General features: G+C 40.0%; 2 protein-coding genes across 4 annotated transcripts; one reads left to right on the top strand and one right to left on the bottom strand.

Annotated features, from left to right (window-relative positions):
- Window positions 1–1,742: 1,742 nt before the first annotated feature.
- Window positions 1,743–52,903, bottom strand: LOC144595524 (receptor-type tyrosine-protein kinase FLT3-like). Its single transcript, XM_078403045.1, has 25 exons — window positions 52,054–52,903; window positions 42,929–43,041; window positions 40,323–40,413; window positions 40,027–40,177; window positions 38,304–38,419; window positions 35,741–35,843; window positions 34,707–34,867; window positions 29,681–29,832; window positions 29,445–29,592; window positions 21,649–21,814; window positions 20,831–20,937; window positions 18,986–19,088; window positions 17,884–18,068; window positions 17,401–17,498; window positions 16,550–16,682; window positions 16,176–16,280; window positions 15,063–15,173; window positions 14,825–14,978; window positions 12,052–12,188; window positions 9,795–9,913; window positions 9,591–9,713; window positions 7,182–7,293; window positions 6,995–7,094; window positions 5,491–5,596; window positions 1,743–4,266 (listed from the first exon to the last, which is right to left on the bottom strand). The coding sequence occupies exons 1-25, from the start codon at window positions 52,103–52,105 to the stop codon at window positions 4,210–4,212; spliced, it is 3,003 nt and encodes a 1,000-aa protein (XP_078259171.1). The 5' UTR covers window positions 52,106–52,903; the 3' UTR covers window positions 1,743–4,209.
- Window positions 52,904–67,495: 14,592 nt separating this feature from the next.
- pan3 (poly(A) specific ribonuclease subunit PAN3) lies at window positions 67,496–141,507 on the top strand. Of its 3 annotated transcripts, none has more exons than XM_078402392.1 (18): window positions 67,496–68,331; window positions 78,801–78,919; window positions 86,876–86,948; window positions 92,257–92,324; window positions 95,359–95,509; window positions 112,702–112,811; window positions 113,234–113,335; window positions 117,865–117,922; window positions 120,103–120,261; window positions 120,962–121,078; window positions 122,915–123,016; window positions 125,947–126,112; window positions 127,247–127,334; window positions 129,721–129,860; window positions 131,049–131,178; window positions 135,596–135,660; window positions 138,121–138,259; window positions 138,497–141,507. In XM_078402392.1, exons 1-18 carry the CDS (start codon window positions 67,923–67,925, stop codon window positions 138,635–138,637), a joined length of 2,337 nt encoding a protein of 778 aa, XP_078258518.1. In that variant the 5' UTR covers window positions 67,496–67,922; the 3' UTR covers window positions 138,638–141,507. The 3 variants fall into 3 exon arrangements, with proteins under 3 accessions (XP_078258518.1, XP_078258517.1, XP_078258516.1); XM_078402391.1 differs by having other exon boundaries at window positions 112,702–112,874; XM_078402390.1 differs by having other exon boundaries at window positions 112,702–112,949.
- Window positions 141,508–144,179: the final 2,672 nt, after the last annotated feature.

The raw sequence follows: 144,179 nt of genomic DNA, 5'->3' as shown, positions 1-144,179 counted from the left end.
CTTCCCATTCCCATACTGACCTTTCTGTCCTGGGCCTCCTCCATTGTCAGAGTGAGGCCAAATGTAAACTGGAGGAACAGCATCTCATATTTTGCTTGGGCAGCTTACAACTCAGCAGTATGAATATTGATTTCTCTAACTTCAAATAACCCTTGCACCCCCTCTCTCTCTGTCCTCCCCCACCCTAGTCATCGTACTAGTTTTACTGTCGTCCTGTTGAGATCCTCTGTTTGTATACTCATTGTCACCTATTCCACAACCAAAAATGGCCTATTGTATGCCCCACATTTCCTTGATTATCATTGCTTTTTGTATATCTTTCAATCATTTCTCCTAAGTACCATCTATATCACTCGTTCCTCTTTCCCATGACTCTCAGTCTCGACCCGAAATGTCACCTATTCTTTTTCTCCAGAGATGCTGCCTGACCCACTGAGTTACTCCAGCCTTTTGTGTTTGTCCCTGTGTGCTAGGTTTATCTCCACCCATTGAAGTGTTTTCCCCTTCATGCTTTGGTCCATGTTGACAATCTAAGTTCACTAATTTCTAACAATCCTCAGCAGTGCTTTGCTCTGAGGCACTCAAATATCAAATCATGCACAGACAGTAGGTAAGCTATTTGTATAAATGACAAACAAGGAACTGCTAATGCAAGTTTAGAAGAGAAGACACAAAGTGCTGGAGTAACTCAACAAGTCAGGCAGCATCCCTGGAGGACATGGTTAGGTGATGTTTCGGGTTGGGATCCTTCTTCCGACGGATTGTGGTGGGGTGGGGGGAGAAGGCTGGAAAGAGGAGGGGCAGGACAAAGCATGGCAGGAAATAGGTTGATACAGGCAAGGAGGGTTTTTTGATGGGCTGATGGTAGGACAAAGGCCTGAGGTGAAAGGAAAGGAAATGTGAGTAAAGGATTGAAGAGCTGTGAATTATGAAGCTAGAGGAAGGAATGTAGGTGGAGGGGGAGGAGAGAAATAGGTGTGGGCACAGGGAAGGTTGAGTGGGGGAGGGTGGACTTATGTTGTTACCTGACACTGGAGAATTCGACACTCATACCATTGGGTTGCTAGCTACCCAAGTGGAATATGAGGTGTTGTTTCTCCAGTTTGTGTGTGGCCTCACTCTGTCCATGGAGGAGGCCCAGGGCAGAAAAGTCAGTATTGGAATGGGACAAGGAGTTAAAATGGTTACCAACCATACAATTTTTAAAATTGCTGCCAAAACTGTGCTGATGGAAATAACAGTGTAAAAGAAAGGTGTATTTAAAGATTTAAAAAAATCATTAAAGGAGTCATTTGTTTGGAGACTGCAAAAAAAAACCATATGCATTAACATGGCATATTAAATTCAACATCAGATTTTATTCAAATATAATATGAGAAGTGGTCTAATAAAAATACAGCTTCTGGTAGTCATTAGTATAAATATAACAATGAACAGGAAGATGGAAATGAAGTCATGAAAAACTATTCTCAAGATATAACAGCAGTACATCACGTTATAGCTTCTAGTTATCCTTGCAGTAATGATAAGTAAGTATGCTTTTTACATGTTCAAGTGCAGAGCAAGCTGAATAATACTGGTTTGAATAATTATTTCAAATTACACAAATAGCAATTACAGCAAAATGCATTATATTAGTATGGCATACTTCAGCTGTGATGCAAATCAGCGTTATCCCAATATCTTTCCTTTAATGCCCATGCAGTACCCACCACCCTTCCCCCTCCCCCCTCCCATCACCTGTTTCCTTCCTCTTTCTGCATAAGATAATCTGGCTCACACACTGAACTCTAGCTCAGAATACCACAGAACATGCCATGTACCAAATATAATGGTGCATTAACTCAAAATGAGGAAGTTAGTAGTAAGGTAAACTAGCAGCAATTTTTAAATACAAATGACACTGAAGCTAAAGTGCTAGTGGAGAGATATTGTAAACAACTATACAAATGCCAAGGCATAATTATGGGAAAGGAAAAAATAAATTAAAGTAAAATAGCAAGCAGGTAGGATTCATATCTATCAAAATGAATGATCATTTCCAACTGAGTCGTTTTTGAGTTTTATTAATGTTAGCAGACCAAACGCAAGTCAGTTATCACCCATGCAAAATTATCATGTTCCTCATTTATGGATTCTGATGCCAAATACAAATCTGGGATCAAAATCATGTAGTCTTTTCGCTGACTGGTTAGCACACAACAAAAGCTTTTCACTGTACCTCGGTACACATGACAATAAACTAAACGAATTTTTTTTTGTTCCTTTCAAAATCACAGTAATGTTTCAAGAGAGAGTTAGATTTAACTCTTAGGGCTAAAGAAATCAAGGGATATGGGGAAAAAGCCGGAACGGGGTACTGATTTTAGATGATCAGCCATGATCATATTGAATGGCGGTGCTGGCTCAAAGGGCCGAATGGCCTACTCCTGCACCTATTTTCCTATGTTTCTAAATCAGTGAATCGCTAAAGATAAGCTCCACTAGTGATTCAAATGATCCAAAGTTGTTTTTCTTTAGATCGACATCATGTTCATCACATGAATGGTGTCATTGTGTTAGCCGATCGGTACATCGGACACCGAGGAACCGATGTCCTCGGCTCAAACATCTCCAGCCTTGGCTACAGCTGTTTTGTGTTATTGTCTAAAATCTATAATGAAGCCGGCCTAGCGACTGCTGCTGATGCACACTACAGACATCCTCAAACGCTCAAGTGCTTCCAGAAAACATAGCTGTCATCGTTAGCAGAGCAATATAAATACAATTTTAACCTATTCTAACATACCAAAGCTGAAGTTAAAAAAAAGAATGTTAATCTTGATCCAGGATATCCTCCTGGAGTATTGCTGCAATGCTCTCTCTGGTCAACAGTATAACCTGATTGGACATGCTTTATTTTGTTCAGTTATAAAAAAGTTTAGGGGCACCATGTTCAGTCACCACGAACAATGCAAAAACTTGGAGACATAATTTGAAAGCAATCAATAAAATTCCACCAGGTATTTAAATTTAGTTACTGAAATAAATCTGGAATAAAGACTTGTTATGGTGATCAAGAAACCATAGGATTGTCATAAATGTTTCAATCAACTAAAACACCAAAGAATGTAAATCTACTATTGCTTGCTGTGCTGGCCTAGATGTTACTTTAGATTTACATCAATTTGTATGGCTTTCAACTTATCTCTGCATTAGTCTGTCATACCCCACTCTTGTAAGGCCTTTAACGATAGGAACTGGATGATAGCCTTTCTCAACAAAACCATTGTTGTAAATCATAGAGTAAAGAATACCCTATATAATAGAGCAAAGTTGTCATCAGCCTGGCGATAACATATGGACACAAGATTTGTTTACCTACATCTATCCAACAGAACATGCAGATTATTTTTTAACATGCATTTTATTCAATTCATTTAACATCTGGGGAAAGGAAACAAAAAGTCATTCTCTGTGCCCTGCTAGAGCTCCTATTTTTACAAATCCTTCATAACTTTGACTCTTGCTATTTCCGTAACTTCCTCTAGCCTAGTAATATTTCAGGAACTCTGCATTCCTATGGTGTGTCCTCTTCTACACAGCCCATTCCACTCAGCCCTTCAATGATACTAGGACTTCAGTCATCGGCATTCCCAGAGACTTACCAATTTTTGGACCTGAAATGTTAACACTGTCTCTTTTCCCGCAGATTAAGTCTGACCTCCATTCTGTTTTTATATCCACACTATAAACCCTGAATTCCCTTATTCATTCTCTCTGCCTTTTCACTCTTAGCTTATGTTGTCTCTTTCCTGCCTAGAAAGATGCTCTTCAAAACCTCTTCACCTCAGCATTTCAAGAGACTATCTCCCAGTTTTTCATTATAAATTCTGTGAATCTTCATCATTTAATTTCAACAGTTATTAAATCTGCCGGTTTGTAATACAAAAGAGAAACATATAAATTTGTGACAGCTCAAAATTCCAGAACAATTTAACGACAACACAGGAAAACCCAAATAGCTGGAAGCATTATAGCGTTCTATATGTTAGCAGCTTTGAAATTGATTGATTAGTTTAAAGTAAAACTAACATGTTCGGAGTACTGTAAAGCTACACGTGTCATTTTGGTCAGATACAACTGTGAAATTACATTTTGATTTCTTCATCCATTGGATCATTTTCATTCAGTGATGTTGCAGACTGGATCGAGACTCTCCTCCTAGAATTAATGACTGTTTTTATAGTCTAGATTGCATTTGGACTCCACATTGTTGTGGTAAACCTGAACATAAATAAACCAAAACAATAAGTTAGCATAAAATTATAGTCAATGGAATCTATTATGTATTATAGTTGATAATAAGTGTGTGAGATGATAATATTTCCACAATGTGGCTAAAAAAATGGCTTGTAAGAAAACTATTAAAGGTAGAATAGATAATACTAAGATGAACAGAATAACTTAGCTAATAACTCACTAACCAAATGCATAATATAATAATAAGATGCAAAGTGCTGGAGTAACTCAGCGGTTTAGGGAGCAAAACTGTAGGACATGAATAGGTGAGGTTTTGGGTCAGGACTTATTAGTCTGAAGAAGGGTCACAACTGGAAATGTTGCCTATCTATGTCTTCCAGAGATGCTGCCTAACCTGTTAAAACAGGACTTAGTTTAGCTTTGTTTAGTTTAGAGATACAGCGTGGAAACAGGCCCACCGAGTCCACGCTGACCAGTGATCACCCATACACTGGTTCTATCCGACACACTAGGGATAATTTACAGAAGCCAAATAACCTACAAATGTGGACGCCTTTGGAATGTGGGAGGAAACCAAAGCACCCGGAGAAAACCCACATGGTCACAGGGAGAACGTACAAACTACATACAGATAACACACATAGTTAGGATTGAACCCAGGTCTCTGGCGCTGAGAGGGAGCAACTACCACTATACCACTGTGCCACCCTGTCCTTGCTGTCCAATCTGGAAGAGCAGGCACATTGCACTAGGGTCCTGGGCAAATTTATTTCTCAGCCATCATTATCAACCTTAAATCAACAGGCCACTTATCACTTACCTGTGCACAAGACCTTACCATGGACAAACAGGTTACATGTTTGCCTGGACAACAGCAATGACTAATTAACTTATTTGTTACTAACTAGTAAAATAGCCAGTGATGTTCAGGTGCCAAACAGATAGATTATTTTGCATGAATACAAACCTCTTCTTATCAAGTCCAATAAATATGGTAAGGGCTGCCCCAATTAGAGAGTGGTCCTTAACTATCATCTAGCTCATTGGAGCCCCTCGGACTACCTTTGATTGGACGTCACTGGACTTATCTTGCACTAAATATTATTTCCTTTATCCTGTATCTGTGCGCTGTGGACAGCTTGAATGAAATTGTGTATAGTCTTTCCACTGACTGGATAGCATGCAACAAAAGTTATTCCTAGATACACGTGACAATAAACTAAACTAAATCATTTCATGTTCACTTACAGCCACTTCGGCATCTGCAAGCTGCTTTTCAAAAATACAAACTAAGTCTGAAAATGCGAGTCTTTTTCCTGGATCAAGAGCCCAGCAGTTTAGTATCACATTGTAGCTGTGGAAACATGGAAAAGTAAGTTAGGAAATGGGGAACAAAGAAATACATTGGATCAAAATAAATGAACTGCTTCAATCCCATAATGTTTGCTTAAAATTAATGTGCTTGCTGCTTTGCCCCTTATGAGTGGCTAAGAATGACTGAAATGATGGTCTAGGTAGGATCCAAAGTGCCATTGCTGTACACTGATGAGCCAAAACATTATGACCACCTGCATAATAAGCAGTTAGTCTTCCGTGTGCCGCCAAAACAGCACCGACCCACCGAGGCATGGACTCTACAAGACCCCTGAAGGTGTCCTGTGGTATCTGGCACCAAAACATTAGCAGCAGATCCTTCAAGTCCTGTAAATTGCGAGGTGCAGCCGGCCTGGGTCTGACTTGTCGATCCAACACATCCCACAGATGCTCAATCGGATTGAGATCTGGAGAATTTGGAGGCCAGGGCAACACCGTGTACACTTCATCATGTTCCTCAAACCATTCCCGAACAATGTGTGCAGTGTGGCAGGGTGCATTATCCTGCTGAAAGAGGCCACTGCCATCAGGGAATACCATTGCCATGAAGGGGTGTACCTGGTCTGCAACGATGTTTATGTAGGTGACACGTGTCAAATTGACGTCCACATGAATGGCCAGACCTAGGGTTTCCCAGCAGAACATTGTCCAGAGCATCACACTCCCTCCACCGGCTTTTCGGCTTCCCACAGTGCATACTGGTGCCATCACTTCCCCAGGTAAACGGCGCACACGTACACGGCCATCCACGCGATCTAAACGAAAACGGGTCTCATCGGACCAGGCGACCTTCTTCCACTGATCCAAGGTCCAGTTCCAATGCACCCGTGCCCAATGTAGGCGTTTTTGACGGTGGACAGTGGTTATCATGGGCACTCTGAAGGTCTCGACCCGCAACGTCACCCATTCTTTCTCTCCCGAGATGCTGCCTGACCCGCTGAGTTACTCCAGCATTTTGTGTCTACCTTCGATTTAAAACAGCATCTGCAGTTTTTTTCCTACAGATAATCAATGTTATTCACTTCAACTGTCAGTGGTCATAATGTTTTGGCTCATTGGTGTATATTGCAATACAGTAGTTATTTACTGGTTTCTTTCATCCAAAAGGCATTTCACATTCTTCAAGGATGGTTTCACATTAGAACTTCACTGTCAATTTTACCTGTGGACTCTTGCACCCAAAGGAGAAAGTGAATTTAATCAACTGGTGAGAGGTAAAGGATTTAATAGAAACCCTCCAGATTCGCCCGCCCCCCTTCTATCTTTCAATCTGAAGAAGGATTCCGACCCAAAACATCGCCTATTCCTTTTCTCGAGAGATGCTGCCTGACCCGCTGAGTTACTCCAGCATTTTGTGCTAATCTTGAGAAAAACTTACATTGCTTCTGTTGCGTAAAATGGTTGATCCATCTTAAATCCACTCTTAATTAACTTGTAAAAGTTTGTATCTACTTGGATTCCAGGATATGGATTGACACCTGAAGGCAGTCAAGATGTGATATTAAGCAATACAACTAAACAGAAATCATGGGATAACATTTGGACAAAAAAGAATCCATCATTACCAAGTGAGAATATTTCCCATAATAAGATTCCGTATGACCAGACATCACTATAAATTGTGTAACTGCCTTCAAACAAGCTTTCAGGAGCCATCCACTTGACAGGTAATCGTGCCTACATTTAATAGGGAAACAAAATAGAATAATTAAAGATCTAAAGATTAAAGATTTAAAGTGAGAGAGGAAAGATTTAATAGAAGCCTGAGGGACAACTTTCTCACTCAGAGGGTGTTGGGAATATCGAATGAGCTGCCAGAGGAGGTAGTTGAGGCAGGTACAATAACAACATTTAAAAGACATTTGGGTAGATACATGGGTAGGAAAGGTTTAGAGGGATCCGAGCCAAATGCAGGCAAATGGGACAGGCAAAGATGGGGCATCTTGGTTGGCATGGATGAGGTGGGTGAAAGGCCTGTTTCTGTGCTGTGACTATGTGAGATGCGGCAACAAACCACCTTAATAACTCTTTCTCAGTATAATGAGAGGCTCAATAATGAGATTCTTCTGCAGAGCACTTAAATGATTTCTTAACTAAAAGTATAAAATACTGCAGTGATTCAGTAGGTCAGACAGCCTCTGTGGAGAAAGGAACACAAATGAATGTTCCAGTTTGAAGACTGGCATAGTGAGAAAATAAACATATTTTCAATTGGAGTATCAATGGTAGAATGCATACCAAGGGTGTCCAGGTGGCATAATTGCTTTTGGTGCTAAATAGAAGACATTTAATGTTTTTAAATTATAGCTCATCTTTGTGGAGGAAAGAAAGTAGAGGGAGATGAATGATGGTAGAAACACGGGGGAGAGAATAAACCTGTAGGAACTAAGGTGCAGAACATGGCATTAAAAGAGAACATTGGAATTATTCAAGAGATCAGGTGACATCTTTGGAATGAGGAAAACAAAATGAAGGTGCGTGATTTTACATCAGAACTGGCCAATCATACAGAATCCTAAGTGAACTCACCCGTGGAATAGGTGTCTAGTCTCCTTACCAAATGTACTTTAGTTTAATTTGGTTTAGGGATACAGCGCGGCAACAGGCCCTTTGGCCCACCGAGTCCACGCTGACCAGCACACTAACACTACCCGACACACTAGGGACAATTTACAATTTTACCAAGTAAATTAATGTCTTTGGAGTGTGGGAGGAAACCGGAGCACCTGGAGAAAATCCATGCAGGTCACGGGGAGAACGTACAAACTCCATACAGACGGCACCCATAGTCAGGATTGAACCCAATTCTCTGGCACTGTAAGGCAGCAACTCTACCGCTGCACCACCGTGCCACCCCAATTTGGTACTTTCCTTGGAGGGAGGGCAATGAAGGATCACTAGGCTGATTCTTGAGATGAGGGGTTTGCTCTATGATGAAAAAATGGCAGCAGATTGCGCCTAGAATTGTGGAAAATGTGGAAAGAAGTGATGCTTGAGATAGAGACACAAGGAACTGCAGATGTTGAAATCTTGTGAAGAGCAGAAAGTGTTGGAGTAACTCAACGGGTCGGACCGCACCTCTGGAGAACATGGATAGGTGACATTTTGGATCCGGACCCCTTCTTCAGACTTGAGATGATGCTTTGATATAGTTTAGCAAATGACAAACAATTAATTTAATTCTTTGAAACTTACCAGAATTAATAATCACATCAGCACCATTAATTGCTGAGGTCTTTCACTGAAATTGATGGATAGCGTATGAATTTCGAGAATTTTCTGTACTTACCAGATATCCAAAATTTGCTTGACTTCTTTAAAATTATGACCAAATAAATATTTCCCCAGAAGTATTCATTAATTTTGTCTGAGAAAAGCTAAGCAAGGCAAAAAAGCTTAGCTTATGCCAGGTTCACTGCCACAGAAGGTAGTGGAGGCCAATTCACTGGATGTTTTCAAGAGAGAGTTAGATATAGCTCTTAAGGCTAATGGAATCAAGGGATATGGGGAAAAAGCAGGAATGAGGTACTGATTTTGGATGATCAGCCATGATCATATTGAATGGCGGTGCTGCCTCGAAGGACCGAATGGTCTACTCCTGCACCTATTTTCTGTGTCTATCTTTCTATGAGTTCGTTAATCTTATCAACAGCAGGCAGCAGCAATGATTGGCATTTAATGTTGGTTACAGGACGTTTCCTCCTGATTGTTACCTAGCAAATGCCGCCAGAAGAATTCTTTGTGAGAATATTTCTAAATTTTTCCACTTGTTCAAAAAAGCCCTGCAGATTAGAACTCCATTTAACCATTCCTGGTCTTCTTTTGGGTGAAGGCGAAAAAATAGAATGAATTACAAGGTATGTACAACAGGTAGATGACTCTTGTCTGATGTACACTGGTGTCAAATACTGAAATTAATTCCAAAGTGCAGATATCAGATTGGACAAGGGAACAAAAAAAGAACATAGACTTACATTGCCTCTCATGACGTAGTTGGAATCTTGCATGATGTCCCTTGCTAATCCAAAGTCGCATATCTTTGCAACTTTCCCATGTGTCACTAACACATTCCTGGCTGCCAGGTCCCTGTGAATGCACTAACATAGAGCCAGTGATTAACTTACTGTGGCAATACAGACTTTAAATACGTGACACAAAGATTGCTTAAGTAAGCTTACACTTCTTGATGTGAGGAAATCCATTCCTTTGGCAACTTGGTATGAAAAGCTGAGAAGATCTTCAAATGTAACAACGTGTAGATCATCTTCTTCATATTTACTGGCATTCTGATAGTCAGCTAATAAATTAAAAGTCCCAAAAATGTATTTAAGGTTTAGTCGTGAGTAACTGCGATATTTATACAAAATACTGGAGTATTTACACAAAACTGCATTTGCTCTTTGTTGGAAAACTCATATCAAGTTTGTTGTTTGCTATAGACATGTGCATTAACCATTTGTCTTGTAGAAATCAAAATTATAGCATAAGGTAACTTGAGATAACAGACTTTTTCTCTTTTATTTGGACTCGGTTTGGTTGAGTACAATTGCTTTTATATTCTCTGAGGAATATGGGCCAAATACAGGCAGGTGGGACTAGTGTAGATGGGGCATGTTAGTCAGCGTGGGCAAGTTGGGCCGAAGGGACTGTTCCCGCATTGTGTGATTCGATGACTCTATATTTGCACAATTAATATAAATTAATTCCACAAAAGGACTTGGGATTTCCGGTCAAGATTTTGTTTCACATTGAAATTTATTATCATGTAAGAATAAAGTCACAAGAGCCACAACATATGATTCTAATAACTTTAAGGCTGTAACAATGATCAATGGAAAATTGCTTACCAATAGCAACTTCTTCATTATTTACTAGCTTTATTAATATTTCAAACGATTAAAAGTAAATCTTAAAGCATTAAAAAAGTGAATGGAAGTTATTTCTGAGTGTTAAAAAAAATTTCAATTTTCAATTAGAACACAGAACAGTAGACAATAGACAATACACGCAGGAGTAGGCCATTTGGCCCTTCGAGCCAGCATCACCATTCAATGTGATCATGGCTGATCATTCTTAATCAGTACCCCGTTCCTGCCTTCTCCCCATACCCCCTGACTCCGCTATCCTTAAGAGCTCTATCTAGCTCTCTCTTGAATGCATTCAGAGAATTGGCCTCCACTGCCTTCTGAGGCAGAGAATTCCACAGATTTACAACTCTCTGACTGAAAATATTTTTCCTCATCTCCGTTCTAAATGGCCTACCCCTTATTCTTAAACTGTGGCCCCTGGTTCTGGACTCCCCCAACATTGGGAACATGTTTCCTGCCGCTAACGTGTCCAACCCCTTAATAATCTTATATGTTTCAATAAGATCCTCTCTCATCCTTCTAAATTCCAGTATATACAAGCCTAGTCGCTCCAGTCTTTCAACATATGACAGTCCCGCCATTCCGGGAATTAACCTAGAAAACCTACGCTGCACGCCCTCAATAGCAAGAATATCCTTCCTCAAATTTGGAGACCAAAACTGCACACAGTACTCCAGGTGCGGTCTCACTAGGGCCCTGTACAACTGCAGAAGGAATGGGGCCCTTTAGCCCATGTTGTGCCGAACTTGATACCGTTAAACTGATCTCATCTGCCTGCACACGATCCATATCCCTCCATTCCCTGTCCTTCTATGTGCCTATCTAAAAGTCTCTTAAACGTGACTATTATATCTGCCCCCACCACCTCAGATGGCAGGGTGTTCCAGGCCCCCACCACTCTCTGTGTGAAAGGAAACTTGCCCCACACCTTAATTCTATGACAAGGTTTTCCATACTCATGAAACATGATGCATGTGTTATTGCTTTGCATTAGATATCCTGAGTATCATTCACCACACTTCTATAGTGCTTGCTTTAGGTGTTACTACATTCTTCAATGGATCATCTGTGGAAAATACCTGTCAGAATGTGATTTATTCCTTGGTTGAATATCTTTACTGAACTGCAGTGTAACATGTTGTTTATGTTCACACAGAGGGTGGTGGGTATATGGAACGAGCTGCCATAGGAGGTAGTCGAGATGGTATTATAACAACAGTAAAAGTCATTTGGACAGATGGATAGGAAAAGTTTAGAGGGATATGGGCCAAAGGCGGGCAGGTGAGACTAGTGTAGATAGGGCATCTTGGTTGGTATGGACAAGTTGGGCTGAAGGGCCTGTTTCTGTGCTTATATGACTCTATGTTATGGATTTCAAGCAATTGAGAACTTATGCCTTTTATAAGATAAAGAGAACTGATTGTAACAATGTTCTTATTCTATCTGCTCAAAATATAAAAAATTGATACACATCTGCTAATCACACATTTTAGTTCTCTATATTTTACACACAGTACCAAAGAATCGGCTGTTCACAAATTGTGCTTGTTTATAGGAAACTGCTTACCCATATTGATTGGGCTCGTTAGGTTATTCTCGCTGAACAATAAATCACAGTCGCTGGTATGTGACAATGTATCTGTACCAATCTTTCTGTTCATTGGTATATACGATTCATTTTGCAGTAAATTTCTACCATTGTATCTAATCAAAATATGAAATAAAGATATTACGGTAACACATACAATTCCCAGTTTAAAGCATTTTCTTGGAAAACAAATATCGATAAGTAAAGTAAAACACTCATTACTTCTAGTGGTTGATTTATAAGTAAACAGCAAATCTGAAAATATGAATGATCTTGAACAAGTTTCCACTCTTATTGATTAGCTAAAGCAAGAACAAGATACAAAGAACTGCAGGTGCTATTTTACAAAAAAAGACACAAACTGTTGCAGTAACTCAGCGGATAAGGCAGCATCTCTAGAGTACATGAATAGGTGGCATTTGAGGTCGGAAATTTTCTTCTGAATAAGGGTCCTGACCTGAAACGTCGCCAATCCATGTTCTCTGGTAATTCTGCCTGACCCGCTATGTTACTTCAGCACCTTGTGTCTTTTATTTAAGCAAGAAAACTTCCTTTATCATGTACCTGTACACTGTGGATGGCTTGATTGTAATCATATATTGTCATTCTGCTGACTGGTTGGCACGCAACAAAAGCTTTTCACTATACCTCGGTCACCCAACAAGAAACTAAACTCAAACTCAAAGTTGGGTTATCGAGATAAGGAAGTTACTAAATGTTAATCCTGAAATGTGCCGTGTTTGCTGGTCTCCAGCAACTGTAACACCATACTTGGCCGCTGTGGCCCATGACAGAAAGGAGAAAACACTCATGCTTTTTAGATCTATTCATGAAGTATTGCTAGGGTGCATGAGGGGAAACACCCATAAAGAAGTGATCTTTGGTGATTACTTATAATGCGAGTGTTGAATATTCTGTTAACATTGATCAAGGTGCAACAGGATTAGAGGGGGAAAAGAAAAAATGTGTGTTCCTGTAATGCTGCTTTATAATACGCATCATGCTGCTTAACAGCACCTTGTCTCTCTTGTGTAACCACATGGTCTTTCAGAAACACCAGCCATTAGTGAGAAGTTGCAGTCAATTTCTCACAGCTGCTAGCATTTAGCCATGTAATTGTGACCTCAACAGGCAATGTAGTTCAGAGATACAGCATGGAAACATGCCCTTCGGCCCACCGAGTCTGGGCCAACCAGCGATCCCCGCACATTAACACTATCCTACACACACCAGGGACAATTTACACATGCACCAAGCCAATTAACCTACATACCGGTACGCCTTTGGAGTGTGGGAGGAAACTGAAGATCTTGGAGAAAAACGACGTGGTCACAAGGACTTGCATGTCTTTGGCAAGTAGAAAGAAATGGGACTGTACTGCTGCATTGCAGCCAAATGCCTATTTGCACACAGTATATCTGCACAAATAAGGATGTCAAGTCAAGTCAAGTTTATTTGTCACATACATATACAAGATGTGCAGTGAAATGAAAGTGTTAGCGGACTGTGCTAAACTACAAAACAGAATAGAAAAAAAAAATTCTGGTGTGTTAGTACTTAAAATAAATTAAAAAAGAATATACAAGTTAAAAAAACGCATAATCTCCGTGGACTGGACTCGGTCGGCCGCTAGTTCATTTCTCTTAGAGTATTTGTTGAAGGATAATTATAGGCACTATCCACTACCACAATAAAAAAAAGGGTCATTTGCACATGAACCAGCAGACTGGGTCATGATCTATCTCAAACACACATCACCTCTGACATTCACCATTCTCCATGCCTCAAATATTATGGATATTTTGAAGTATAAATTGATCCTATAATTAACCGCAGGAAACACATTTTTGTGAACTACGGTAATACTTAAAGCCAACAGAACAGACCAGATTTGAAAAAAAATATTCATCAGTTTTAAATGTTACGAGTCCGGTTGCATTTCAAGTCATGTTGTGTTTATAGTCAAATGCACAAATATTGTGAGGTACAGGTATAATGAAAATCACCAGCACATAGACACAGACAGCACACATTTTAAAAAAATTATATATTGAACTAAACCAGAAATATTTTTAAAATATGCAATGATATTGCCATTAATTTTGCCATTCAGGGCAATTTAACAGATTGCAGTAAAGGGCCTGTCCCACTTAGGCGATTTTAAGGCGACTGCCGGCGACTAGGCTGTTGCCGAACCCTTGCCGGGGTGTTGCGGGCATGATCGTGAGGAGTCTTCAATGAATCGTAGCGGATCTCGGCGCATCAAGGAAAAATTTTCCAGATATAAATTTCTCGGCGACAGCTGGCTTGTCACCTGGTATCGTAGCTTATTGCGGGCGCTGTCGCAAGCTGTCCCCAGGTTTGCTAGGTTGTCGCAGATGCATTTAGAAGCACGTAATATTAAATTAAGAAAAGGCATTTGAAGATACCCGAAGATAGTTTTGTTTAACCAATTTATTTACCATCAGGACATTTGACAGGTAGATTGGAGGCGACAGTTTGACGGTCAGGTAAGCGTGGGAATTTCGTGATGTTTCCGAAGACGGTGTAATCTCTTAGCCAGGTGCTAGTTTCACAAAAAAAGTAACTTGTATAGACCTGACTCGGCATTTTCGTGGTCATTGTCGTAGGGTAAAAGAAAATTTTGGCGATCTGCTATGACTTTGACAGTCGCCTTAAAAATCGTATAACTGGGACAGGCCCTTAAGTAACAATTTTGACCAGATAATTCCAGTAGAAAAATCCATGTTACCGTAATTGTGGGTCATTGTGAAGGTTGTGATAGAAGCTGAAGTTGTTGTGTGCAAAGACATCTGTTAATGTCCTATGGAACTTCTCCCGGTTATTTTTTAAGTAATTAAGAAGGTCTCCATAGCAACAGTATTCAAAGATTAAATAAACTGGACCTAAAACAGCACAAATTAAAGCATTCATAAATAGCATGATTTGAATATAAAGAAGGCATAAATACTTTGAGTGCAGTTACTTACCCAAGTTTGTGCAAGCTCCTAAAAGATTCACAACATTTTCATGGCTCCCCATGTGAATCATCATTTTCAATTCAGACATCAAGGCATCTTTTTCAGGGCGTTCATATTTTTCTTTTAAGTGGAGAATGAAAATATATTATTTTAATTTTCTTATTTTAATTTAAATCATAGTGTGCATGTGTTCTAAGCCATTATTTTACATGCTTCAATGATATTCATGGACCTTCCTTGAAAAATTGGTACATTTTCATAAAGTTCATGGCAATCCCTGATGTTTGATTGTTGAAAATAGGGAGAGAGAACATTGGGAAAGGCAGAGAACCTCAAGCAAACCTTAAAATCATGAAAGGAATAGTTTGGGTAGACTGAGTCTCTTGCCCAGAGCAGAGGAATTGAAAACCAGAGGATATAGGTTTAAGGTGAGGGGGGGGAAGATTCAATAGGAATCTGAGGGGTAAATTTTCACAAAAAGGGTGGTGGGTGTATGGAACGAACTGCCAGAGTAGGTAGATGAGCTAGGGACTATTGCAACGTTTAAGAATCAATTAGACAGGTATATGGATGGGACAGGTACAGAGGGATATGGGTCAAACACAGGCAGGTGGGACTATGAATAAAATAAATAGTATTCCAAATACAAGATAATAAAACAACAGAAACTTTAAAGGAACACAGTCAGTCTGGAGAAGGGTCTCGACCCGCAATGTCACCTATTCCTTTTCTCCAGAGATGCTGTCTGCCCTGCTTACTCCAGCTTTTTGTGTCTGTTGCAGTCAGCAAATTGCTTTTAGCTATAGTTAAGTGTTGTAGCTTTTATTTTTATTTAATAATCCAAAATAACTTTTAATAAATAAATTAATTCATGTGAATAGAAAATTCCCCCAAAAATCTGAAAACTGATATCATGCTTATTTGTGTAGGAAGGAACTGCAGATGCTGGTCTATCCCTCTTCTGGAGAAGGGCCTCAAGCCAAAACATCGCTTATTCTTTGTCTCTAGAGATGCTGCCTGACCCACTGAGTTGCTCCATCTTTTTGTGTCTTCCATTTTTATTTGAATGGTTTCTTGAGCATAAGTATCTTACAAAGAAAGTGTGCCATAAATTGAACAGACCCTTTAACATCTTCACAGCTACTTTGACAGGAATATCGACTTTACTAATTCCGTATGCTGTGGCTTCAACGACTTTTCCAAATGCTCCAGAGCCAAGTACACTCCCTGCGGGATAAAAAAAATTAGCAAAGAACTGGACCAAATCTTATTTACAGTTCATACTGGACAATGATAACAAATAAGGAATAATTATTATGGATATAAAATAGAAATTGAATTTGTAGTTTTGAATGGCAGTTAAGTAAACACAAAAAAAAAACATTTAAAAAAAAATTGCCCTGAAGCTGGGCAGCCAATTTTATTAGTCACTATGCCATCCTTGCCCTTCTCGTGGAAGTATATATTTTGTGGTACATTTTGGAACGGATACTTACCCAGTTCTAGATTTTCTCGAGGAAATTCCCATTTTATATCATAAGCAATTTGACTAAAATCAACATAATGGTATTCATTCTCAGAAGATCCAACCATCTGTATCATTTGGAGTTGACTTTCATAGCCAGGTTGCTTAAATGAAGATAAGGATACCCATTATTCAACGACAAATTTACGTTGGATCATCAGTTATTACTGAAGCAGCTATTCTTACTAAGAAGATGATGATTATAGAACTATAGAAATCTGAACACTGTATTCTAATAGATACAATATTTCTGTTCTAACTCAATTTCCAATTTAGTGAAAGCATATCCCAAAAATAATATTAATCTGTTTTAGTTAGGATAAGAATGGCCTTCAGTTTCTTCTTTTATTGTTCTTATAACAGTATCTAAGGAATTGAACAAGTGAACTCTCACCTAGAATACACTCGTCTCTTGTGTTGTGTCAAGCTCAATCCAGTCAAGTTGACTTTATTGTCATATGCACAAGTACAGTGAGGTACAGGTACAATGAAAAGTTTGTTCACACCAGCATTATAGGGATGTAGACTCAGACAATAAATATAACATAATTTGCACAGTGAAAAGAAAAGCAAGATTTTGGTGCAGCAACACAATTAGAAACAACTCCATGGAAGTTTAAGAGGTGAGAACATACATTTGAGACAAATCTCTCACAACTCTAATTCAACCTGCCAACTGGATATAAACTCTGATCTGAGCAGCCTTTTCAGAATGCATGTGGAACAACTGTAACTTTTTCATTGAACATAATTTTTAAGTTGATCATATTACATACATAAAATATTTAATACATATCCATTATTAATACTATGACCATTTACCTTCTTGTATCTGTAGAATATGAAAGCCATTAAAGCAATTATAACAAGAATAAATATTCCAGCTGTGATGTAGAAGAGAGACTGCAAAAATTTCACATCTGTAAAAAAAAGAGGGGTATTAATTTTATTTTGAATAAATAAATTACAGCTCGATGGGCTGCATAACCTACTTCTTAGCCATACAATTTCAATGATCCCATAAGAACAACAATATGGTGTAGCACCAACATTATTATTCCTTGTACATATTCTTCCATATTCTTTTAGATAGGCACAAGGGAATGCAGGGATGTGGATCGCGTGCACGCACAGGAGGTCTGTTTAACTTGGCATCATGTTTGGACGTTGTGATCTAAAGGGTCTGTACCTGTGAGGTACTGTTCTATGTACATTCTACCAGACTTCTGCATCATAATTAGTTCAAAATGTTGGTACTAACTTTGCTTAAGGAATGATAAAACTTGAATGAATGAAGCCAATTACCTTGCTTTGGAAGAAATCTTTTCTTGCAGATTGATCCTACGATATTCTCTGCACAGCACTTCATTAAAAACCCTCCCACCATGTTCCTAGATTCCAGTACACTCGTTGTAATTTTGGAGCCAAATTCTTTTCCTTCTGACAGCTCAATCCGAATACCTTCAGTAATGGACTCTCCTTCAGTACAACTTAAATATGACAATAAATAGGCCAGGTTAGAAAACCACATCACAGAATACATATGCTCTTAATAGTTTTAATTACACTGACATCAGCTTTACACATCATCCAAGTGCGTTGGACAGAAAGCACTTAATTATTTGATTACTCTTTAAACATTTTTATTTTGTTTACTTCAGTATTGTGTCAAGAATATGAATTTAAATAAATTAACCAAAAATAGAAGAATCATGTTGCATAGGTATCCTTGAGATATATTTACAATATCGCTCTTCTCATTGACTAATATTTTCAAGATATATTTATGATTGCAAAAAAATCAGAACAACTAGATCAAGTTTTTCAGCAGCTTTTTATCATGCACAGGAGTACCAGTATATTTGGTTGAATCCTTCTGGACTTTGGGAAGAACATGGGAATAGAATGTCTCTTTTGCACAAATTCAACTTTCTGTGCAGAAATCTTATTCATGACCACAGTTGTAAAATTTTCAATTGGACTTTACGGGACTTTATCTTGCACAAAATGTTATTCACTTTATCATGTATCTGTCGATTGTAATCATGTCTAGTCTTTCCACTAACTTCCACACACAACAAAAAGCTTTTCACTGTACCTCGGTACACGTGACAATAAACGAAACTAAATAAAAGTCTTTATTTTATTTAAATAATGTTTTTTCATGTCTGTAAGATCAGCACGCAGATAGTTTTACACAGCTGGAAATCGGCTTATTGTAAAAACTGGCAACACAGTGGTGCTGAAAACTGCTGAAATGTGCACATTGGAAAGGAAGGCAAATAAAAAATATTTGTTTACTGTGGGAAGTAAATAGTAAGTTTAAAACACCTTCAGTCAATTGAATAATTTTCATGTTGTTATTTTAATGGTAACATCAAGTGGTCATTACATTTTTTGTACTTACAGCTCTCCATTGCATTTCGTCCAGTTTATTCTGACTGGAGGATAACTTGCAGACGTGCACGAAAGATGACTTTTTGTAATTAAAAGCTCCAGAGATGGTTTTGCTGTCAAACGTGCAGTTTATAAATTTAGTGGTTGGTCATATTTATGAACATGTTATCAAGTGTTATGAACATAAGTTTATGAATATGTTATCAAGTTCATCTGAACTACGAACAGTAATAAAAAAATCTATCTTACAGATATAATTACTGTTCTACACATTTCTACTGTTCCAAGACAAGTGGACTGCTTTGTCTTGGATCACATCAAAAATGTTGTTGGAACTATGCTCATCCAAAGAGGTGGTGAATATTCCATCATCATCCTGACATGCCTTGTGGATAGTGGAAAGTATTTGCGATGTCAGGTGGTGAATCACTAATTTAAGGATAACTAGCCTAGGACGTTTTCTGGTAGTCACAGTATTAATGTGGCAGGTCCACACTTCAGTTTCTGCCCAATGGAAAGGCAGCTCACCTCTGGAATATTTTTTGCAGGTGCCTTGATGATAATAATAGTAATGAATGTCAAGGGTAGGTGTTCCATTTTCTCTTGTTAGAAATGGTTATTGCCTGACCTGTTACCTGCCACTTAACAGCATGTGCCTGAATGTTTGCAAGGTCTTTGTGGTTACAGGCATGATCTGCTTAATTTGCTCAGCAGCTGCAAGTGGAATTGAACATTGTGCAGACCTCAGCAAACACGCCAACATCTGATCTTAGGATGAAAGTAAGGTAATTGATGAAGCAGCTGTGGATGGTTAGACATGAAAACACAGCTCTACGCTCTCAGTGATATCCCAGGTCTGGTACAGCAGTATGTTCACCTCCAATAATAACAATTGATCTCCTTTGTGATCTACTGACTTGTCTCAGAGTTTATTTACCCAGTCCACCTGCGACAACTCCACCTTCATACCATTGTAATTGCCTGACCTTAAGTTGAAGACTTACATAGGCTCTTTGGTCCATCAAGTCCACGCCATCCATTCTCTTCAACTCTCCCCAGATTTTACCAATCGCTTACATACTAGGGACAAATTATAGTGGCAAATTAACCTCCCTATCCACATGCCTTTGGGATGTTAGAGGAAGCCTGCTGGAAACCATGTGATCACAACGTGGAAATTCCACAGAAACTTCAACATATATCAGGCTTGAACCAATGTCTGGTGCTATCAGGCAGTAACTTTACTAGCAATGCCACTGTGGGGTAGCTTAGCCAATCTCATCTCTTCTCATAAGACACTAATTGAAAGAAGAAATAAGACACTTTTCAAGGGGCTGCATGGTGGCACAGCCTTACAGTGCCAGAGACCCGGGTTCAATCTGTCTACAATTGCTGTCTATAGGGAGCTTGTATGTTCTCCCTGTGACCGTGTGGGTTTTCTCCAGGTGCTCTGGTTTCTTCCCACACTCCAAAGACATTCAGGTTTCTAGGTTAATTGGCTTTGGTAAAAAATTATAAATTGTCTCGTGTTCAGGATAGTGCTGGTGTACGGGGTGATCGCTGGTCAATACGGACTCGGTGGGCTAAAGGGCTTGTTTCCGTGCTATATTTCTAAAGTATAAATCAAAACTCTACAAAGTATGCCCAATATGGTCTCACCTATGTGATTGAAATAAAACATGCTTACTTTTGTACTCATTTTTCCTCACAATAAACAACACCATTCTGTTTACAAAAAAAATAGTATTTGATGATACATTTCATCCTTTGGATGCTCACAAATCTTGTCTATATCAGATTATTGGATCATTTTATCAGCTTACTAGTAAAATTGATGCACTTAACCTTTACTTACTTTTTACATACAAACTAAAAGATGTCTGAAATTCTGTCTCCTCATTTTCTGCAAATAATTCGTAGATTCCAGGTTTATGTCCATGATCACAAAATGATGCAGAAAAACTAGGAAACAGTGAAAAGAATTAAGAGTTTAGTTTAGCTTAGAGATACTGTGTGGAAACAGGCCCTTCAGCTTACTGAGTGCAGGCCGACCAACAATCATCCATACACTAGTTCTACTAATTTACAGAGGCCAATTAACCTACAAACCGATTAACCAAAGTCTTTGGAATGTGGGAGGAAACCAGAGGACCCTGAGCAAACCCATGTGGTCACAAAGAGTACGTGCAAACTCCGTACAGATAACACCCGTAGTCAGGATTGAACCTGGGCCTCGGCCGCTGTAACACTGCACCACTGTGCTGCACCAATGTGCCGTCCTTTTTAAAAAATGTTTTATAAAATTTATATTTAGAGATGAGCTTAGTCGATGTGATGGTGTTGAAGGCTGAGCTATAATCAATGAATAGCAACCTGGCATAGGTGTTCTTGCAGTCAAGATGATCCAGAGCTGAATGTGGCACCAGGGGATTAAACTTGGTTCAATGAGAAATTAAGATAGTAACATACCAGGCATACCTGGCAACTCTGGACTATGTGTGCGCTAAACAGAAAAAAGTTCAAATTTCAAATGCCAAATGAATGGAATTCACAAAACTTGAGTTAGGACCTGCTTTAACACATACTGCTATAAAATACTCTATATATAGTAATAAACTGTTTCTGAAAACATTTGTTTTTTGTAAATCTTCCAACAAATTCAAAAACCTGTACCTGTTTCCAAATAAATTCGAAGGTTCACAAGGGAAGATTGTTTCTGAAAAATACCACTGGCATCTTATAAGTGGATATGCATTAAGTATAGCTTCAAAGCAAAAGTTTTCATCTTTTCCAACGTCATAGACTTTGTTTAAAGTTGATGAATTTATAAATCCTTTCTCTGTACAAAGAAAAGAATCAGAGGACAAACTCACTGCTTTATCACAGATTATTTTATGAAGCCTTTACATTTATTAACAAAGAAAATGGAAATACAATGTATTCACTCACTGTTAATATCAGTAACAGAAACAATTAAAATATAAATATTTACAGCACAATTTAGAGGAAAATGCATTGTCTGATGGGAGTATTAAATTCCCATTTCTGATCAATATTCAGTGACCACTGCTGAGTTTCTGCTGAGCAAGTGCTCTAATTTGATTAGACCACAAAACACAAAACAAGGAAAAGCCTCTTGACATCTCTCTTGCTTGAATTACTATTATTTTGACTCAATGATAGCACTTGCAACTCCACAGAGATTACTCTTAATTCCTGCAAGTGACATACAAGTAGCTCTGTTATAATGTGGTATCCCTAAGAAACCTCCCATTACAGAAAATTATGCTATAAAATATGTTACGGTGGCTAGATAGTTTCAGACCCGTGATAACAATATTTATTCCTTAATTTTCAAAAATACTTTTTAGTAGCTATAAGTTTATTTTTGTTATTGTTAATGGAAGCAATTACTTGCAACGTTCAATGACCACCTGCATTGAAACTAACATATTGTGTTCTTAAGAGATAATAGTATCTGATTACTGTGGTGGAGGTTACATGGATTTTTTTTTCATAGACTGTTTTTTTCCAAGACTGCTTTTTTCCCTGCTGAGACAAAAAAAAAGCTGGAGTAACTCAGTGGGTCAGGCAGCATCTCTAGAGAGAAGGAATGGGTGACATTTCGGGTGAAGAACCTTCTTAAGACTGGTTAAGGATAAGGGAAACGAGAGATATAGACGATGAGGTAGAGAGATAAAGAATAACAGATATGCAAAAAAGTAACGATGATAAAGGAAACAGGCCACTGTTAGCTGTTAGTAGGGTGAAAATGAGAAGCTAGTGCGACTTGGGTGGGGGAGGAATAGAGAGAGAGGGGATGCCGGGGCTACATGAAGTGAGAGAAATCAATATTCATATCATTGGGCTGTAAGCTGCCCAAACGAAATATGAGATGCTTCTCCTCCAATTTGCGTTTAGCCTCACTCAGACAATGGAGGAGACCTAGGACAGAAAGGTCTGTGTGGGAATGGGAAGGAAAGTTAAAGTGTTTAACAACTGGGAGATCAGGTAAGTTCAGGCGCGCCCAGTCTACATTTGGTCTTGCCGATGTATAAGAGTCCACATCTTGAATAATGGATACAGTAGATGAGGTTGGAGGAGGTGCAAGTGAACCTCTGCCTGACCTGAAAGGACTGTTGCGGTCCCTGGACAGATTTGAGGGAGAAGGTATAGGGACAGATGTTGCGTCTTCTACGGTTGCAGGGGAAGGTACCTGGGGAGGTGGTGGTTTGGGTGAGAAGGAATGAGTTAACCAGGGAGTTGCAGAGGGAACGGTCTCTGCGGAAGGCGGAAAAGGGTGATGAGAAAATGTGGCTTGTGGTGGGATCCCTTTGGAGGTGGTGAAGATTTGAGGATTGTGTGTTGTATGCGACGGCTGATGGGGTGGAAGGTAAGGGCTAGGGGGACTCGGTCTCTGTTGTCACTAGGGGGAGGGGGTCCAAGGGCAGAGCTGCGGAATATCGAGGAGACCCTAGTGAGAGCCTCCTAAAATGGAAGAGGGGAACCCTGGTTTCCTAAAGAATGAGGACATCTCTGATGACCTGGTATGGAAAACCTCATCCTGGGCGCAGATGCGGCGTAGACAGAGGAATTGGAAGTAGAGGAAAGAGTAAAGCAGGGTGGGAAGAAGTGTAGTCTAGATAGCTATGGGAGTCAATGGGTTTGTAATAGATGTCGGTCAATAGTCTGTTTCCTGTGATGGAGACAATGAGCTCTAGAAATGGTAGGGAGGTGTCAGAGATGGTCCAAGTGAATTTGATTGCAAGATGGAACTTAATCGTGAAGTTGATGAAGTCCATGAGTTCTGCATGGGTGCAGGAGGTAGCACCGATGCAGTCATCAATGTATCAGAGATAGAGTTTGGGAAATGGGGCCAGTGTACGCCTGGAACAGGGATTGTTCAATGTACCCTACAAAGAGGCTGGCATAGTTGGGGCCCATGCGGGTGCTGATAGCTAAGCCTTAGACTTGGAGGATGTGGGAGGAGTCAAAGGAGAAGTTGTTAAGTGTAAGGACTAGCTCCGCTAAGTGGAGTAGAGCGTTAGCAGAGGTAAATTGGATGGTTCTGCGGGCGAAGAAGAAATGGAGGACTTTAAGGCCTTCCTTGCTGGGGATGGAGGTGTAGAGTAATTGAACATCCATATTAAAGATGAGTGAGTGGGGGCTCAGAAAGCAGAAGTCATTAAAGAGACAAAAGGCATGTGAGGTATCTTGGACATAGGTCGGGAGAGATTGGATCAGGGGGGATAGGATGGAGTTAAGGTACGTGGAAATCATTTCCGGTGGACAGGAGCTGGCAGAAACAATGGATCTGCCAGGGCAGTTGTGTTTATGGATTTTGGGGAGAAGGTAAAACCGGGCTGTGCCGGGCTGGGAAGCGATAAGGTTGGAGGCTGTGGAAGGCAGACAGCCAGAAGTGATGAAATCAGAAATGGTGTGTGAGATTAAGGCCTGGTACTGGTCTTGCCAATTTGCAAAGTAACTTTTAAAAGATTCTCTAGTTACCGAGCAAAATTGCATTATAACCAATTTGGTCCATCATATGAGGGTTAGTCCAATTATTGAAAGAAGGGCAGGGCCATGTTGTGAGAAGTCAAATGGTGGTTTGTGAGGTGGTTGAAGCATGCTGACTGGATCTTACAATGGATGGTAGGATTTCATTGATTGTGGAGACTGATTGTGATTATCTGCAGGTCGGCAATGAGCAGGGAAACACATTGACAAATTTGTGCAAAGAGATTGCCTTAGGTCAGGGTAGCTAATTGTCTAATAGGCCAATAGTAAGTATTCTCGCTCTTCATTCCCAACAAAGGAAGTGACTAATATTCTTACTGCATAGACTTAGCCTTTCTTACCTCCCTTCAGCTTTCTGTTATTAAAAATAGAACAATACAGTCAGTGCCATAATAACATTTTAACTACTTCCTACAAATTATCTGGCCGCTTGCCCTTCATTCCGCCTACATTAAAACCAGATGTGGGCAGTCTTGAGGCAGGTTTAGTTCCTGTTCCAGATTTAATTTGTATTGTAACTTCTCTTATGACTTCAATCAATCTTTTTTTTATCAGGTACAACTTCTCAAAGCACAGAGGATAGAATCATAGAGTTATACACCATGGAAACAAACCCTTTGGCCCAACTTCTCTATGCTGACCAAGTTGCCTATCTCAGGTCATTCTATGTACTAGTGGACAGAGGTCCGAGGATAACGGAGGAACTGAAGGAAATTCACATTAAGCAGGAAATTGTGTTGGGTAGAGTGATGGGACTGAAGGCTGATAAATCCCCAGGACCTGATGGTCTGCATCCCAGAGTACTTAAGGAAGTGGCTGTAGAAATCATGGATGCATTGGTGATCATTTTCCAATGTTCTATAGATTCAGGATCAGTTCCTGTTGGTTGGAGGGTAGCTAATGTTATCCCACTTTTTAAGAAAGGAGGGAGAGAGAAAACAGGAAATTATAGACCAGTTAGCCTGACATCAGTAGTGGGGAAGATGCTGGAGTCAATTATAAAAGAAAAAATTGCGGAACATTTGGATAGCAGTAACAGGATCGTTCCAAGTCAGCATGGATTTACGAAAGGGAAATCATGCTTGACTAAACCTCTGGAATTTTTTGAGGATGTAACTAGGAAAATGGACAAGGGAGAGCCAGTGGATGTAGTGTACTGGATTTTCAGAAAGCCTTTGATAAGGTCCCACATAGATTAGTGGGGAAAATTAGAGCACATGGTATTGGTGGTAGGGTACTGACATGGATAGAAAATTGGTTGGCAGACAGGAAACAAAGAGTAGGGATTAAGGGGTCCCTTTCAGAATGGAAGACAATGACTAGTGGGGTACCGCAAGGCTCGGTGCTGGGATGGCAGCTATTTACAATATACATTAATGACTTAGATGAAGGGATTAAAAGTAACATTAGCAAATTTGCAGATGAACACAAAGCTGGGTGGCAGTGTGAACTGTGAGGAGGATGCTATGAGGATGCAGGGTGACTTGGACAGGTTGTGTGAGTGGGCAGGTGCATGGCAGATGCATTTTCATGTGGATAAATGTGAGGTTATCCACTTTGGTGGTAAGAACAGGAAGGCAGATTATTATCTGAATGGTGTCAAGTTGGGAAATGGGGAAGTACAAAGTGATCTGGGTGTCCAAGTTCATCAGTCAGTTAAAGTTAGCATGCAAGTACAGCAGGCAGTGAAGAAAGCTAATGGCAATTTGGCCTTTATGACAAGAGGAGTTGAGTATAGGTGCAAAGAGGTCTTTCTGTAGCTGTACAGGGCCCTAGTGAGACCGCACTTGGAGTACTGTGTGCAGTTTTGGTCTCTAAATTTGAGGAAGGACATTCTTGTTATTGAGGGAGTGCAGCGTAGGTTCACTAGGTTAATTCCCGGAATGGCGGAACTGTCGTATTTTGAAAGACTAGAGCGACTAGGCTTGAATTCACTGGAATTTAGAAGGATGAGAGGGGATCTTATTGAAACATATGATTATTAAGGGATTGGACACGCTAGAGGCAGGAAACATGTTCCCAATGTTGGGGGAGTCCTGAACCAGGGGCCACAGTTTAAGAATAAGGGGTAGGCCATTTAGAACGGAGACGAGGAAAAACTTTTTCACTCAGACCCTGGGGAGTAGGAGACTGTGGGATGATTTTATAGAGGTATCTGTGGAATTGGATTTTATAGAGGTATCTGTGGAATTCTCTGCCTCAGAAGGCAGTGGAGGCCAATGCTCTGGATGCTTTCAAGAGAGAGCTAGATAGAGCTCAGAGTCAGGGGGTATGGGGAGAAGCCAGGAACGGGGTACTGATTGTGAATGATCACCCATGATCACATTGGAGGGCCGAATGGCCTACTCCTGCACCTATTGTCTATTTGCTTCCATTTGGCCCTTTAAACCTCCAGTTTTAATCTACCTTACCCTGGAAAAAGAGTGTGACCATTTACCTTATTTATGCCCCTCACAATTTCATATACCTCTATAAAATCATCCCACAGTCTCCTACTCCCCAGGGTCAAAAGTCCCAGTCTCCTTAAGCCATCGAGTATCAGTAAGAATCTTATGAACCTTTTCTGCACCTAAATCAGTGTCTAGCTAGGTGACTAAAATTGTATGCGATACTCCAAGTAAAGACTCCCCAACGTCCCTGGTTCAACTTAGCAAAATATAACACTATCTCAGTTGATCTGGATCCTCAAAATCTCACTTAACCGTTTTACTGTGCATTAAGCCATCAATTTTAGTGTCATCCACAAACTTATCATGCCAACTACATTTCCTTCCAAATTGTTAATATAGATGAAGAAAAACAGTGGGTCGTGCACCGATCCCTGTGACACATCAATAGTCTCAGGCCTCCAATCGTAAAAAACCCACCCTTCACTGTTACACTCTGGCTCTTAGCACCAAGCCAATTTGTTATCCAATTGGTCAGCTTATACTGGATCCCATGTGTTCTCACCTGCAGGATGATTCAACTTCAAGTGTTTTGGTTGAAAATTGGTTTAACCACCAATTGCAAGACACAATTAGGTTCTTAGTTGTGTCCGCCTAGTTAAAACTGATCATTATTCAATTATTGTCTCAAAATCTAAAGTTAATTTCAAACGTCTATTCGGCAGCACAAATTGTCTTTTTAAACACCAATTTAATTTTCTCCATCTTTACAAGTAACAAGCATGTAGAACTCAAACCTTTTTTGTCACAACGATCAAGTCAATCCATTCTGCTACACAGTTGCTTGCATCCTTTCCTTTGACCCTCTTCTGATCTAAAATTACATCTTTCTCTTGATTCCACCCCATTTGCCTTCTCTCTCCAGGCACAAGCTATCCACGAGACCCACCTCCTGTTCATTTGATCCTCTAGTGATCAAACTATTGACTGCTAATAAAAAGGCGGAGTATTTTATTATATGTCAGAGGTTTAAAGATGTTGGTATTGAGAGCAAGTTAGGTATCCTTTTACATGAATTGCTAGAGATAAACATTCAGATTCAGCAAGCAAACAGGGAGCCCAATGTTTTGTTCGTCTCAAGCATTAACTCTATTTCGGCTTCCACATATGCTGCCTAACTTACTGAGAATTTCCAACATTTTCTGTTTCATATATCCAGCATCTGTAGCCTTTTTCATCTTCATAGTGTGACTAAACCTGAGGTGGAGGAAGGAACTACACGCTGGCTTTTTCCAAAGATAGGCACAAACTCAGCGGGTCAGGCAGCATCTCTGGAGAAAAGGATTAGATGATGTTTCAAGTCAGAACCTTTCTTCAACATCACCTATTTATTTTCTCCAGAGATGCTGCCTGACCTGCTGAGTTACTCCAGCATTTTGTGTCTATCTTTGGTGTAAATCAGCAACTGCAGTTCCTTCCTACACATTTTGTCTGCAGTTGTTAGTTTCTATGAAGAATGTTTCTCCTGGCTGAGAAATCTAAAACAAGGGTCACAATCTCAGAACAAGGGGCATGCTAGTTAGGACGGAGATTAGGAACAGTTTCTTCCTTCAGAAAGTGGTGAATCTTTGGGAATTCGCTCCCCAGAGTGTTGTATGCGTTCAGTCATTGCGTTAATTCAAAACAAAGATTGATAGACTTCAGGATATTAAGGAAATCGTGTTACATGGGGATAGTCCAGTAAAACAAATGTGAGGTAGAACATTAAGCACGAGTTTAATAAATGACAGAGAAGGCTTTAAGGGCCAAAGGGCTAGCTTTGTATATTCAAGGCAGGGGATGGTGCGATTAGCAGAACTGCTGCCTTATAACTCCAGCGACCCGGGTTCCTCACCTTCAGTACTATTAGTGTGGGGTTCAACTATGTGGGCTTTCACTGCATGGAGTTTTCCTTTGGTTCTCTGCTTCTTCCCACATCCCAATAACATGCAGATTGGTAGGTTAATTGTTCACGGTGGGTGTCTGTGGTTTAGGTAGGTGATAAAATCAGTGAGAAGTTGATGGGAAGGGGGAAAGCATAAAATGAGATTAGTGAAGTATTTTTGCAAATGGGTACTTGACAGTCAGTGTGGACTTGGTGGACGAAGGTACTTTTCCCATGCAGTATAACTTTATGTCTCTGTCACAGATATGTAGATCTTTGGACATGAACAGCAGGGTAGACAAGAAGGGTAGAATGGACCACACTTGCTTCTATCACTTATTTTCTTACATCCAATGATCTCTTAGCTCATCTGTTGCTGACATCCTAATCTACACCTTTATCTGTGAACCCCCCTCTCATCCGACGTCCCTAAAATCCCACCTCTTTGAATTAGCCTTTGGATATCTATCCTGATAGTTCTTTTTGTCACTCCGTAACATATTTTATCAGTTTGGTTTGATAGCTCTTCTGTTAAGTATCTTGGGATATCTCTGTTCTTGCTTTTGATGTTAACATTTAGCTCATTGTAGCACATTTCAACTCTAATTATTCAAATGCAAAATTATGAAACATTAACTTACCAAATACTGTTAACTTGATTGTCTTGTTTGAATGTTGTGTAGAGATACATGTATATGATCCACTGTCTTTTAAACTTACTGAATTAATAAACTGATACTTATATTTTATACGTACAACTGTTTGACGTGAGCCTACAGCGTGCAGGACCTGCATTATTGAAAAAATAATAATAATTCATTGAAGTTTATGAAGTAAAACTTAATACACACTAAAACAATTAAAGTGAGTGTCATACCTCTGTTGTATTTCCTGCCTTTGTGTCATTAGTCCAGGCTATTTTGAATTTTACATCTTTGTGTGAAGCAATACACCTTATCAGAAATTGTTCACCAACTTTGCGGTAAACATGTAGGACTGAACTTTTTTTGTCTGATTTGATATTAAGATCTACAATTCAATGGCAAAAAACATTTAAAATTTACTAAAGGCCTTGCAACACTAAACATTTAATTGACACAAATGAATTAAAAAGCTTTACTTATAGCTAGGAAAGTATGTTTCAGTGACTAATTTTCAGACAGAAACGAACCCAATTTCCCTTTTCTCTCCTTCTCATCTCTACCCTTTGTCCACCCATCTGCCAATCAAAATCTCCCCTCACCTGAAGCCACCCATTACTTGCCAAGCTTTGTCCTGTCCTGCCCCCCCCCCCCCCCCCCCAACTTCACTTTCATGTTTCTCCCCCTTTGTACAATCAGTCTAAAAAGGGTCCCAATCTATGTTCTCATCTATGTTCTTTAGAGATACTGCCTGGCCTGCTGAGTTACTCCAGCGCTTTGTGTTCTATGCAAGTTTGTAGTTCCTTGTGTCTTAATTATTCACCTACTTCCTTATATGGTGGAAAGAGAATAAGTTGGGCATTCAGTCTGTGCTGGCTCATGGAGAAATCACATTCCCTCTATTCCCCTGTGATCTATTCTCTCCGTTTTCCTATCAACTCCCTTCAAATTTGACCATTTTACCATAAACACTCTTCAGACTTTTCATGCACACTTTATGCACAGGGGGCAATTTACCACAGCCAATTAACCTGCCAATCTGGAGCAAGAAACAAATTGCTGCAAGAGCTCAACAGGTCAGGCATCATCTATGGAGGCAAAGGGATAGTTGGTGTTTAGACTGACACCTTCCACCATTCCCGAAAAGAAATGAGGGTCATCCAGGAGAATCCTGCAAGGTCACAAGGACAAACTCCATACAGGCAAAACTGGAGGTTAGGATTTAATCAAGAGTCAAGAGTGTTTAGTTGTCAACGGAACAAAGAAATTCTTATTCGCAACAGCTTGTAAACACAATACACGTAAATAACGTTGAACCAAGATTGCTGGAATTGTGAGGCAGCAGCTCTACCAGCTGCATCATTGTGCTGCCCCTTACCGAGTACCATTTGTGCTGGATATGTGGATCAGTATTTTGACGGGTTGATTGCTTTGTTACTAGTATGAATGTGTTTGAGCAGGTGCTATGACTGTGATGCGAACAGGTGTTAAACAAGGGAGGAAAATGCTTGTCATCTCACAGAACAGAAGGAGGGGGACCTAGAGAAGGGAAGCAGTATTGTTCCCAGAGACAGAAGTGGGGGCAATCTCAGAAAAGAGAAGTGGAGGCAGAAAGGGAAGTGATTGTGATTTTAGAAAGGGAAGTGGTTGGAAAGTAGTAGATGGTGCAAGGAAAAGATAAAATGACCAAGGTTCTAATTCCAAGCACTTGGAAATATCAATTAAAAATATCTTTACAAAATTCTAAGAAGATTATAGGTGTACACATCATGTTATATTATGCTTAAAATATAGTAATCAACTTTGATGACTAAAAGAAAATATTATGATTTCCTTGGAGCACAGGAGGCTGAGGGGTGAACTTATAGAGGTGTATGTGAGGGAAATAGGTAGGATGAAAGCACAGAGTATTTTACTCAGGGTAGGGGAATCAAAAACCAAGGGACATTGGTTTACGGGAAGAGGGGGGAAATTTAATAGGTCCCTGAGGGGTAACATTTTCACTCAGAGGATGGTGGGTATATGGAATGAGCTGTCAGAGGAGGTAGTTCAGGCAGGTACTATAACAACATTCAAAAGATAAAAGGACACAAAATGCTGAGTATAACTCAGCAGGTCAGGCAGCATCTCTGGAGAACATGGATAGGTTATGTTTCGGGTCGAGACCCTTCATCAGACTGATTGGGGGGGGGGAAGAAAGTTGGAAAAGGGGGAACGCAGGACAAAGTGTGGCAGGTAATAGGTAGGCACAGGCAACGGGGTTTTTTGACAGGCAGATGGTTGGAATAAAAAACAAGTGATAAGGAGTGATAAGGAGTTAAAATGGTTTTCAACCGGGAGATCCAGTAGGTGCAGGGGGACCAAGCGAACATGTTCAGTGAAACGGTCACCAAGTCTACGTTTGTGTTGCCGACGTACAGTAGGCTACATTGGGAACACTGGATGCAGTAGAAGAGCTTAGAGAAGGTGCACATGAACTTCTGTCTCACCTGGAAGGACTACTGGGATCCCTGGATGGAGGCGAAGCAGGAAGTATATGGACGTGTTACATCTCCTGCGTTTGCAAGGGAAAGTACCTGGGGAGAGGATGGTTTGGGTGGGAAGGAATGAGTTGCAGTTGGAGCATTCTCTGCGGCATGCAAAAAGGGGTGGAGATGGAAAGATGTGACTAGTATGTGACTAGGTATCACATTAGAGGTGCCGGAAATATCAGAGTATGATGTATTGGATGCGGCAGCTGGTGGGGTGAAAGATGAGGACCCTGGGAACTCTTTCCTTGTTCTGTCTGGGAGGAGGGGGAGCAAGAGCAGAACTATGGGACACAGAAAAGGCTTGGGTTAGAGATCCATCTATGAAAGAAGGGGGGAAATCACGTCCGCATTGCCTGAAGGCTGTGGAGGCCAAATAAATGGATATTTTTAAGGTGGAGATTGCTAGATTCTCGATTAGTATGGGTGTTGAGGGTTATGCGGAGCAGGCAGGAATATGGGGTTGAGAGGGAAAGATAAATCAACCAGGAGTGACTCCATTCCCAAAGTATTGTACTTTAATGTCAATGAAGCTGAATTTTGGAAATAGAATACAATGTGCAGACATCACTTTTGTCCACGTTTAACAGAAGCAGCCATGGTTGAATTTCTAGCAGTTTTAACTGTGACAGGTATAAAAATGACAATATTCCCAAAGCTGCAATGTATTGTAATTCAATAACGATTTAGTTTATTTTAAAAATATTTTAGTTGCACTAATAATGTGGTTATTGATTTATTGAATTTCTATTTATTATATGTATAGAATTAAAATAAATGACAAAAGTTTAATGGAGTATCCATAAAATGTGATTTCCCCTACTTTATGGCTGACAATTTCTAGTTTTGCAGAGTAATTGGCAATATTTCAGGGCAATAGCCCAAGCAACCAGAGCCGATTTTGCAGGTTGTGATAATGTCAGGTATATCCCCAAAAGATTCTTACTTCTTAATAACCTATTATTTATTGTATATCCTCGTGTTTTGTTTGTCCTTTCCAAATGCATTACCTTACATTTCTTTGATTGGATTATGGTAATAGGAAACGTTCGGATATACTTAAATACAATGATGAGAACTTTACATTTCAGGCAATGAGAAACCAGTTCACAAGAATTAAATTTCAGATCAATTAAATTAAATTTCTGATTTCAGGTAATCTGCATTCCCTCTGTCCCTTTCTCTCTTCTCCGATCTACCCTGGTCCTCTCGTGCACATCCTTCTTCCCACATCACCCTCATCCACTAATCACTGGGTTTCTTCTCCCTCCCCCCTCATCCCACCCGCTCCGCCTGTCCCTTACCCACAAATTCCTCCCTCTGGAATCCTCCTTCTCCCCTCTACTGCTCACCCCTTCACTACCTCTATTGGTTCCTATCTGCCACCACCCCTTCTTATTCAGTTCCACTTCTCATCTTCCGTCCCTGTCAGATTCCATCATCTACATACTTTTGTTCTTCACATGTCATGTCCTAGCTATCTACAATCTTTCCACCTCACTTGACTGTTATCTGCTGATCAACCCCTCCTCACCTGTATACACCTATCGCTTACTAGCTCTTGCCCCATACCTCTTTATACTAGCTACTTCTCCTCCACTAAAACATTGACTATCAATTTCCCTCCACTTTTTTTTGCTGCACATTCCAGCATCTGCGGTTTCTTGTGCGTCCTTAATATTTGAACATATTTTACACATTGTTCTTTTTTTTGTGATAATACCGCTCTAAAAAGTTAAATGTCTATGATAAATTACTGTGATAAGATGGCACCCAAGTCAGGTAACTCTCTGCGTGCTGGTCCCAGAAGTGGATCTGCAATCACTCATTACAATCGCTCCACTCTTTTAAGCCTCTACTCCACAGCAGCATTTCTTTCTTTATAACAGGTATAACAGGTATAACAGAGCTTTATTTGTCGTTCGGCACCGAAGTACCGAACGAAACTACATAGCAGTCATAGAAAAAAAAAACACAAGACACATAACCCCAACACAAACGTCCATCACAGTGACTCCAAACACCCCCTCACTGTGATGGAGGCAACAAAACTTCCACTCTCTTCCCCACGCCCACGGACATGGTTGATGGCTCGATTGCAATCATGTGTCGTCTTTTCACTGACTGGAGAGCACGCAATAAAAAGCATTTCACAGTACCTCAGTACACACGACAATAAACTAAATTAATTTAAAAAAATGTTCTTATTTTATTTTCCGGCCACGTGACACTGGTTTATTATTCATATGTATTGGCACCTATTTGTACCGAAAAAGTTCTGGTCAAACATGTGCATAAATGCAAGCATCCTTGATGATTTAGGTTAGCATCTCAGTCCCTGGTAAATTCCAACAGGTAAGTCCATGCTGATCTTGTCGTAGCAGGGTGGGAAGAAGTTCTACAAAAAAGATCATTCCTGATCCCATACTCAGGCACCAGAGATTAAAGTAGTCCAATACATGGAAAGGGGTTTCAAGTAAGTGAGTTCAATCCTAAATTCCAAATTCACTCTTGTTAGCAATCAGGTTATTATACATTTACAGCCCCAAAACCTTTAGGCACAGCCTACAGAATGCTTAATATTAAATCAAACACCAAGAGGAAAGAGATAGTTATTTTCATTGCAAGTTCCTTAAAATATCATGGCATTATTGGAACAATTCTTAGAATTATCAAACAAAATTTACTCTGCAACGTTTGATACTTTTATGGGCCACTAATGATATATAATTACCTAGTGTGTAAAGACTTGAACACTCTGATCCCAGGATATTGCTGGAACAACAACATTCATTACCAAGAGTTAAGAATTTAATTAGAACTTCTTTTTTAATTCTTGTCATGCCAAACGATACAGTGGATTCAACACGTTCATCAGCGACCAAATTTGAAGAACTGCAATTTCAAAATATGTTGTTAATGCAGCGAACTAACAAATTCTTCCAAAGTTTATGAGAGCATTGTGTAAAAACAAATTGGCTTAGAATGGAATTTGTTGCTACATTTTATCATGTTAAATTTTCTTCATAACTGAAGTTTATTAAACGTCTTGAATTCCTTTGCCATCCACCCATTGAAGTAGGTTTTATATATTTTAAATCATTTTGTAAAGATCTTTCTGCCTGACTCTGACAGCCAACATGGCAGGTGTTTTGTAGGGATCAATCTACCTATCTATTCTTTGACAATTTCTGAAGGAGTTCTCTTTATTGTCACTTATAATGTAAGCAGAAGGGATGTTGAAATCCCAGACAAAGCAGCAACTGTAATGTCATTGCAGGTATGTGGGAAAACCAAATTGAACTTTACCTTCCTAATATTTGGCTAAACTAAACTGAAAAGCTATATCAACATATTGTGGTATATATGAGTAGTAACTATTCCCTTTGTGCAGCCTGACCTGTTACTTGGCATATTTAAATGATTATTACAATACAAGTTTCATAAACTATCAAAGAATAAAAAATATCAAAATAATCCTACTAAGTTCCACCAAGTTGAACCACAAAATGGGAAAGTGTGTGTTTGCACCATAACTTTGTCACGTAACAACTTCCTCGTCCTGAGTTACTTATTTGGAAATGTTACATGGTGAACTGCACTTCTTATCCCAACTCAATCTCTAATATCTCCCATTCTTTTTTTGAAACATAAGTAAATCGCGGCCTGGCACTTTGTAACAGTTCCCACTTTTATGTTGAGAAATAGTGTATGTAACAAAGAAATTAATTGGAGATGGTCGCAGCTAAGCATGAAAGTGAAGCTTACCTTGTACAGTTACTTCTCCAATTGAGCCTTGCATCAAGGTAATTTTCTGCTGTGCAATCCAATGCGTTGTTTTTCATAGCCAACTTTGGCTTCCTGGGTTTTGCTGTGAAATTAAATTACTTGCCTTCAGAAACATATAAAACTTTACTTACAAACTAATGTAGAACATTTCTCCAGTTACCTATAGTTTGCAAGAAGACTAACTTTACTCAAATTATGGAATTCTTAGTTCCCTACTATAAGATTGTGAAAGAGATTTAGGTTTGTCAAAAACTTCAATGTATTTATCAAAATTCGATGAATGTACAATAAAAGTAATTGATAAATATTAATACATTTGTAGAATAATGAAGAACAATAACTATAACTTTCATTTATGTGGCATTTTTTAAATGCGCAAATTGCTGCAAAGATCTACACTGAGAACTGTACTTAATAGCACTATTGGTGCCTTCACATAGGAAAAAAAGAAAACACAAAAAATAATTTAGCTCCTTGAGCCTGCTCCACCATCCGATGAGCTCTCAGGCCATCTGTGATCTCCTCTCACACACAAGCTTTTCTCCACATCCATCATTTCCATATTTAAAATAAACACATGACCTGGGTTATTTGTCATATGTGGTCAATAACTACACTTCCATCATGCATCAAATAAAAGTAATTTTACTGCTGACGGGCTGATTAAAATTATTGGACAATGTTCCAAGTCAAACATTCTCAAGTCTGTGTATTGATGCGTAGTTGATAATTGGCATGAGTATGATACTTCTGTGCTGTATGATTCCATGACTCTCTCACACTCACAAAAATACCTTTTTTCCATCTTTCCTACCAGTTTCCCATAATATCTTGCAAATTTCAACCTTTAACCTCCAAGCTCCAGGGAAAACCCCTTATGTGTGTAAATGTAAGCATGGGAGTAAAAGCATCCAGGTCACTGATTTAGCATGTTAACAATTGTGGGAAAAATGGTTCTAAATTTCTATCACCTTCCGTAACTAGGAGTAACTTCATTTCCAAGAGAAACATTTGAGTTCTGCTATCACACTGATAAATCCACGCAGCTCTCCTTCCAATAGGCTCTCGTACTCAGAACTGCTTACAGTACTCCTGCTGTTGTCTATCAACAGCTTTGTGAAACTACAGCTTATTTACTATCCTCTTGTATTTTTGTTCTCTAAATATAATTGATGCATGTGAACCCACATTGATATCTTCCTTTTCACATTTCAAAAGCACTATACTTTTTAGGTTCGGAGTAGATTGTTTCATTTAGCAACATACCTTTGTCCATTTTTTAAAAATCCTTTAGGGTCATAGAGCCATACAGCATGGGAACAGGTCCTTTGGGTCAACTTGCCCACATCGACCAACATGTCCTATCTGCACTCAGTCCCACCTGCCTGTGTTTGCCCCACACCCCTCTAAACCTGTCCTATCCATGTACATGTCTAAATGTTTCTTAAGTGTTGTGATAGTACCTGCCTCAACTACCTTTCCCGGCAGCTCGTTCCATACACCCATTTTACACCCACCACCCTTTATGTGAAAAAGTTAACCCTCAAGTTCCTGTTAAATCATTCCTCCCTCACCTTTAAGTCCTCTGGCTCCCAATTCCTCTCCTCTGGGCAAGAGACTCTGTGTGTCTACCCAATCTATTTCTCTCATGATTTTGTACACTTTGTTGGTAAATTGGGAATTATAGTTAATTCAGAGGCAACAACAAAATTCAGGAAATATTAATAAACTTGCAAAATGGACATTGGAAAATTAGTATGCAGAAGTACATTTTGCTGGGAAGAATAAAGAGGTTCAACACTTCAGAAAGTAAGTTTCTGCCTTGGGTAGAGGAATCAATGGATCTGCCAGTATCTATATAACTAACAATGCAGTGCCTCTCATTTCCATACTTCTTGGACAAAGCAGGGAAATAATTTCAATACTACTTTAAGTAATACACCAAGGAAGATTGGACAGGCAACATCTCTGTTCTCTAGAAAAGAGAATGCTGAATGATTACCCAATTGAAAGTCTTTAAGATTATGAAAGTACACATTCAGAAGGCAACAGATAATCATGAAAGCTCTGCAGGATTTGGTGCAACAATATGTTGAAGAATCTCATATTCATGGTTAAGATGAGTGAAAACATCTTCCTGCCAAACATGCAATTGTCCTAAATTCACATGCTTCACATCACAATCACTAACTTAATACTCAAAGCAAATCCTTCCACATGCACACACTTCTACAGTATCTGTTTAACCTTTACTGCCACATCACGCAAATTGTACAACGTTCGCTGGCATACTTCTGTCTCTTTTGTAAGACAAACTATTGAAGAACTGAATTCATCACCAAAAAAAACAAACAGAAAAGGGAGAAGGATGTACACATGCCCACTGGAGAAGACTACACTGACCAGAACTGGGAAGTCCGTTACCATGACCACTGTTAGCCTGAACACATTAATGATGATGGGATCACCTATTCTTGATGCTCTTACTCACATCCCACTTTTCCATCAACCCCAAATTATATTTAATTATTTCATTACTCACCTTTAACAAGAACTAGAAAGCTGACTGTACAATTTGAGTTTCCGTTTTCAAATGTGAGAGTATATATCCCTGCATGCCTTTCCCGGACTCGGGAAATTGTGAAATTTGTAACTTGTCTATAAAGAAAAGCAAAGATTAGATCAAGTTATTAACAGTTAATTAATCGCATTACCTATTGGCAATGTAATCATTGGAACTGTTCTTTGTTGCTGCATTAGTATTTTTGGATTTACTTCCCTCCTCTCTTTGGACAGAAGGTGAAATCAGAAAATTAGTGAGATCTCGTTGAAAAGCAATGAATGTAATATCTGTCCCTAGGATAGTGTTAATAATAGTGTTAATATGTGGGGATAGCTGGTCGGCGCGGACTCAGTGGGCCGAAGGGCCTGTTTCCACGCTGTATCTCTAAACCAAACTAAACTAAAAGAGAGGGAAAAAAAACTGCAGATGCTGGTTTAAATTGAAGGTAGACACAAAATGCTGGAGTAACTCAGCAGGTCAGGCATCATCTCAGGAGAAAAGGAATGGTGACGTTTCGGGTCGAGATCCTTCTTCAGACTGTCAGAAGAAGGGTCTCAACCTGAAACGTCACCCATTCCTTCTCTCTCTCTCGAGATGCTGCCTGACCCGCTGAGTTACTCCAGCATTTTGTGTCTGCCCTAAACTAAAGAAGAACTAGAACATGTAGGTTGGAATATCCAACAAATTATTGTTCTGCCAACAACACAAAATCACACAAATTAAGTGCCTTGATTTCAGAGATTTTTTATGTGCTATTGCATTTTCTCATCAAATTCTATTTCATTTTGATCATAACATTTACTTAGAGTTCCTATCAAGCATTTGACATGTTTCAATAAATAAATGCAGCAAAAATTTAAATCAAATTAACAATAAAGAACCCTGTCCTCTGCAGTTTTCTGGGATCACTGAGAGTATACCCAATAGATATGACTGTGGCTCCGTAGCATGCAAGTCTGCTGATCCCTCGCAGGAATATTATTTATCTTGCTGCACCACACTGCCAACATGTCACCTTTTGAATGTTCCCCAGTTAACCCCAACTCTTGTCCTATGGTTAGATGGACCAGCCAACATTGAGGGTTTCTAAGTACAATTCTGATGGTCAAGATTATGTAATTTGACCCTTTTCCAATAACCATTCTGGAATTTGGATGGAGGGAAAATCAGGTGTGGGAGCAGTGGGATCTGTGCGTCAGGGCTGGCAACAAAAAAAAATTGGTATACTGTGAGGGCTATGAGGATTGGGAAGAGTTATTAAGATGTCTTCCCGACATTAGTGCGGCCCTTAACTTACACTCACGTAGCCCTCCATCACATCAAATGCATGGAGACCTCCAAATCAATTTTCCATTGTGTACCAGGCGTAGGTGAGAAATGCCCGTTGCATTTAAAATCAATTGTAAAACAGATAAATATGCACTCGGATAGTTAGATTTTTATTAGCAAATGACCTTAAAGACAATGGAACCAAGACAGCTTTGTGGAGTCAGGCCATAGATCAACCACAATCTCTTTAAATGGGAAGAACAGACTCCAAGGAGTAAATGACTTATTCCTATTATTATGAATCATGTTAGTTGTAGAACCAAAATTTTGGCTTCTAACATTTGCTCAGTTCAAATTTTCAAATGAAGAATACCACATAACAACATTTACTGAATGAGCAAATCTATTAAAGCTAATTAATTAAAGAAAATACCTGTGCAACGTGCAACTGCTCGCATTACATTGAATTCTGTTGCTCTTAAAACTCCAATGACAAGATATATTCCCAGAAATATTCATGATTACGTTCAGAGTTATAGTGTCCAAAACATTAACTTTCACTTTGAAGATATTAACCTGAAATTCTAAATCATATTGCATGTTAAGGTGATTTGTCAAAAGCAAATGTTATAAGACATAATTTAGTTAAAATCTGATACAAGAAATGTCTTGGCAATATACCATAAATATTACTAGTTTTAAAAAAATCACAAATATCTGAACCCATACCACTGGCATTATATATATCAAAAATTCTTCTTGTTGAATTGTTGCCATCCAAACAGAGTTGACTTTGGGTTTGTTTTTCATCAACAAATATCTGCAAAAAATTAAGTTGAATGCTTCATATATACTTTTCATTCACATTATCATTTCCTAGTGTTACTTGACTGAATATGAAACGCTAAAGACAGCTGAAAATATGCTCAGTAATACTTAATCTTCAACACATAGAATGGGCTTACAAGTAGGCAATGCAAAACAAAAACTGAATAAGGATTTAGTTTCAAAATAGCAGGGATTTTTAAACTTATGCGGTGTTATATTTTCTTCTGGAAAAAATAACGAGCACAGGTGGTTGGCTGCTGCCTCAGCACCAGAGACCTGGGTTCAATCCTGACTTTGGTTGCTGCCGTGTGGCGTTTGCACATTCTTCCTGTAACCGCGTGGGTTTCCTCGGGGTGCTCTGGTTTCCTTCCACATGCCAAAGATGTGGAGGTTTGTAGAATAATTGGCTTCTGTAAATTAACCGCTGGTGTGTATGGAATATTTGCAAAAGCGGGATAACATAGAACTAGTGTGAATGGGTGATCGATAGTCAGTATATATTTGGTGGGCTGAAGAGCCAGTTTCCTACTGTATCTTTCAATCAATTCAATCATTCAATAGGCTGAATTGTCCTCTTCCCCCATAAAATCTCATGATTTAGACTACATGACTTCCATTTAATGGAACATAACCATTTAATTAAATTCCTAACATAAGGATTATTAATATTCTTCATGCAATCAAAAGGACACATGAAAACATTGAGTTGGAAACAACCATTTAGTCTTTTAAAATTTCCCATAGTCAAGGTGTCTGGAGCATCACAAGAAAACATAGTCCCTTCCCCCTGCAGCCGTAATCTGGAAGAGCCAAAAATAATCCCCAAAAGAAAACAGGAATGGGAGCACAGTGGCGCAGCTGGTAGAGCTGCTTCCTCACAATGCCAGAACAATGTCCGAGACCCAGGTTCGATCATGACTTAGGGTGTAGTCTGAGTGGAGTTTGCACATTCTTTTTAGTTTTAGTTTAGTTTAGATACATCACAGAAACAGCCCCTTTAGCCCACCGAGTCCGCGCCGACCAGCGATCCCCACACATTAACACTATCCTACACATACACCAAGCCAATTAACCTACATACGTGTACGCCTTTGGAGTGTGGGAGGAAACTGATGTCAGAGAAAACTCACGTGGTCATGGGGAGACCGTACACACTCCGTGCAGACAGCACCCTTAGTCGAGATCGAACCCAGGTCTCCGACTTGTAAGCGCTGTAAGGCAGCAACTGCTGCGCCACCATGCCGCCCTCAATGTGACCACGTGGGTTTCCTCCGGGTATTCTAGTTTCCTTCCACATGCCAAAGACGTGTGAGTTTGTAGATTAATTGGCCTCTGAAAATTACTCCTAATGTGCAACGAGTGAATGAGAAAGTGGGATAACATAGAACTTGTGTTAACGGGTGATCGATGATTGGTGTGGACCCGGTGGGCTGGCCAGATTCCATGCTGTATCTCTAAACTAATCAAAACAACCATATGCCTCCAACCACTAACCAGACTGATCCATAACTGTTAATTGAATCTTTCTCTTCCACAATGGACCCATTCATGTTCCAGGATTTTATCGGATAGTTTCAATTGCCACCTGATGATTGATGGTATTGTTGTGGTTGTTTCTGCCATTATCATACTAACTTAATCAGCTGTGGAAGGGTTGGGAGCCTTGAGATATAGTCAGAGTCATACAGCACGATACAGGCCCTTTGGCCCAACTTGACCTTGCCAACTAACGTGCTCCCTTTACACCAGTCATATCTGCCCGTGTTTGGCCCTTTTCCCTCTACACCTTTACAACGCATCAAAGTGAAATTCAAGATCAAGATCAAAGAATGGCTCCTTTTGAACTTACGATTACGGAAATTCTCTCAGCTTCTTTAAATAGGGTGTTCCATTGAAAAGTAAATATAAAAATATGTTATTTTTTGCAGGGAGTGTCCTATATATAATCTCGGCAAGGAAAAGATGCCCTCTCTCCCCAATCCAACCCCCCCCCCCCTTTTGCTCATAGCATCCTTTCAAAATATCAATAGTCAGCTGCATCTTTTTTCAAGTAACTTGATAGCTTACTTTGTAAATGAATCTGCAATGTAGGACACCAATCTGAGTGGTGCTTGGTTTTATCACTAGATGGAGGAAACTGTTAGCATTGGCCTGAGCGGTAATGAAGATGTTACTTTTGGCCTCAAAAGGCCTGGGTTTATAGAATCAAACCATCAATATTTTTATCCTGAATGATGGCCACTGATTACTATTATAAATTACTTGCAATGAATATTAGTTGATATATGGTTTGAAATTAACTGTATCATTCTATGACTATGATGCTCCAATAAGTGACTTGCATTTGAATGCAGGCTTACTTTAGAATTATGGCTATTTTCAAGAAGCTAAACAAGGCCTTCGTTATCTAGGGAACGATTCACTTCAGAAATTAGACAAAAACTGTATTAAAAGTAGAAGAAAAAAATTGAATTGCAACAAAAACAATAATATAAATTGTTTAATACCAGAGATGATTCTCGAGGATCCATTTTGGGAAGATAGATCAACATGTATTCAGTTTGAGATCTTTTTTCCTTCACCGTTTGTTCAGAAACCACAGGGAGGGCAGCATCAATGACTGTGGAATGTAAAATTGTTCTTAAGTACTTTCCCCAAATATATATCCAGTGAAAATTTCCCATGATCTCTTCAATATGAAAATTCCAACTATTAATTTAAGTGGAATTTTAGAATTTTATTCTCCATTAGTCATCCAAGCCCCATGTTGGTGGTGATCATAACCTCTACTGGTTTAAAAATTCCAAACTATAAAAAGTGAATCATAGGGGAAATATTCCTTCCATCAACACCTACTAGAATTCTCCTCATTACCACCTTCTCTGAACCTGGAAGACTTAAAGGGCCTGTCCCACTTAGGCGATTTTTTTGGCGATTGCCGGCGACTGTCAAAGTCGTAGCAGATCGTCGAACTTTTCTTTTACCCGACGACAATGACCACGACAAGCTGAGTCAGGTCGAGATTACAATGTCTTCTGAAACATCGCAAAAATTCCCACGCTGTCAATGCTTCTCTGGTGTCCTGGTTTTTGCTGAAATCACTGACAAGTCGGTAAGTACTTGAGAGTTTTGAACTATAACACCTTGTATGGGTTACTTAAAAACCAAGCTTCACTGTAACAAGGAATAAAGTGGATTTACTTCCAGCTTACTAATAGCTGTATTAAAAAAAATAAAAAAATTAAGTGGTTAAGTGGATTTTTGTGAAAAGTGTGTGGGCATTCTTTGAAAATGTAAGGGAGATGCATATCTGGTTTCTGGGTTGAATATCTGGGTTTGGAGCCCACTTTAAATGTAATGGCTTAGGTCAAAAACATCACAAAAATTCCCACGCTTACCTGACCGTCAAACTGTCGCCTCCAATTTACCTGTCAAATGTCCTGACGGTAAATAAATTTGTTAAACACAAGCATTTTATGGTATTTTGAAATGGCTTTACTTATTTTAATATTATGTGCTTCTAAATGCATCTTAAGAGAACCTATCAAACCTGGGGACAGCATGCGACAGTGACCGCAATAAGCTACGATACCTGGCGACAAACCAGCTGTCGCCGAGAAATTTCAAACCGTTTGATTTCTCAGCGACGCGCCGAGATCCACTACGATCTTTGGAAGACTCCTGACTATCATGCCCGCGACACCCCGGCGAACTGTCGGCGACAGCCTGGTCACCGGCAGTCGCCTTAAAATCGCCTAAGTGGGACAGGCCCTTAAGTATGCACAAACTAAGTGAGTTACGGTCGATTTGATGCTGGAAGTTGTAACTGTTATACGTCTAGAAATTTTCAGCTGAGTAAATTGGGTGAGCAAAGCCGGTGAATCCTTTCATTACATAAATTACCTTGTATTCGCAACAGCAAGTATGAAGAAGAGTTGTGTGTTGATTGGCAATTAAAAGTAATTAGTTCATTCATGGACAATATATGCAATAACAATAAAGGATTAGGATCCCATATTATTTGTTTGATTTGTGTCTCTGGTACTGGTTGATCCAGAGATACTAACTAGCATAAGTAGCAAATTGGCACTCGAGATCTTGGTGTAAATAGGTTTCCACACCGAGAAATCCAATATGATGCTGACATTAGTAATTACCCAGTCCCCAAATGTTAGATAATTTTGTGTGCGTTTGGAAGATTTACTATCGGATGGCAAGCACCGCTGAAAGCAATTACAAAATTTGATTTGGGTCAACATCAAGTAGGTTTGATACTAGGTTAGAATTTCAGTGGTCCTGACATCAGAGATTCTGATCTGAAAAGCAATTTATGACAGAAACTGTCCATGTACTTGTGACTTATACCAGACCTGCAGGAGGGATTTAGTTAGTTCTACCACACAATTTCAACCTTGGTAAATAATAGGAGATATACTCAATATTTTTTTGAGAGCTTGCAGGATGTTGAGATTTGGCACTTGATATCAACCACCACAATGAAATAAGAAGGATAATTTATGAAAGTGTCACCAAGAAGGGATCAAAAGACATTGCAGCAATCCCACAGTAATTATCCTCAGGTTAAACATACATGCCAAAGCACAGGAAGAGACATGTGAATCAAAGTGTCATTGTGTTTCTGGCAGCAATGATCTCCAAGAAAGTAACAGTGTGAGGCTTTCTGAAAAGAAAAGGATAATGTCTTCATGCACAAAGGTAGAACTGGTTGTTTGTAGCATAATGAAATTAATGACTAACAGCATCACTAACAGATCCACAGTATAACCCAAAGGGAGCTGCTCCACATATTTCTCTTGGTTGTCCTTCACCTAACACTATACAACAATAATATATCTATTTAGGTTAAGATATGTAACATGCACAACTGCAGTGAGGTACAGGTAAAATAAAAAACTTGCTTGTAGCAGCATCAGACACGTAGTCAGACGAAAGAAATTGTACATAAATTACATATATTTTTTTCAAGACAGTGGAAAGATAAAGAATGTGCAAAAAAAAAAGTCAAGATATTAGTGTAAAAATACACAATTGGAAAACATGTTCAAGATAATGCAAAAATTTCAAGGTTGTTCGCTTGCCGAGTTTATATTAGGGTCCTCGATTCAGGAACTTGATAGTTGGAGGAAAATAGCTGTTCCTGAACCTGGTGGGGAGGGACTTCAGGCTCCTGTGCTTCCTGCCCAAATGTAGCAGTGAGAAGAGGGCATGGTGGGATGTTTGATGATAAGATGCTACCTTCTTGAGGCATGCCTCATGTTGATGTGTTTGATGGTGGGTAAGGTTGTGCCCATGATGGTCCTAAAATCTTTTTTGTGCAGTGGTGTCAAATTTATTTGATAGTGTTAACCGGGCTATGTCAAAATTAAAGTTGACTCATGCGTTGATTGAAGGTGGTCAGTTCTCAATGAACGAAGGAGAAGAAACATCTGGAGCTTCTGGTATGCAGCTAAGTTAAGATATTTTGAGATATTTTACTACATTAAAGGTTTTAAATTATAACAAGTCGGGGTTATTAGTTTATAATATCATTACACCACTACTCTATTACACATCCTCACAATGAGTAAGAACGTAGATCATTGGACCAAAATAAGGAATTAGACTTACAGGAAGACAAAATGCATACCAAAAACGAAATGCAGAAAAATGGCTGTTTGATCTCTTGAGCATGATCTGCATTATAACAGCAGTTACAAATTGATGATTTTATACATCAAGAGTGTATGCTGACAGTGAAAGATAGGAAGTTGCTACCTACGTTGCTACATAAAAGTTTCCAATCCAACATTTACTTTTATGCTTAAATAGCTCCTGCACCTTCTGGAGCTTTCCGGAAAAGAGGCAAAAACCTGTTTACGGGAAGGGTCTGCAGATTTTGACGGAATCTCTGTTTATTCTTTCATTTTCAATTTCTGGTTCAAACCACATTCAGTTTTAGAGCCAAACAGCATGGAAACAGGCCTGTTGGCCAAACTCATCCATGCAGACCAAGATGCACTATACAAGCAGTCTCATTTGCACTTACCTGCCTTAAAAATAGCTGTAGGGAAGGTTTTTCATCTGTGCAGACATGTTAGGAAGGAGAAAATTATACTGGACTTTTGATTTTGATTAACTTCCAATCACTGATACTGGGTACACACTTGTTCAGGTAATGACAAAAAGAAATGACAAAAAGAAATAGAAAAAGCTGGAAATACTCAGCAGATCAGCAGCATCCACAAAACAGATGAACAGTTATTGTTTCAGGTTGTTGAGCTTTCATCAGAAATGGGAATAATTAAAGCAAATTTTAACATGCAAGGAAAGTGAGAGAAGAAAAGAGAAAAGGGGAAGTCTGTGACAGGGTGAAAGGCTATGGTCTTAGCAAACAAAAGGTGCTCTGGAAAAAGGGAAAAGTTTGAACATGTCTACGTTTTTCTCCAATCATAACATTTTAATAACACTTAAATGTTTATTTTCAGCCATCAACTTCCATTTACACTGTAATTACTATCCTTACTTTATTAACGATAGTATTGATTCTAGCCAGTGAGTGCTCTTTTGATACAACCTGGCTGAAAATCCAATTCTTATCCCAAGAGGTGAATTATTTAAATACACAGCCACATGAACGGAATGTTATCAAGCATTTATATTTACAGAAAGAGATTAAATTATTTAACTACTATATTACTATAATAACGCTATAATTACTTTAATAACTAAGTAGTTTTGACAAATAGTTAAGGGGCATTAAAGGGTGCACTGATCATCCTGTAAATTATTACTGAAGATGTACTCAATTTCTAACTTAAAGACCATCAAATGTGGAGGTCTACAATGTCTGCTTCGGGAGACATTTCATACCCTAGCTCCAGATAAACTATGTCTGCATAATAATCCCACTTTGCAGTCATCGTACTGTTTTGACTTCAGTTTATTTAACACTATTAAAGACTAAAGTCTGAAGAAGGGGACTCACCCAAAACATCACCCATCCATGTCTTCCAGAGATGCTGCCTGACCCATTGACTTACTGCAGCACTTTCTTTTATTTTTGTAAACCAACATCTGCCGTTCCTGTGTCCCTAAATTTCACCTTCATATATCATTTACTTCTTTGGGTAACATTGTTGGAGATTTTTGGTGTCAAAGTCAAACTAGCATGATGCGTGTGTAGCAAATAGTTAACTAAGCAATTTCACATGCACATACTGTGAAATGGTATGTAGGGCATGACCAGGTTTGATTTTGATCATAGAAAGTTCAGTTGGTAATTTCTATGCTGATATTAAAACATTGTAAATTGATTCAAGAAAGGACTATCCTCGGCCTTGACCAATCTCTGCCATTAAACATATTAGCTAATCTCCATTATCCTGGTTTCCAAAAATCTATCCATCTCAACCTTGAGCACACTCAGTGAGTGAGCTTCTGTAGCTATCTAAGATCAATAATTCCCAAGATTTGCAACTGTCATTTTGGAGAAATTTCTCTTGACCTCAGTTCTAGTTATCTGTTTCCATACCATAAGAACATGCACTCCGGTTCTACATACTCCAGCCTCTCGCAGTATAAATCCTTCAGTCTTTCAATGGGATCATCTGTCCTTCTATTAATGAATGTAAACCTGTTACACCTAAGCTTCTCAGAGACAATCTTCTGCTGCCAAGAATAAATCTAGTAAATTTATGTTGCACTTTGTCCAATGCATGTATATTCTTACAGAGATAAGGAGACCAAAATTGCTGGTAACATTCATTTCAGATTCCCAGTATCTGCAGGTTTTTGTTTTCCCATTGGCTGTATCAGACCAACTTTCTGTGAATCAGGTCCAAGGACATCCAAGTATCTCTGAAACCAACTGCAAAGTAGTCATGGTTCATTTAAAATATTTTGTTTTAACCAAAAGTTTTACCCAAGTAAATAATCTCAAATGTCTACATGTTATTCTTTCTCCATGAACACTCACATAGCATCCTTATATCACTTTACAATCTGTCCTTCCCGAATGCCTTTTGAACACAATAAGATTTAAATATTCTACACACTCCAGTTTCCCTTTATCTACCTCAATGCAATCAAAAAGCACTGATATATTTGTGAAGCAGTTTTCCTTTCATAAAACCACACCAATTTTTGACTAATTATGTTGTTTTGACACCCAGTTGGCAATTCCTTAATATAATTGACCAACATTTTTTTCCTACTGATATCAAGCGAAGAGGCCTTACTTCCCCCCCCCCTCCTTTCTTGAAAACAATCTTTACCAATCTGATGGGATGGTAACAGAATTTAGGGGATTTTCAGAAATTACAATCAACATCCACTATCATTTCCATATCTCTTTCAAAATCCTTCAATAATAGGCATCTGCACCAATCTTTATCTAACCTCTGATACATTCCTTTGAAGCCAAGTAGAATTTAATATATAGACACAAAAAGCTTGAGGCAACATCTTTGGAGAGAAGGAATGGGTGACGTTTCGGGACGCTTTAGACGGGTCTGAAGAAGGGTCTCGACCCGAAACATCATCCATTCCTTCTCTCCAGTGATGCTGCCTGTCCCGCTGAGTTACTCCAGCATTTTGTGTCTATCTTCGGTTTAAACCAGCATCTGCAGTTCCTTCCTACACATACAATTTAAAATATGCTGATTTACATGATAAAGAATTCTATTGAAAATCGCCTAAGATATTTACATATGTCATATTTGGAGTTTGGTTTAAAGGTCTATAATTTCCCCAAAAGGACACAAAGTACTGGAGTAACTCAGTAGGTCAGACAGTATCTCTGGAGAACATAGAAAGGCGACGTTTCGGGTCCAGACTCTTCTTCAGACTTTTTTTGGACGAGGGTGCAATGTGCTGGTGCAACACAATGGAATATTTAAAAAAAAATCCATAATCTCCTTCAATATTCTGGAATGCACATATCTCTTAAACGAATAATCCGCTTGCCATCAGCGACTCTCCGATATTATCTATCTATACACACACATATATATATTAAGGTGAATTTGGGGATATGGGCCTATGTAGGAAGTAGTACTGAAGTAAGGAATCAGCAATTAAATGATCCAATGGTGGAGCAGGAATGAGAAATGGGTTTCAGACAGATATAATCCCGGCAGCAGCTCAGGTTGATTCAAGAAAGCGTGCGATCAGAAGTGAGAAGAAAGCAATCGGGAATAAGAAGAGTAAATGGTAGGCGCAGAGGGGAAAACGTAACGCACCAATCTTCAGCCCAATCATTAATCTAATTGAAACATATAGAAAATAGGTGCAGGAGGAGGCCATTTGGCCCTTCTAGCCAGCACTCCAGATTCTTGGCAGACTCCGGAGGTCGCTTTAACCAGCTTGGGGTTGGACCACCGACGGCGATATTCCACAACACCTCGATTTTGCAAAATATGCGTAAGGTTTCTTATTTTACATTTGTCAAAGATCCCGGACTCCTGTGCTGTGAATTTATCAGAGCTGGGTACGTGCATGCCCGCTTGGATGTTATACTTCCAATGTTCGTAGTATAAAACGCGCACACAGGAACAAAGATTTCCAGCCACACGTGGGAAATATTATTCGACTCATTTTAACATTTAAATTATTATTCTGGAGCTCTTTAAAAAAAACTTTTAAGTACGAAGTTAATTTATTTTCTAACATACTCCACTTTTGTCTGCAGAATTTGCATCAAAATATTTTTATCTTTAAACAGTTTGCTTTTCATTGATCCTATTGATAATTGATTTACAGTAACTTGTTCAAGATTAGCTCTTTGAAGTTTTGCTGTTTGACAGTTCACTCGCTGTGAAGTTATGATTCATTGCTGCTCTATAACTATGAAACATAGAATTAAACCATATTACTTCAAAAATAACAGGTATCCTACGTAAATGGTGTTCAGACAAGGTCGGGTTCCCATGGATCTGATATTCCCGGGTTCCAGTATCGGTAACTCAGGACACGGTGGATAGATCACGCATAAAAATGTAAGATGATTGCTTTTAGTACTATCTCGTCATCATACATTTTTAATTTTCCTGTCAAATGACGAGACTTCGCACTAAAGGGATGTTTAGGGACAATTGTTTTTATTGTCAGCAGAATGCAAGATTAACCATATAATGATCAAATTCGTTATTTGAATTGTGGCTTCCCTTCCGTTACAGATGTTTGCTTCAAACTATAGTAGCGAAAATGCATCGACTATTTCTCTAGAGGGCAAGTACTGCGTTTGGTCTTCAAAAGCAAAAGGTGGGGTTGCGTATTTTTGTTTTACTGTTTTTGTTGCTTTCCGGATCACTACACAGACGGGGGACAGTTTAAGGACCGGGAGGGGTTGGTGAAATATCACTTGTACTTTCGGGTGTATTTATGTCTTCTTTCCGTTTCTCTCCAACGTGTCCGATGCAAGCAAAACACCTACGCAGTATAGCGCTCAGTCTCCGTGTCTGCGCGCTATTCGGCGCAGGAGAGATGCAACTTTACAACTGTCGAGCAGAATTTACACCTTCACTGTCTCTGTGCTGTTTGCTTTGATCTTCTTACCTGCCTGATCGAAGCTACAACTCGGGAATCAATTCTGGAGTGTTGGATATTACTGAGTAACTTCGATATACGTATAAACTTCAGTTTACAAACCAACAAAAGATTGCACGGTTAATTTGTTCCGGAAATATTTTCCTAATACTAAATATAGATAACATTTAGACAGACGTTTAAATACCAAACTAAACGTAACATAACTGATGTGTTCGGACTAAATCAATTCCGCGTAAATCATATTATGTCGCCCGAGCAAGATTGGCTACTTGGCGCCCGTAAAGCTATCTCCAAAGTCTGCAGGCATGGAAGTAAAATGCTCATTCAAATGAAAATGCCATGCTACAATATAGCAAGATAGAAATCTCGACTAGTCCTACTTTCGGTCGCACAATTTCCACATTAACTATTTTTTTTAGAAAATAATAAAACAACGGGTACAAGTAGAACACATTAAATGATGTACAGCGTTGAACTTGACTGGTCAATACGTCTCCGACATGTGCGTCCTCGCCAGATGCTTTGATCTTTTTTAATGGTTTTATTTTCTTAACTACTGATATGACAACGAGTTAATAAAGAGACCAACCATTACAGACAATTTCGCTGGGACTATTACATAATTTCCCAACTCAAGTCTGCGGCCCCCCGGTTGACTTCTTCGCAGTGTAACCAATATTATCGTATGCTTCAGCAAACTGTGAATCAACTTTAAATCAACCAGGCGAAACTGGTTCGAACAAAAACGATACCACCTAATTGTAGCACATCTGTATGTTGTGGCTTAACTGTAGTGATAACGTCAGTTACAACTTCGATGCCAATTAAGTTATTCTCATATTAGAGCCCTCTCTACACGCACGTGGCTGAGTGTCTTATTTAGATAAATCAGCGCCACACAAATTCAATCAAAACCAAACGTTCGTGATCATTTAACACTAACGATACCTCTTTCAATTTGCATTTAAATATCAATCTCGTTAATAGCACAAACTGAAGAACAATTGCTAACCAATTTTAAAATATGCAAATTAAATATATTCGCGACCCTTAAAAGTGATCAAATACAGGTAGGTATACGTACTCAGAATAAGAACACACAGCTTGATCGGCCTCTCAGATTTTAATCCCAACATTGTGTTCCTAGCACTTCATAAAAATCATCAAAACGAATATGAAAAGCTGACTACTGTGTTCCACATTCTCCACGGTTGCAAGTGAACTGAGCAAGAAATAATATTGTCGTTGCTGAAGCCCGTGATACGTCACGAAACAGGAACTAGCAGCAATACCACATTATGAGACTTATTACTTAGCAATCATGACTGTGTCGTCATCAGTCTCACGGTGCAAATCCATCCTCAAGTTCGCTGTTGGGAAATTACAGATCGTGATGAATTACAGTATCAATCGACTGACCAAATGGGTCAATCACCCAAATGGGTGAGATCAATCGACTGACCAGATGGTGCCAGCACAACAAGCTGCCGTTCAATGTAAGACCAAGGAACTGATTGTGGACTTTGGAAGAGGAAGGATGAGGACCCATAAACCTGTCTATATCGATGGGAAGATGGTGGAGAATCAAAACCATCAAATTTCTGGGCATGCATATTTCTGAAGATCTTTCCTGGACCTAGCACACCGATGCAATTATAAAGAAAGCACATCAACGCCTCTACTTGCTGAGATTATGGAGATTTGGTATGTCAGAGAGGATTCTCTAGAACTTCTACAGGCATACAGTAGAGAGCATATTGACTGGTTGCATCTCAGCCTAGTTCAACAACTTGAATGCCCAGGAACAAAGACTGCAAAAAGTTGTGAACATTGCCCAGTCTATCGCGGGTTCTGACCCCACCATCGAAGGGATTTACCGGAGTCACTATCTCAAAAAGGCAGCCAGCATCATCAGAGACCCACACCACCCTGGCCACATACTCATTTCACCCCTGCCATTGGGAAGGTGGTACTTGAACCTGAAAAATGTAATCTTCAGGTTCAGCTTCTTCCCCACAGCCATTAGGCTATTAAACACTACAACCTCAAATCTCTGATCTACATAGATTATTATTGTTATTATCGCACTATTATTGTTTGTTTGTTTATGTGTACGTATGTGTGTGTATATACTTTGTGTAAACTTTTTTTTCTCATTCATTATATTGTTTACAGTGCACCATGTTTACATATTCTGTTGTGCTGCTGTAAGAACTTAATTGTTCTATCTGCGACAATGATTATAAAACACTCTTGACTCTGGACTTTAATTTTGCACCTGGCGATAAATCTAACCAGAGTGCAATACAATCAACATGCGTATTTAATGCTAGATGTGTTTTTCATTGAAATGAATTTCACGTTTAAATGTGAATCTATTGAAGAGATTTTGTTCATAATTCTATTAGAAAGGAAAGATCTTTTTTACAATTCAATCATTTGCAGCCTGTATCAGTTGCAATAGGAGCAGCAATCTCCTAATATTGGTGACGATGCAGTCGAATACCTTGATGAACCAGACGACTGTTAAGTCTTCACATGGAAATTGTGAAAAATAGAGCACAAACCAAAGCAGGTAATGATGTCACGTTGCCTTCCCTAAAGGGCGTTTGATGTATTAATTAGTTTATAAAAAAAAGAATAAAACGTGCAAAGTTGAACCTCAAAATACAATAGTGATTGTAGATCAAGTTTTCCAGAGGATAGACACAAAAAGCTGAAGTAACTCAGAGTCAGACAGCATATCTGGAGAAAAAGAATAGGTGATGTTTCGGGTCGAGACCCTTCTTCAGTCCATGTCCAAGGTTTCCTGAGGTACCAAGCCAGTAACAAAACAATTAAGCAAACAGATGCAAGATGCAGATAAATACTTGAAAATATTACAAAATGTGAGATGATTTCCATCAGTGAAGGTGGTTTCAGTGTTAAACAAATCCAAACTGTGCAGTATCAAATGCAGAGTTGAAGGTCAAATGGTTTTCAGGTCAGCACTTGGAATCTAATAAAATAATCACATACTGCTTTAACTGCAGCATAATAGAACAGGACTTAAAAAAACCGGACTTGGTTTCAAATATATTTGATGGGTGCATGTTCTAATACAACCTTTTATACTTCAAATTTCAATCTTTTAACGTTAGGAAACTGAAAACTGGCTCCTCACATAGGAGTATTGCCGATGTTAAGTTTGAATAAGCAATTAATTGCTGAGAAACATATCTTCACATCGCTCAAAAAGAAGAAAAAAAACAATGGAAATTACAGTATTAGCCAGTTCCGTCACGTTATTAATCCTCCAAACAGATACTGGGATTGAAATGGCATTAATAAGTTCAATGTTTATAGTAGTTTTCATGAGGGTCTCTGATGATGCTGGCTGCCTTTTTGAGACAGTGACTCCGGTAAATCCCTTCGATGGTGGAGTCAGCAGCACAACAGAATATGTAAACATGGTGCACTGTAAACAATATAATGAATGAGAAAAAAAAGTTTACACAAAGTATATACACACACATACGTACACATAAACAAACAATAATAGTGCGATAATAACAATAATAATCTATGTAGATCAGAGCTTATTTGAGGTTGTAGTGTTTAATAGCCTAATGGCTGTGGGAAACCCATTTCATATAATGTTATCAATGAAAGAAATTAGATGAAACTAATTTATACAGACTTATAAAGGTGAGCTTTAATAACATACAGGGGCAGATGTTTATCAAAAGCATGTAATTTTACTTCAATTCCTTTAAAATCATTTGAATGAATAGAAAGCCAGATTGGCGATTTGAATAAATATAACTTCTGTAGGATATCAGAAAGATGCCTTAACCCACCAATTTGACCCTGTTTGGTCCAAATATTTGGATATATTTCCTTACATTTCAGTTTGAATCCAAAATTGAAGATACTAAAGTGCCTATTTTTACTTTCAATGGCACAGTGAATTGGGAGAAACAAAATTATCATATTTAAAGTACACATTTATTGTTGATGTCTAATGTGATCTTTTGCTTCTGGATTGCAGGTTCAAGTCGTCTTATGACATAGGAGGCAGCGATTGGCCCATTGAGTCTGTGCCATTCTCCAAGTACTGTCATGAAATATATTATCTCTCACATGCCCATCCACTCTACCCTGATTCTCCCGAACCCAATGAAGAGGTACTTTACAGTAGCCAATTAGCCTGCCAATCAGGGATGTGGGAGAAAACTATGACACGTGGGGTAAATCCACGTGATCACTGGGGGGTATTTGCAAACTGTGAGAATTGAAGCCAGATCCCCAGAGTTTGGAGGTAGCAGTACTCTTTGCTGCACTATTTTGCCACCATTGTGGACTCTAGTACACACCGAGGGTATTTTGTACTGTTGGAGGCAACTTATTTCAGATATGACTTTGGGCGACAGTGTGCTGATGACTAATGGGCTGATTAACCATTAGTCAATGAATGGTCAATGAATTCTTGCCTTTCACATCTGTGTACTGCCGTGTAGAGAGAAGCAGCATACTGGGGTCAGATGCACTAAATATCATGGTCTCCTCTGCCAACAATGGATTCCAAAGAGATGGGGTGGTGTTCCATTGAACTGAATTGAGACAACTCAATACATGTCAGCTTAGTGCAAGCCCATCCATTTAAGTGGATCTCTGAATTTGGATGGAAAATACAGTTGTTTGTGTTTATATTTTAATTCATTTCCATAAAATACATGTATTACTTATTTTCACTATTTAAAAAAATATTGATATATTTAAATTGTTTATCATAAAAGACATTTACAAACAATTGAAAGGTAATTTGACTGCAAATTGTCAAAATTACCACAAGGTAGTCTGGGTGCAATGTCTTCAGTTCTGCCACAGTAGAGCTAATCGCTGCTCATGAACTCCTCCGTTTATTTTGCACAGCTGTGGCATTAGGCCTCGAGTTCCTTTCCACCCGTATGGTTCAAAAGGTTAGTGCAGCTGTGGGAATATTGCAGGAGATGAACTTGGTGTGGGCAGTTTAAGCATAATCTAGGTCTTTATGCCGAGGCCTTATCTGCCACCTCATTGTAGATGAAAAAGATCACGTAGCATTCTTTCATTCAAGTGGGTGAGATTTTCTCAATTTCATGGCCAGGATTTACTCTTTAATTCACAGATTGCTTGGTCTTTGTTGCATGACCTTGCTCAGCTTAAATTGGTTGCAATGCTTTCTACCATACAACAAATATTCTTTATCATTACTTTATTGCCCATGTATGACTTTGTTGGAACGTTAATCGGTCATATAATAATTGTTCTTCCTCAATTATCAGCGTCCTTTAAGACACTCTTCTCACACTGCACCTTGTATGTTGTATCCAATTGTAATAATTGATTGTTCTAGGGGGAAAAAGTATTTGGGAAGAAAAGAACTGATCCTTATCGAATAGATTTTCTAAGAGGATCCACAAGATATCCTTGGATAGATCTGCAAAAAGAATAATTAAAAAGTTAATGGTCCACTTAGAGAAAGAGAAGGAAAAAAACATTGGAATAATCTTATAGCTTAAATCTGTAACAGAAAAACTTTAATGTTATCCAGATGGTTGAACTGTGATCAGTTTAATGGCCTAACTGGATGTATTTGAATGTCCAGTTGGCTGATGCAGATTGAGAAACTAGATTAAAAGACATTGGAGACATGAGGAACTGCAGATACTGGTTTAGCAAAAAAGACAAAGTGCTGGATTAACTCAGCGGGTTAGACAGCATTGCTGGAGACATGGAAAGGTGATGTTTTGGGTCAGGACCCTTCTTCAAACTGAAGAAGACAGAGTCTGAAGAATAGTCCTGACCCAAAGCATCACCTGTACATCTTCTCTAGTGATGCTGCCTGACCCGCTGAGTTACACCAGCACTTTGATTCTTTAAAAGACAAATTGGTGGATAATCAAATTGGTAAATATCTGAAGATCTGACATAGGAATTTCTTAAAGGTTGACCATGAAATAGATAGGAAAAAAATGGCATTAAACCAACACAAAATGAATTGTAAACGAGTAAAAAAAAGAAATTAACAAAAGTAAATTGTGCCCTTTACATGCAGGGATAAGAAAAATAAATCAGCGAAAAAGAAATCTTTCACCAATTTATTATCTCTCACATTTAATAATTTGTTTGGATCTGTCCCCAGGGTGAAAATTGGAAAACAAAAGCCCATAGCTAATGGGAAACCAAACGAGATCAAGGAACATAACAAAATGTGCACTCCTTCAGACTGGTCAGGGGAAAGGGAAACGAGAGATATAGACAATGATATAGAGATAAAGAACAATGAATGAAAGATATGCAAAAAAGTAACGATGATAAAGGAAACAGGTCAGTTAGTTGTCAGTTGACCAGTCTGAAGAAGGGTCTCGACCTGATATGTCACCCATTCCTTTTCTCCAGAGATTCTGCCTGTCCCACTGAGTTACTCCAGCTTTTTGTGTCAATCTTCAGTTTAAACCAGCATCTGCAGTTCTTTCATATACATTGTTAGTTGTTTGTTGAGTGAAAAAGAGAAGCTTGTGCGACTTGGGTGGGGGAGGGATGGAGAGAGAGGGAATGCCGGGGTTACTTGAAGTTAGAGAAATCAATATTCATACCACTGGGCTGTAAGCTGCCCAAGCGAAATATGAGATGCCGCTCCTCCAATTTGTGTTTAGCCTCACTCTGACAATGGAGAAGACCAAGGACAGAAAGGTCAGTGTGGGAATAGGAAGGAGAATTACAGCATTTAGCAACCGGGAGATCAGGTGGGTCCTGGAGATCTGGACCTCCCTGATCTCCCAGTTGCTAGTCCGATTGGACCGACCTGATCTCCCGGTTGCTAAACACTTTATTGCGCATGATGGTTCTGCCGCAGTCGCCTGGCATCCTCTTGATTAAATTGAGCCAATTCAAGGCCACGCGAATAGACCTGTCCACCCAGGGTTTTTGGTTAGGAACGATACCGACCCTAACCGTGGGGATGATGGTATCGGCTATTATCATATATCATATATATACAGCCGGAAACAGGCCTTTTCGGCCCTCCAAGTCCGTGCCGCCCAGTGATCCCCGTACATTAACACTATCCTACACCCACTAGGGACAATTTTTACATTTACCCAGCCAATTAACCTACATACCTGTACGTCTTTGGAGTGTGGGAGGAAACCGAAGATCTCGGAGAAAACCCACGCAGGTCACGGGGAGAACGTACAAACTCTTTACAGTGCAGCACCCGTAGTCAGGATCGAACCTGAGTCTCCGGCGCTGCATTCGCTGTAAAGCAGCAACTCTACCGCTGCGCTACCGTGCCGTGGCAATGAAGTCCGTAACTGCTTCCGCAAACTCATTGATGTCTCTGGAACTTGCTTGGAACATATTCCAGTCGACATCGCTCAGTGCATCTTGCAGAATGGCATCTGAATGGTCAGCCCACCGCTTTACGTCTCTCGTCACTTCCCGTACTATCCGTTGTTTATACTCCGGCAGCAGGAAAATGGCAGCATGGTCAGATTTTCCAAAAGGAGGGAGAGAAACGGCCTTGTAGCCTTTCCTGAACGGCGTGTAGCAGTGGTCCAAAGTTCTTTCCCCCCTGGTGACACACGTGATGTGTTGGTAGAAGTTGGGCATAACCTTTTTGAGATTTCCCCTATTGAAATCTCCAGCCACCAGCACAGCCGCATCAGGGTTCTTGTTTTGGTGTCGACACAACACATCGTGTAGGGTCGACAGTGCCACGTCGGTGTCCGCATGCTGTGGAATACAGACGGCTGTGATGATCACCGAGCTGAACTCCCGGGGAAGGTAGAATGGTCTGCATGAGATAGTTAGATGTTCCAGGTCCGGCGAGCAGGAACGAGAAAGCGTCTTAATATTTCCAGGATTGCACCAGTTATTGTTGGTCAAGAAGCAGACTCCTCCGCCCTTGGATTTCCCAGATTCTTCCGTTCTGTCCGCCCGGAAAACAGTGAAGGACTCAGTTGGGCAGATCACCTGGTCCGGCACCAGCAGGATCAGCCATGTCTCAGTCAGACAAAGGATGTTGCAGTTCCTTATGTCCCTCTGGAATCTGATCCTTGCCCTGAGATCATCCAACTTGTTCTCCAGGGACTGGACGTTGGCCTGAAGTATGCTGGGCAGAGGTGGACGCAAGGCTTGGGCTCTCAACCTGTTCCGAATCCCCCCTCGCTTCCCTCGATGTTTTTTCCGACTTTCCCATGGAGCCGCACTCCCACTGCTGCTGCCGCGGTGCGCTCCTTTGATGATCTCTATCGGCCATGTTGAATCGGTGAGTATACTGTTTAATAGTCCTCCGGTTGAGCTCGAGTTTAATTTTACGAGCGTTACCCGGTCGTACATTGTTTAATGCTAGTGCTAGCGTGTTAGCACTTAGAGATAGTTTTAAAATAATCATACCAGTTTAAAAAAACGCAGAGTTCCCGCAGAGCTACCACGACGGCGACTGGACTGGACCGCGCCACCTTCCCGACTCAAAACTAAGGAGCTGATTGTGGACTTTAGCACTGCCGCACTGGTGGGTAAGGCAAAGCAGCGCCTTTACCACCTTAGATAGCTGAGGAAATTCAGAGTATCTCTGAGGATCCTTCATTGCTTCTACTCTGGGGCTGTAGAGAGCATCCTGTCCGGCAACATTACAGTCTGGTTTGGGACCAGCTCTGCCCAGGACAGGATGGCCCTGCAGAAGGTAGTGCGTTCAGCAGAACGCACCTTGGGAACTACACTCGTCCCCCTGCAGGACCTATACATAAGGAGGTGCAGATCCAGAGCAAGTAAGATTATGAGGGACCCCTGTCACCCCAGTAACGGACTGTTCCAGATGCTACGGTCAGGCAAACGCCTCCGCTGTCACGCTGTGAAAACAGAGAGGATGAGACGGAGTTTCTTACCACAGGCCATCAAGACTGTCAACTTTTATAACTCCAGAGACTAAATTTTGTCTACACTATAGTAACTTTATTTATATGCTGTAACTGTAATTCTTTTTTGTGCACAATCCGCAGGAATTGCCACTTTCATTTCACTGCACATCGTGTATGTGTATGTGACAAATAAACTTGACTTGACTAGCCTCTAGCTTGTTCTTTGCTCTTGGCATCCCTGATAGCCTTGCAGTTTTTTTTTCTTGGACTACGGGTCAGGTGACGGAGGTATGTGTTGAGGAGCACTTTGGGTCTAGTGATCACAATGCCATTAGTTTCAATATCATTATGGAGAAGGTCAAATCTGGACCAAGGGTTGAGATTTTGGATTGGAGAAAGGCTAATTTTGAGGAGATGAGAAAGGATTTAAAAGGAGTGAAATGGAACTTTTTGTTTTATGAAAAGGATATAATAGAGAAATGGAGGATATTTAAAGGTGAAATTTTGAGAGTACAGAGTCTTTATGTCCCTGTTCGGTGGAAAGGAAAGAATAATAATTTGAAAGAGCCGTGGTTTTCCAGGGAAATTGGACACGGTTCGGAAAAAGAGGGAGATATACAATAAATATAAGCGGCAGGGAGTAAATGAGGTTCTTGAGGAATATAAAGAATGTAAAAGGAATCTTAAGAAGGAAATTAGAAAAGCGAAAAAAAGATATGAGGCTGCTTTGGCAAGTAATGTAAAAGTAAACCCCAAGGGGTTCTACAGATATGTCAATAGCAAAAGGATAGTGAGGGATAAAATTGGTCCATTAGAGAGTCAGAGTGGACAGCTATGTGCTGAGCCGGAAGAAATGGGGGAGATATTAAACAATTTCTTTTCTTCGGTATTCAACGAGGAGAAGGATATTGAATTATGTGAGGTAAGCGAAACAAGTAGAGTAGTGATGGAAATTATGAGGATTAAAGAAGAAGAGGTACGGACACTTTTGAAAAATATAAAAGTGGATAAGTCTCCAGGTCCTGATAGGATATTCCCTAGGACATTGAGGGAAGTTAGGTCAGAAATAGCAGGGGCTATGACGGAAATATTTCAAACGTCATTAGAAACGTGGATGGTGCCGGAAGATTGGCGCATTGCGCATGTTGTGCCTTTGTTTAAAAAAGGTTCTAAAAGTAAACCTAGCAATTATAGACCTGTTAGTTTGACGTCTGTGGTGGGAAAATTAATGGAAAAGATACTTAGGGACAATATATATAATTATTTGGATAAACAAGGCCTGATTAGAAACAGTCAACATGGATTTGTGCCTGGAAGGTCATGTTTGACTAATCTTCTTGAATTTTTTGAAGAGGTTACCAGGGAAATTGATAAGGGCAAGGCTGTGGATGTTGTCTATATGGACTTCAGTAAGGCATTTGACAAGGTTCCACATGGAAGGTTGATTAAGATGGTTAAATCGTTGGGTATTAATAGTGAGGTTGCAAGATGGATTCAACAATGGCTGAATGGGAGATACCAGAGGGTAATGGTTGACAATTGTATGTCAGGTTGGAGGCCAGTGTCTAGTGGAGTACCCCAAGGATCTGTGTTGGGTCCACTGTTGTTTGTCATTTACATTAATGATCGGGATGATGGTGTGGCAAATTGGATTAGTAAATATGCAGATGATACTAAGATAGGTGGTGTAGTTAATAATGAAGTAGAGTTTCAAAGTCTACAGAGAGACTTGGGCCTTTTGGAAGGGTGGGCTGAAAGATGGCAGATGGAGTTTAATGCTGATAAGTGTGAGGTGCTGCATTTTGGTAGGACAAATCAAAATAGGACGTACAGGGTAAATGGTAGGGAATTGAGGAATGCAGTGGAACAGAGGGATCTGGGAATAACTGTGCATTGTTCCCTGAAGGTGGAATCTCATGTGGATAGGGTGGTGAAGAAGGCGTTTGGTATGCTTGCCTTTATAAATCAGAGCATCGAGTATAGAAGTTGGGATGTAATGTTAAAATTGTACAGGGCATTGGTGAGGCCGAATCTGGAGTATGGTGTGCAGTTCTGGTCGCCAAATTATAGGAAGGATGTCGACAAAATGGAGAGGGTACAGAGGAGATTTACTAGAATGTTGCCTGGGTTTCAGCACTTAGGCTACAGAGAGAGGTTGAACAGGTTGGGTCTTTATTCTTTGGAGCGTAGAAGGTTGAGGGGGGACTTGATAGAGGTTTTTTAAATTTTGAGAGGGACGGACAGTTGACGTGGGTAGGCTTTTCCCTTTGAGAGTGGGGAAGATTCCAACAAGGGGACATAGCTTCAGAATTGAGGGACAAAAGTTTAGGGGTAACATGAGGGGTAACTTCTTTACTCAGAGGGTGGTGGCTGTATGGAATGGGCTTCCGGTGGAAGTGGTGGAGGCTGGCTCGATTTTATTATTTAAGAGTAAATTGGATAGGTATATGGATAGGAGGGGATTAGAGGGTTATGGTCTGACTGCAGGTAGATGAGACTAGGTCAGGGAGAATGGTCGGCGTGGACTGGTAGGGCCGGACAGGCCTGTTTCCATGCTGTAGTTGTTATATGGTTATATGGTTATACGTGTATAGTACATGGGTATTCATCTTTAAAGAGCAAGACCTGGACTTTAGCAGTATGAATCTCCCTGTTCATCCAAGGATTCTAGTTATGATATACCCTAATTGTTTGTCGTAACACAGTCGTCAATGCATTTTTTGATGAAACAATCCAGACATAACCAGAAAATCACGTGCGTTAGCTTTCTTTTCTACTCCAAACTGCACCATTGGCAACTCACCCCACCACTTTAGGGATAGTGTGGAAACAGGCCTTTGGGCCCATGGAGTCTGCACCAACTAGTGTTCACTCGCACTATCCTACACATTAGGGACAATTTGCAGAAGCCAATTAACCTGCAAACCTGCAAGTCTTTACAGTGTGGGAGCCCCTGGAGAGAACCCATGAGGTCACAGGGAGAAGGTACAAACTCCATACAGACAGCACCTATTGTCAGGATTGAACCCGGGTCACTGGTGCTGTGAGGCAGCAAGTCTGCCGCTCTGCCGCTGCACCACCCCGCCCCCTTCCAAGGATTAATCATTGATTTTATTTTAATAAACATGCTATCACTTAATCACAACCACCTGAAAGGACAAAGTCAGATCATACACTGATAAACACTGAGGGCAGTTAAATCTACTTGATCAGATTAATAGCTCCCACAGAGTTTCCACATTGCCAAATTTCTGTCTGATATGTAATATTGGATAAACAAATTTTTCCTCAAACTAAATATTGTGATAACGAAAGCCACTGTCTTTGAGCAAAATTCTGCCACAAATTTCAATTCCAAATCAAATCTATTTTGTGTATGCTGAACTCGTAGCATTGGTGTGCTTGACACCAAAATCAGTGTCAGATCACAAATCTGTGCTACTGCTGGGGATACTCATTCCTAATTCTATAACTGTGATTGGCTCCACCCAATCTTCAATTGAGACTCTCATCCATGTGTTTGTTCCTTCTAGATTTGATCATTCCAAGGTTCATTTGGCCAGTTTCCCCTCAACGTAGTCTTCAGAAAACCCAAACCTCTGCTGCCTTTCCAAACTCAAACCATGTTCCATGACCAGTCTGACATCAGTGGGGAAGATGCTGGAGTCAATTACAAAAGACGAAATTGCTGAGCATTTGGATAGCGATAACAGGATCATTCCGAGTCAGCATGGATTTACGAAGGGGAAATCATGCTTGACAAATCTACTGGAATTTTTTGAGGATGTAACTAGGAAAATTGACAGGGGAGAGTCAGTGGATGTGGTGTACCTCGACTTTCAGAAAGCCTTCGACAAGGTCCCACATAGGAGATTAGTGGGCAAAATTAGAGCACATGGTATTGGGGGTAGGGTACTGACATGGATAGAAAATTGGTTGACAGACAGAAAGCAAAGAGTGGGGATAAATGGGTCCCTTTCGGAATGGCAGGCAGTGACCAGTGGGGTACCGCAAGGTTCGGTGCTGGGACCCCAGCTATTTACGATATACATTAATGACTTAGATGAAGGGATTAAAAGTACCATTAGCAAATTTGCAGATGATACTAAGCTGGGGGGTAGTGTGAATTGTGAGGAAGATGCAATAAGGCTGCAGGGTGACTTGGACAGGTTGTGTGAGTGGGCGTGGCAGATGCAGTTTAATGTAGATAAGTGTGAGGTTATTCACTTTGGGCGTAAGAATAGAAAGGCAGATTATTATCTGAATGGTGTCAAGTTAGGAAGAGGGGATGTTCAACGAGATCTGGGTGTCCTAGTGCATCAGTCACTGAAAGGAAGCATGCAGGTACAGCAGGCAGTGAAGAAAGCCAATGGAATGTTGGCCTTCGTAACAAGAGGACGGCACGGTAGCGCAGCGGTAGAGTTGCTGCTTTACAGCGAATGCAGCGCCGGAGACTCAGGTTCGATCCTGACTACGGGTGCTGCACTGTAAGGAGTTTTGTACTTTCTCCCCGTGACCTGCGTGGGTTTTCTCCGAGATCTTCGGTTTCCTCCCACACTCCAAAGACGTACAGGTATGTAGGTTAATTGGCTGGGTAAATGTAAAAATTGTCCCTAGTGAGTGTAGGATAGTGTTAATGTGCGGGGATCGCTGGGCGGCGCGGACTTGTTGGGCCGAAAAGGCCTGTTTCCACGCTGTATATATATGATATGATATGAAGAGGAGTTGAGTATAGGAGCAAAGAGGTCCTTCTACAGTTGTACTGGGCCCTGGTGAGACCGCACCTGGAGTACTGTGTGCAGTTTTGGTCTCCAGATTTGAGGAAGGATATTCTTGCTATTGAGGGCGTGCAGCGTAGGTTCACTAGGTTGATTCCCGGAATGGCGGGACTGTCGTATGTTGAAAGGCTGGAGCAATTAGGCTTGTATACACTGGAATTTAGAAGGATGAGGGGGGATCTTATTGAAACATATAAGATAATTAGGGGATTGGACACATTAGAGGCAGGAAACATGTTCCCAATGTTGGGGGAGTCCAGAACAAGGGGCCACAGTTTAAGAATAAGGGGTAGGCCATTTAGAACGGAGATGAGGAAGAACTTTTTCAGTCAGAGAGTGGTGAAGGTGTGGAATTCTCTGCCTCAGAAGGCAGTAGAGGCCAGTTCGTTGGATGCTTTCAAGAGAGAGCTGGATAGAGCTCTTAAGGATAGCGGAGTGAGGGGGTATGGGGAGAAGGCAGGAACGGGGTACTGATTGAGAGTGATCAGCCATGATCGCATTGAATGGCGGTGCTGGCTCGAAGGGCTGAATGGCCTACTCCTGCACCTATTGTCTATTCCGGAATCACTCCTATGTTCATTGATATTCCAGTCTATCATTGCATTAATTTAAAAAAATGATTGGAATATAGAACAGTACAGCACAGGAACAGGCCCTTCAGCCCACAATTTTTGCTGAACATGATGCCAAGTTAAACTAATTTCACCTTCCTACACATGATTCAGATTCCCCCATTCCCTACATATCCATGTGCCTATCTAAAAGCCTCTTAAAGGCCACTATCGCATCTGCCTCTACTACCATCCCTAGCATCGCATTTCAGGCATCTACCACCCTCTGTGTAAAAAAACTTGGTGTTTCAATAACACAGCTTTAATGTTTTAAATTTCAATTGTGATTGTTTTTTGCTCTTGGCATCCCTGATAGCCTTGCATCAGGCTATCAGGGATGCCTTGATAAATGTGTTGTTTTTTCCATCCAATAAGTTGTAAATACTTTTAGCTACACTGCCCAGTTCATCATCTTTTTCAATAAAAAACAAAAATGCTTGGGGAGAAAACCTCAACTGAACAGGTGGTATCAGATATCCTGTGTGGTCACATTCTTCTCAGGCCTGTTTCTCCCTCCAGCTGTGGGGAAGGATTCCTGACCTGAAACTGGTTTCTCCTTTCACAGATGCTGCTTTACAAATTCTTCCAGCATTTTGTTTCAAATATATTAATCTGCCCACAAAAGAATGATTCAGACAACATAATCAAAGACTTGTCCCAGCCCAGTCATCCTTTCTTCCCCCTACTTATTTCGGGCAGTATTTTCAGAAGCTTGTAAGTGTGCACCACCAGACTCAAGAACAGCTTCTTCCCCACTGTTATCACGCTTTTGAACAGTCCTTCCACAAGGCAGGATACTGTCCAATTCACCTCTATCCCATGGAGGACACTGTTTCTGGAACTGTTGCGCTACAATGCTGAGAACTACATTCTGTATCTTTCCCTTCTCTCTACCTATTGAACTTAATTTTGACTTGATTATATTTATGTACAGTATTATGTGATCTGATCTGATAGCATGCAAATCATACTGATTTGATAGCTTTGACAACCCAAAGCTTTTCACTGTATCTCAGCAGAGGTGTCAATAATAAACCTAATGGAACATAGAACAGTACAACAGGAGAACTGGCCCTTCAGTTTACAATGTCTATGCTGAACAATGTGCCAAGATCAACTCCTATCTGGATGCAAAGTGCAGAAGTAACTCAGCAGGTCAGGCAGCATCTCTCGAGAACATGGATAGGAGATGTTTCGGGTTGGAGTCCTTCTTCAGACCCACTCTGATCTAGCAGATAGTGAAGATGGTTGTCAAAAATTGCAGCAGGATCTTGATCGGTTGGCCAGGTGAGCCGAGGAATGGTCGATGGAATTTAAGAGAGAGCTTTAATACAGAGATGCTGCCTGACCCGCTGAGTTACTCCAGCATTTTGTGTTTATCTCCTATCTGCCTGCACACGGTCCATAACCCCATTGTCCCCACCCAAAGTATTGCCTATTCATATTCTCTAGAGATGCTGCCTGACCTGCTGAGGTACTCCAGCACTTTGTGTCCTTTTTTTCCCCTAAGACAGACACAGAGATTTGGAACAACTCAGTGAGCCATCAAAAAGGATGGGTGACGTTTTGGGTCAGGACCCTTCCCCGGACTTCGGAGGAAGGGCTTGACCTGAAATGTCACCTATCCATACCATGGACTCCAGAGATGTGTGGGAAGGAACTGCAGATGCTGGTTTACACCAAAGATAGACACAAAATGCTGGAGTAACTCAGCAGGACAGACAACATCACTGGAGAAAATGAGTACGTGACGTTTTGGGTCAAAACCTTTCTTCAGAGTTGCTGGCTGACCTGCTGAGTTACTCCAGCACTTTAGTTTAGGGTTGTCTTTGGCATGAACACCAACACCTGCAGTACTTTGTTTCTCCATTCTCCTTTTTTTGACTGTTGCACTCGAGTCTGGCTAGATTACATTTATGTATTTATCCGATTTAAGAGCACGGAAAAGAAACATTTTCGCTGTCCTTATATCGTGACAATAATAAACTAACACCCTAGCAACAAAAAAAACAAACCGCATGTAATCCTTAACACCAATCAATTTCGCCTTCACTTTACCTCTCTTTTTTTTTTTTCGGCCCGCAAAATGCATGCAACACTGCGATGAAGAAGCGGGTGGAGGTGAGTTCAGTGGACCGCTGGCCGCTGCCCCCCTCCCGTCCAGGCCGGGTCGGGCCGGCGACGCGCCTCCAATTTGTTTTGATTCCTTCTGGCGCCCAGAATGCGCCAGGGTCGCGCATGCGCAGCGAGGCGCCAGCCGGGTCCGAGGAGGAGGCCGCTTTCAGCCGGAATTTAAAAAACCCCAAAATATACAGGAGGAGGAAAACTTCCAGCTGCGGCCGGAGAGATTCCCCGGGACACCGGCAGACGTAGTGACACATACATCGCCGCGGCGGAGGGGAAGTCAAGTCTCAGCCTCACCTGGTCATTGCATCGATCGATTGAGCGACTGAGCGAAGCAGACGGAGGCACCGGGCCTACCTGTCAGTGCGTGTTTTCCTCCCGCCCCGCCGCTGCCAGCCCTCCTTCCAATGTTGTTCGTGTTCGCCTCCGTCCCCGCCGCACCGGATTTGAATCGCGGGAGGAGCAGTGGACCTGGAACGGCGGCTGTGCGGCCCTGTCGCCGCCTTTTTCGCCGCTGAGGTGGCTTTCTCCAGTCTTTTCCCGTCCCCGCCTGCCATGAACAGCGGCTGTGGAGGCGGCGGCGGGCTGCAAGGCGTGGGCTGCAAGGTGAAGTACTGCCGTTACTACGCCAAGGACAAGACCTGTTTCTACGGCGACGAGTGTCAGTTCCTACACGAGGATCCCAGCAATGGCGCCGTTTCCGCGAGCCTCGGTCTTGTCGTCAATAACAACCACCCAGGACTGGGAGTCGGGGCGGCCGTGGCCACGCCGGGGGTCGGCGGGGGAGGTGGAGGAGGAGGAGGAGCAGGAGCAGCAGCTGGTGGTATCGCCTCCGTTAGCGGTTGTGGAGGGAGTGTAAGCGGTGGCGGGATATCAGCAGCAGCAACAGGAGGAGGATTCCCGCACGGAGGGCCCAAGAAAAACGAGCTCAGCAGCTTGGTGGAGCCTGGGCAGCTTCTCACCAGTGAGTGTGTTGTGAATATTATTTCAATTTATTAAAACCACCCGCGGTCCGAAAGAGGTTCTGTCGCAAGATGTAAATAAACTCTGTTTCCTTTTTTTAAAAACAAAATGCTCCGTGGAAGGAAACGGCGGTTTGCACTTGTCAAGTTGATCCGGAAAGGATGGTGCTAAAACACAAAAAGGACCAGCTATCGGTCGATCTTGCCAAAAAAGAATGTTTTGGAAGTGACTACATTTTTATTGGGTTGAGGGCTGCTTATTTTCTGAGGGGAAAGAAACAGTTAACATTTATGTATTCGTTTTCTGAAATTTGTGGATATAACGCAAGAGTTAAATTGTATTGTCAGGAACGAAGTTAGATGAACACTTTTAAACATCTGACTTTAAATGTTATACAAGTTTACGTTTATATAATTGTTTTTTTTAGGGGGAAAAAACTGGCACTTAAAGGGGGTGAAAGTAGACTTGAGCCATGGAAGATTAGTAGAGATGATAAAAAATATTTTCAAATAGATGTGGCGTAGAACTTACACTAATGGCTACAAGCATGGAATGAAATTTGGCGTGGTGGAGGTTGAGATAGGGATTGTTTCGCATTTTGTGGTTGGTTTACGCAAAAGATTGGAGTTGCAAGGATCAGTGTATTTTATCTGCAATATACTGGGTTTTTTCATCATTTAGATATTTTTGTTTAAATCTCTGGCAATATTCGGCCACTATTTGTGACCAATTAAAGCAATTGCAAAAGAAAGCATGAAAAGAGCTAATAGCAACAAGTGGTTGCAAGTAGAATAACTTTAATAAAGTTGCTGATTATACATTAGTTCAATTGGAAGTGAACTGGACTTCTGGAATAAAAGTACATTCATCTAATTGTTCTGTTCAATTTGTATAATATATATTTTCCTATCTTGTGTATGGATGGGAAGTAAAAATCTGGTTTCATGCTGCCTGTCTATAATTTCTAATATATCTGCTCTGGATTATCAGTTCTTGATCAAATCATGTTCTTTTAAATATCTTTACCTGTCCTTGTATTGTTTTAAATGGTTAAACTTGGAAAATCTGTTGTAATTCTTCAAAAATAAATTGCTCAGAACGGAACAAAATAGTAAAGACTATTCTCACATATTGCAGAATTGTCTTTGTTCTGTGTGGCAGACCAGTGAGTTAAAGGCCTACTTTGTAAATGTTCAAATGCAGCCTGATTATTGTTTTGGGAAAACTATAAGTCAAGTGTTTCTTGAGGGATATAATTGGTGGCACCGTGGTGCAGCAGATAGAATCGCTGTCTCACAGCACCAGAGGCAGTTATGGAATCCTGAACCAGTCCGTCTAGAATTTACACATTCTTACTGTCAGCACATGGGCCTCCTCCAGGTGTTCTGGATTTCTCCTATATCTCAAAGACATGGGTTTTGTAGGAGCCATTTACGCTTAACTTGGTTACTATCATTGTATTATGGCTATGTTTAATATTTCTAGTTTCTGTCTTTTTTGCATGCTTGTGGGTGTGATTTGATATGTAATGGGGAGTGTCCACATGGGAGGAGGCTGGCGTAGCGACAGAGATTGTGGGTCAGTTTAGTCTCGGAGGATGGAGAGAATACAGTTTTTTACCACGCTCGCGCCAGGCACAGATAAGAACGAAAAGTTATGAATTACTCTTTGATTTGTGCTACTTTAATAAAGACCAATTAGTCAAGAAACAGCATTTGGAAGATTCATTTTTGTTATCTCAGAGTGCGGTGTGTGCGTAAGCTATACCTCCATTCCATCCCCGAGCAGTAATGGCTATCGACGTTGGACTTTGAGAAGGTATAGAAACTGCCATTACATTAGAGTAAAAAACTTTTCTCTGAATGGAGCCATAGAGTAAAAAACTTCTCTGAATGGATTAGAGTAAAAAAGGCTATTCTGACAGAAGAATCTAAGAAAGACTTGTTCTACAAGCAAAATCCGATTCAACAGTGGAATTGAAGAAGAAGCTGAATCTGCCTGGGATTAGAGCTGAAGCCAAAAGGAACAAAGAATCTGCCGGTCGAAGGCAAATTGACACGATCTACACCTGGATCACTAGAAGATTGAAGACTTCATTGACCGGGTACCGTGAGTAAACGACAGTTTAAGTTAAGAAGTTTAAAAAACTTAAAAGCCTGTGAGAAAATTCTGCAAAGTACTATTTGATACAAGAAGCTTGTTTATGCTACGAGGTGATAAAAAACCAAACTCGCAGAGCACGACCTTGAAAATTAACGATGTTGTGAACTTCTACAAGATAAGGTGCTCAGCTAGTGTTTGTTTACCATAGGTACTGGCCGAAGACACTCAGCCTTGGAATTAATGATGTGTTTTGAAAAAATACTCATTCTGTTTTGAATTCTTCTGGTGTTTCTGGAACATAGCGATAAGCACCAATTCATCATGGATCTTCCATCAGGTAAGTATGAAGAACAGCCACAGGAGGGAGATGTGGAGCAAAAATCAAGAAGATATGAGAAGAGACATTAAACTTTTGGAAAAAGGGCAGGTAGCCTATCTGGAAAGATGCCAGAAGGAGAGAGAGACAAGTTGTGGAATCAGGTCATCAAATTAATTGAATATCAGAAGGAACTAATGGAATCAGATGAGAATGTGAACATTGTACAATCTAATCTGGATCAACTACTTAACCTTTGCCATGAGGTTGGAGAAAAACAACACTCAATACTGCGTTTACAACTGCCAAAGGAGCAACTTGAATGGCACACTCAGTGGTTCCAAGAGAGGGTGGAATTTTTTGATGGTTTCATGGCTGACGCAGAGAAGTGGTTGTCTGAAACCATAGCTCAAACATTGCACTCTACAGTAGAAGGTGCGATGCAACAAGGTGTTGAAGTGGAAGAAGAAATTACACCTCAGGATAGTGTCTCAAACATTTCAACGCGAAGATCTAGATATAAATCTGGTTCTGTAGCCAGTTCAACTACGAGGGTCTCTGCTCAAATGGAAGCTGAAGCTGAGATGGCTGCTCTCTCGCTATAAGCTGCCGCCTTAGAGAAAAAATATGAGATTGAGGAACAAGAACAACAGCTGAAGAGAGAGGCTGAAAGACAAGCAGAACAGCTGAAAAGACAAGCAGAACAGCTGAAAAGACAAGCAGAACAGCTGAAAAGACGAACAGAACAGCTGAAAAGACAAGAACAGCTAAAGAGGCTGAGAGACTAGAAGAACAGCTGAAGAAAGATGCTAGGAGACAAGAAGAACAGCTGAAAAGACAAGCAGAACAGCTGAAGAGAGAGAAGGAACACTTGGAAATAGCCACGAAGCTGGCAGCTGCTGGGACAAGGAGGGACATACTGGAAGGCCAAAGATCAAAATGCAGCTCGAGAGTATCTCAGAAGAAGAGTTCCTTAATCCAAGAAGGAGCTACTAAGCTGGAAACAACAGCTAAAGTCAACCCACAGCCAGATCCAGTCTGGTCTTGTGACGTCAAACTGGCACTGAGTAAGTGGATGGCCGACAAAACTTCACCAAAACAACCGGGTGCTAGACCGAAGCAACCTACCTTTGGAATGTCTGTTAAGGCTTGAAAAGAGCCAACCCAGTACTCTTCTCAGAGGCCTGTTCATCAGCTACCTGCACCCAGCCAGAGACAAACAACTGATTATGGGGCTCGTGACAAAATGTATCCGGATCGATCTGCACTAAGCCTGGAATTTCAAAATGAATTAGATGAATTGGTAAGGAATCAAACGAGACTCAGCGAGCTCATTGTTCAACAAAATCTTTCTGTCACCTTACCGCCAATGGAAATTCCTAAATATGATGGTGATCCTTTACAATATGAAACTTTCATAGTAGGGTTTGAAGGAATGGAAATGAAAACTACAAGTCACAGAGATCGCTTACGATTTCTGGAGCAATACACAAGCGGATATTCGAAGCAGCTTGTTAAGAGTTGTCAACATTTGCCTGCGGATGAGGACTATCAAATGGCAAGTGAGTTGCTTGAAGAGCATTTTGGTAACAAACAGAAGATTGCTAAAGCATACGTGAAAAAGGCCTTTGCTTGGTCGGTTATCAAGGCGGAAGATGTGAAGGCTTTGTGTGAGTTTGCGATATTTCTTAGGGATTGTAATTCAATGAGAAATAGCATCCACATGGAAGAAATGAATGTCGTTAGTAATATGAAGGCTATCATTCTGAAACTGCCCTATAGGCTTAGAAAAGTGGAGAGATAAAGCAGGCCAGATACAGGAAGATGACGATAGAGAGGCCATGCTTCCTGACCTGGTGAGTTTCATGGAAAGAGCAGTACAGTTAATGTCAAACCTACGCTATGGGAATATTCAAGATCCTAAACCAGCAACTATCAAAGGCTCCACCTTTACTAAAACAAAGGGAAGATCAGGACCTAAGGAAAGCAGTTTTGCTGCCACAAGGGTTTTGTTTTTCATGTAATGAAGTTGGTCACACTATAAGATGGTGTTGAAAATTCAAAAAAAAGGAATATAAAGATAAGATTGACTTCTTGAAGGAGAAAGGAATCTATTATGGATGTCTGAAGAAAGGACACATGGTTAAAGACTGCAGGAATCGGATAACTTGTAATATATGCAAACAAGAACATCCTGAATTGCTTCACATTGAACAGAGGAATACGGACGAGAAGCCGGAGCAAATGGAACAAAAGGAGAAGCCAGCTACGAGTGATGTTGTTGCCTCACCTCAGTTAAATGCACAGATTGGGGCCGGGGTAGAAACCTGTATTTTCTCCATCTTACCAGTACAGGTAAGGAGCAGCGAGGGGAATACAGTGTTGCAAACATATGCATTTTTGGACAGTGGAAGTTCAGCTACCTTTTGCACAGAAAGCTTGATGATAAGGCTGGACGTTACAGGAAAAAAGGTTAAGCTTCTCTTGAACATCATGAATGGTCAGAAATGCTACGATAGTTATCATATCACAAGTATGGAAACATATAAGATTATTAAGGGGTTGGACATGTTAGAGGCAAGAAACATGTTCCCAATGTTGGGGGAGTCCAGAACCAGGGGCCACAGTTTAAGAATAAGGGGTAGGCCATTTAGAACGGAGATGAAGAAAAGTATTTTCAGTCAGAGAGTTGTAAATCTGTGGAATTCTCTGCCTCAGAAGGCAGTGGAGGCCAATTCTCTGAATGCATTCAAGAGAGAGCTAGATAGAGCTCTTAAGGATAGTGGAGTCAGGGGGTATGGGGAGAAGGCAGGAATGGGGTACTGATTGAGAATGATCAGCCATGATCACATTGAATGGTGGTGCTGGCTCGAAGGGCCGAATGGCCTACTCCTGCACCTATTGTCTATCTAGTCTGGAGGAAGACAATTTTATACAAATATCTGATGTGTTTACACGAGAGACTATGCCAGTCTCTCATCCAAATATACCTAAGCAAGATGACGGAAAAATGGCCTTGTCAAGATACCTAAAATAAATTCTGATATCGATCTACTTATTGGAACGAATGCTTTGAAGGCATTAGAACCTAGAAAGGTTGTTACCAGTCAAGGAGATGGACCGTTTGCTGTGAGAACCATACTCGGATGGGTTATCTATGACTCCCTGAGAAGGAACAACAAAAGGGAGGAAAAGGAATAACTATACTATAAAAGGAATAACTATACTACTTTCAATCGAATATCTATTGTAAATCTAGAGGAGTTGTTGACCAAGCAATATAATCACGACTTCAATGAAAGAACCAGCAAGGAATCAGAAGAAATGTCCAGAGAAGAAGTAAAATGTTTGGAAATTATGAATCACTCAGTAACATTGATAGAAGGACACTATTGCCTAGACCTACCTTTTAAACAAGAAAGTGTTAGTCTGCCGAATAACCGTTGCATTGCAGAACAACGCATTCAGAATCTGAAACGCAAGTTTGGCAAGAATACAAAATTTCATGATGAATATGCATCTTTCCTCAGAGATGATTGATAATGGTTATGCCGAAAGGGTGTCAGAAGACCAGCTGAATTGAAGTGATGGAGAGCTTTGGTATATCCTACACCATGGGGTGTATCACACAAAGAAAGGAACATTAAGAGTGGTCTTCGACTGTGCTGCGTTTTTCAAGGGTAAATCACTTAACTGTCAACTTCTGCAGGGTCCAGACCTAACGAACTCACTCATCGGAGTTATCAGATTCAGACAAGAGCCGGTAGCTTTGATGGCGGATATCAAGGCAATGTTTCATCAGGTCAAGGTATCGGAAAAGCATGTCGACTACTTGCGATTCCAGGTGGTGGCCGGATGGTGATGCACACCAAGATCTCATTGCATACGCGATGAAGGTACATCTCTTTGGAGCAGTGTCATCGCCAAGTTGTGCAAACTTCGCATTGAGGAAAACCGCTGAGGACAATAAAGCTCACTTTCCAGAAGAAGTGACAAACACGGTAAAGAGCAATTTCTATGTGGACGATTGTTTAAAATCCATGTCTACGGAACAAACAGCGATTCAAATGGTAAAACATTTGACTTCCCTCTGCAACAAGGGAGGATTCATGCTATCGAAATGGATTAGTAGCAGCCGTGCTGTATTGGAAACCATTCCACTAGATAACAGAGCCAAGGTCACCCGGGAGTTGGATTTGGACAAAGACAATCTGCCCGTGGAGAGAGCATTGGGATTGCACTGGTGCGTTGAAACAGATGTGTTCAAGTTCAGAATTTCGATTCAGGAGCGACCATGTACAAGACGGGGCATCCTGTCTGTGATTGGTTCTGTTTACGACCCTTTGGGACTTCTTGCACCATTTACACTACCAGCCAAGTTCATTTTGCAGGATCTCTGTAAGAAGAAACTTGGATGGGATGAGAGTATAACGCAAATCTTCTCTCAGCGATGGACAGAGTGGTTAGAAGATCTCGACAAGATCTCGGAGTTCAGAGTGGGCCGGTGTATGAAGCCTACAAACTTTGGTCGAATCAAATTTGCACAGCTGCATCACTTTTCTGACGCAAGTGAAAGTGGTTACAGTACTGTTTCATATCTGAGACTGGAAAATGATAACAATGAAGTACATGCTGCATTCTTAATGGGAAAGGCCAGAGTGGCACCATTGATTCAAATGACGATTCCCAGAATGGAGCTTGCAGCCGCAGTCTTAGCTGTCAGAATTGACATATTGCTGCAAAAAGAACTGCAGCTTAAGCTGGAGGAATCTACCTTCTGGACTGATAGCATGACAGTGCTTAGGTACATCAAAAATGAAAACAAACGCTTCCTAACATTTGTCGCAAACAGGATCTCTTTTGTAAGGGATGCTACTAATGTATCACAGTGGAAGTATATTAATACCAAGGAAAATCCTGCGGATGAAGTCTCTAGAGGATTAACAGCAGACCGCACCTTAAGCAGTAAGAGATGGATCAATGGGCCAGAGTTTCTCTGTAAACCAGACCGAGAATGGCCAAAGTTTAACCTGGAAACTGAAATCTCTGCGAATGATCCAGAGATCAAGTAATACATCTTAGTGAACGCCATTATTAAGGACCCATTGAATTCAACAAACTATTTAATTACCCATTTCTCATCATGGAATAAGTTGAAGACAGTGGTGGCTTGATTTCTTAAATTAAAAACAATACTTTTGCAGTGGACTCGGAAGAAAAAGGAAACTCGGACTGCTATGAGTAGCTTTGAAACAGATCCTGGCAAGCTGAAAGAAAAGGTTGACAGAGAGATGCAAGTTTTTAAGGTATCATACCGGGGACAGTGTTTATGTCTGGATGATCTTTTTAAGGTGGAAAATGCAGTTATCTCTTTCTGTCAAAGGCAAGAATATAAGGAAGAGCTATCAGCATTACAAGCTAGTGGACATGGTGTTAAAAGAAGTAGTCATAGTAGTTTAACCCGATACTGGATAAAGGACTTCTGAGAGTAAGTGGTCGCCTAAATAAACTATCGATGCCTGAAGAAGCTAAGCATCCTATTATTCTCTTGAAGGACTTTCATATTTCAACATTGCTGTTATGACATATTCATGAACAGGTCGGACATGGAGGAAGAAATCACATGTCGAAACTTCGTAAAAAATATTGGATTGTCAAAGGTAATTCTGCTGCAGGAAAGGTTATAAAGAATTGTGTTGTGTGCAAAAGTCAGCGAGGAATAGTTGGAGAACAGAAAATGGCAGACTTGCCTCTGGAAAGGATTCAACCTGATAATCCTCCATTTACAGAGGTCGGAGTTGATTATTTCGGTCCTATCGAGGTCAAAAGAGGACGATGTCAGGTGAAAAGGTATGTTGTAATCTTCACTTGCATGGCAAGTAGAGTGGTACATCTTGAAGTTGCATCTACATTTGATACAGACTCCTGTATTCATGCATTACAAAGATTTATTTGTCGACGAGGTCAAGTTTTATCATTAAGATCAGATAATGGTACGAATTTTGTTGGAGCGGAAAGAGAGTTGAGAGAAGCGTTTAAAGGCTTGAATCAGAACAAGCTCCAGAATGATATGCTTCAGCAAGGGATACGATGGAATTTTAATCCCCCAGCGGGATCCCATCATGGGAATGATTGATTCGCATGGTTTGAAATATTCTGCGCTCTGTTCTTAAACAACGTTCTGGATGATGAACGATTGCAAACTTTGTTTTGTGAAATTGAAGCAATTTTGAATGACCGACCCATTACCAAGAGTTCTGATGATCCGAGTGCCCTGGAAGCACTTACACCAAATCATATTATTTTATTGAAAACCAAGCCAATGTTACCACCTGGGCTCTTTGTGAAGGAAGATTTGTATGTTAGACGCAGATGGAGACAGGTACAATATATGGCAGACATTTTTTGGAAACGGTGGGCACAAGAATACTTACCTCTAATTCAAGAATGTCAACGATGGTTGAGAATGAGAAGAAATTTTATTCCAGGTGATATCGTCTTGGTGGTTGATTCTACTGCACCACGAGGTTCTTGGTTGATGGGTAGGATACTGGAGACCATGCCAGATATTAAAGGTTTTGTGCGTACTGTACGACTTCAGACTAAGGACAACATCTTGGTAAGACCAATAACCAAGATATGTCTACTTCTAGAAGGTGAAGGAGAAGATTGAAGAATCGCTAAGGAAGTTTGAATGCCAACATATAATGTATATTACTTTTGTTTTTGATAAATATTAAGCTTTTATAGTTCTAAATATCTATTGGTAATTGCTTCGTCATATACGCAGAACAATTAGGGGCCGGTGTGTAGGAGCCATGTATGCTTCATTTAGTTACTGTCATTGTATTATGGCTATGTTTAATATTTCTAGTTTCTGTCTTTTTTGCATGCTTGTGGGTGTGATTTGATACGTAATGGGGAGGCCACATGGGCGGAGGCTAGCGTAGCGACAGAGATTATGGGTCAGTTTAGTCTCGGAGGATGGAGAGAATCAGTTTTTTACCACGTTCGCGCCAGTCACACTCACGTCTGCCACACTCATTACTGCCACACTCGCGCCAGCTACACTCACAAGGACCACACAGTAACGACTACACGATTTTTACTGTATTGTTTGAAGAAGAAACAGTTGATAAGAACAAAAAGTTATGAATTACTCTTTGATTTCTGCTACTTTAATCAAGACCAATTAATCAAGAAACCGTTTGGAAGATTCGTTTTTGTTATCTCAGAGTGTGGTGTGTGCGTAAGCTATACCTCCATTCCATCCCCGAGCAGTAATGGCTATCGAAGTTGGACTTTGAGAAGGTATAGAAACTGCCATTACAGGTTTGGTCTGTGTAAATTGCCCTTGGAGTGTAGGTGTAATCTAGGTGAGTTAAAGAGAATGTGAGGAGAATTTTAGAAAAAGATTGTAAAATAGATGTTTGGTGCAAATTCAATGAGCTGGTTTCTAAGCTGTATCTCTTTAATTCCGGAGCAATAAAGTTATGCATCTCTTAAAAGAGTTTTGTGTAGTTTAATTTGTACAGGTGTACTACCAATTTTCTGGCACCCTAGGTTCCAGACCCTTGCCGGATTATTCATTTTTGCCAGGCCAACAGAGAACACATGGTAACAATGGTACCATTCCCGTTTCTCTAGAGCACCATGCACTACTGAAAACAAAAATAAAGCAAATATTAAATGTGCTTATGACTGTCACTAAGACTTAGAAGCTATAGCTAGGGTTAAATGTAAGCAAAGTAAGATAAGAATTTCACAAAACTGAGGGATCACCAGCAACAACTGCAGATGTAAACAAATAACTCTTTTGGGAGGGAACGCGCTTACTGAAAGAGTGTGGGTCACACGCAATGCCACCTGTGGCCATCCAGTGCACTAGTCTGGCGTTTTAAAAAAAAAATCGCCAGTGGTAATAACAATAGCCTTACGGATGAGAAATAAATGTTAATGTTGCTTACATACCAAGAACAGAAAAAATAATGAGTTTAAGTATTATTTTGATACGGTTAAAACAATTTGAAATACATTTTCTTATTTTCCAGTTGCAGGAATGGATACAACAATACCAGATAACCTCACCAACTCATACTTCAGCAGCAGCTTTATTGGGGTCAATGGCTTTGGAGGAGGGCCATCTGAGCCAAAGTACCCTTTGATTCAGGTATTATAAATTTATCATTGTGAAAATAACTTTCACCACCAAAATAACTAACCCAAGTGCTGCGCTGAATGTGATAGATTGCAGCGATTATTCTTGCTAAAGAGCATTATGGTTTATTTGTGGTTGTTAGAGAGGTTTTGCATATTCATGCAAAGAAAAATATGAAGATAGACACAAAAAGCTGGAGTAACTCAGCAGGTCAGACAGCATCTCTGGAGAAAAGGAATAGGTGGCGTTTCAGGTCGAGACCCTTCCTCAGACTGGCCGTCTAAAGAAGCGTCTCGATCCAAAACATCACCTATTCCTTTTCTCCAGAGATGCTCTCTGACCCACTTTTTGTGTCTATCTTTGGTTTATACCAGCATCTGCAGTTCCTTCCAACACAAATAAAAATATGACAATGATTTACTATTGGGGTACAGATTGCAGATTGGGTGCAACATGTCTTCTAACGTTCTCGGGTTAGTTTGTGCATTAACGTTCCTCCTAAATTAATTTGGTTATTAATTACAGATTTAGAATCTGCCACGAATACCACAATAAAGAATCATAATATGTAGCATGTGTGGATAGAGAAACAGTTAATGTTTGAGATCAAAGATTCTGCATCTGATCTGGGAAAAATCAAGTTAGTTTTAGGTTGCAGAGAGGGTTGTGGACAAAAAGATAGGGGTAAAGGGAATATCTGTTTGAGCAAGGGTGTGGTTGCTGTATGTTTTCAAATACACAGGACGTGATGTTAAAATCCAAAGTGCCAACTCTTAACTTGCTCCCGGTGGTGATGGAAGGCTTAAGCACTCACCTATGCTCCTCCAATGTTGAGAAAGGCTGGGCTGGGTAGGATAAGCTGTGCATGAAGTCATCCAGGTAATAGTTAATATTTAGAGAGTGAGTATGAGAGAGCTTGTATTGGATGTTTGTCGCATTAATGTCTGTAGATTCTCTCAACTATCGCACCTTCTCTGTCTCCATCATGGCTTGATTGTGCTCATGTACAGTATGATTTGACTGGATAGCAAGCAAAGTTTTTCACTATCTCTGTTCACATGGCAATAATAGTGGTGTGTCCGAAGCATTTATGCCAAATGTATTGTCATAAATTCGGTGAATGGTACAGAACAAGACCATTTTGTTCATCATTACCTCCAAAAAGCTGTCTATTTATCTTGTTTCGCTCTGTCCTATAACACAGAAAAACCTTTTGGGGAATATTTAATTACCTTTCATAACTTATCACCCTGCCTCGCATTCTAAAAGTATGATATCCAAAATTGGCATAACATGCACACTGCAGCCAAATCAGAACCAGGAACCTGAGACGTGATAGGTGTATATGGCCACACGTATGTGAACATTAATGTCTTTGCAGTAGAGCTTGGTAGGGGAGGCAATTCCACTGGTGTCGTTCACTTGACAAAGTGCTTGGTGTGTGGCTTTGCCATCGCAAACACCTTGTTCAGATTTGGAGATGCGCACTGACATCTGTTCGATTTTATCATTTTGCGTGTGGGGCCATAAAAATGTCTGCACCTCCTGCACCTTGACAGGTACCAATGACCACTGGATTGATTATCGCCTAATTTGGACCTCTGTCAACCTGGCCCCAATTTTTTCCTTTTTTTAAAAACTTTCTCACATCATTTTTGTAAGAGCAAATTTAATTTAGTTTCTTAATTTTTTGGTAGTGCTACATACTAGGTGATTTTGACACGTTGTTAATAAGACACGTTGTTAATAACTCCAGATTGAATTGGGAATTTTAGAAGTTCTTTTACCTACAAGAAAAATTATATTCAAAGTTATTTCACAATGGTTCACATGTGAAAACTGAAGTGGTATTTCATTACATAGAGAATTCACCTGACCGTCCAAATTCTGCAAGGGTGAATTTCTGTTACCCAAATGGCTGTAACTCAGTGGTCATCTGTACTTGTGTATGCCTTCTCTCTTTCCAGCTCCCTCAGCTCTTTGAAATCTGCACATTTCTGGCTTTTTATGCCTTCTGATTTTTATAACTTTACATTTGATGGCTGCACTGCAGCTGACTTGGCTCTGGAATTCTCTCCCTAAACTTCTTTACCTCACCCTTTTCCCAAAATCAATCCTCTGACCAAATCTTTGCTTACCTTTGCTTATCTTTGCTTTATTTGGCTCATTAGAAGCCATTTGAAGCTTTTTGTAATGTATTTAAGACATTAGAAGCATGACATGAATGCAGATTGCAGTTTTAAGTTCCACATAGCAATACAATTAGTGTTGGGGAAAGAGTTCGTATTCATTATTGTAACACAAGTAAAGACAGTTTGTATGTCAGGGAAAGCTGAGAAAATTGGTTAATGGGGAAATTTCTTATGCAAGCCAAATTTTGAATAGATTAATAGTTCACACCAGCTCTGCATCAACAGATAATGGTAAAAGAGAGAGCTAAATGGAAAAATTATTTTACATAATAGGTGATTTGGACACGTTGTTAATAAGGGGGAGAAACTAACAATATTTAAACAGCAATTGAAGAATCTGAAGAGGCATTTTCCTAGGACACAAATGATAACAGATGAGATTAGAGGACATGTCAACTTCAGTTCAACTCCCTGCTGTGACACAGCTAGTGAACCAAATAGCTGCCAGTTCTGTTCCTTCTAAGATATTATGTAATAGCATTTGCAGTGACGATGAGCTGTCATTGCAGTTAAATTGATGGTAACTCCAGATTGAATTGGGAATTTTAGATGTTCTTTTACTTACAAGAAAAATTCTATTCAAAGTTATTTCACAATGGTTCGCATGTGAAAACTGAATTGGTATTTCATTACATAGAGAATTCTCTTACAATGCTGATTATTCCTCACTTGACACCTGACCTTCCAAATATATGTATATCTTATTCTATTAGTTACTTGCCTGCCACAGGCTTTCTGGTCTATTGTTCTTTCTTGTTTTTTCTTTGGAGCCCATATATAAAGGTACCATATTAGCCATCCCCGAATCCTCTGGCATCTCACACATAGCAAGACAGGTGTTAGTTGGTATTTATCCCAAGCAAGACGGTATCAATAGACAATAGGAGTAGGCCATTCGGCCCTTCGAGCCAGCACCACCATTCAATGTGATTATGGCTGATCATTCTCAATCATTACCCCGTTCCTGCCTTCTCCCCATATCCCCTGACTCTGCTATCATTAAGAGCTCTATCTAGCTCTCTCTTGAAAGCATTCAGAGAACGGGTCTCCACTGCCTTCTGAGACAGAGAATTCTACAGATTTGCAACTCTGTGACTGAAAAAGTTTTTCCTCAACTGTGTTTTAAATGGCCTACCCCTTATTCTTAAACTGTGGCCCCTGGTTCTGGACTCCCCCAACATTGGGAACATGTTTCCTGCCTCTAACTTGTCCAATCCCTTAATAATCTTATATGTTTCAATAAGATCCCCTCCCATCCTTCTAAATTCCAGTCTATATAAGCCTAGTCGCTCCAGTCTTTCAACATACGACAGCCCCGTCATTCCGGGAATTAACCTAGTAAACCTACGCTGCACGCCCTCAATAGCAAGAATATCCTTCCTCAAATTTGGAGACGAAAACTGCACACAGTACTCCAGGTGCGGTATCACTAGGGCCCTGTACAACCGTAGAAGGATCTCTTTGCTCCTATACTCAACTCCTCTTGTTATGAAAGCCAACATTCCATTGGCTTTCTTCACTGCCTGCTGTACCTGCATGCTTCCTTTCAGTGACTGATGCACTAGGACACCCAGATCTCGTTGTACGTCCCCTTTTCCTAACTTGACACCATTCAGATAATAATCTGCCTTCCTATTCTTACCACCAAAGTGAATAACCTCACACTTATCCACATTAAACTGCATCTGCCATGCATCCGCCCACTCACACAGCCTGTCCAAGTCACCCTGCAACCTCAAAGCATCTTCCTCACAGTTCACACTGCCCCCCCAGCATTGTGTCATCTGCAAATTTGCTAATGTTACTTTTAATCCCTTCATCCAAGTCATTAATGTATATTGTAAATAACTGCGGTCCCAGCACAGAGCCTTGCGGTACACCACTAGTCACTGCCTGCCATTCTGAAAGGGACCCATTTATCCCCACTCTTTGCTTTCTGTCTGCCAACCAATTTTCTATCCATGTCAGTACCCTACCCCCAATACCATGTGCTCTAATTTTGCACACTAATTCCTGTGTGGGACCTTGTCGAAGGCTTTCTGAAAGTCAAGGTACACTACATCCACCGGTTCTCCCCTGTCCATTTTCCTAGTTACATCCTCAAAGAATTCCAGAAGATTAGTCAAGCATGATTTCCCCTTTGTAAATCCATGCTGACTCAGAACGATCCTGTTACTGCTATCCAAATGCTCTGCAATTTTGTCTTTTATAATTGACTCCAGCATCTTCCTCACCACTGATGTCAGACGGTACCTTAATCTGTTGTTTGACCTTCAGTCTGTGATTCCACCATAATGGTCTGAATTATCTTCAACAATAATATTCAAAGCTTGACATGCTGGGATGGTTAGTCATAGAGCACGAAAATAGGCTAGTCCCACCTGCCTGTGTTTGGCCCATATCCCTCTAAACCTGCCCTATCCATGCACCTGTCCAACTGTTTCTTAAACATTGGGATAGTCCCTGCCTCAACTGCTGCCTCCATCAGCTTGTTCCATACACCCACCACCCTTTGTGTGAAAAAGTTACCCCTCCGATTCCTATGAAATCTTTTCCCCTTCACCTTAAACCTATGTTCTCTGGTCCTCGATTCACCTACTCTGGGCAAGAGACTGTGCATCTACCTGATCTATTCCTCTCATGATTTTATGCAATTATTTATTTGAATGGTGTATATGGTTACATAATGTAACCACTGACTCCACAATAACCGCTGACTTCACTGAAATACTCAACTGCTTTAACCTCGCTCAACACATCAATTTTCCCACCCATAACCGTGGGCACATTCTGGACCTTGTCTGCTCCACTGGACTAAATCTACATCACCTCTCTGGCTCCGACCCCACCCTCTCCGATCACTTAGCCATCACCATGTCCGTCAACATTCCCACCCCAGCTCCAAGGCAAAAACGCAAAATCAACTTCCGTAAGCTGAACTCTGTTTCACCTACCTCGCTCTCATCCTCCCTCTCTGAAAAAATCTCCGCCTCTCCCTTCGTTGACCTCGACAGCCCCTCTGACCTCACTGACTACTACAACCACACTCTCTCCTCCTGCCTCGACCAGCTTGCACCTATAAAAACCAAAACAGTTTCCTTCACCCACTCTGCTCCCTGGTTTACCCCTGAACTCCGCATGATGAAAACCCATGCCCGCCAACTTGAAAGACTCCGCAACAAAACAGGTCTCACAATTCACTCCCAAGCCTACAAAGACCACCTGCAGCAATACAAAGATGCCCTCTCCCGCGCCCACTCCACCTACTACTCTCAAATAATTCACTCTGGCTCCGGAAACCCAAAAGCACTCTTCTCTACAATAAACAAACTCCTCAGCCCCCTGGACACCATCTCCCAGTCATTCACAGTTGACAAATGCACCTCTTTCCTTTCATTCTTCCAAAGCAAAATAGACAGCATCTACAGCACCTTAACCACCAACGCACCTGTTCCCCCTCAAACCACCTGCTCCCCCTTATCCTGTCAACCCCTGCCTCAGTTCTCCCCAGTCTCCACCACCGACCTCTTTGACCTGTTCACAGGAATAAAAACTGCCACCTGCTCTCTGGACCCCATCCCCTCCAGCTTTGTCAAGGCCTGCCTTCCTGCTCTCTCTCCACTTATCACTGCAACAATAAACTCCTCCCTGTCCACTGGCATCGTCCCGCCATCCCTCAAAATCGCTGCTGTCACCCCCATTCTGAAAAAACCTGGACTCAACCCTGACACCCCAAACAACTTCAGACCAATCTCCAATCTACCCTTTCTGTCCAAAGTTTTGGAATGCGCTGTAGCTTCTCAACTCAAATACCACCTCTCTACCAATAACCTGTATGAAACTTTCCAATCCGGATTCCGCTCCAACCACAGTACTGAAACTGCGCTCCTCAAAATCACCAATGACCTTTTCCTCTCCTCTGACGCTGGCAACCTCAACATCCTCATCCTACTTGACCTCAGCGCCGCCTTTGACACCATAAATCACTCCATTCTCCTCACCCGACTTGAAACCTCCTTTAACGTCACTGGCACAGCCCTATCCTGGATCAAATCTTACCTTTCCGACAGGCACCAGTTCATCTCCATTAACAACTGTAAATCCCCCACCGCTCCCCTCCCCCAAGGTGTCCCCCAAGGCTCAGTCCTTGGCCCCCTCCTCTTCATCCTCTACCTGTTCCCCCTTGGTCAATTAATCCGCCATCATGGTCTCAACTTCCACTGCTTCGCTGATGATATCCAGCTCCTCATCTCCACCAAGTCAATCTCCACCACCACACACTCTACACTGACAAACTGCATCACTGAAATAAACTCTTGGCTTCAATCAAATTTCCTCAAACTCAACTGCAACAAATCCGAAATCATCATCATTGGTCCAAAAACGTTCACCAAATCCACCCAAAACTTCATCCTCAATATTGATGGTCTCCCAGTATCCACCTCCCCTCACATCCGGAATCTTGGAATCATCTTTGATCAAACACTCTCCTTCGACAAACACATCAAACACATCACCAAGACAGCCTTCTTCCACCTCAAAAACATCGCCCGTCTCCGTCCATCCCTCTCCTCCACAGCTGCAGAAACCCTCATCCACGCCTTCATCGCCTCCCGTCTGGACTACTGCAACAGCCTCCTCTATGGCTCACCCTCAAAAATCATCAGTAAACTTCAATACATTCAAAACTCCGCTGCCCGTCTACTCACCAATTCCCCGATCCGTGACCATATCACCCCCCTCCTTTACAAGCTCCACTGGCTCCCCATCCCCCAGAGAATCCAGTACAAAATCCTCCTCATGACCTACAAAGCCCTCCATAACCTGGCCCCATCCTACCTGACTGACCTCCTCCACAGACACACTCCCACCTGCACCCTCCGCTCTGCTGCTGCCAACCTCCTGTCCCCCCCCCATCCAGGCCAAACTCAGATCCTGGGGGGACAGGGCTTTCTCCATCGCTGCTCCCACCCTCTGGAACTCACTACCCCAAACCGTCAGAGACTCCTCCTCACTCACCACATTCAAAACATCACTGAAGTCTCACCTGTTCAGCACTGCTTTCAACCACTGACCGTCACCTCACCTTCTGTCTCCTTTTTCTGTTTGTTTACTTATTTATCTATTTATTTTCTTCTCTATGTTCTAGTAATCCCTGTAAAGCGTCTTTGAGTGTTTGAAAAGCGCTATATAAATGTAATGCATTATTATTATTATTATAATGTAAAAGTTCTGTGGTTTTAGGATGTGTACTTTGTCACTGAGAAAGATAAGTGTAATTGCATAGCATTTTTAACAGTTCATGCTCCAAATAAAACTCCACTATATTTCACGTTGTATTATAAACACATCCCCTCTTAATTTGCTCATTGTGTGCTTATAGTTCACCTGTTATTTCCCTCAGTTCTGTAGCAGCATGTTCCATATTCTAAGCATTTTTGATTAAATATGTGTTTCTGAAATTCCTAAATTGATTTGAAGCCAAGAAAATACTGGAGATATTCATCAGGACAGGCTGAACTTGGTTTATCTTGAGTATATTACAGTGAAATCTCTCACAAAGGAGGCTGTACTGGCCTTGGTCCTCATGTTGATATCTCCTCTATCTTAATACTTTTCTCTATTGAAATATAAGCACTTTCTGAGTAATGGTAATTATGCTTGTATTATTTGTGAAGACTTGTTGACCAGAAAATAACTAAATCCTGCAGGAATTAGTAAACGTATAGCGTGAGATAATGGACATATAAAAAAACACTTTTTCTTTTCCCCACAGAGGCAAGCTAACAGCAGCAGTTCACCCAGCCTGCTGAGTGATTGTGCCAAAGCCTATGCCTGTGCAGGACATGGTAAAATATTTTTATTGTAATTCAGCTGTGCTCATTTTACAATAAAAAGTAGTCTATTGCAGCGTTTTGAGATGTGCAGAGAGGGTTTGCAGCTCTTGTTTTCAAAATTGAAAATTGTGTAACCAAAATGGGTAGAACTGCCATTGTAATTGTAATATTGCATTTTAAAACACTTAATAATTACTTATTCTTTCTTATTTACCTTGTTTCTGCTCTGGATGATCTATGCTCACAGGATAGGCTAAACGCAGTGAGTGCTTGTAATCGGTAGTTTAAAAAACATATGCAGATATTTAGCAGATAGGCAGCATTACTGGGGATAGAAACAATTTTCATTTCAAATCAATTGCATTTTATCAGCATAGAAAATAGTTGGAGATGTTACAAATTTTAAACAGGAATAGAGAAAGGATGTGTGTGGAGTAAAGAGCCAAAAGGGTGAAAACCCAATGGTGCAGCGGTAGAGCTACTGCGTCGCAGCACCAGAGACCCAGGTTTGATCCTAAGTGTGAGTGAGCACTGTCCACACGGAGTTTGTACGTTCTGCCTTTAACAGTGTGGGGTTTTTTCCACATTCCAAAGATGCGTGGTTTGTAGGTTAATTGGCGTCTGTAAATTGCCCCTGGTATGTACAAAAGTGGGATAACATAGAAAGTGTACGGAAGATCAATGGTCGATGTGGACTTGGTCAGCCGAAAGGCCTGTTTACACTGTATCTCTAAACTAAACTAAGCAAAGGGACCTATTAAGAGAAACAAAAGATGGCTATACTGGAAGTATAAATGAGAACAGTACAATCATGACCGGTTGAGGCTGCTCTCACATAATGAATGGTTGTGGTACTTTGAGATTGAGTTCATTGTCGAGTCTGGAAGGCTGTAAAGGGCGTGAATAAGATGCTACTTGAACTACTGTTGAATAGCATTAAATGGCATGGAATTAGAGAATGGAAAATAGTTGCCCAGTTAGTATGGTCCCCCTATATTTCACCCTGGTATTATGGTGTGGAGTTTTATTTTGATTTCTGTTGCACAAATGTTTTGGGCCAGTGCACTTTAATTATATTTTTATTTGTTTTGGTATTCTGTTTCTAATGTGTAATGAAAACCTTTAGTTAGGATGTCAATGCACCAAAGATAATGCTGTGGAATATGTGACATGTTTGACTTTCCACTTCTCTGTTGCCTCAACTCGAAAGATACTGAATTGCTAAATTGAATCCTGTCCAAAACAGCGAATTAAAATTTACAATTCCATTTCCCATCTAACGGTTAGATTGAGATAGAAATACATTTAGTGCTTGTTTGGTTATCTATAAAATGTTGATAAATGTGGAGCTGTTGAAGATAAAAAAATATGGTTTCGCGAGTTCAAGCTGATCAATATCTTTTTTTTGTTGTTTTTTTTTTGTTGGCCCATTTCATTATTTTCACATTTGTAATAAAACAGGCCATTCATAACCATTACAGCCTCACAGATAAAATGCACCTGCTAAGCAAAGGGTGAGAGATGACCAGTGGTGAGCAGAACTGTAGATTGACCACAATCTCACTGACTGGTCAAGCAAGTTGAGGAGTCTAGTGGCTCACTGTTTTTGTATTTCATGATACAAATATGAGTTTTAACCTGAAGGAGATCAAAGTACAGAGTATAGTTTGAGTCTTTAATTTGCAGATTGCCACTTCTATCTAATCTTTTGACCACAATTTTGCAAGGTATAATTTCTTTGACACTCTACCACCTGGAGTACATACATTACCAATGACCCTTTGCAAAGGCAGAGCACCAGCTTGCTTTGGCCATCTCTATTTTGTCATCTGTTGCTATTTTATCGGAGTATTTGGTTATTGTGTCAATTTTCAGAGGTTGTCAAGACCATTTGTCACTCCAATATAAAATAAAGCTTAAAAATACTTGTCTATGTCACTAACACTTTCAATGCCTTGAATTTTAAAAAAAATCAGTACCTAAGAAACTCATTAGACAATGGTTATTATTTACATTTATATGTAAATAATAGGGAGTGAAGTCAGTGCCAGTAAATCAGTCTGACAAAACTGGTCAAGACCTGTCTTATTACGTTAACATTTCCATTAAAATTGTGTGTTGATGTTGCATGCAAAATCACATAATTGGTGAGGATATGGATGTTATCTACCAGTGACATTCAGCAGCACTTTAGTCAGAAAGAGTGACTTTTATCGCGGTCAGCACATTGACATGGGATTTTGAGTATTTTTGTGCATGGTAATGCTAACTCAAAGATAGTATTTCAGGGAGTCTCCACATGTCAAGGAAAAATGGGTTGAGTTGTATGTTAGACTTTAGAGATACAGTACAGAAACAGACCCTTTGACCCAGAGAGTCCACGCCGACCAGTAATCATACGTACACTAACACTATTCTACAGGGACAATTTTAATATTTTACTGAAGCCAATTAACCTACAAACCTGTAGGAAAAGAAAACTGCAGATGCTGGTTTAAATTGAAGATAGACACAAAATGCTGGAGTAACTCAGCAGGTCAGGCAGCATCTCGGGAGAGAAGGAATGGGTGACGTTTCGGTCGAGACCTTCAGACTGATGTCGGGAGGGGGCGGGACAAAGATAGGATGTAGTCGGAGACAGGAAGACTAGTGGGAGAACTGGGAAGGGGGATGGGATAGAGAGGGGAAGCAGGGACTACCTGAAGTTAGACTTCTCTACTCACAATCCACAACTCTCTGGGTGAAAAGGTTTTTTCTCCCCTCAGATTTAAATGGCTTCCCCTTTATTCTTAGACTGTGGGCCCTGGTTCTGGACTCTCCCATCATTGGGAACATTTTTTCTGCATCTAACTTGTTCAGTCCTTTCATAATTTTATACGTCTCTATAAGATTCCCTCTCATCCTTCTAAACTCCAGTGAATAAAGCCCAATCTTTCCTCATATGACAGTCCCGGCATCCCGTGGATTAACCTCGTGAACCTACGCTGCACTGTGTCAATGGCAAGGATATCCTTTCTCAAATTAGGAGTCCAAAACTGCACACAATACTACAGGTGTGGTCTCACCAGGGCCCTATACAACTGCAGATGGACCTGTTTACTCCTCTACTTATGAAGGCCAACATGCCATTAGCTTTCTTCACTGCCTGCTGTACCTGCACGCTTACTTTCAGTGAATGGTGTACAAGGACACCCAGGTCTCATTGCACTTCCCCATTACCTAATCTGACACCATTGAGATAATAATCTGCCTCCTTGTTTTTGCCGCCAGAGTGGAAAACCTCACATTTATCTACCAGGCATGTGAATTTTCCGCGGATTTCCGCATTTTTAAAATCCATTTTCCGTGCTTTTTGCATCGTTTCCGCGTTTTTCACTGCCAAATAAACGGAGAAATCGGATCGAAAAAACAAAAGAAAAAAACCCAATGTGTATAGACTTGTAATGAACATTAGGGTTCCGCTAGAGGTCGCTAGGGGTTCCGCGAGAAATCCCCCCCCCCCCGCATGCCCTGGAAGTCTCCCTGAAAATATGGCACCTAGGCTGGACAAGGCAGCCAATCTCAACCTCATCGGGACTTCCACAGCCAATCGGTGGGTTGAATTTGCAACTTGCGGCCGGGGCTCTGGAACTCCAGCCCAGCTGGAGCCAGCAAATCTATCCCCATGGTCTGCTGGATAAACTAAAAAAGCTTTGGAACCAAGTGTGCCAGAAAATCAGTGGTGGAACCGTAATGTGTAAATATTAAATTTAAGTGCTAGATTATATAACTAAATTAATTAAGACAGGGTTAAAATATAAAACACAGCAGAAAAGCCAATTACTACCTTTTTGGGCTGATTATCAATTAATGTGCGAATTTACTTCATTGTTATTAGTGTAGGAAAATAACTGCGGATGCTGGTACAAATCGAAGGTATCACAAAATGATGGGAGTAACTCAGCAGGTCAGGCAGCATCTAGGAGAGAGAATGGGTGATGTTTCGGGTCGAGACCCTTCTTCAGACTCTTGAGTCTGAAGAAGGGTCTCGACCCGAAACGTCACACATTCCCTCTCCTAGATGCTGCCTGACCTGCTGAGTTACTCCAGCGTTTTGTGATACCTTCGATTTGTACCAGCATCTACAGTTATTTTCCTATACTACTTGCCGCTCCACTGCGATTTCTCCTCAAGGTATGTCTACTTTGAAGAAGTTCTCTCTTCGACGAGAGTTTAGCAACATGCTCTCTTGCTGCTCCCCTTCTGTGATTTCTCCTGCCCTCCTACTCTACGACCACGTTTTGACCCAGACTTGCTACCACAGCCACATATGCTTTCTTGGGACTTGCCTGCGCCTCAATGTTATTAGTGTACAGTGACATATTCACATTATTTTGTAATGTCTGTTTTTACTTTGAAATGCACTAAAAGAGGCTTGAAACGGGTAATTTTGTGTGTAAATTTTCCGATTTTTTTACCCCCGTTGTATGCGTCACGCAAGCGCTCGGCTCTTCCTCTTTTTTTAACCTCACTCACATGCCTGATCTACATTATATTGCATCTGCCACGCATCTGCACACTCACTCAACCTGTCCAAGTCACCCTACGACTTCCTAACATCCTCTTCGCAGTTCACACTGCCACCCAGCTTTGTGTCACCTGCAAACTTGCTTGTGTTACTTCTAATTCCATCATCCAAATCATTAATATATATTGTAAATAGTTGTGGCCCCAGCACCGAGCCTTGCGACACTCCACTCGCCACTGCCTGCCATTCTGAAAAGGACCTGTTTATTCCTACTCTTTGCTTCCTTGTGGCCAACCAATTCTCCATCCATGTCAAGAGGCTATGATCATGGCAGATCTGTTCCAGATCTCATTTCCTCTTCTTTGCTTGTTCCCCATAGCTCTCAATACCCTGATCTTTCAAAAATACTTTGTAGGTGCCCATATTTTACACTTCCTGTCATCTATTTAGGGTATTTAACTTTACTGTTTTGTCATTGATTTTAGCCCATGGTTGGCACCCTTTTAACATTTGACATTTTATTCTTTTGCAAGTCCCATATGACACACATCTCTATCGTATAGCTATTGCACCACTATAATTTCCCTGTTTTTCTCTAACTTTCCCATTAGTTGGCTACCTAGTATTGTAACAGAACCTCTTTGTTTCTTAACTCTGTTTCCTAATTTAGCCATGTAGCATGCCACTGTTTGAAGGACAACTAGAGAATGTCATGATTTGCTGATCTTGTCAACAATGCCCATAACCCCTGATTGAATAATTTAAAAAAAATGGTAATTGACTTCTAATCTAAGAGCTTTTGTTTTCTTGCAGATCAACTAAATTTACCTGCCTCATTGTTCAGTGATTTCTCTAGCCTCAACATCTCCCAAAGGAGAAAGGTAGGCAGTTTATTATGATTTAAACTGATAATTTTTCTACTTCCTTGTAATTCTGTGCCTCGATTTTTCAGTCCAACAGATAATTTTTTCTGTTCCACCTTGATGTGGATGACAATAGTTGCATTATTTATCTTTAAGCAAAGAAAGTGAATAAGGAAAGCGCTTATAGTTTACAATATAAAAATAATTTGGATAATAAACCATGCTACTAAAATGTAACTTATTCTATGATATATTGTGTTATACTTTTTTACAGTATGATATTTTAACGTTCTTTTCATTTTGACCATGTTGCTGGTATTTGTATCGTTATAGTTACTCCTGTAAAGTAAATCATTAATAATTGTCTTGATCTAGTTTGTCAACAGTGCTTATTTCGTGAAGTAGCTTTTAAAATATTTGTTCCTGGTTTAATATGAATAGTGCCTGTAATGTTTCTTCGTTGGGAAACTGAAATGGCCATAAGTAAAGCTACTTATGCAAATAAAGTTATATACTGGCCATAAGTAAAGCTACTTAAGCAATTGAAAAATCTCTTGATCTTGTGATATGAGATAAATATTGTGGTGCAATGTTTGGTATGTAGGACTATTTGAACCTATTGGGCAGAATGCGCTAGTTTTTATTCATTCCCTAATTGTTCATTACCTCATGACTTTTGCAGTCACAGCATACAAGAGATGTTACTGAAATATTTCCTGCATTGGTTATCAGCAGTTATATCACGTGCAAAGCAACATTGCTTTGTTAAAAAGCCTTAAAATTATATTGGTAACTATTGGCAAAAAATATTTTGTGCATGAAAAGTTGGCTATTTTCAAAATAAGCTCTTTGGTAAATAGATTGTAAAAATGGTTTCAAAAGTAAAATCGTACTTGATCTTTAGTCCAACAAACAATTGAAAAAAATGAGGCCCTGAGGTGATGGAATCTTGAATAATAAACAAAGTGCTGGAGGAACTTAGCAGACCAGGCAACATTAGCAATGAAAAAAAAACATACTTTGTGTTCAATTTAAAATTATTATGTGAAGTTTGGGAGAACACTTATTCTACCTACTTATCTATTTTAATGTCTTCAGTAGAATTACTGATTGGTACAATGGCTGAAGTGTATCGTTGGTATAGTAAAAATAGGAATGGGGTCACATTAGGGTTCAAAACTAGAAAGTGGGATTTGAAACGAGTTCTTTACTAATAAATAGTACCATATATGTGATTTATTTTTCCTCTCTAGCACACTTTTGCGCTCGTATGTGCGGAAGCACAATTTCTAGATTTGATTGTAGATAAAACACCAAGTCTGTATAATGATAGAACCGTAGTCAACGAGTTCTTTTTGAGCAATGGCGAACATGCTTCCGTATCAAGCAAAGTACTACTTAAACTTCCTACATTAACATAAAGGGAGCAAATTTGATACTTTTATATTTATTCATGCTTATTCGCAGTTTCAAGTAGAATACTTTTAGAATTTAGGTTTGCCAGTTACATCATTTAAAAAAAAAAAAAATCTAACTCTCAGCTTGATCCTGGGGTGGCACAGTGGTGTATTTGGCAGAGCTTCTGCCCCACAGTGCCAGGATTTGATCCTGTTCTTGGGTGCTATCTGTGTAATGTCTGCACGTTCTCCCTGTGACCCCGTGGGTTTCCTCCCACATCCCAAAGACGTGTGGGTTTATAGGTTAATTGGCCTCTCTCTGTAAATTGCCCCTAATGTGTAGGGAGCAGACAAGAAAGCGGGATAAATAAAACTAGTGTGAACATGTGATCGATGGTGGGCATTGACACGGTGGGCCAAAGGGACTGCTTCCATGCTGTATCTCTAAACTAAACTGTATTTTTAGTTTGTATTAAATGTGCCTGCATATGAAGCTGCTGGATGAATTTAATAATTAGGGTTAGCCCTGACTCAAATTCCTGATCAGATTATTGAATGATTGAAATGCTGGTTTCATGTTAAGATCTGCTTACAGCTGAGATTTCAAAAATAAATTGCCTTGAAATATAAATTTAAGGAACACCTTTTTGGAAGTATCTGTCAGCAGTTGGTAAAGATTGTAATAATTGGCTAGTTTATTGGCTCTGTTTCTTCAAATCCATTGGTCTTTTGACCCTACTCTGTGAGCTAGATAAAGCAGTTCTCTGGTTGTCTCATTAACGCTCCCAAAGTAGAAACCCCTTTTCTTTCTATCTCGTAGTATAATGTGCCTGGTGTTAACATTTGCATTATGCAATCTACCCCTGAATTCTGACCTAAAACAACTATTCTAAAAAATTCAATATTTATATTGTAACTTGAAACATCACCTGTCTTGAAGTCTGCTATTCAGCTGATGTGCAATGTTTCCTTCACAAAAATCATTCATACAACACCTGCAGAGTGGTGCTCACTAGTGTCACTTCATCTGTCTCTTAGTTTCCTACAAACAATTCATTACCTTTTGAGTTTGGTTTGGGAATAGGCAAGTCGCTTTGAAATTCAATGCTATGGATTCCGTTACTAAGAATATTTTCATTATCTAACTAGTGTGATTTATGATATTGGACCTTGAAACAAGAATCAAGTCGAGCATATTTAATTGTCATATAGGCAATGGACAATAGGTGCAGGAGTAGGCCATTCGGCCCTTCAAGCCAGCACCACCATTCAATGTGATCATGGCTGATTATTTGGCATTTGGATATATACTGGCAATTGGACAGTGACACTTTTACTTGCAGCAGCTTTACAAGCCCATCAAAGCAATAACGCACAAATAAAAATCACCAAACAAAATATTAATAAACGAATAATCAGAAATAGGAGACAATCAGATACTTGGAAGTGAATGTTCGCAGGAGTGAAACCTCTTATTGATTATTTGAGTTTATGTGAAAGAGCTTATTTTTAATTTTACCATCCCTTTCTAAAAATTATTTTTACTTGCTACAAACGTTTGCCATGCCGCAGAATTTGAAATTCAAGTTAAGTGTTAGGCAATGGATGTTCTAGATCTTACCTGATAATTGCATAGAATGTTGTTTTATTGCCAGACACCAAATCCAGCTGCAAGTGAATTCATCCCAAAAGGAGGATCAACCCCAAGGCTAAATTCTGTGTCCCAATCCAACATGTCTGCCTTTTCACCAGCCTTATTTTCTCATCCATCCTTGGGCAGTCCATCAGCAGCTGGCTTAGCCCCAGGTAAGCTACAAGTGATTCATTACGTATCTAATCAACTCTCCTTATCTTTTATTTTAATAATGAGTATGATGTACAACTCATTTGTTTTGAGATTTTTCAAAAGAACAAAAGAGGTCATTTGCAGTCAATGCTATATCAAAGTGAACGGAGAAATGTATGTCTGATGTATTACCAGCTGTATTTAACACTTCCCAGATAAAAAAAGACCCATTTAGGTAGATGAATTGACAAACATCAGAAATTTCATTCACTATTCATCCTTGCATTTGGTAGGGATACGGGACATAACGATGAGGCAAAGTTTGTTGGTTCCTCATTTGTGGTATAATAATTTGGTTAGAATCAAATCTGTCAAAACTTAAGCATTCTAAATCAAAACGAGCTGCATTTTCTGGAAATCTGAAATAGAAACACAAAATATTGGACATGCTCAGCAGGTCAGTCAAAAGATAAACAAATGGTGTTTAAGGTTTTTTGTTTTGAAGCATGCTGTTTACAATTCTAGGATCTGATGTTGTTCTGGAAACTACTTCTACAAATGAACATCATATTAAAAAGGCCATTATTTTCTTTTTTTCTCTCTATGCTGTTAATGCAGGAGATGTGGCAATGGGGTAGGGAGTGCTTGCAAAGCATGCTTTGATATGCTTGTTTAACATTATGCACTTCCGAATATTTGAAAACAAAATGTACTTACTTGTAAAGCTACTTGCTGCCAGTAAAGGTTCCAAGCACATGCCCAACCTTGATGTAGAGTCAGTAGTACATGAGTGCTGGAGAAAAGATTGAAGGCATTTGCCATCTTGGTCAATCAGCAATGCCGAATATATGATCCAGCTTGGCTTCCTCTTGAATCTTTGCTATCATGGAAGCCAATCTACAGCAACCATGTGATATCAAGAAATAGTTGAGATCAGGCAACTTTGTAGCTATAGTCCTGAAGACCTGCATTCCAGACCCAGCTGCTAATTCGTTCCAGTACAACACTGACAAAGTAGCAAATTGCTTGGATATGTCCCTTTCACACAAAAAAACAAATTTGGTCTAGCTAATTACTGACAAATAACTCTCAAACATCAGCAAAGTGAAGATTATCATCAATAGGTCTATCAAATGGCATTTATTTACCAATGCCCAGTATGGGTTTCATTAAGACCACTGGATCCTAAAATTCATTGTGGCATTGCCCAATAAAGAAGCAAAGTTCTGAAATATAGAGTTCGGGTTAGGAGAGAGAGATAGCTCAGCTATGACATAATCTGTTATGACATAACAGCGACTGCCCTTGACAACAAAGCAACATTTGTGGCTTAAGGTGCCTGTGTAAAACTAAGTCGATGAGCATAAAAGGGAAAACAGTTGGAGTTAGTCATGCACGAAAATCAATCATTTCCCCCCCCAGGACATCACTACATGGACTTCATTAAATTGTTCAAGGCAGTGTCTTGGGCACAATCATCTTCAACTACTTCACCTACACCAAAGTCAAATACTAGAGTGCATAGCTTTAAGGCGAGAGGGGCAAAGCTTAAAGGATACTAGACAATGTGGACCCGTTGGGCCCAAACCTCTCTTGCATTGGTGCAGCACCCTGTCCTTCCTCTCTCTCCTCAACCCCCTCTCCCTTCTCCCCCACTACCCCCTTGCCTCCTCCCCTCCCCTTCCCCTCCTTTTAAACTTTAAAATATGAATAACTTTAAAAATATAACACCGATTTCAATAAAACTACTTGCATTATCACTAAAGTGACAATGGTGAGTAAGGTGGGCCTAAAATTGTCGCGCTATCATGTACTGTTTTGGCTGAAGTTCAGTCACAAACAAGATAACAAACGAGAGTTTTAGTATATAGATGTGTGGGGCACATTTTATTACAGAGAGGGTGGCGAGTGCCTGGAACATGCTGCCAGGGTTGGTGTTGGATATGACAGTGGCATTTAGGAGACTTTTAGATAAGCACATGGATATGGAGGAATATGGATTATGTGCAGACAGATAAGGGTTAGACTTTGCATCATGTTCAGCACAGACATTGTGGGCCGCAGGGCCTATTCCTGTGCAGTACTGTTCTATGAACTTCATCAATGATCTGAAGCTTGCAATTGACGATGTTTGCCAATGATTGCACAATGTTCAATTTCAATTGCAACTTTTTAACAAATGAAGCAGCCCGTATTTGCACCTAGCAAGACCGAGACAATGTTCAGGTACTAGCTGTTAGGCGACACATAATATTTGTACCACAAAAGTGCCAGACATTGACAATCTTCAATGAGAAGTTTAACCACCTGCACTTAATATTCCAAGGTGTAAACGTCACTGAATCTTCTGCAACTAACCTTGCAGTCACCATAGGCCAGAAATTCACCTGGACGAGCCATTAAATACTGTGGCAAGTGCATTCAAATGCTCTTGTCCAGAGGTATTGATTTGCCTTTTGGCAAAGCCTTTCCACGAAGTACAAGATGAAGTCAAGAGCAAGACCTTTTACTTGATTAATTAAATGCAAACAACTCCAAGAAACTTGACACCATCCACGGCAAACGGTACCCTGTCAACCTCCCTGGACATTTATTGCCGCTATCAGCAAACTGTTGACAGTGTGTACAATCTACAATATGTACTGCAGTTACTTTCACAGGCTACTCTGACAAATTGTCCCAGACCTGTGGCTCAACCACCGAAAGGACAAGGGCCTCAGATGCATGCAAGTATCACCACTTGCAGATTCCACATGAAGTCTCATTCCATCCTGACTTGGACAAATATTATGGGTGGTTCTTTGCTAGGTCCCAAACTTGGAAATCCTGGGCCAACAGTGCTTTAGGAGTACCTTCACCAGTAGGACTATGGTGGTTCAAGCAGGCAGCTCACCACTAGCTTCTCAAATGAAATTAAGGTTAGGCAATCAATGGTGATGCCAAAAGTGAATATGTTTAATACTAAAAAAAAGCTTTTTTGTATTTATGTCAAGCCTCATCAGCTTCAAAAAGATAACTAATTATAGTTTATAACTCACCTTGCAAAGAATTAATGCTTTGAATTTAAAATTCGTCCTCATGGATCTGCTACTTATTTCTGTAAACTCCTATGGTGCTATAACCCTCTTAGAAAAACATATTCTTCTAATTAGCTTTCCTGATTTTCTTTTCCCCACTGATAATGGCTTTTGTCTTCAGCTTTCTGGCCCCAGATCTGGAATTCTTTACCTCTTCAACACCCTAAAGCTTTCCTCCTCCGTTAAGGCACTCAAAATCTTGCTCTTTGATCAAACGTGGGACACGATTTCCTTCTTTTGCTCTATCTATTTTAGTCGGAAATACTTATGTTTTAGGTCAGTATTGCTGCAAGTTCAAGGAGTTTGGAGAAAAATTAGTGGTCTGGTGGAATGAGAATGTCTTCCCTAAAAGAGGGGAAACTGAATGTTGGAATATGCCTGATATATCTGGCATGGGTGGCTGTAAAATCTTGGATTGATCATCTCAAAAATTGAAATGTTCAAACTATTTGAGTTTGAAACGACATGAGAAAGTTATTTCCTTCAAACTTACTGGCAAATAACTTGGAAGATACGCATACCAGCTCTACACTAGATGCATTTTTATTGTAAAGTCATCTTTGTTTCTTTTGAATGGAAGAGATTTGTGTGCACTATGCTGAATTTTGGGCAGGGTACTTCAAAATGATTCTGTTTGTTTTTCTGCTTTAACATGTATGTGATTTGAGCCTGACTAACAAGACTTTTTGCAATTTGCCTACTGCTAAACCTATTAAGTATCAAAAGGTGAAATTTACAGTGAAGGTTTTCTTGTTCAGCACCAGAGAAGTAGAGATCCTTCCATATTTGCTTTTTTTTTCCTGTCATTTTTTTCCTTTCTTCTGAAGGAGTTGACTTGCAAGGGTGTGGTTCTTCCAACACCTTACCCAGGTGGCCAATATATATGTGTGAACCTTAAATAATTGTTGACTGATTATCTGGTAATCAAAAATAAGAAGCTGGAGCTGAGGCCTATTTGTAGCACCCCTTTCACAATGCTGGCTGCAATCCACTTTTACTGCGCAGACTACGGATTGACTCTGGGATCATCTTGGATTGACTGGCTTAGGTGTGCACTGGAAAATCTTCCTGAACCATCAGGGACATTGTATTCTCTCCTTTCTTTACCCTCATGCACAGTTGTCAGACAAAGAAAATAATTTGTATCAAGGCTATATGGCTTAATATCACGTTTTGTGGAATGAGTTTCATTGTGAACCAAATAATTGATTCCTTTTCTGCCCTTATCTATTCATGAATTTACAAATTTTGGTAAAAATGGATTATTTGGCAGAATGCTATTGAAATATGCCAGTGTACGATTTGAGATGTTGATGTAAATTGTAGATGGCTTCTTATTAGTACATGTTTCTTCACTAATTTAATTTTGGATGATTTAAGCTATTTATGTTTTGGTTGAATTGTTGCTCTGAATAACATCCCTTTGGGTGTGATACCTAGACTCAAGATCTTTAAAGTATTGTTGCTGTTTCCTAATGACAGCCAGTGGTTTAACTGCAGTTTTACATGTGATTACATTTAGGTGTTTAGGGAGTATGTATCCTCGAGAAATCGTATTTTTTCCCCTTTAGAGGTGAAAGACTTCCCTCACTGTAACAAAAATGATGAGCAAATATATTAATTTATTTGTCTATTTTAGGTTTGTTTGTATTTTCCTCCATTTTTGGTTTCAGAAGAAATTGCTACAAAATCCTTTCACTGCTGAAAGAAAGTAAATCTCTGTTTAATACTAATGAGAGACACGTTGCCTTGCTTCAATTGCCATTTTACTCAATGTGACTATTATTTGACCCATGTCCAATTGTGTTTTTTTTTTAGATATGATAAATTGTACCACATCCTTAGATATGATACTGACCTGATAAGAAATCTGCTTCAGATAATGTTTGTATACAATACTTTTAGTAACCAGTAAATGTTGTAAGAAGCTTTTTTAATGCTTCTTACAGGCCATTTTAGTCGGTGTGGGCAATTGAGTCAAAGGGCCTGGTTCTGTGCTGTATGATTCTGACTCTATGACAGTAAATGCTGGCCTTTCCAGCAAAGTTCATATACTATGAATGAAAAATTAAAAAAGGTCTAGAAGACAACATTTCAAGAAAATAGCTTACAACCACCAATGGATAATTATGGATGCGGAACAAGTGCTTACATGGCCATTGATAATGTTCAGTTAAAAAAAACTGAGGGGCATTGTCCTGTGTCTATTTGTGTCTAGCTTCTTTAATCAGGCATGTGAATTTTCTGCGTTTCCGCGGATTTCCACGTTTTAAAAAATCCATTTTCCGCGCTTTTTGCATTGTTTCCGCGTTTTTCACGTTGCCAAATAAACGGAGAAATCAGTTCGGAAAAAAGAAAGGAAAAAAAACGCTGTATAGACTTGTAATGAACACTAGGGTTCCGCTAGAGGTCGCTAGGAGTTCCGCGAGAAATCCCCCCGCGCGCCCTGGAAGTCTCCCGGAAAATGTGGCACCTAGGTTGGGCAAGGCAGCCAATCTCGACCTCATCGGGACTGCCACGGCCAATTGATGGGTTGAATTTCCAACCTGCGGCCGGGGCTCTGGAACTCCAGCCCAGCTGGAGCGAGCAAATCTATCCCCATAGCTGACTTCCTTGGCCTGCTGGATAAACCAGCAAAGCTCTGGAACCAAGAGTGCCAGAAAATCAGTGGTGGAACTGTAATGAGTAAATATTAAATTTAAGTGCAAGATTATATAACTAAATTAATTAAGACAGGGGTAAAATATAAAACACAGCAGAAAAGCCAGTTACCAACGTTTTTGGGCTGATTATCAATTAATGTACGAATTTACTTCAAAATGTTATTAGTGTACAGTAACATATTCACATTATTTTGTAATGTCTGTTTTTACTTTAAAATGCACTAAAAGAGGCTTGAAACGGATAATTTTGTGTGTAAATTTTCAAAAATTTCCCGGTTTATTTATTTTTTACCCCCATGCGCTCAGCTCTTTTCCTCTTTTTTTACCTTGCTCACATGCCTGCTTAATATAGTTATGAAGTTATTGTAAATCTCGATGTATATCTTTCACTTGCTAACTAGCAGGATGCAAATATATTCATGGAACTTTGAAATTGCAGTTGGTGAGAATGTGCTTGGGAAATACTGTGGTCCAATTTAATTTATTCACTCTGCACTCCCATTAGTACAATAGAATCCAGAAGGACAGCTCTTGACACAAAGTTCTGTAATTTAAATCTATGCTGTAATATTTTGTAATGTGGGATAGTAACACGCAGCGTTGTGTGACTATTCTGGCCTCTGATAGTGACGATTCATTTTTCAGTATTTTTAGTTTTGAGGCATGGTCATATGACAAGATCTTCATAAAACATCTTCACAATATTACAGCCTATATATTTAAATATCTTGTTGCAAAGATTTAAGTAGCCATGTATAGAAAAGTGGGAAATCATAGAAGTCTTTCAGTACCAAAAGAGGCATTGCAATGACATTTATTCAATTATTACAAGCATCATTGCTCTTGCATTAGCTAATTGCAGAATTGTGAAGAGCTGATGGGTTAAATTTCACTTTTATACAGAATTAGTGTTCATCCATTGCAAAATTAAAAATGGAAAATGTTAGAAATACTCTGGTTAGGTAGCATCTGCAGCGGGAAGCAACAGGTTAAAATTTCTGATGGTGGATGGAACTGGGAAAATATAGAAAATGGGCGTGTTTAAACTAGCAGAGAAAGGAGAGTTATGGGGAGAATAACAAGCATGTCTATTACGGGGGCGAATAACACGCACGTCTATGACAGAAGGGTGAATAACACTCACGTCTATGATAGGATGGTGATGGAGAGTCAACCCGGAAGTTGTGGAGAGAATGGTTCCTGTGGAATGCTGAAAGAGGAGTAGAAGGATGTTGGCTGGAGGCATCTTGTTGAAGTTTCCCACAGGTGCTGCCTGGCCTGAATATTTTTGGCATGTTCTATTTTTATTTTTGAATTTCAGAATCTGCAGGTTTTTCTGCATCCACAGTGAAACAGCATAATGTTGCAAAAGTTTTGTTTGAAAACCTTTTGTTGGATTGAGATTACTCGTTTCTGTTGTTAAATTCCAATTTCTGTTGTTAAATTTCTAAATGCCCAATATTTCCTGCCTTATGGAGCAACGCCACAAAACATAACTGCATTTATAGTGTATACAATAGGGACAAAGTACAGTGCCCTCCATAATGTTTGGGACAAAGACCCATCATTTATTTATTTGCCTCTGTACTCCACAATTTGAGATTTGTAATAGAAAAAATCACATGGTTAAAGTGCACATTGTCAGACTTTAATAAAGGGTATTTTTATACATTTTGGTTTCACCATGTAGAAATTACAGCAGTGTTTATACATAGTCCCCCCCCCCCCCCATTTCAGGGCACCAAAATGTTTGGGACGCAGCAATGTCATGTAAATAAAAGTAGTTATGTTTAGTATTTTGTTGCATATCCTTTGCATGCAATGACTGCTTGAAGTGCGATTCATGGACATCACCATGATGGGTGTCTTCTCTGGTGATGCTCTGCCAGGCCTGTATTGCAGCCATCTTTAGCTTATGCTTGCTTTGGGGGCTAGTCCCCTTCAGTTTTCCCTTCAGCATCTAAAAGGCATGCTCAACTGGGTTCAGGTCGGGTGATTGATTGGACCACTCAAGAATTGACCATTTTTAGCTTTAAAAAAACTCCTTTGTTGCTTCAGCAGCATGTTTGGGATCATTGTCTTGCTGTAGAATGATCCGCCGGCCAATGAGTTTTGAGGCATTGTTAATTAAACAATGAAACAATGTTACATACAGCTTTTAGTAATTCTAGCATGCAACAAGAAAAATAAACAGTGATGGAAATGACTTCATTTTAGAAAATCCTGCAGGAAAAATAATGCGAGACTAAAACACTAGCTCTTAAATTCAAATTCAAATTGCTTTTATTGTCATTCAAAAATAGATTTGAATGAAATTGTCGTTACCATGCAGTCATAAACAATAAAGAGCACAAGACACACAATTACATAAATTTAACACAGACAACCATCACAGTGATTCCTCCAAGCACACCCTCACTGTGATGGAAGGCAAGGAAAAGTCTTATCTCCTCCTCTGTTCTTCTCCCGCGGTCAGGCAGTCAAACTGCTACTTCGAGGCGACCGAGGCTCCCGACTTTTGAAACCCCTGCCGAGCGATGGAAGGTCCCCGAGCCGAGCAGGCCGATGAAGGTCCTAAGTCCCCACCGGGCGATGGAAGGTGCCGCGGCCGAGCCACGCAGGGCGATGAAGGTCCTGCGAACGGGTCGATCGAGCCTTACGATTCGGGGCGGTCGCAGCTGCTACGGCTGGAGCTCCCGAAAGCCGGTCGCCAGCCAGGGACCTGCGAGCTCCCGATGTTGCGGTCCACAGAGCCCGCAGCTGAAGCCTCCAAAGGTGGAGATGGTAAGTCCAGGCCCTGCGACCGGAGCCTTCAAGGTCGATCCCAGCTGGAGGCCGCCAACTCCACGGTGTTAGGCCGTTCTGCCCCTCTCCATCGGGGACCTGGGGTGGAAGGTATTGCACCGAGGAGTCCCCTGCAACCTGTTCCTCACGCGGTTCACAGACTCGCCAGCCGCCTGCCACTTTTGCGGGTTGGAAGAGTCTGTGTACCACGTGTACGTGGAGTGTGTGAGGTTGCAGTCCCTGTTCCAATATCTAAAGGGGCTGCTCCTTGCTTTTTGGCTGCACTTTTCACCCACCATCCTCATCTTTGGACACCCTGTGCGTAGGGGAGAGGGTAGGGCTGAAGATGTCCTTGTTGGGTTGCTCCTGGGCCTGGCCAAACTGGCCATCCGCGACTCGCGACGCCAGGCGGAAGAGGGCTCTGCCCGAGCCAGCTGCCTACCCCTTTTCCGGGGTTACATCCGCGTACGGGTGGTGTTGGAGAGGGACTACGCGCTGTCCACGGGCACCCTGGAGGATATCCGGGACCACTGGGCACCGCGGGGGATTGGATGTATCCTGTGTAATACATTGATGGTACCGAAGTAGAGATGATTGAAAGCTTCAAGTTCTTATGAAGAAATATTACCAGCAATTTTTTCTGGCCCAGCCACATTGAAGCAAAAGCCAAGAAAGCACACCGATGTCTGTACTTCCTTAGAAGCTGTAGGAAGTTCGGCATGTCCCCAACAACCCTCACCATATTCTGCAGATGCGCGTTAAAAAGCATTTTGCCGCGATGCATCACAGCAAAGTTTGGTAACAGCTCTATCCAAGGCCGCAAGAAATTGGACGTAGCCCAGACCTTCAAGCACACCTGCCTCTCTTTCATTGATTCCATCTACACTTCACGCTGCCTTTGCAAGGCCACCAGCATAGTCAAGGACCTGGTCTCTCTCCCTGTTCTCCCATCAGGCAAGGGGTACAGAAATTTGAAAACTCATACCTCCAGATTCAGGGACAGTTTCTTCCCACCAGTTAGTGTGTGGCCCTGACCTCCCATCTACCTCATTGGAGATTTTTGAACTATCTTTTATCGGACTTTATCTTGTACTCTTTATGTGGATGGCTTGATGGTAATCATGTATAGTCTTTTCGTTGACTAGCGCACACGCAACAAAAACCTTTTTACTCTGTAATGAACAAAACTATTTGTAATCTGAGGTTTGTTTGGTTTTGCTGAAAAGTTCCAATTGTAACCAAGTAGCAACTTTATGATACATATATACAGTCATAGTTGGAAGGATGCAGGAGCCATCCGAAGTATTTCCTTTTTGTGCAATAAAACATGTTATTACTTTGTGCAAAATTTTAGTACCTGTGACATCTGCATTAGGAAAACACTGTTCTGCCATTGCATTATGACTATTTTGGAAATCCTTACATTTTGTGCATGAATGTCTTTATGTCCGTGGTTTGGTGTCACGGATCTATATAAAGCATGTTCAACCATCTATAAAGGACAACCAGAACCTAAACAATTTTAAATTGCTTTTGAAAGTGATAAATAGTTGGTTAAACATAAGTCTTTGGGGAAGAAAAACTGTCTATAATGCTTAGGGGATTCCCTGAGGACAGTGGTTCTGCTGCAGATGAACAGAATGGGGTGGGGAGAGGCAAAGTATTTCTTACAAACTTGTTTTAAAATTTAGTGTGAGCATAGATTATGTGTAAAATAGCTAATAAAGGCTGTGAGTGGTCATTAGTTGTTATTTTCAAATCATTATTATTTTACTTGGGCCTTGGTACTTGCAGTTTCTGTTTCCAAAGTACTGATGTTGGTTAAATCTTGAATTTGTGCATAATCAGAATCTCATCTCCAACAATTATATGGAGCTCCTGAACTCTTAACACAAAAACTGATGTCACCTGTGTAGCTTTCTCTTCTGCATCACTACTTTTCTCCTTTCCCTGTCATCCTTTTGAGTTTTCAACTTTCTGCAGCTTCTATCCTATTTCCCCCTCGGAGCTCACTTTGTGAATCTGGAGTTAAAAGTTAGTGTCAGCAAAAGGTTCAATGAAAGAACTGGATGGTTGAATTGATGATGCTCTTTGCTAGAAAATCTGGTGACCTTCCCCATTCTGATAACCTATACTTCCTCCCCCCCCCCCCCTCTCTCCTCTCTCCCTGGTTCCCCCACCCCCTCTCTCTCCTCTCTCCCTGGTTTCTCTCCCCCCCTTCTCCCTCTCTTCTTCCCCCCCACCCCCCCCCCACCCCGGTCCTCCCTCACATCCTCCACTGTCCCCGTCAAATTAAATGAGTATGCATGGTTATTTGGTCACAGTTGTCTCCTGTGAAATATACCACAGCTAAAAATACATCAAAACAATATTTCTAAAATTTAAGGTCTTGCAACAACATGTTTGGGTACTCCCTTTATGGTATCAGTCAGTCAAGCAGAGCTTTTCTTTTTTATAATTGGTCTATGGGGCGGAGACAATATTTTATGCTAGCTAGACGTGTATAGTTTAATCTTACCTATAATGTTATGGTTTTACAGCATAGTAGCAGGCCATTTGTATAATTGACTCTCTGCATTCTCTCTTTTAACATCTGTAGTTGGTGCATTTCCTCTGGTTTATCAACGTACCAATTGATCAATTCTTAAGCAGTATGTGGCGGCCTCCACACATGAGAGGTCAACGCTAGATCTAGTATTGGGAAATTGGGATGGGCAAGTTAATGAAGTGTGTGTGGAGGTGCCTTTTGGGACCAGTGACCACAGTTCGATTAGGTTTAAGATAGTTATGGATAGAGACGGAGAGGGTCCACGTGTTGAAATGCTCAACTGGGGTAAGGCCAACTTTAAGGGGATGAGAGAAGGTCTCGCCCAAGTTGACTGGAGCAGGTTATTTGAGGGGAAAGGAACATCGGCCAAGTGGGATGTTTTTAAAAATGTACTGAAGTAAGCTCAGGATGTGTACTTACTTCAGACGCCCCCGTTAGAGTGAAGGGCAAAGCAGGCAAACGTAAGGCAGCTTCACTGACAAGGGAAATTGAGACATTATCAAAAACAAGAAGGATGCATGGGACAGGTATAGGCAGCTGGGATCAATTGCATCCCTGGAGGAGTTTCTGGAACTAAGGAGTAAACTAAAAAAGGAAATCAGAAGGGCAAAAAGGGGTCAGGAGGTAGCTCTGGCGGGTAGCATAAAGGACAATCCCAAAATATTTTATTAAATACATAAGGGGGAAATGGATGACTAGAGAGAGAGTGGGACCTCTCAGGAATCAAAGCGGTCACCTCTGTGTGGAGCCACAGGAGATGGGCAAGGTACTAAATGAGTATTTCTCTGTATTTACCGAGAAGAAAGACGGTAGGACGGATGAAATTGGAGCAGTCACTGGAAGTGTCTTGAGAGCAGTCAGGGTTACCGTCGAAGAAGTACTGAAGGTACTATCGTGTATGAAGATAGACAAATCTCCAGGGCCTGATCAGATATATCCAAGGACATTGCGGGAAACTAGAGTGGAAATTGCGGGAGCCCTGGTTGAAATTTAAGAGTCATCCTTAAATCCAGGAGAGGTGCCGGGAGACTGGACAGTGGCAAATGTTGTGCCTCTTTTTAAGAAGGGCTGCAGGGAAAATGCTGGGAACTATAGGCCAGTGAGCTTAACATCTGTAGTTGGTAAGTTACTGGAGAGTATTCTGAGGGGTAGGTTATACAGGCATTTGGATGGGCAAGGGCTGATCAGGGATAGTCAGCATGGTTTTGTATGTGGAAGGTCATGTCTCACAAATCTGATTGATTTTTTTTAAGACTTGACCAAAAAGGTCGATGTTGTGTACGTGGACTTCAGTAAGGCGTTTGACAAGGTTCTGCATAGTAGGCTGCTCTGGAAGGTTAGATCGCATGGGATCCAAGAGAGACAGCTGAATGGATAGCAAATTGGCTCCATGGAAGGAAGCAGAGGGTGATGGTGGAAGGTTGCTTCTCGGACTGGAGGCCTGTGACGAGTGGTGTGCCTCAGGGTTCGGCACTTGGTCTGTTACTGTTTGTCATCTACATCAATGATTTGGATGATAACTGCAGGGCAAGATTAGCAAGTTTGCTGATGATACAAAAGTTAGTGGTTTTGCAGATAGTGAAGATGGTTGTGAAAGATTGCAGCAGGATCTGGATCGATTGGCCAGGTGGGCGGAGGAATGGTTGATGGAATTTAATACAGAAAAGTGTGAGGTGTTGTATGTTGGGATGTCGAACAAGGGCAGGACTCGCACAGTAAATGCTAGCCCTCTGGGTAATTTGGTAGAGCAGAGGGATCTAGGAGTACAGGTGCATGGTTCCTTGAAGGTCGTGTCGCAGGCAGTTAAGGTGGTCAAAAAGGCTTTTGGTACTTTGGCCTTCATCAGTCAGAGTATTGAGTATAGAAGTTGGGAGGTCATGTTGCAGTTGTATAAGACTTTGGTGAGACCGCATTTAGAATATTGTGTTCAGTTCTGGGCACCATGTTATAGGAAAGATATTGTCAAACTTGGAAGGGTTCAGAAAAGATTTACAAGGATGTTGCCAGGACTAGAGGGTGTGAGCTATAGGGAGAGGTTGAGTAGGCTGGGTCTCTATTCCATGGACCACAGGAGTATGAGGGGAGATCTTATGGAGGTATACAAAATCATGAGAGGAATAGATCGGGTAGATGCACAGTATCTTTTGCCCGAACTGGGGGAATCGAGGACCAGAGGACATAGGTTCAAGGTGAAGAGGAAATGATTTAATAAGAATCCGAGGGGTAACTTTTTCACACAAAGGGCAGTGGGTGTCTGAAACAAGCTGCCAGCGGAGGTAGTTCATCAATTTACCATAGTTTCAAATTCTCTTGATTAACTGAGACACAATAGTTGCAGGTTCTGTGGATTGATTACCACATCAATGGTAGATTGCTCACGATTGGGGAGCCTACCTACGTGAAGTTGTCAGCCATCTCCAACCCCATGATTAGTATTAAAATATGGTGCAGACAGCATCTTGTGCCATAACATAGGTGTTGCTAATTTATATCTTTCCTACTAATTGATGGCTCCAACTATAATGGTGCTGCTACTTTTTATTGTTAATTTTGGATGTAGATTCCTTTCTTTTGTGCTTCCTCATAATAGGGCAATATTCTCCTCAGTATTACCTCGCCATTCTTTTTACTTTCCCTGAATACCTTTGGATAAAGCTGTGATCTGAACTGTGCTGAGCCATTGATATAATAGCATGTCTTGACAGTCAAAAGATCAGTGAGTCAATCTAGAAATCACATGCTGGTACACCAAGTGTCTGTTTCACTGCTGGAGTCTGCATTTGGGGACGTTCTGAGGAAAGTGTTGCATTTTGCATGCAGATGTAAATTTACATCTGGAGGGTTGCTGTAGGTGTAATGACCCTTGTTAATTTTCAGTGGGGGTACCAACCTGTCAGATGTGATAAATACCAGTAAATGTCTATGTTGTGTTATTGTTTTTCATTAAGTTTTGGCTTTTAACAACCATCGGAGACTATTAAACACAGATTAAAAGTCTGTCAGTGGGCGCACTGTTGATGATGGTCAGGGCATTCCAGATGCGGGACTTCCAGATTTGATGCCTGACGCCCATTTATAGCTCAAGTCTGCAATACGTTGGCAGACGCCTGTCAATTGCAGAGGGTAAAATCTACCCATTGTCAGAAAAAGTGAGAAAATTCAGGCTGCTGAGGACCATCGGTGGGCCAGGCTCATGGAGAGCTGACCTTTTTCAATTTTTGTCATCTATCATGGGTGCATCTAAAGATATTTGAAAGAATCCGAAGTTGTATTATTTTATTCATGTGTAAGGATGCTTATCATTAAGGACCTGTGCCTGATTTACTTTGAATTCCATCAGAACTATGGTAATCCTAATTCTCAAACATCTCCATTAGGACCCTTTCATTGAACCAAGCAAAGAAATCCGTTGCATCTTCCTGTCGTTAAAATCATTTTAATTTTTATTTCAAATGGACCCTGCCCATCTTTATTGTTTCTCTGTAAATGCTGTCAAAATTTAATTTGATTATTATTTCGCTTCATCTTTCTTGTTTAATTTCCCCTTAAATTAAGGCAATTATGATACACTGTATCTTTTGTAATTGTCCTAGATCTTGCACATGCTTGTAATATGCTTACACTTGTCAAAAGATCATTATCTTTTGCTGATTTGTTTTGGTTGGACCATGCAATAGACAATAGACAATAGGTGCAGGAGTAGGCCATTCAGCCCTTCGAGCCAGCACCGCCATTCAATGCGATCATGGCTGATCACTCTCAATCAGTACTCCGTTCCTGCCTTCTCCCCATACCCCCTAATTATCTCATCTTGAACATACTTCTTTGTTCTCCATTTTTCTTGTTCATGAGAGCTTTTTTTTCTCATCTAATTTAAGCCTGTTTGTTTTCTAGCACCTGCTTCCTGAATTCTGTAGCTAGTCATAAATCTTTAGAGGATGTGTTGCTTTTTTCATCACAAAGATTATCAAGTTCTTGTTACTTTTTTGAATATGACAAACATGTTTCCTGTTAAGGTCTCCTTTGTAGAATGTGACTGCTTTAACACCTTGGGCAATATTTCTTATAGTTTAAATACAAGGGAATATATGAGATAAAGTGAATGTGAAGAGTGATCAAAAAGCATTGTGGTGATAATTGATTATGCTTGTGCACTAAATGAAAGCATCAAATAAAGTGATTAATCCACATTTGATCTTCTATGTGTGGGGAAGATTGTTTCATGAGCAGTGAGTATCTTGAACTAAATTGATAGAAGTGAAGAGACTCTGAGTTGGGAATGACCTGACATGGGGAAATTCTCCCATAATTTTAAAGCATTTTTCAAGCTGGCAATAATGATAAAATGTTTCAAGGTATTCATTGATGTTTGGGCATTGGATTTATTCCATTAGTATGGGTAGTATTAGCCTTTCTATACAATGAAATGAAATAATTGCATCGTGCATGTAGAACGATATGGTATGACCTACTGTAGAAAACTGACAAAACATCAGTTCACTTCAAAGAAATCAGCTCTTTGTGTTCAGGAACAGAATCCTTGTGTAACCCAGGGTTAGCCTGTATTAGAAAAAGAGTGTAGGAAGTAACTGCAGATGCTGGTTTAAACCAACGATGGACACAAAAAGCTGGAGTAACTCAGTGGGTCAGACAGCATCTCTGGAGAAAAGGAATAGGTGATGTTTTGGGTCAAGACGCTTCTTCAGACTGTCGACCCGAAACGTCACCTATTCCTTGTCTCCAGTAATGCTGTACGACCTGCTGAGTTACTCAGCTTTTTGTGTCTAGCAATCTGTTTCACCTTTAACAACTGTTTGGGGGCCTGGGAGTTGGGAAGGAAGGTGGTAAAAGGGCAGGTGTTGATCCAAAAGTCACCTGTCTGTGTTTTCCAGAGATGCTGCCCGACCTGCTGAGTTACTCCAGAGATTTTTTGGTAAATCCACATCTACTTTTCCTTCTTTTAGGAATAAAAGGACAAGGCTATTTGGAAACTTTCACTTGCGCTGCCATTCAGTTAGATCCTTTCTAATCCTTTTGGATCATATTCTAGTCTTATGCTTTGATCCCCTTATTATTCATGAATTATCAATATTGGTCTTGGATATGGTTGTTGTCCTCTCGCAGGTATTTTCTGCACCACCTTATCTCTGCAATTTAAGCTGTTTGAGGTAGCTAAATTCTGCTGAAAGTCATCAGCTTTGAGTGCTGTCTGAACTGCTGTGTTTCCAGTATTCTGTTTTTTATTTCAAATGTAGAACATATGCAATCTTTTTGACCTCAGACCACTCTGTGCACTTACACTGTTGTAATGAAGCTCAATGGAAACTTAATGAATATCACAGCATTATTCTTTTGAGAATTTTGCAATTAAATTCAGCAATTTCAGATCAAAATCACTCTTTTTTTCCCCACTGTTGGTAATTAATTTCCCTGCTAATCAGCAATAACATTTATATAGACACATCTTTTGTGTCTTGTCCTTTTTAGCTGTGCATCACCATTTTCTTTCCTCTAGGGATTTTCTTATTCTTTCCACGTTTTTGCCCTTCCATTGTTGCTGTACAATTATAATTTGTTGCGTCTTTAACCTGCTGGTATTCGGTGTATTCCATCACATTTTTTTCTTTACATAGTTTGTTCTTGTGTTCTCATACAATTTATCATTGTGTCTTGGAGCATGATGGGCACCTCTAAATTCTAAATTAATGTCCTTTTTTATAATTTTGCATTTAATTTGCTATTTAGTCAAAATCTATAGTGTGATGTTGCAAATAATCTGTATCGTCGCCTCTCAGCAAAAGCTGAGAGATTGCAACAAGAGATTGTGCAATTTAGTCTATTATTTTACACGATGGTTGCCTTAGAATTTTCTATAATGCTCTGCATTTGTCATTTCATCAGGTATTCGCATGTAATATTTTGGATTAGAAAATACCCCAGAGAAGTGGAGGAAAAAAGTGATGATAATGTCACAGTTTAATCAGTAATTAGCATAATTTCTAAAAGTATGTTTAATATAGAAAACCCATTTAAAATAAATATATTGACAGATGCCTTGTTCATATTAACACTTCTCTCTGTTATTTGGTAAAACAGGAGTGCTGAGGATAATTTAATAACAAAGGTATTGAACTTTTCAGGAATGTCCTTATCAGCTGGATCATCTCCTCTGCACTCTCCAAAAATAACTCCTCACACATCACCTGCCCCTCGAAGAAGGAGCCATACTCCAAATCCAGCAAATTTCATGGTAGCTACTAGTGCCTCTACACCAGTGTCTGATGCAGTCTCTCAGTCTTCATCTTCTGGTCAGGTGATACAAAAAGAAACTGTGGGAGGGACAACTTACTTCTATACTGACACAACTCCAGGACCTCTTCCAGGAATGGTGTGTAGATACTTTTTTTGTTAAATACTGCAAATCAAGTGCTTGCAATGCAGCAGAAAATGAACTTGGAATGGGGTAATGGTAAAATGTAAGCTGATGCTCATTTCATTTATTTTATTGAGCAAATGTGAAGTGACTATGTAACTAATTAGATTAAGTAAAATATTGTATCAGATTTGCTGCCATAAATGCAAAATGCTCTGTTTACAGTAGTCAAATGTTTATATAAATGGGAGATATAGTTAACATTTTGCAGTTGATTATCAGGTTTCCTTGTTTTCCAGGTATTTCCAACATATATTTATCCTTCATCTGCACCCCATGTTGCTTATATGCAGCCCAAAGCAAATGCACCTTCTTTTTTTCTGTCCGATGAACTCAGACAGGTATTTTGAACATACTCACAGCCTACCATTGTGATATTTATATATGTGTGTATGTTATATGAAAATAGTGCTTTGCAGCAAACCAAGTATTTGGTTGATATTTAAATAATGCCCTTACTGCTGCCCTTTCAAGATAAAAGGGCTACTTTCAGAAGGATGTTATCCTGCCAAGTTGCAGGGAAGAAACTGGTCAAAAACCTGACCCTTTTTCAGATACAATTTACTGCTCTGAACAAAAAATTACTGCTCTGAACAAAATTATATAGTAGGGACACAAGAGACTGCACATTCTGGAATCTTGAGCAGAAAAGGTGCTGGGGGAAATCAGCTGGCTAACCACATCTGTGGAAGGAAATGGACAACAGCAGTTTGGGTCTATTGTTATAGGAAGAAGGCAGGAGAATGGGGTTGAGAAGGTCAGCCAAAATTGAATGGTGCAGCAGTATAGATAGACCAAATGGCCCAATTCTGCTCCTACAACTTGTAAACTGCAGACATTAACATAAATGTATAATTTAGACACTAATTTGCAATACATTTGAGATGATACCAGTTTTTCACCTTGTATATTTAAAAGCAGAATTGTATAGGCTGCAAATTCAGTTTTATTTTGTTGATCAGTTTTTATAAAACTAACATTTTAAGGATGTGGATGTCAAGAATAGCAAGGCCAATATTTATTGCCTATCTCTATTTGTCTTGGAAATGGTGATGGTGAGTGACATCTTGGAACTGTTGTAAGCCTTGAGAGCTCATCACAGGCAGGGATTTACAGGAATTAGTCTCGGCAACAATGAAGGAAAAATTATATATCTCAAACTGAGGATGGTGTAAGACTTCAATGGGAACCTGCAAGTAGCGATATTCACATGTGCCTGCCCTCCTTGTCCTACTTGCTGGTAGAGGTTGCAGATTTAGGAAGTAATGTTCAGGGTGGCCAAGATGAATAAGTATATTTTAATGGATGAAAGGAATTAATGTTTCGCAAGCTAGATGGGATGCCATTTTAGCTGACTATCTTGTCCTGAATTGCGTGAGCACAGTCTTGCTCTTCTCCAGACAAATGAAGAACATTCCATCATGCTCTTGACTGGTACTTTGTAAATGAAGGAAAGGCACTGGGATGCCAGAAAGTGAGTCATTTGCCAAAGTATCTGGCAGCTCCAGCACCTGCCCTGTAACCACAACCATTATGTGGCTGGACCCCAGTTGCGATTACTGTGGACAAAGGACTACATTCGTTAAAATACTCATTACAGACCCCTGGATGTCAGTAGTAGAGCACTTGCAATAGTCATGCCATTCAGTTTTGATGATTAGACTCTTTATTGTTGGAAATGGCTGTTGGCTGCCACTTTAGCAGCAAGTAATCCTCAAGCTCCAAATCAGTAATGCTGAATGCTGGCTAGATTTTTACAGTAAGCAGGCACAGAGGCTTCATAGAACACTGTGCAATTGAGTCAAAATCCCCACTTCCAATGAGAGAAAGATTAATGATGAAGCAGCTGAAGACAATGGAGCTAGGACATTGCTTTGAGGAACACACGAAGCAATGTTCTGGAACTGGCATGAGTGACTTTGAACAACTGCAACCATCCTTTGTGTGAGGTCTGACTACAACTGTTGGGGTACTTTTCACTTGGCATCCATTAATTTAGTTTTTCTAGGGTTCCTTGATGCCACTTGGTGAAATATTGTCTTGCCCTCCCGTTTAGAACAAAAAATCATGAGTAATTCATTAGCGCACTTTAAAATAAAGAGCATTGAGATTCATGGTACAACCGTATAAAACTTTAGTTAGGCTACTGCTGGAGTGCTACTTGCAGTTTTGGTCATCGCACAATAAGAAGGATTCGATTGTACTGCAGAGGAGGTTCATCAGGATGTGGCTCAGTGTGGAACATATCTGCTGTGGTGAGGCTCAATCGATCGGGATTGTTTCTCCTTCGAGCAGAGAAAACTGAGGGAGGTGCACAATATTTTGAGGGGCATAATGTAGATGGGATTTTTTTTTCCTTGGGAGAGCTGTGTGTTTTAGAGGGCATATGGTTTACGGTAAGAGATTAGAGATTTAATGGGGATTTGAGAGATTTTTGTCATCCAGAGGGTGGTTGAAATCTGGAATGTACTCAAGGAGCTGGTGAAGGCATAAATGTTTAGACGGACATGTGAAATGCAGTGGTGGAGAATAGCGGTCTACACTTTGCATTTAAAGGTAGAACATGCACTACTTTTAATATGTTGTACTGCATTTAGTGACACAATGTGAACATCTCTGCAGCAAATGCAAATTGGATGACTGAAATATAGGTTAATGTTTCAGGTTGAAGCCCCTTCATCAGAAATGAAACATTAACTGGTTTCACTTTCCATTAGATGCTGCTTGACTGGTTGAGTTCTTGCAGCATTTCTGTTTTTTGTTTTCAGATGCCAGCATTTGCAGTTATTTTTTTGCCTGGATTGGATGATTGCTTTGCAGAACACCCCTATTCAGTCTGAGGGGGATCCTGAGTTTCTAGTTGTCTGTCACTGGTTCTCCATCCCACTTCCATTCATTGTCCTCTTAAACTGTTCCAAAGTAGCACAATGTAAGCTAGAGTATCTAATTTTCTAACTAGGCATGTTACGGGTTAGAACTCGACGATATCAACGATAAATTTAACATTTTCAGATAAATGACCTTCCCATTTTTGTTTGGAATTGACCAGTTTTGAAGAAAGGTCATCAAACCTGTGCATTTGTTTATTCTTTCTGAAAATGCTGTCTAACCTGTTTATTTTCTCTTTATTTCTGATTTACAGCAACTGCAGTCTTGCACTTCTCAGTTTCATTTTTAAAAATCTTTTATTTACATCTTCAAACAGGTCGGGAGCTATTAAGAAACATTCACCGTGCATTCGCCACTACCTTTGTCACTTGTGCAACTCAGTACCTCTTGGTCTGCATCCTACCACAAATATTAGAAACATAGCAGGAACAGGTGTAGGTCAGCCCTTTGATCCTACTCCACAATTCAGTATTATGGCTGATCTTTCTCAATGCCTGTCAAGCACCTCCTTCCTTAGTTTTGGAAGTGTTTGTGTATCCCACATTGAACCACCTCAGAACCTACACAATCGTTGTGGAGACAAGAAACTGCAGATTCTGGTTTACAGAAAAGAAACAGGGCTGGAGTAACAGCGGGTCAGGTGTCGGGTTGGGACCCTTCAGACTAATTGTAATAGGGGGAGGAGAAAGCTGGAAAAGAGGTGGGAGTGGGATAAAGCCTGGCAAGTGAGTGGAAGCAAGATATATGAACACATGTAAGTTTTAGTCATGTTGCCAGGACTGGAGGGAGAATTATACGGAGCGAATAGGTAGGTGATACTGTCAAAATTATTTCTCATTTAGTTGGTTCCTATTTTCACCTTTTTACTCATCAGGTTGAAGTACTGGTAGTCTTTGTGTGTCCCCCTGATGATCACATTCCAGAACTCTCTCCACCACCCTTCCATCCCCCAAGTGTGGTTCCATCAGCCTTTTTTTCCTCCTTGCCTGCTTCTACCGATCACCTTCCTGTCCTTGTCTCCTAACTCCACCCACCCTTCCTCCCCACTGGACTCCATCTGTCCTTGATCCTATACCTCTTCTTGGTCCAACCATTACCTACTGGCTCCTGTCTGCCCCTCCTCATCTTCTCTTTAAACTGACTTTCTTCCCTCCCCTCACTCAGTTTCTTCAGCAGTGGTTTTTTTTGCTCCAGATTCCAACATCCACAGTCTCTTGTGTTTTAGTGACATTAGTGGACGGGAAATGATTGTCAATACTGTTCAAACTCCCCGGCCCTATCTCTGTGAGCTTTGGATGTTTTAAAACACTTTATCTTTGTCACTCATTTGGCTCAATGCGGCAATTTCTTAGGATAGCATGCGTGATCAGCCTAGCTTGTATTGAGGTCTACAGCAGAAAATGGGAAACATATCAGTGAAAATTTGGAAGCAAAATCATAAATGGATCCATATGTTTCTTTTTTCCCCAAGATCGCCTAATTTTTAATTTAGAATCAAAGAATGGTCACAGGTGCAGAGGGAGGCCATTCTGCCCATTGTGTTTACACTGGTCCTCTACTGGAGCAGCTCAGTAGTTCAAGTCCCTGGCCATTTTTCTGTAGCTGGACAGGGTTACTTCTATTCGCTCTTGTGCTTGGAACTTGCCTCAGTACATCTTCAGGCAGTATATTTCTGATGGCAACCCCACACTTTTATTTTAAAAGGCACTTTCACTCAATGCTTTTTTTCATCTGTGACCTGTAGTCCTTAATTCCTCCTCTTCGTCTTTTTATCAAATCACCCCACTGTTTTCTCTGACAAAAACTGTCCTGGTCTATCTAATCCATCCTGGTAATAGTAGTTTCTCATTCCAGGAATCATTCTTTTATGCCAATGACCCACGTTGCCATTGTGTCACTTATTATATTAATTCGTAGCTGCAGTGGGTAAGTTTATAAGGGGTGAAACCAAACTGTGTAACTCATTAATGTTTCTTTATAGGAGTTGATCCACAAGCATTTAATAACTATGGCACAGATTGACCAAACTGAAAATCCAGGTAAGATTGGTCTTAACCATTTGACTCTGGTTTTGTAAAATTCAACAAGGGTCCCTCCAGTGTGTTATATGTTTGAAAGCTATGCCTATCAACTACCGGCTTGATTTATTTTGAAGTCGTACCCACTCCTGCTTACATTCTGGAATCTCTTGACTTGCTTTGTTCTGATCAGTGAAATCATTCTTACTAGCTGAGACAGTCCTAAAGCTGAGCAACAAGGTATCCAGTGGCTTCTGCCCCACAAATAACATGACATGGTGTAGAGCAGCTCCCATTCACAGACCTCCTTTGAAAACCCTTGGCAGACAGCAAAACCCCTGTTCCAGCTTTGCCATCTGTCACGTTTTTTTTAGTGCTTCTGAATTTCAAAAACATAACTTAATGATTTTTTAAAAAAAATTGTGAATAAATAGAAAATATTAAATAGCGCAAAAAAAGTTAAATTAAAAATAACTAGTTTTAAAAAAAACATTTTTTCTTGCTATAACCTCTTCTTCATTAGCCCTGCGGCCAGTATTCATTTGAATTGGACTCTTGGAACGTGCTATCTCTTAACCTAGTAAGGGGCCCCGAAAGCAGATGTCCCAGTGTAACTGTTAGGCAATCTCAGCAAGCTCCTGTTCCATGTGGATTTTGACAAAAGAACATAGCTGGAAAATGACCAGCAGAGTTTTGCAGGGAAATCGCCAATGGGATTTGATCATGAAAAAAATTCCATTCCATGATTCCCAAAAACATTTGTTCTGCTGGTAGTCAGGGAGAAAACAATCTACTTCTTTAAAAATAAAAAATAAACTCAATTATTGTAGCTGAAATTTATAATTTTACGTTGCAGTGTGTCATTTTGAGTGATCAGCAAGAAAATAATACTATAGCGTTATTTATTTTGAATTCTACAAATTTAAATTGTGCACAGAAGGTGATCTTACTGGTGCCACAAGATTAAGCACTAAAAGTAGAAATAATGAGATTTCAAGTTTGTATAACTTTCTGATTTTATGTTTCCTCAATTCACAGTACTGAACCTGGGGCATTATTGCACAATAATTAAGAAATAGCTCTCATCTTAACTATCACATTGTTCCAATTAAACCAAAAATGGACTTGTAATCGCTGTTCCCAACATAGATACATGTTCGTTGGGTTTTGTAACTTCAGTAAGCTTTTCACTTCTGTGATTAGTGAATATAATATCTGCATGTTAGTTTATGTGAAATATAGTCTGTGTTAAACATAATCAGCTCTTAATTTTTGGTTAAATGTTGCACTCTATTTGGTTTGACAATAGTTTCAAAATTGCTGGAACTTCTATTAGCATCTACAAAATCTCTGTTGTCTTTAATGTAGGTAAATGTCCCAAAGTTCTTCCTAGTGGCACAATCAAAAATATCAAGCCAAAGGTGGTGTCAATAAAAGTGATATTGGTCAAGAAATTGTATTTTACGGAAGGTTTTGGTGGTAGTGCAAGAGGTGGAGTATTTGGAAGTGAATTCTATTACCTGAGGTTCAGGTGATTGAAGGTTTGGTTACTCGCAGCAGAGTGAAGAATTTGGGGGGGAAGATCTTAAGGTGTGAGTCATCCTTTCAAAGTTACCAGCAGTGTTCGTAGAAAAAAGTGTGTAATATCCAGAGTTCTATCCATCAACTATTTAATAAATTAACTTTAAAAGACAGGTGTGTATGCAGTGATGGAGAATGGGATATAGACAAACATAATCTTTAGATTATATTTACCAAGGAGGTTAATGATGGATGTCCATGAAGGGGACTGTTAGAATTGTGAGCCTGAAAGATTTATAAATAGTTTGGATAATGTTCAAAAGAGGGAACCCTAGTATTTTTGTCCTCATGCTCTGAAATACGGTTGCATGTTTTCCCTGTGCACAGGAATCTCAATCCCGACAGTTACCTGGCAGAGTTTAGTTTAAGAATCTGTCTGGGGCTTTTCTGGTCTTTTCACACCCAGCCATTTTTGATCTTGGGCTTTATTTGTGCATGATTGTAGATTGCAATAATGTAGAGTTTTTAATTGATTTGTTAGCTATGTTAAGTATGTGGCTGGTAAGCCGTATTATTTTATCAATGGCAAAAGCGTTGGGAGGAGGGGGGAATTTCGCTTTTTTGAATATTTCGTCTGGTCATACTTAGTTATTAGAATAATCCGTGAACTTCTGCTTTAGGGTTTCCAACTGAAGTGGACAGCTACCACAGTCTTTTTCCTTTGGAGCCGCCACCAGCCAACCGGCTACAAAAAACGAGTAATTTTGGTTTCATTACATCATGTTACAAAGCTATAAATAGCAAAGACGATCTCCCATATTGCCTTCGCAGGATACATGGTAAGGAAATTCAACCTTAGTCATTTTGTACCAGCTCTTTGCAGGTATTCTGTTAAGATTATTTTGAGTAATTATGTATTGCAGTAAAATCTTTCCATTTATATTTGTATGTTCAAAATCAGAGATATAGTTGGTGTGGTGTGGCATTAGTAGTTTGGGAAATTTAAAGAACATACGATAAACTTGTAATTCTATACTTGCTATATTTGTGTCATTCTGTGCGGTGGCACAGTGGTAGAGTTGCTGCCTTACAGCACCAGAGACCTGGGTTTGATCCTGACTACGGGTGTTGTTTGTACGGCGTTTATACATTCTCCCCGTGACTGCGTGGGTTTTCCCTGGTGTTCGGCTTTCCTCCCAGTCCAAAGATGCACAGGTTGGTAGGTTAATTGGCTTTGATTTAAAAATTGTAAATTGTCCCCACTGTGTAAGACGGTGCTGGTGTGCAGATATTCTTAGCTGGCGTGAACTCAGTGGGCTGAAGGGCCTATTTCTGCTGTGTATCTCTAAACTAAATTGAACTTTTTGGGGTTTTATTGAATGTAACCATCTAAAAAGCACTATAGTTTAGATCTATGCGCATAATGCAATTTCAAAATGTTTCAGTTTGGTTTGAGCCCTTAAGATCAGCTTAAAATGCTGGGGGCTGGGTCTTAATGTTAAAAAGGCAAAGTTTTAATTTGCTTTGTTTACTTTCCAGGTTTTCGACTTATTAACACGAAATGCATGGTCTTAGTTGACATGTGGAAGAAGATACAACATTCAAACACAGTAACACTTAGAGAGGTATTCACTACCAAAGCATTTGGAGAACACTGTGAGTAGTTAAGAATATTCCAACCCATCTAGACATATGAATTTGCTCATAATTCTTTAACATCTGATTTGAAAGGACCGTAACATATAGATTATATCTGAGGTAATTTTTTTATTTATTTCTCTTCGGAGATCTATTTTCAAAATGGCTAAATTAACATGTCTATTTTTAATTGCTTTCATAACTGATATTGACATTGTGCTGATGGCATAATGCAAGAACTCTGGGGAAATTTTGGTGTTAAATAACTCAAATTCATACACCATTTCAACTCAACTAATTTTTCTGTAAAGAAATATTAGCATATATTGAACAATAGTGCATAAATCTCTACACAAGATATGTGCAGGCGTTTTTATATGATTTTATGGAAGAGTAAACTTTTAACGAATCAGAGCGGCAACAGTGTGCAGTCACATTTGCTTTCACTTTTTCTTGAATGGCAAGAGTACATGACTGCTGACCACCTGTTTAAGTTCGCTTCTGACTAAATATTTCAATGATTTAAGTTAAATGCCTGCTTGTCAGAAATGTTCCCACATGGGTAAATAATGGTGAGAAATCCTTAACGTTTTGTTTCTTTTGTCATATTGCCATGACCTTCAAAATTATTAATTAAAAATTCTGGAATTGGTTTGTATAAAATAAACGAGCAATATGAAAGCATAATGTTCAAGATTTTGTGAATTTGTCAACTTTCCATCATCCCAATGAAGAGTGGTTGAGTGGAAATATATGAATCTAGCTCTATCAATTCTCACTAGTCTTATAGATGCTCCTGATAGCATTCTTACAAAGTATTAGATAAATAAAATAATACCTAATGAAATTCTGCAAATGATGATAGCAACCCACATATTTAAAGGACTAGAGAGATGCTACCAATTTTGTCTCCACTAAATCCTCCAATGCCTCTGGGTAGAGGATAGACCAACATCAGCTTTCTCTTCCAGACCAACATCCTGAGCACTGAGGCCTTATTTATACACTCAACTACAATAAACAGGACACATCACTTATTTGACTGTTACCACACTCCTGGAACACACACAACAAAAGTTACAATTTAGATAGACAATAGAAACGATCAATGATGTTCTCATATGTTTTTTAGGCAAGTCTAACACCTCTTGCACTACCACCAAAACATATAATGCAGATAGCACACCTGGATGACATTGAGAATCTTGAGTCCTTTGGTTGGGGCAAATGGTGTTAACAGCAAAAGGAGTACACCACCTCCCGAACTTTCCCAACTGCCAATCCATTCGAGCAACTCCTGCCTCAGCATTGACTGCATTAGCTTCTTCAGAATCCAGGATAATTCATGCCTGTGCCTCTCCTGTGAAGCCCTGTAAGAATTATGTATGTTTAAGTGAAATCACTTCCCATTCTTCAAAAATAGAGTGTTGACCTCCTCCACATAATCTTCCCACCATCTCTGGGAATAATCTGGTGGATTTTCATTGCATTCCCACTATCATGTTCACTATTAACAATTTGGACGAGAATATAATTGATGGCATAGAGGACAATGAATTTTATCTAGAGTTCCTACAGCATTTGTTTTGTGCTCAAGATTCCTGCAGTCTCTTGTGTCTCCATTACCATGGCAACTTGTTGGGCAAAAGGATCTGTTTCTGTGCTATATAACTCTGACTATAATTTCTTTAGTTGCCAAAGTGGTCTCTGCCTCGTTTATTTGATGTACTATTTCCTACTTGTCAACATTTATTCTAAGAAAAGTAAACATTTGAAACTTGGCAATTTACTCCTCGTGAAATAATTTTTGACCTGCAATTTTCCTGTATAGACTTTATTTGCTTTTTTCCATAGCACTTGTATTTGCTTATGACTTCCATGCTGGAGCGGAGACGATGATGAACAGGCACTTCAATGACCCCAGTGCTGATGCCTATTTCACTAAAAGGAAATGGGGTGAGCACCAAGTACATTAAGTTGTAAAATAAAAATGTCAGGTTCGTTTACCAATAATTAATTCCTAAATAAGCATTGGAAATCAAAAATAAGCAACAAACTACTGAAGAAGCAGTGGAAAAATTTATCTGTGATAGTAAGCTACTTGGATTTAACTAACCAATTCTGGTAATATCACAAACTGTGACTAAATTTTCTGGATCTGGTAAGTGAAGCTGAGCAAAAATTGCTATTGAATTTCTCCAGATTTTAATTCTGAAATGATTGGTTTCCACAGTTGGCTAATAATAAATCAATAAAGAAAAGATTTTCACATGTTTCAATGTCTTTATATCCCAGAGTTTAAAAAGTAAAGTGTTTACAATCCTGTTAGATTTTATGTGCATCTCTTAAAATTGCAATGTTGAGAAATGTTGCAAGATGCAGATTCTATTGCACCCGAAGTGGCATGAATCCAGGGATGCTACTTTAACAAGGATGTTACATTATTTGAAAAAAAAGAGTGAATGAAAGGAAAACCAACACACTGCTAGAGTAACTCAGCGGGTCAGGAGCATCTTTGGAGAACATGGATAGGTGTCGTACAACCCTTCAGACTCGGTATAAAGAAGGATCCCAACCTGAAATGTAACCTATCCATGTCCTCCGTAGATGCTGCCTGACCAACACTCTAGTACTTGGTTGTTTTTTATAAACCAGCGTCTGCAGCTCCTTGTGTCTCGAGTGAACTAAAGGAATAGAAACTAAATTGCAAGCAAAGAATTAAACCTGCAAGGTAAATTCCTTGCCACTCGTTGCCGTTATATGAAAATGTAGTTGACAGTTGAGAATTGAGACTCGTGGTAATGTGGTTAAGTCACATGAGTCAGAAGTGATGGGTTGTCAGTAGGTTTATCTTACCAGCCCATCTGCTGTACCACTCCATGGATTTTATTTGTAAGGGATGTGGTCATAAATTGTCTCCCAGTTTAACATGATCACTGCAATGCTTTAGCTTCAACTGATTCTTCTTTAGAACACCTGCACAAGCCTAATATTGTGGCTGCCTCTGCCATTTATAACCCTGCCTCCTCCCCATCTGTCACATCCAACAAAAATGTAGTCCATCACCTAAAAAGGCAGAACAAAAAGAAATTAATGGAATATAAATTGTGCTGCAGCCTATTAATGTTTGTCTAATTAACAAAGCATGTTGGTTCATGATTAGAAGGTTGCTACTTGGCCAATATTTCCTCACCTGTCTGGTTTCTGCTCACTGGTGGAACTGCTGTGATGACTTATTTTTTTGCATGAACATTGAATATGACTGATTTACTTTGAATTGTCTTGCTGGTTAATCTAGAATTCCTGACTGGGGTTAAATACCTCTAAATTAATCTATAGACAGAGAACAAATACGGATGTTTATTTTTAAATAAGTCAGTGCCACTGAAATGCCGATCAGCTATGTTGTCTATTAATGATGCTCGCGTGGAATTCTCTGCCACAGAGGGCAATGGAAGCCAAATCACTGGATGGATTTAAGAGAGAGTTAGATAGAGCTCTAGGGGCTAGTTGAATCAAGGGACATGGGGAGAAGGCAGGTATTGATTGGGGACGATCAGCCATGATCACAATGAATGGCGGTGCTGGCTCAAAGGGCCGAATGGCCTCCTCCTGCACCTATTTTCTATGTTTCTATATTTATTTCGAGAGGGCTTATATACAAAAACAGGGATGTAATGCTGAGGCTCTATAAGGTGCTGGTCAGGCCGCATTTGGAATATTGTGAGTAATTTTGGGCACCATATCTGAGGAAGGATGTGCTGGCTCTGGAGAGGGTTCAGAGACGGTTTACAAGAATGATCCCAGAAATTAGTAGGTTAACATATGAAGAGCGTTTGACGGCACTGGACCTATATTTGCTGGAGTTTAGAAGAATGAGGGGGGACCTCATTGAAACGTACAGAATAGTGAAAGACTTGGATAGAGTGGATGTAGATAGGATATTTCCACTTGTGGGAGAGTCTAGGACTAGAGGTCATAGCCTCAGAATTAAAGGACGTTCTTTTAGGAAGTCGATGAGGAATTTCTTTAGTCAGAGGGTGGTGAATCTGTGGAATTCTTTGCCACAGAAGGCTGTGGAGGCAAAGACAGTTGGTATATTTAAGGCAGAGATAGATAGATTCTTGATTAGTACGGGTGTCAGAGGTTATGGGGAGAAGGTAGGAGAATGGAGTTAGGAGGGAGTGAGATCAGCCATGATTGAATGGCAGAGTAAACTTGATGGGTCGAATGGCCTAATTCTACTATCACTTATGATCTTATGATACTTTGTCAAGGAGAGAGAATGCTTGCATTTATATATTAGCGGTCTCAAGATATTTAAATGTTTCAAATCTTTCCCAAAATGATAAAGCTGCTTGTAAAAAAAGTGCATTCAATTTCAAAGAATATATGAGAGAAAAGTTGAAGTTTAAGCACCTGTATTATTTCTTTTCAATTTTGAACTTGTTGGGAAAACCTTCAAGTTACCCATCCAGACCTCAAGATTCTGAGAAGGCTCATCAGCTCATTACATAAAGATAAAAACAGAGTGTTAAAAATTTACCCAGCCTCTGTGGAGAACCATAAAATATCAGAATTGGCGAGATTTAGAGATGAAACTGGTTTTCTGATACAGGGCAATGGAGGAAAGGAGGAAATTTAAAAACAAAAGAAAGGTCTGTTATAAAGTGAAAGGAAAGCAAAATTAAATTCCAAAAGGAATAATTGTTTTGTTCCAGATTTTTGAATATCTGCACTATTTTGCTACTACTTAACTGCAAATTGATCAGAAGCCAGTCAGATTCTTGTATCTTTCATTGATGGTGTTTTAGTGTCTTCACTAATCCCAGCTTATACCGTACTAAATATCGAGAATACAAAAGGTTGTCACTTGTTTTCCCTAGGGCAGCATGATGGACCTCTCCCTCGCCAACATGCAGGTTTACTGCCAGAGTCACTTATCTGGGCCTACATTGTCCAGTTGAGCTCAGCACTGCGGACCATTCATACGGCAGGACTTGCCTGTCGTGTGATGGATCCAACCAAGATTCTTATAACTGGTAAAACCAGGTAAAACTATGTGCTAAGAACTTGCTTTTTTTTTTGTGTTAAAATTCAAATACTTGTTCAAAATTTTTGCTGTTATTTAACAAATGTTGTCAAAAAAAGTGTGTTTGTAAAGTATATTTCGCAATGTTGTAAAGCACATCAAAAATAATGGTATACTTTGATATGTCTCCATATTCCCGGCAGACAATTTTCACATTGCAAAGTCCCGCATCTTGTAAAAGTAAGGTCAGAGTCATACAGCACGGAAACACACACTTCGTCCCAACCCATCCATGCCAACCAAGATGCCTATCCGAGCTAATCACATTTGCCATCGTTTGACTCGTATCCGTCTCAACTTTTCCTCTCCATGTACTTGTCAACGCATCTTTTAAGTCTGTGATAGTACCTGCCTCAATTACCTCCTCCAGCAGCTCGTTCCACATACCCACCACTCTCTGAAGTGAAAAAGCTGCCCCAATGGTTCCTATTAAATCTTCCCCTCTCGCCTTAAACCCATATCATCTGGTTCTTGATTTTCCCAACTCCGTGTGCTTTCACCTTAGCTATTCCCCTCATGATTTTATATACCTCTATAAGGTTCTCTCCACAACCTCCTGCACACCAAGGAATAAAGTCCTAGCCTGTCTAACCTTTCCCTACTGCTCAGGCCCTCGAATCCTGATAAATTCATTGTAAATCTGCTCTGCACTCATTCCATCTTAAACAAAATGTTTGTATATTGTTTCATTTAACTAATTCTGAGAGAAGGGAAATTGACTAGAAAATGAGCAGTGTAAATAAAACTTTTGCAAAGGATAGATAGTATGTTATCAAATTGTCCTAATTAGTTGTGGATATCAACAGATTTTTACACATTTTTATATTGAATCAAATTCCAAATTTGTAACTTTCCATTTTCACTAATGTAAGATTGGTTGAACAGACTGCCGTTCGCTTTAAAAAAAAATTAACATCAAAATCTTGACCTATGTGATGTTTCGAAATGTTTTAAATTGTCAGCTGGAATCTCATTAAATAAATCAAAAACTGGATAAAGAACATTGTTAGCCCATAGTTTCAAAAAGTCGTAACCATAAAAAAATTAATTCACTATAAAAATGTCTGAGTCCAATTTTTTTCCCCCTCCCCAAGGTTACGTGTGAATTGTGTTGGAATTTCTGATGTCTTAACTTTTGATAGTAGTCAAAATAATCCACTGGGAATGATGCCTCAGTATCAGGTGAGCACGCTATCTTTACAGAACCTATGAAAACTATTGAGAAAATTATTGATTTTTTAAAAAAAACAGGCTTCAAGGTGTAGCTCATGAGAGAGCCAAATGTTGATCGTAACGTAGGAATGCTTTTTAATAAAGTGACATTTATTTATTCTCGTGCAGAACTGCTAAAATACAAAAGGGTGTCGTTTTGAACCACTCATTCACACAGTTCACCCTGTTCTGCAATTCAACTGATTTTCCATGGCTGGGGAAGAAGCACTATAAGCCATAGTTATATTTCATAAATGGTGGTATCCGAACATACTTCTATTAATTTGCAAATCCGCCATCGATAAAGTGAGAAAAAAATACAACGTGAATTGCAAATTATTCAAGTTTGTGGCCAGCTTCCACGTCTGCAATTAGATCTGGAAGTGTGATGTCTTGTACCTAATCTCTTCATTATTTTCATGAAGTTTATGCAGTTAATATCAATTATCTATTAAACTAACTAGAGTCATAACTTGTAACATCATTGTGATCATGTTAACAATCTCTAATCACGCTCCCATATCCAGATAGAAAACAATAAGTGTGTAAGAAAGAACTGCAGATACTGGTTTAAATCGAAGGAAGACACAAAATGGAGAGAAGGAATGGGTGATGTTTCGGGTCGAGACCCTTCTTCAGGCTCTGAAGAAGGGTCTCGATCTGAAACGTCATCCATTCCTTCCAGAGATGCTGCCTGCCTAGCTGAGTTACTCCAGCATTTTATGTCTACCGTAGAAAACAATAAGTATGGGATCTCACGGCTTCAGGTTATGTATTGTTCTATGACTTTAAAACAAATGTTAAATAGTTTGAGACGAAACAATTTAAATTTTTCCTCTTTTGTTCTTTTTTGAATTGACATTGAATTCACTTTCTTTTGTTATCCCCAGAATTATTTCTCATTCATTTAAGCTTATTGTTTTGTCCTATTGTTCAACAAGGTTCCAGATGCCTCATTTACTTCACATTTGGTCACTGTTAGCTTGTTGTTAGAGCAGGTTTAGAAAAACGTTAACTCACTAGCATCCTTTTAAAAACCTAATCTCACAAGCCCCATTCCATTAAAATTGTCTTATTATTTTAATGAAATAACAGTCAATAAATGTACATATTGGCTGATGTAACAGATTCATTTTGCTTCAAAATAAAATTATCTGAGTGTAAATCCTGGTTGCATCATTGCAAATTATTGCAACATAAATAATGTGGCGATAATTTATTTTCCATATGCAAAAGTAGTTTAACTGTATAAGCCCCATAACAATTGATTCAAGTGGACCTTGTTAACAGGCAACGTTGGAATATAGGAAGAAGCAGCTGGCTAGTCGTTTTTTTCCATGAGTTAAAGAAAAATGAACTTTGGACGGAGTATAATACTAATGCAATAAAAACACAAAGTGCTGGAGTAACTCAGTGGGTCAGGCAGCACCTTTGGTGAGTGTACATCCAAGGACGTACACGCCACTGGAAATAAATGGGTCTACTGTGGATAGGGTGAGCAGTTTTAAATACTTGGGAGTCCGCATCACAGAGGATCTGACATGGGCAACGCACATTGCCGCACTGGTGGGTAAGGCAAAGCAGCGCCTTTACCACCTTAGACAGCTGAGGAAATTCAGAGTGTCTCTGAGGATCCTTCATTACTTCTACTCTGGGGCTGTAGAGAGCATCCTGTCCGGCAACATTACAGTCTGGTTTGGGAACAGCTCTGCCCAGGACAGGATGGCCCTGCAGAGAGTAGTGCGTTCGGCAGAACGCACCATGGGAACTACACTCGTCCCCCTGCAGGACCTATACATCAGGAGGTGCAGATCCAGAGCAAGCAAGATTATGAGGGAGCCCTGCCACCCCAGTAACGGACTGTTCCAGATGCTACGGTCAGGCAAACGCCTCCGCTGTCACGCTGTGAAAACGGAGAGGATGAGACGGAGTTTCTTCCCACAGGCCATCAGGTCTGTCAACTTTTATAACTCCAGAGACTAAATTTTTGTCTACACTATAGTAACTTATTAACTTTATTTATATGCTGCAACTGTAATTCTTTTTTGTGCACAATCCGCAGGCATTGTCACTTTCATTTCACTGCACATCGTGTATGTGTATGTGACAAATTGACTTGACTTGTGGATGACATTTTGGGTCATTTCCCTTCTGCCCCTTCTTTCCAACCCGAAACAGCAGCTATCCATCTCCTCTAGAAATGCTGCCTGATCTGCTGAGTTACTCCAGCACTTCTTTTGTAAACTAACATCTGCCGTTCCTTGTTTCTCCAGAATACAAATGCAGTTTATATTATAAAGTGTTAGTAGGTATTTACCAGAATGTAATTTGATTTCCATTTGTATTCTTGCACCAGCAAGCCGATCTGATATCTCTTGGAAAAGTGGTTTTGGCCTTAGCATGCAACTCTGTGGCAGGAATCCAGCGAGAGAATATACAAAAGGCTATGGATTTGGTGTCGCTTAATTATTCTTCAGACCTGAAAAACCTAATTTTGTAAGTTGCTTGACAAATCTGTTCCTTAATTAGAATAATCTGAAGTCTTCCATTTTCATTGAAATATGCTAAACTGCGGTTGTATGTTCTGCCAACACTTTGTTTTCTTCCTTCATATACGCAGCGGTCATCTTGTCTCATTTCAAGGACAAGAAGAAAGCGAAACATACTGTTTAGTTCACCAAAAAAGCTGTTGCATAATAGTACAAGAATAGATTTCAAATTTCAAATCTGTTAGTTTTCTATAATTTAAAGTACTGGTGATCATTTTGTTTTGACTGAAAAGTTGGAAATATTCTGTTCTGTGAGAAGAAAGAAATTGATCTAATGTCAGCAAATAACTGAATTGCATTTTTGAAGAACCTGTGCTACTGGCAGAAGCTAACTTGTGGCAATTGAGAGCAAATCAAGCAGCATTGTAGCTCCAGCCTCCTGGAACTGGATTTGGGAATCTTCAATATGGAGAATAATTGTATCCCTCTGCAGCTCTACAATATCATGCCCCACCTACTCATAATCTATTAAAACACAAATGCACATTCATGAAGAGAAAGACCTGTGGAACACTAGCATACTTTATTATCAACAACAAACTACTGGAGATCTCTTGCATGGGTACAGGTTCTGCACATTAATCCACCCAAGATACCGAGTTTCTGGAAAACTGAAAGGAAATTAAATTGCTACCTCTACACAAATTGAAAGTATCCTTAGATTTTCAGCCTTGCCTAAAAAGAAATCGAATTTTAAAAAAGAAATGTGCATGTATTGCACCATATGGGACTCAACAGATTAGAGTTTGATTTCACTGTGCCCCACCTGGACTCTCACCTGTTTCTCCCCTTCCACCTACATTCCTTCATCTAGCTTCACAGTTTGCAAATCTTCAATCTCGTTTCACACCTCCTGCCTTTTCATCTCCAACCTTTGTCCAACCATCTGCTTATCAACCCCCCCTCCAACTGTATCCACCTATTTCTTGCCAGGCTTGGTCCTGCCCCTCCTCTCTTCCAGCTTTCTACCCCACCCCCTATACAATCAGTCTTAAGAAGTTTTCGGCCCGAAATTTTACCAATCCATGTTCTCCAGAGATAGTGCCTGACGTGCTGAGTTACTCCGGCACTTTGTCCTTTTTGTAAAGCAGCATCCTTGTATCTGACACCTTTACTGTTTTTTTTTAAATTCTAGGTATTTGTTGACTGATCAAAATCGGCTACGCAGTGTAAATGATATTATGCCAATGATAGGTGCACGATTTTACACGCAATTGGATTCTGCACAGATGAGAAATGATGTCATAGAAAATGATTTGATGAAGGTAAAAATTCATGCATTCATTTGCACACACACAAATCAACAGTATGCTTACAATACCTAATTTAAGGTGGTGGTTTTCTTTAAAATGTACATTGTAGATGCTATTAGAAATGCAGTTTTGGGTTCTATACAGTCAGGAAATTGTATGAAATGTTATCCCTGAAATGACTCGTTCCATTCCTTGTTCTTCCTACTCCAAGAGACCTCTGTTCATTCTCGCTTTCTAATTGTCAGCAGTATGTTTCTCTGTTAACTAATCTTCCTTTGTTCTTACAAAGATGGGAAGTCTCTTCTCAACAGTTAACCAAGATCTAAAAGGGTATTTTCATTGGCTTCTCATTTGTGATCAGATGCTTCATACATGATCGCATCTCTTTACTGGCTCATCAAGTGTTGAAAACTCGCCGGCAATCTTTATAATCAGCTTGCACAATAGCAATTTAATTTTTTAACACCTATTTTTCAGAACCAAACTGTATGAATATCTTTATGAATAGTTGTGCGAAATGCATTTACTTGCTCAGAAAGCAGGCTTTCCACGCTGAAAATTACAGCAAGCTTGTGATCAGCTGGGCAAGTGGACAGGAATGGTTGTTGGAGTCTAATGCAGATGACTATTATTATGATTAATTAAAGGTTAACAACAGGATTTTGATCAGCTGTGCATGTGGGCGGAGGAACAGTTAATGGAGTTTAATGCAGATAATGGTGAGGTGTTGCATTTTGGAAAGTCAAACCAGCGCACGACCTTCACAGTAAATGGTAGGGCCCTGGAGAGTGTTGTGGAGCAGAGGAACCTAACGGTGCCGGTAATTAGTTGGTGGTGTCCCTTAGAAAATGGTGTCGCAGGTGGATGGGGTGGTTAAAAAACTTTTTTTACGTTGGCCTTCATCATTCAGAGATTTGAGGAAAGAAATTGGGATGTTATGTTACAACTGTACAAGACATTGGTGAGGTGGCACTTGGAGTATTGTGTTCAGTTTTAGTCACCTTGCTCTGGAAAGGATGTTGTGAAGCTGGAAAGAGTGCAGAGAAGATTTATAAGGATGTTGCCATGACTTGGGAGCCTGAGCTATAGGTAGAGGTTGGGCAGGCTGCGACTTTATTCCCTAGAATGGCAGAGGGGTGATCTTAGTGATTTATAAGATAGTGAGGGGAATAGATAGGGTGAATGCAGTCTTTTATTCCTAGAGGGGTCCCAAGAACCAAAGGACATAGGTTTAAGATGAGAGGAGAAAGATTTAATAGTAACCTGAGGGGTCACTTTTTCACACAAAGTAGTGGGTATATGGAACGAGCTGCCAGAAGAGGTAGTCGAGGCAGGTACTATAAACAGCATTTAAAATACATTTGGGCAGGTTCCTGGATAGGAAAGGTTTAGGGCCAAATGTGGGCAGGTGGACTAGTATAGCTAGGGCATCTTTGTCAGCATGGGCAAGTTGGGCCGAAGAGCCTGTTTCTTTAGCTGAACCACAGTTATTCTTTTTTTTGCCAAATTCGTTAGCAAAAGTATCTATGGTGATGAATCTGTGGAATTCATAGCCACAGATGGCTGTGGAGGCCAAGTCTGGTATGTCTAAAGCAGAGAATGGCAGGATGTCAAAAGTTATAGAGAGAAAGCAGGAGAATGGGGTTGAGAGGGAAGATGTATCAGCCATGATTGAATGGCAGAGTAGACTTGATGGGCTGAATGGCTCCTATGACTTATGAATTTTATTTTCAAACTGTCATTTAGCTGAGAAATTTAGAAGCTGTAATTTTTTTTCTGAACAACTGACAGCAACAAACAAATAGAAAATACTGCAGCAACCAAATAGAATATATTGCAAGTTTGGTTATCTTGGATTTAATGCCATAATCATTCTCTTCAAAGTAAATAGTTTTGCTAAGTTAATTTCCAAACCATGTCCTGCATGGGGTTATTAAGATTTAAGAATAAAACACCACGAACAACAAAGGATTGGTATTACGTATGTAATAAATAACGGAATCAGCTCTTAGTTCCTCCCACTCGTACGCAATAAGGTTCTGGTTGTTTTTCATCTCACTGCCACTAATCCCATTTATTATCTATTGATAATATTCTTTAAAACAAAAGATGGTAGAGTGTGCTGTATATTCATCTGCAGTTTTCTTCTTTTATCTCATGGTCAATCCTCCATCTGCTGACTTAATGTTCTGGTTCCCATCACACTACCACACTATTTTAACTCGCCCAAGTAGTAGAAGCAAATCTCCCTTTAGCACTATTTATACACCTCCAATTCTGGTGTAACCAAATATTTTTGTATACGTCCTACCTGCCCTAAAAGAGATCCAAATGATCCAAATATCTGAAGCCTTCCCTCTTTGACATGCTCCTTAGTCATGCATTCGACTGTACAATCTTCCCATTTCTTGCTAGCATGTGAGGCAGAGAATGATCCTGAGATAACAGTCCTGCTTTTCAACTTTTTGCCTAACCTAATTTCTCAGTCATACAGGTGGAAACAACGGTCAACTTGCCCATGCTGACCAATATACCCACCCTTTTGTGTAAAAAAAAAAGAAGTCACCCCTGGGGTTTTTATTAAATCTTCCCCCCTCACCTTAAACCTATGCCCTGCCTTCCCTTACTTTGGGCAAAAGACTCTGCACTTAGGTGATCTATTCCCCAAACGCAGGACTTCATCTCTCTTCCTCATTATGCTATTAGTACCAATATGGACCATAACCTCTATGCACGCACACCTGACTTGGAATGTCCTATACCTGTCGGGGATATGCTTAACCCTGGCAAGGCATCATCCTGGAGTCTTGCCACAGCTGTAGAAACCTCTATCAGAGTCCCTAAAAGTACAGCCCCCTATCACTGCCTAAACTTTCATCTTCCCTGCTGTACAACAGGACCAGTCATCGTGGGTATAGCTATGTAGTGCAATGATTCCTTCCTATGCTATCCCATCATTTAAATTTGATGGGCAATTTCAATTATAGGCCTAATAAAGCTACTTTGGTGGAAAGAATTGTTTAGTAGAATAAGTATTCATGGTTTATTGCAGAGCAATAAAAAGATTGATTGCATGAGTTAGGTTCAGCACAGCAGTGCAACTTGTAGAGCTGCACAACACTGCTCCAGTGATCTGATTCAATACAGGTGCTCCTCAGGTTCCGATGGGGTTCCGTTCCGAGAAATCCATCGGAAACCGAAAGTATTGTAAGTCGAAATGCATTGTAATACACACGATCGCATGGCCGGAAGCGAGCGGCGGCTTGCTACGGGTCGCTGCCGTTTGCACCATTGCAAGTCTATCGCAAGTCGAAACATCGTACGGGGAGCATCTGTACTGGCCTCTGGTGATCTCTGTGTGGAATCTATATAGTTACCACCAGAGGGCACTACTGTACACAGGTCGCTGAAGCTGTGCAGGGCAGCAACTCTGGCTGCGCTGTCATGCTGACTAACTCATGCAATCAATCTTTTAATTGCTCTCTGTGGCAGTGTGGGTTTCTTCTTGCTTCCCGTTTCTTCCAACATCCCAAAGAATTTTGGTGAGTAGGTTAATTGACCACTGGAAATTGCCCCCAGTCGTATATGAGGACACTTGATGGAACAATAGGATTGTGTAAATGGATGATGATGGTTACCGTAGATGCAATGGACTGAAGCACCTGTTTCTACACTACCATGACAATGGTAAACAAACTAGAACATGGTACAGTACACAGGAATGGGCCCTTTGGCCTATAATGTCCGTGCTATACATGTCAGGTTATACTAATCTCCTCTACAGGTGCAAGGCCCATACCCATCCATCCCCTGCATATCCATTTGTCAATCTAAAAGCATCTAAAATGCCACTGTTGTATCTGTCTCCATCACCACTCCTAGCAGCGTAGATGAATCTTATGTTTTGCCCATGTTTTTGAACTGGTATCAGTTTACTCAGACACCTTCAGTTGAGCAAAGACAGTTTGGCATGATAATCATTTTAGGTTACTGACATATATTTTCCTTCACTGGAGCAGTGTTGAGCAGGTATTATCATTAATTAGACTATTTATAGAACTAGTGCAGTGTTAAAGTGTCGGGAGCTCCACTTCCAGCCTGAATGGAAGTTGACCATGTATGGTAGAGGTGTGGTGGGACAATACATAGAAAGGTACCCCACAAGAACAGGTCCTTCGTCCCACATCTGTGCCAAACATTACTTATCTACCATAGATGCAATCTAGCTGTCTTTTAGTAGAGTGGAGAGCATATAGCTTTTTTGTCCTTTTCTGATTTATATGGTTGAGTTTTAAATGGTTTTCAAAAGGTATTTCTATGAATTACTTTACCATGGTCAAAACCAGTTACATCTACAGTTTAGAACAACTGTGGTTCAGCGAAAGAATAATTAGGTTCTGTTTTAATCTGTTTCCTTTCTCTCTTGCAGGAGGTACAAAATGGAAGGCTCTTTAGGCTGCTAGCAAAACTGGGAACAATCAATGAAAGGCCAGAGTAAGCTTTATTTCCAGAATCTCTCAACAGAAAATGCTGCAGGGTTATTGTTCCCCACTCTTTCCCCCCCCCCCCCCCCCTTCTCACTTTTTCCACTCTGACTATCACCTCTCATTTGGTCCAGGTCTGAAAATTCCCTGAACATTCAGCTAATCTGGCTGTGTGGTTCCAACAAGGCTCAATAGGTTTGCTCAGTAATTAAGAACAGTGGAATAAAATAAAATAATAGAATTTTGATTTATTGCTGGAGAAATTAAGGGCGGCAGGGTGTCGCAGTGGTAGAGTTGCTGCCTTGCAGCGCCGGAGACTCCGGTTCGATCCAGACTACGGGTGCTATCTGTACGGAATTTGTACGTTCTCCCCGAGATCTGCGTGGGTTTTCTCCGAGATCTTCGGTTTCCAAAGATGTGCAGGTTTGTGGGTTAATTGGCTTGGTATAAATGTAAATTGTCCCTAGTGTGTGTAGGATAGTGTTAATGACCTGGTATTGTTGGTCAATGCGGACTCGGTGGGCCGAAGGGCCTGTTTCCGCACTGTATCTCTAAAACTAAAACTAAATGGTGAGTACTTAAGATCTTTCAACCATATCTGATTTCTCATTGTACACCATACTATTTGGTTTTTTAGATACAAATTATGACAATGTTTTGACCCACATCCAGCTCGTGTGGCCGCTAGGTGCCTTGGAATTCAAATGTGCAACATCTGATGTATGGTTCAGTAATGGACTCTTTAAAATGCCTGTATGTGGAAATATAGAATACTTGTTTCTTGCAATGTTTCTGTGCAATTAGAAACTAGGTGATCACTGATCAGGATTCATCCATCCTTTTTCTCCAGAGATGCTGCCTGACCCGTTGAGTTACTCCAGCACTTTGCACCTATCTTCTAGTGTACTATTTTGATTCAAGTATTAAATGACAATAATGCAAATGTCATTTTAATAATGAATATCAGAAAGCAGTAACATTTGCTGTACTACACTTGCAACAAACCTCATCCGTGGCCCCTGCTTTGTGCTCTCCTGTCCCTCTTCTCTTTCATAAATAAGAGCTCACCTCGAGCTCTGCCGTGTATACCGCGGATGAAGACCCGTTTGCCCGTCACCCCTGCCTCAATGACCTACATTGTCTTCCAGTGTGGCAACGCTTAATTCTTTTTCAGTTCTCGTGCTTATTTTTGAATTCTTCCATGGACTCATGGCTGCATAACTACTACAGCCTACACTCTACCAGATTCTGGGTTCTAGGCTCTTGCATGTACCTAGTCAATCTCTCTATCTGTGCCTGTCTGTCTGTATCTGCTTGTTCTTCCTCTCTCTATCTCTGCCACATGGAAATGATAAGATTACAGGGTGACGGCATAAATATCTTAGTTCTCCTAAATTAATAAATTATTTAATTTGATCGTGGAGATAAAACTCCACTCAAACAAAGAAAACCAAGGTAAGTTAACCAAGAAGGTAAGTTACCTTTTTCAAAAGTTTTAATTCTTCTGAAACTAAAGATTGTGCTGGTTGTCACTGGTGCTTTGCCATTTGTGGAAATACCAGATTTTTCTAACTACTTAATTAAATCAGCTTAATATAAATTTAGTATTAATATCTGCATGATTTAGATGCAGATGTGCCTGTACTGTGATAATTGTCCTTTTCACTTTAGTCAAAATTCAGACTAAAGTATAACCGAATAAATGAATTTGAAAATGTATATATTTTACTGCTTTTAAGTGCTGCTACTGGAAACAAATCAATTTGTAATCATCACATTCAGTTCAGTTATAAGTGTATGTTTTAATATTAATATTAAACCCATCTTAAGCTATTCATTTGTCCATTAACTTTTCTTTAAAAATGTATTAAGTAGTTTTAATTGCCTTTAAAACACTATGAATCATTTGAAGTATCAGATGCATGATGATTCCAGTTTTATTTTTCCACGTGTTTATGCACTAATTTTAAGTTCAGGACTGTTATCTTTAAGGATTTACCGCATGTAATTTTGATAAGGGAAATTTGTTACCTTTGGACTTGCTTCCGGGGTAACTGTGTATGCCTCTAAAGAAGACGTTGAGGAGGTTTTGCTGCACACAAACCTATGGCAAGGACTAGATGAAAGTGCCATTGGAAATGATATTTTGTAGTCAATGCAGCATAAAATTACATTAAAATGATAATTAGTTATGAAAACATTTAATTATGTCAGCCTTGCAACATGATTAAGTACTGTTAACTTGATGCGTAAAATTTTGTTCAATGTTTTATTCCTATATGGTTTTGAATTCCCATTTCAAGAAGCTGAAATTTATCTTTTAAAAAAACCACGCACTAATAGTTTCGTATCTTAGACAATGCTATGTTACCTTATATTATGAGAATGGTGTATTGTTCTCTCACTGGGAGCCTTCAGAATGGTCAGTAATTAGGCTTGATACTTAATGTTGTGCATATTGTTTTCCTAGATTCCAAAAAGATCCTACCTGGTCAGAAACAGGTGACCGATACCTGCTAAAGCTGTTTAGGGATCATCTTTTCCACCAATTGACTGAAGCAGGTACTCCGTGGATTGATCTCAGTCACATAGTCTCCTGTTTGAACAAGGTAATGTGCAAAATGTGTTTTATCGTACAGCAGACAACACTTTTTTTACCTTCAAAATATTTTAAATGAATCACTTATGATTTGGGAATAGATTAAAAATCTGTAATGAAATTTAAGTGACATCAATGTATACAACCAGCTCTTTATTAAGTGCATAATTTTGTGAATTTTGCAGATTTGCTTTTCATCATTTTAAGGCTGATTAACATTAGCTGTTTACTTTTCACTTCTTTGCAGTTGGATGCTGGTGTACCAGAAAAAATAAGTCTTGTTTCCAGAGATGAAAAGAGTGTTCTTGTGGTGACATATGCTGATCTGAAGCGCTGCTTTGAAAGTGCTTTTTCGGAACTCCTTGCAGCTTCTAATGGGCAATTGTAGTATTTGCTGTGGTCAGGCAAAATATTTCCGAAGAACAATTTAAAGAGCTAATTGCACTACAGCTGTACTAATGCCATCTCATTTCACATTTAAAAAGACAAATGTAAATGAGCAGCGTTGCTTGCACGTTGGTCAGGTACACTGTTACTTGAAGGAGGAACGTCCATATTACAGGAGTTGGAACTGCCATCTGTGTTTGTCAAGATTTTAAAAAATTGGGAAACAGCATCAGATGCATGATGATTCCAGTTTTATTTTTTCACGTGTTTATGCACTAATTTTAAGTTCAGGACTTGTGATCTTTAAGGATTTACCACATGTAATTTTGATAAGGGAAATTTGTTACCTTTGGACTTGCCTCCGGGGTAACTGTGTATGCTTCTAAGGAAGACGTTGAGGAGGTTTTGCTGCACACAAACCTATGGCAAGGACTAGATGAAAATGCCATTGGAAATGATATTTGAAACTGCATTCCGATGGGTTATGTTTCTGGCAAAAGGTGGGCTGGACTTCAGACTGACTGCCAAGTTCTATCACTCAGAAAACCAAACAACAAGAAACATATTTTTATGGAAATCAGGTGGAAAATATGGACGCTATACTTGTAGGAACGAAACAACTCCTGTATGTCGGTGTTGATGGCATCTCCGAACTATCACGGCTACTACACATCTTTCATAACAAAATTTAAAAGTAGCTTTTTTTGCTTCATACAGCTACCAGCGCCTTTTTTAAAAACAAATTCAGTGTAAATAATAAACAGGTAAAATGGCTCTACATTTATGCAAGCTTTTTTTTATAGGAGACTAATTTTTAAATTGAGTTCAATGCCTGAAATCTCAGGAGTGGATTAAATTTTGTTATGTACCATTTAATTTTGTATAAAGTTCTATTATTTGAACAGCAGCTTTATTAGGGTACTTTACACTGGATATGAAAACGAAAAGGAACTTTAAGAACATTAACATAAAAGCAGCAGTTATTTGACAATAGTAACCTGTGCAATTGAACTACTTCATTTTGGAAGGATTGTGCACTGCTGTGCCTTTTACAATACTGTTTGCCCCAAAATTGGCTTTGCAATTAGTTATACTAATTATGGATATCTGGAACTACCTGAAGTATGAGGATTTGGTTTTGTAGGATTATAAACTGTATCACTTTTTGGGGAAATTATTTCATTTGCAGAATCAAATTCTAAATGTGTTATCATTTATTGAAATATATCCATTTGGTGAAATAAGCAGAACATATCAAAACAAATGTGGATTTGTTTAAACTAGAAGTCATATAAGGCTGTCAAATTGTTGGGACAATCTGGAGATGTGGATATAAAGAAAATTAATTCAATGTAATGACTGTGAAGTACATCTTTTCTTCCCAGTATTAAATATTCTATAGCACTGGTTGCTTTATATATAATGCAAACGAATGCTTAAACTGAGTGTGGAGCAATGCAGTCTTTGCAGTTGAACATTCTTTCTTGTTAGTCCAATGTTAACAGCATACGGTTCTGCATATTGGCAAAAATATTCATGCTTATTTGAACCTATGTTTATTTGATGACTGGGTAGCACCATTTATTAAAATGAACAGGAAAGGGCTACGTATATCTGTGATTTTGACACACGTATGCCTCCTGTACAAATTGGCATATAAGTTAGCAGTACAAGCAATCACAACGTTTCCCCATTTTAGTTTAAAATGAATTGAGGACACTTTATGTTCTTTCAAGGATAACGTCCTGAGTAAAGTCATGTCAAGAGCTCATCTGTTTGACAGAAGCAGCTGTTTTTTGTATGTTTTGGGAAAAATGCATTCTTTTATATAAAACCATTAATAAAAAATTAAATGGTATTCTGACATAATGAGAAGAAATACTGTATTTATATCATTCTGTGCATTTCAAAAGTTTATTGTTTCCATATTTGTGAATGATTGCTGAAAGGGGATCATCTGACTGTTAAGTGTTCGCTTGGCTTTCTCACATTCATAGTACGGACCAATTTTGGGGTAATGGGAAGAAGTACGAGGGGTTTCAGTTTTGTTGCAAACTCAACCAGCACACTGCCTCTGGATTATCAAAAGCAAAAAAAAGTCATCTCTGCATTAGAAAAAATCTGATAATTGTGTCTTTTTGATTCTTACATAATTTTAGTGAGTAGCTAAATGCCCACAATATTCATTCAACTACTTTCACGATCCAATCCAAGTTAGCATTTGTACGCAAGGACAGACATTTTTTTACTCCATGTTATATTTACCATCTCTAGTCATCATGAGATTTTAGGTATACACCTGTAAAATTAATCTATAGGTATAGATTTGGAGAGTTCAAAATGGTCCAAACAGTTCCTGCAGTTAAGAATATTTACAAATTGGGCTTTGAAGTTGGTATTGATTTCATAAGTTGAAATCATGGGCACTTGCCCATTTAATTAGTGATCAGCTATTTCAAGAAATGTTATAAAGGCTTAAAGTGCATCATGGAAAACATGCTACCTTTTGATGATCCAGCGTCAGCCCCTGAAATCACATGGTGACTTCAACTTTTGAAATCATGTATTCTTTGAAAATCTTTTCAGCTATAGACAGGGTTTTCAGTTGGCTAACGCAGTTTAAAACAACCTGCATATGTATTACTATCATTTTTTTAATATATTCTATAGGTGAGTTTTTTTTGTAAGAAAACCTTGTAAACATACCCAGTGTTCAACTTTGGCCTTATTTTGTTTATTTTTGTAAAGAAGAAATTCCTTAAACCAGCTACCACAGATTAATCAGTTTTATCTGTTATGTCCCCTCCTCTGTGCTAAATGTTTCCACCTGATTTAAACTTTTGTATGTACAGCAGTATTTTAATAAAGAATACCAGAATTCAAGTCTAGCCAAATATTGTTTGTGATAGTAACAACTGGTAACATCTAAAAAACAGTAAGTCCTAAACTTTTGGAAATAGCTTGATTTAAATCATGGGATTGATCCCTGCAGAGGTCTCTGGGAATCTGTCCTGTGGGGAGTACTGTATATTCCTCAATGGGATATGCTTCCCCAGCAGAATGCAGGCTGGGAAATATGCCACTTTAACCCATGGTATATTAAGTACTGTGCACCCAATTGAGTTAACAGGGGAACGAACAAATAGAGCATAGAACGGAACAGGCCCTTTGGCTCACAATGTCTGTGCCGAATATAATATCAAGTTAATCTCCTTAGCCTGCATATGATCCATACCTCTCTACTCCCTGCATATCATGTAACGGGGCACTGTGCTAGAGCTGTTGCCTCACAGTGCCAGAAACCCAGGTTCGATCCTGACTATGGGTGCTGCCTGTACAGAGTTTGTAGGTTTTCTCTGTGACCCCATGGGTTTCCTCCAGGTGCTCCGTCCGGTTTTCTCCCTTATTCCAAAGACGTGCAGGTTTGTAGATTAATTGGCTTCTGTAAATTGCCGCTAGTGTGTTGGATGCAAAAGTAAGATAATATAGAACTAGAGAATGGGTGATCGATGGTCGGTATAGACTCGGTGGCCTGTTTCCATGTTGTATCTCTAGCATAAACATGCCTATCTAAACACTATTATTGAATGCTTCCACCACCAGCCCTGGCAGTACCAGAAATTGGATGCTGAGGGAAAGGCAAGTAAGCTTTTTTTATTTGTTTTAATTGATTATGTGGGTGTTTTAATACTTATATTCCTTGGAGGGCAGGAGAATGAGGGGGCGATTTATAGAGGTGTACAAAATCACGAGAGGAATAGATCATATAAATGTACGGTCTTTTGCCCAGATTTGGGAAAATGAGAACCAAAGGACATAGGTTTAAGGTGAGGGGAGAAAAGATGGGAACCTGAGGGGTAATTCTTTTTTACACATAGGCTGGTCGGTGTATGGAATGAGCTGCCAGAGAAGGTAGTTGAGACAAGGTACTATCATAATATTTAAGAGGCATTTAGACAGGCACATGGATAGGATAAGTTTAGAGGGATATGGGCCATGTGCTGTTTGACTGACTTTAAAATAAAAATTATTTATAACTAGTTTTGTATGTTTTTGTGAATATCTAAACTCACCTGATGATTGCCAAGCCTGGACATGGGGCCTTTCTGGATGTTTAGGTACACTGGTCAGTGTAGACAACCACTTGGTTTGGGAGGGGCTCAATGCAGCCTGGAATCATGCTGTCCAGCTACAAGGCAGCCTCTTAGTGGAGACAGACTCTTGACCTGCACTGTAAGAACCAGCATTTCAGGGCAGCAGAAGAGCGATTGAAAGTTACAGCATGGAAATGGGGTCATTAGGTCCATGCTGACCATCGATCACCCATTCACAGTTAGTTCTATGTTATTCCACTTGTGGGTACACTCCCAATAAATTAGTGGCAATTTGCAGAGGTAAACTAACCTACAAAGTAGCACGTCTTTTGGATGTGGGAGGAAACCGTAACACCCAGGGGCAACCCACATGGTTACAGGAAGAACATGCAAACTCGCACAGATGGCGCCCAACTTCAGAATTGAACCTGTGCCTCCGTTGTTGTGAGGCAACCGTACCACTAGCTGCATCATAAATACTATATTAGATATTTATTGACCATGTAGTACTGACCCAAGGAGTTCTCTGATAGATTATTAAGAAAAATAATTGAAAACTGGAAACACAAGAGTTAGTACCCCATGCAACTGGCTTGATGATTTTCACACTAGATAAGTGTGGAATTTACAGAATTAATTGCAGTTTCTTGCTGAGGCTACTTTCTTAGTAATTTTCACACCAAATAGGGCAATGACAGCAGATACATGGTCCATCACCCCTTTAAGTTAGCTCAGAATTCTGATCCTTCATTACTGGGTTGTAATAGTAGATCTTCACTACCCTCTGGAAGTAGAGTATTGGGAGTAGAGTCCACCTTTTACAGAGAGACTAGTTCAAGGCTATGACTCACCAGAGGAATTACTGAAAGAAAATAAATGTTTGCCATATCAGGAAATATTCTCATCTGCAGAGGCTAAGTAATTGTACGCAAGAAGCAGGCAATATTGCAAATGCTTAAGGTACAACTCAGATTATTTGACAGGTTGAATTTTTTTTTTTTAAATGAAATTTAATATAGAAAAACATTTGAAATCTAAGATATCACTTATGGTACCGATAGTGTTAACAGCTGTATGTTGTGTTTGCTTGAAGATGAAATTTGATGTCAAGACTCCCAGCCTGTTGACCACTTCCTCCTAAATATAGATGTCTATGCACACAGAATATGCTAAACCAAGCTCAGTTTCAATTTACATCTCTATCTGGGCCAGAAATTTATTGGCGTAGCTGTTATTTGCTGAGTTTCTCAATCAGGGAAAGGTTGCCACAAAACGATAAGACATGAGATCTTCCAAATATAGCCTGCCTGCTAACACATCTGTTGCCAGAGACAGTTGAACAGACACCTGAATTTCTTTTTAAAAACCTTTTGTCCAATTTACTCAACTTTCTGTTTCGATGAACTAACTTGCTCCTGAGATTTCTTAAACGTAATCCTGAGATTATGT

The sequence above is a fragment of the Rhinoraja longicauda genome, chromosome 7, assembly GCF_053455715.1.
Source record: "Rhinoraja longicauda isolate Sanriku21f chromosome 7, sRhiLon1.1, whole genome shotgun sequence".
Lineage (NCBI taxonomy): Eukaryota > Metazoa > Chordata > Chondrichthyes > Rajiformes > Arhynchobatidae > Rhinoraja > Rhinoraja longicauda.
This window is presented reverse-complemented; position numbering and strand designations above follow the sequence as displayed.

Excerpts from the sequence above, each read along its gene's own strand:
- LOC144595524 (XM_078403045.1), bottom strand. The coding sequence starts at position 52,105 with ATGTTGGGATTAAAATCTGAGAGGCCGATCAAGCTGTGTGTTCTTATT. Across the intron at positions 21,815-29,444 it reads AATCAAGTTAACAGTATTTG|AGAAAGGATTTATAAATTCA; the intron begins GTAAGTTAATGT and ends TTCTTTGTACAG. Across the intron at positions 16,683-17,400 it reads TATTCTACAGATACAAGAAG|CAACCTGGCTATGAAAGTCA; the intron begins GTAAATGGTCAT and ends TCTTCATTTAAG.
- pan3 (XM_078402390.1), top strand. The coding sequence starts at position 67,923 with ATGAACAGCGGCTGTGGAGGCGGCGGCGGGCTGCAAGGCGTGGGCTGC. Across the intron at positions 112,950-113,233 it reads CAGGACCTCTTCCAGGAATG|GTATTTCCAACATATATTTA; the intron begins GTGTGTAGATAC and ends CTTGTTTTCCAG. Across the intron at positions 113,336-117,864 it reads TGTCCGATGAACTCAGACAG|GAGTTGATCCACAAGCATTT; the intron begins GTATTTTGAACA and ends GTTTCTTTATAG.